We start from the raw sequence: 102,938 nt of genomic DNA, 5'->3' as shown, positions 1-102,938 counted from the left end.
TGAGATCACACGCTTATTCCCTTTTTAGGCATTTAACGCACTTAAAGGGCTTGGTGATGTTGGGAAAACCCAATCGACCTGCCCCAGAGTCTGAAACACACACAGGGCAGAAAGAGCCAGAAATGTTCCTGGCACCAGATTCACTTAAGAAACCAAACTAATGGATGTTAATTCTGGGTCCAGCCTGGGCTTTACTTGGGAATTACTTTTCCCTAATCTTCAGCGACAAGAGCCTCTTTGTTTTACTGTCTCCAACTCCAGAAGTGCTCACTGCCAGCCCACATGACAAGTGACTTTAATGGTCTTTAGTTTTAGAGCTCTAATTTATTGAAACCTATCTGTGTGTAATAATATGAAATAGACAAAAATGACTTTCAGAGCCAAATTTCCTCTTTTTGACAGTGGTATTTTAAGGACTAGAAGCATTTTGACCAGATGAATGGAGCTTGCAGATGGGATGATGAGCATCTCAAGGCAGGTTGGCCATAGTTATCACTGTATCTTCCTTATAATTTGTATTCCATTTATGCTTCCTGTTTTGAACTAGTGGCCCATTTGGAATATGAATGGATGACTGTGGAACAGAGAGTAGAGTTCATTTGAAACTTTACCTGACCAGGAGGAGTCAGTGCAGAGGTGTTTCTAGCAAGATGGGGCCCACTGCAGGTTTTATTGTAGGGTGGCAAGGGAGCTAGGCTCAGGGGCATGCTACTGCCCTGGGCTGGGACAGGCACTAGGGGTTCCAGGGGCCAGGAGCCCCTGTCTCTATTGCAGAGGGGAGTGGAGGAAGAGAAGCCTTGTTGCCCCCACCATGGTACTTCTGTGTCCTGAGGCCTTTCACACACATTGGTTTACCTTTGAAACACTGTACATTGAGAGCTCTCCTGAGGGTGAGTGGAGACTTGAACGAAGACAATGTTTTTGAGGACAAGGGAATTTTTTCTGTTTTTGTTGTTGTTGTTGTTGTTGTTTTTGTTGTTGTTTTTTAATTTTGAGAAAGGGTCTCACTCTTTCACCTAGGCTGGTGTGCAGTGGCACAATCTTGTCTCACTGCAGCCTTGACTTCTCTGGCTCAGGTGATCTTCCCGCCTCGGCCTCCCAAGTAGCTGGGACTACAGGTGCACACCACTATGCCCAGGTGATTTTTTGATTTTTTGTATAGATGGGATCTCACTGTGTTGCCCAGGCTGGTCTTGAACACCTGTGCTCAAGTAATCCTCCCACCTTGGCCTCCCAAAGTCCTGGGATTACAGGCATGAGCCACCATGCCTGGCAATTTTGGGGTGTAAAGTATCATAATTAATATTATCTCAAAGATTCCTGACAACAAAATGGATCTCAAAAGTGGTTCTATTTTCACATTTTTTCCCCCTTCTTTAGTGTGGAAGCATATTCCTTTTAACAACTCCAGAAAAAGTAATGTGGCAGGGTTGTATTCCGAAGTACTAATTTGTTTTCTGTGTATCCCCTGTCTTTCTGCCCTCTCAGCAAGATTTCCAGGGCTGTGGGAGTATTTTGCTCTCTCTCCTCCTGCAGAGAGGCAGAAAGAAACTCGTGGGAGATGGACCAAGACTGGATGCTTGCTTGCAAGCCTGTTTTTGCTTTTTAAAATGTTGCTCTTGAAAACTAAATAAGGCTGAGGCCAGTCTTATTTTCAGACTGTTTGCCAACAGCACACCCAAAAGCTGGAGCGACAAGTTCTTTCTCGAAGAGGGAGTGGAGTCGCACGGCACATCTATTCCCGCCAAGGTCATGATCCCGGAAATAAATAGACCTTTGTTGTTTATGATGATTTCATTAGTATCTGCCTTCATTAGATTTTCAGCTACTTGAGGATAGTCTGCTTTTGCTTACTGAAAGTTCATCAGTACCTAGCACATAAGAGCCACTCAATGTATACTCGTTAAGTAAGTGAATGAATTCTAGGAGATCACTGGGGGCAGACTGTGTCTTATTGATAGGTCTACTTCTAGTACTTGCAGGGCCTAACTTGAGATTGCTCATGGAGTCTCAGTATTTAGGCAGTATAAACAAGCTATACACTGTTAAATAAAATACTTTCTATTTTCCTACCTAGATATGTTTGCTTTCATAATTGCAAAACAAACATATTTGCAAATTGATGGCTTTTATATGATTGAAAATTGGTAAAATATACAACTAAACTTAATTATCATTGCACTTGAAGAAAGCTGATGGGATGGCAATGTTTGGATGAGCATTAAAGACATAAATTCATGAATTTTGTACTTTATACATTTTTAAAATCAGGCTTTATTTTTTGCAATTATTTTTTCTTTCTTTAATTTCATTAGAATCATTAATTACGCTCTCCTGAGCTTTTCATAAATGTGTTTTATTGACAATATAAAATATTAAAAAGTATATCGAATTATACTTCACTCTACAAGAAGTATCTTCATCAAAACTCTAAGTGTTAAAAATTGAAAAATTAAATTTTTCATAAGCACTTTCAAAGTTAGTTTTCTTTGAAAATATTCAAATTATTAATAATAAAAAGCAAGATACAAATTATAATTAAAGAGCTTTAACATTTAATCTCAAAATTCTTCAAATAAAAATGAAATGTCTAAATTCATTTTTTGAAAATGTAATAAAATCTGTTTTGTTTTGTTTTTTTGATATGGGGTCTCACTGTGTTGCCCAGGCTGGCCTCAAATCCTGGGCTCAAGGGATCATCCTGCCTCAGCCATCTGAGTAGCTGGAACTACAAGCATGTGTCACTGCACCCAGCTCAAAAAATTAATTAAATCTTATTAAAAATATTTTATAAAAACAAAACTACTTTGCAGTCTTAGTGTTCACTGTCCATTTAGTTGCCAAAGTAAAGAATTAGTATCACTCTTCGTTTAGGTTATGATACCCATGTGCCAACTAGGGCACGTTTTGTGAGTCCCTTCAGAACCACAGGTTGGAAATGAAGTTTGATTTTAAAAATGTATAAAGTAGGTATGTAATTGACGAATTTATGTCTTTAATTCTCATCCAAACATTGCCATCCCATCAACTCCCTTCAAGTGCAATGATAATTAAGTTCAGTTGCCTATTTTACCAATTTTCAATCAAATAGAAGCCAAAAAAGAAAAAAAAGCAAGAAAGTGGATATTTGATATAAATGGGAAATGACATTTGTTTGGGGAAAGAATCATTCACATTCTGGCTAGGAGGAAGTGTGTAATAAGTTAAATAATCATTCCTTTCTCTCACCTAAGCGCTTCCACTGACATGTCCACCTCCAGGGTTGGACCTGCCACAGTCCTGCGTGGCATTCACACAGTCTCTTTTATTTTGAGGATGCAGGGCAGGGACGTGAAGAAGAACTCTCCTGGCTTGGACAGTATTACTCATAAGATTGGATATTTGCGGTACAGGTTGAGCTGCACCAACCTGAGGCCCAAGGAAGGGGTAGAAGTGCTCGTATGAATTTGAACAAATAGATTTGTGTATGAGTATTTGTTATAAGCTGGGGCCTCTGTGGCATGAGTTCCAAGGAAGCGCCCCCTCCATACCTTACTTCAGCCTAAGGGCAATATTGCTTCTTTATCTCCATCTTTGGACCCCACATTGTCTCTGGATATTTGTTGTGTAATAGCAAAGACTTGCTCATTTTACACAACTAGTGAGTGGCACAGCTGAAACTGGATTCTAGAGCTTTCAGCTTTTAGGACAACACTCTCCCCATTTATGGTCTAGTGGTATGTGGACTTTGATTTTGGCCTGTGGAAGCAAGCTTCTCAAGGGCAGGCCTGTGCACTACGCATCTTTGTGTCCAATCCCTCTGTTAGACAGTAGTTGCTTCTAAATGTGTGTGGCATTGTACTCACAAAGTTCCCCGTTTCATAGCTATAAGCTCAAGCCAGACTCTTCTTTCAAATGATGTTGGTGCTGTATTTGGTAACCTAAGATAAGAGAAAAGGAAAACAAGACAAAACAAAACAACAACCTCTGTGTACCAAGGATGGTCACTGAAGCACTATTTTTGTAGCCTAAGTTTCAGCCTTTGAATGTCATCGAGTCGTTTAACTTTCTGGGGTCTCTCTTCCCTTAATATATGTTCACGGAAAGTCTGAGCTGCTGTCCTATCTCCCATAACTCCCCCGCTTAACGGGATGACTGCTGTGAAATGGAGGTGGCTTCTAAGAGACAGTGTCATCTTTTTTTGGGGTATATTGCCCAGTAGCCTCTGTATGGTCAGCTGAAGTATTCTCAATTCTGGGATCCTTCTTAGTTATGTAGATTAGGCAAGTGGACACTCCTTTCCTTGGAAAAAGGGTATAGTTGGATATAACCAGGGTGCCCCTCTCCTTGGTGCAGAAGGGTGGAGAGGGAGTGGACCAAATTGCATAAGAAGTCCAAGGGATGTGAGGAACTGATATTCCAACCCTCTCTCCTAAATAATCAGAAAATTGTTTTTCTAACTAAAAAGTTAGAACATTGATTTGGGCACAGTTGGGCCCTGACTGAGGTCTGTTGGCAGGAAGAGCACCCAGGGCCCTCTGCAGGTTTGTCTCCCTTTGTCCCTCCAGATCTGTTCTCCATCCTTCCCTGTGCTGCTCTTCGTGCCCCTGGAGGCTGACCTCATTGGACAACATCACCCAGGCTCATGCTCTCTGGCTGCTGGTTAGGACTGGCCAGTGGAAGTGCAGGCAGAAGTTGGAATATAGAGGGAGAAAGCAGCAGGGAGCATTATTCTCCTTACTCTTTCCCTGCTGAGCCATGGTTTGGGCAGTGGCTGTGTCCCACTGTGTCCAACTGCTCCTGTGGGAAACATAATCACAGCCTTTGCTAGATTCTGGTGCCACTGTTTTCTCCCCAAGCAAGGGGCAGTAATGGCTTCTTATCGTTGTTAACCCTGGATTAATCACCAACCCTTACCGATTCTCTTTACCTTACCTGTCCCTCTGAAAATTGGCCCAAATTAAACCCTCTTCACTGAACCTTTTGAATTTGCCACTTAAATCCTGATGAATAAAGCCATTGGTATTAAGGGTGACAATTGGACCCAGGGAGTGAGGGCTATTATGGTAGAAGTGGCCCCATGGAAGCGCTTGGAACCGCCTCTTTGTGCCCAAAATAGTAAACCAAAAGCAATACTGCATCTTCAGGGCAATTGAATTGTGCCCCCATCAAAGACTTGAGAGATGCAGGACAGGTGGTTCTAATCATATCACTATTTAAGCCACCTGTCTGGCTTATGCAAAAACCAGGTGGATCCTAGAGAATGACTACAGATTTTCATAAACACAAATCAGGAATTGATGCCATTTCAGAAGTTGTTCTGGATGCGGTATCTTTATTAGAGAAGATCCACTTAGCCCCTGGCACCTGGTATGCACCTAGTATTGTGCCTGGTGACTAGAACAGTAATTCGCAAAGGGAGGTCCCTGGATTAGCAGCTTCAGTGTCACCTTGGAACATGTCTGATGTACCATTTATAGAACTCCACTGAAGACCACCTGAATTAAAAATTTTAGGGGCTCACCAGCTGTGTTAGAACAAGCTGTCCAGGTGATTCCAATGCATACCGAAGTTTGAGAACTGTGGTATTAGAAATAGTTTCCACTGCATCACAATCAATACAGACAATCAGAAGGAGTTCATCTTCACCTGTTAGAAGACTGTGGCACACCGTAAATGCATTACCTCAGGGATCTACCAATTCTCCTGGTCTCTGTCATATTATACGAGACCCTTATCATCTTGACAGCCCATAGAACTTTATGATTGTCTGCTACATTGATAACATTATGCTAATAGGATCTGGTGAATGAGGACTAGCGAGTGCCATACTGCCACATGCTTGCCAGAGAGGGGAAGAAAACACATGTGGAGGTTCAGTGGCCTCCCACATTGGTGAAATTTCTTGAGTTCTAGCAGTCTGAGGCCTGTTGGAATATCCCCACTAAGATGAGAAACATGTTGCTTCACCTTGTGTCTTCCACCATAAAGAAAGAAGCTCGGCAGTTGATGGATCTCTGGATTTTTGAGGCAATGTATAGAACATTTGTGTGTGTGTGTCTCATGGATTTACTGGTTATATCATAAGACCACTGGTTTTGAATGGGGCCCAGAATAATAAAGGACTCTAGAAAAGATATATCCAGACTGTGATGAAAGCTACTCTGCCATTTGGTCCTTAAGATCAGCAGATCCAATAGTGCCAGAAGTGTCTTGCAAATGGAGGTGCTGTGTGGAATTCCTAACCATCTCCAATAGGAGAATCACAGCATTGACCCAACTGAACAGGATGGGAAGAGAGAGTCCAAGGCAGTCTTCGGGAGATATGTGTGAAAAGACATCTTTGAAGGGGCCCTGGGTGTCAAGATATTCAAGGGCCATTTAAATGCCTACTGGAGGGCATCCACTGCAGAAAAGACTCTCAACGATCAGGTGGATAAGATGACTCAACTTGGGGGTGTCAGCCTCTTCCTCTGTCTACTCTGGTGTTTGCTCAATGACATCATGAACAAAGTGACTGTAGTGGAAGGGACAGAGGCTATCAACACTATGGGCTTTCCCTTGCTAAAGTCCATTGGTTTCCATAACTTCTGGATATGTAGGCTTCCAATGAATGAGACCAATGCCAAGGCCCTGATATGGCACCATTCCCAGGGATGGGTGGTGGGAGATAGACCAAACACTTACTTGGTAGAAGGTTAATTAAACTGAGTCCCTTTCATCATGGAGGGCAGTAGGAATAGACATATATTCCAGATATGGATTTGCCATCCCTGTCCCTCCCCGCCATTTGTGGTGTTTCATTCTGTTCATTTTGTGCTGTTAAAACAGAATAACACAAACTGGGTAATTTGTAATGAATAGAAATTTATTTGGCTCACGATTATGGAGGCTGCAAAATCCAAGATCAAGGAACCAGCATTTGGTGAGGATCTTGTTGCATCATAAACATGGTGGAATGAATCACATGGGCAAGAGAGAAAAGGGGACGAAACACCCCCTTTCAAAAGAAGCCCACTCTCAAGATAACAGCATTAATCCATTCATTCCACCCTCGTGGCCTAATCACCTCTCATTGGGCCCCACCTCTCAACACTGTTGCATTGGGAATCAAGTTTCCAACATATGAACTTTGGGGGACACATTCAAACCACAGCATATTCATCTCAGTATATCCCACAAACGTGGCCTTTAAACAAGAAACCTTAGGTTTTGTGGGTTTGGAAATCTCTAGTGACCAAGAGGAACTGCTTCCACCAGGGAGTATAGTTATGGATCTGTTAAATTGGAAGATGATCTTGTGCCATCTGGGGCTCCTTATGTTGAAACATTGGCAGAGAAAGAGATCACTGCACTGTCAGGATGGTTCACCCCAATATCCAAGGGAAAGTAGGGTTTCTGCTACACAATAGGGGCAAGGAGTACTAGCTTTGGAACCCTGGGATTCACTAGGGCACTTGGTACTCCCTGTATCCCTTGTCCTCATTCTGTAAGCCTGAGGTGGGGGCACGAAATTAGATTTCTAACAGGCTCCCCAGAGATGCCAATGCTGTCCATCCTTGGACCATAGTAGTTGTTGCCCTAGAGCACCTGTTATTCTTTCTGAGAATTTTACAGTGCTTCCAGGTGAGATCTTCAAGGCCTCTTCATGTTCTTTAGGAATCTGTGGATACTGTGGCAACTCAATGAAGACAGGGCACCAAGAATTTGAATCCTCTGTGGATGAAGATTTGGGTCATTCCACCAAATAAAATATTCCAACAGCTAAGGGACTGCCAGAAGGTAGAGGGGCTATGGAATGGGTGGTGGGAGAACAAGACTACAGTTACCACTCTGGGCCCCATGATCAGTCACAGAAGGGGGCACTAGCAGTTGTGCTTTACAGGAAGTGTTCCACTTACCCAGGAGTGGCTACATTATGATTTAAGTTGCAGGTGGGAATGGGACTAAATTGCTATCAGCCCCAGACAATATGGTGACTGGTGAGATTTTATGTTTCCCCTGTGCTGGGGACAAAATATTTTTCTCCCATCTAAGCAAAGTTTGTGAATGGCTGCTAAGTGGTAATAGGATGAATTGTGCTGGGTTTTCTTCTTTTGCTCCAGTGTGCTGCCTATGTGGACCGTATCACTCAGGGTCCCCTGACCCTTAGCTTCTGTTGTTTTTGGCCAATGGAAGACCCAGACAGGAGATTGGAGGGCAGGAGGCAAGAGGTCAAGGTATTTATTCCCCTGGCTCTCTTCCTACTGAGCTGCAGTGGGTGCAGGAGTTTTGATCCTCTAGCTGTGACCAGGGCTTCCATCGGGTGACTCCTTCTCCATGGCTGTAGCTCTCCCTGGGTTCTAGATCCTCCTCCTTGTCTCTCTAGGCTGAGATGGTAATAGTTTGTGGCCTGCCTGTCCCTGGGTAGTTTGTTTTTCTCTCTCTGTCACCCAGGCTGGAGTGCAGTAGTGTGATCCTAGCTCACTGTAACCTCAAACTTCTGGACTCGAGTGATCCTCCCACCTCAGACTCCTGAGTAGCTGGCACTATAGGTGTGCAACGCCACACCCAGCTAATTTTTTAAAAAACATTTTATTTTTTGTAGATAAACAGGTTTTTGCTTATGTTGGCCAGGCTGGTTTCAAACTCCTGGGCTCAAGCAGTCTGCCGGCCTTGGCCTCCCAAAGTGCTGGGATTACAGACATGAGCTTCCTTGACCGGCCATCCCTGGGTGTTTTACTCTTCCCTGTTGCTTTCCATACCCTTGCCCAAACTCTGTAAATATTCTTTCATTAAACTATCTTCAGTCAGCGCTTCGTGCGTGCCATCTCTTTCCTGCCAAGACACTGAAAGCTCCCAAGGAGAACCCTCCTAAAGGGAGAGAGTCTTTGCTGATGACCATCAAGCTCATAAGTAAGGGCTGGTGTGGCTGAGGCTGTGTGTCCCTCTGGATACGGGCAACCTGTCTTTGTGCTATGATTGGACAGAATAGCTGGGAACGTGGATGTGGACCCAGATAACTCTGTGTGAGCACCTCTCCACAGGCTGGGCCACAGGACATTGCGGGTGGTCATTGATCATGCATGGCAGAACCAGTCCTCAACAACAAGACCTAGTGGTATGAAACCACACTAGTGCACACACCAAGCTTTGCAGTTCTCTTCACTTGGTGTTTGAAAGCAGGACCGGCCCCTTTTGGATTGATTTAGCCTCTGAAGTTCTGGAAATTTAATGAGACAGGGAGACACTGGTTTTCAATTCAATAAGAACATGTAGACATTTGAGCAACTAATTAGAAAAAAACGAAATATCTATGATGGGAATGATATGCCAGGATGGTAAAGCTAGGGTCCTACTATATGTATCCAACTCTCTGAGCATCCTTAGGGGCTGCGTTTCTTCTAGTGATCATCACTCTGAACTCTTGGTTCTGCATATTTCTGCTACCCCACTTGTCTGTGGGACTGCTGGCCCCTTCCAGATCGTATTTCCCTACATGACCCACCACCGAGGTGTCTTCATTGTCCCAAAGACCACTGCTGCGGAGTGGATCGTTTATCAGACTTCAGAGAGGGCTTGGGGCGACATGAAGGGAGTGTAGCTGAGCACAGCACAAGCCACAACTTAAAACTGGCCTCTAGGCATCACTGCCTGGAAAACCCACCACCCATTCTCTGCTTTGGAGAGTTCTTCTCCAGTCTGTGTTCTCCTTAAGTCCTGGGTTATGGCCAACTTCACAGGCCTCCCATTCTCTTAATACTTTTCATTTCTTCTCTGCCAACTTCTAGCCTTGAAGACTTCTGTTCATTCCTTTTGCTGATCAGTTTATCTTTCTATCCACAACCCCAAAGTTCATCTCAGCTTGCCAGAAACGAGTTGAGATGCTCTGGTCACAAAGGACCATCTCCTCTGTGCTTCAGCAGCATAATGCAACTACTGAAGCCTGAGATTCCAGTTGCTTTTTTCTCCTTAATATGATCCAGTTCTTAGAGAGGTCTCCCTCCCCGCTGTGCTCCATGTGTCTCTTAGATGGAGGGAGTGTATAGTAAATATTTATTCTTTCCTGTCCTAAGCAAGCACCCTGCCTTCATCATACGTATTTTAACCTTTCTTTTTTGCTTGGAACATGTATAATAGGGAAAATGGAAGAAATCCAAGTATTTAATAATAGGAAGCTACATAATTATATATGTGTACTAGATGTCATGTTTTATGGCCATTAAAATGACAAGTGTGAAGAATGTAGTAGCAACACGAAAGTATACTTATGATGTAATATTAGGAGAAAGAGTATGATATAAAATTATATAGCAGATCATCTTTATGAAAAAAAATCTTGCATGAGGACAATGATTAGAAGGCAATATATGGACACAAATTAAAATTGCTGTTTTTTGGAGGCTTGGGTTGGGAGTGCTTTTTATATTTTCCACCCTTCCTGAAATGTTACTATTTCCCGTTGCCATCAAACAAGAGTCAAGAGATAAGGTGAAACCCATTAGCGAATCTGAGTGTGGAAAAGAATTAATTAGGACCAAGGGATTCTCAGGCAGTGCTTCCTAAACTTTAAGGTGCATAGAAACCATCTAGGGAATCTTGCTAATGTACATTCTGAATGTTGGTCTGGAGGGGGCTGTGAGTTTGGGTTTCTAACGAGCTCCTCAAGTATTGCAGAGGCTGTTTGTCCTTCAACCACAGGTTAAGTTGCACTGCCCTGGAGCACCCTCTTTTTCACCCGAGGGTTCTAAAGTGTGTCCAGGGGCGGTCTGGAAGACCTTTTCTTGTTCCTGGAGTCTGTTATTAGCTTACTGGGAGTTGGTTCTAGTTTACATTGTAAATGCATACTGATGAGATTTTTAACAGAAGTGCCTGGCATCTCAAGGTAGGCTTCAGAGTGAGGGCTGCTGCTGCTGAATCTGAGGCAATGCACACGAGTCTTGCTTTAGATCCTCCTCATTATACAGGGCCTTCCCTGCATCTTGGTTCACTGCCATTGCCAGCTGTCCCTTTGTGCATCCCACAATAGTGGGGATAGGGGTGGGTAGGAGAGGGGTAGGAGAGGGATGACAACTGGATATCCCCTGAAATGCTGCCTGAACAGCTGTGGCCTTGTCCGCATTCAGGGGTCACCTAGTAGTGATAGTGCTTTGGAAACCCATTTTCCAGGTGGCCCGGGCTGTGGTGGGGACTAATGGCTGGGAGGCAGACAATGAGAAGTCTTGAACTTCTTCACAGCTGCAGGTCTCTTGGATGGGGATGGAAGGCCACACTTTGGAGGGACAGAATAAATGCACTCAGAGGAAGGGGAGCTCAGGTGCTCTTGTTTAACTTCATATCATGTTACGGGAAAACTGATGACACTGGCAATTACGTAAATTGGAAGACACCACACCCCTTGAGGTCAGGTGCTAGGGAAGGCTGCTGTGACTATTCCTCTGACCAAGTGGTTCTGGCTGGGAGATTTGGCCTGTAGGAAGTAGCCCTCGGAAGTTGAGGAAAGCTGAGGGTTCCAGGCTCTGTAGGGGCAGGGGGCACTCCTCCCAGCTCAGACCCCTGGCTTCTCCTGGGGTGGTGAACTCAAGAACATTCATGTTTGCCCATGTTCTCTCATTTCATCCTCACAACAACCTTGTGAGGTAGATGTTATTCCCTCACTTTACAGATGAGGAAATTGGGGCTCAGAGAGGCTAAGTGAGTTATCTGGGGTGCTATAACAAGGAAGTAGAGGAATTGGGACCTGGGACCAGTTTTGTAGGCTCTGCTCTAATAATTTTGCTGCAAGGTCATGGATGTAGGTGATGGAGTGGGAGTGGGGTCGAGGGCAGAAGGAGGTGGGAGGAGGGAGGGCCCGAGAAGAGTCATCATCAATAACTTCTTCCTTGCCCCCCAACTCTGACTATAGCAAATTTATAGCACATTCACTCTCCTTTCTGTCCTTTTGTTCACGAGGTATATGCAAAAAATAAACATTTTAAAATGACAAGGCTTTTCCTATCTTACAATGAGGAAACTGAGGCACTGGGAGGTGAAGTGACTTGCTCAAGGTCACATTGTAACCTGACTGATAAATGTGGGGCTAGAACACAGATCTCCCCATTCAATATTTATCTCATGGACTGTGCACCCTCAGAAAGGTTACTGGGTGAAATAATTTTTGTGTGAGGAAAAATTAGTGAAAAAAATTAAATGTACAACCAAAGGAGATGATTTTTTAACCATGACCTACCCAACTGATGGTTAGTGACTGAAGTGACCCTTCAGTCACTGAAACTGGCAGCTAAGAAGAGTGTTTGATGTCGTGGGGAATATTCATGCTACCATATGAAGTGATACAACACCATGCATGGAGTATGAATTTGACTAAAAAATACAAGTAAAAAGGCTGGAAGAAAATATATCAAAATGGTAGTTTCTGGGAGGTGGAATTATTAAGTGTTATTTCCCTCCCTTTCTTTCTATTTATCTGCATTTTCCCAAGTTTCTAAAATGTACATTTTATTTATAACAGGAAAAATATATCCCTCTATATTTTAGTTTAAAAAAATACTGCTTGGAAGCAGCCCATATCCTGTGCCCTTCATGAATTTTCAGGTGAGACTCCCTCAACCTGCTTTCCCCCCTCACTGCCACACCATTGCTGGTCCGTGGGGAGGGGGCTGGGGTTCAGGTGGGACCTCTTGGTTGGAAGCCTTCATGTGCTACTTTGTATTTTAAGGATAGAGAGTCTCCTCAAGGCAAGACCACTGTTGTGTGATGGCTGGGGGGTGTCTGTTGCTGGATCCAATTCCAAAAGGTGCCCAGGAGCCTGGGAAGGTGACTACCCCATCATCTCACAGTGACTCCCCACACTGGAACCCCAGCCTCCTGGGTCCTGGTCCAGGGCTCTTTTCCCCTGGCTGCTCCATGGTTGTGACACCCATGGCACCTGGGCATTCCACGCTGGTGCTCGAGGGAGGGCTGACAGGGCTAAGTTGCACTTTCTCCTTCCCTGGGTGACCAGATTCATTCCTTGCCTCTGTGGGATGGCAGGCTGGCAGGGGACACATGGGTGCATCCTGGGGCACAGCCACCCGCAGATTGCCAGGTCCAGTCTCCACCGCCGCTGTGCCTCAGTCGTCCAGGTGCTGCTCCTCCCAGGTGGATGTGGGGATGGCGCTGTAAGGGTCCATGATGACCTTGGCACAGCGGATGATCATCACGACAAGGAAGAGGCAGAGGAAGACGAAGCAGGCCAAGGTCAGCCCTTTGTCCACGTCGACATAGACGGGCTCGGGCGTGGGCTCCTCCATCTCGTGGCAGCGACTGCAGGCTGCTCCTCCTCTGCCTCGGGCTTGACTGGTACCATTTTCCACCCCTGCAGAGACAGCCACAGCAGTGGGGAAGGAGGGGTGTGGTCACACGCCTGGGGTGACTGCAGGGCACCAACCTCTGCTCCCTCTTCTCTGCTACCCCTGCACCGAGAGCTTGCTGCTCAGACCACCCTGCAGGAGGGTAGGAGGGGATGGGTACACATGGACCCACATGGTCCCAGCCCGAAACCTTGTAGGTGACCAGAGGCTCTAGCAGGGTGCAGCTAGTGCCTCCCCAGGCTGGGGCAGGGGAGGTGACAGATGAGTCCCAGCAGGTGTGGGACTAGGGTGGAGCTGAGGGCTGGGTGGGGATAGAGGCCCTGCAGCTGCCTCCACTCCATGAAACCCTTTAGAAAGGCAGTTAGGATAATGCTTTCCATTTAGACAAACCACTATCTGAGGGTAATCTGAAAGCATTTCAAAAATTAAGTAATTATGATATAGATGCATATATTTTAGAGACAGGGTCTCACTCCGTCGCTCAGGCTGGAGTGCGGTGCAGTGGCACAATCATAGCGCACTGCAGCCTCCAACTCCTGCCTCAAGCAATCCTCTTGCCTTGGACTCCCAAAGCATTAGGATTACAGGTGTGAGCCACTGTGTCTGGTCTATTATGTTTTTTTTAAGCATAAGAACCTAGATTTCAAATGAAACCTATTGTGGAAAACCACAGAGGAACAGACCGACGAGGGACTGCTGTCGTGGAAGAGAGTGAGAGGCCTGGAGGGTCTATATCCCCTTCCCTGCTGCAGGTCCTCACAGGGACTCTCTAGAGACTCCTGCTGAGGCCAGCACATGGCCTGAAAACTGTGTGATGGGAAGAACAGTTTTGGCAGTCACGTGGAAGGGTCCCAGCTCTGCCACCGCCTTGCAGTGCAGGTCTGGACAGCTCTCAATTATTGTTAGGACTCCAGCAGTAGTCCCTACACTGACACATCACTCATTCATCTTGGGATGATTTGCCAACTTCTCTGGGTCCTACTTTTCTGCATGCTGAGGACAGGTGGCCATACCTGCTTCACAGGGGCGTGACAACCAAATGCACGGTCCCTGGCTCCAGTGGATGGTCAGTACATACTTTGGGTGAACTGGCAGCTCGAGGAGCTGGCTAGGAGGGGGCAGGCAGCTCCCCAAGTTCAGCTGCCACGGACAGCTTTAGGAGGAGGGCTGGCTGCTGCTCCCTCTCCCTGCACATAGCATTCGTCCCCATCCTTATCCCTGAACTTGTGGAGTGCTTGGGCTGTACGCTGTGCTTCATGTTCTGTTTGTTATTTAAAGCTCATGACACCCCTGGAAGCAAGTTACCCAGGCATCAATAGGCCCATTTTATAAATGTGGAAACTGAGGAACTGAGCAGGAAAATGACATATCCAAGGTCCCTCATCCCACACCCTAGGTCCCTACATGTCTCTGCCTCCTCTAGTGGGGCTCCATCTTCCCCACCCACTCTGGAGCTTTAGGAAGATAGCTGTCTGTGCAAGCTTAGAGTCCGCTGGCTGGGGAAGAGCTGTAACCACAGTCAACCATGACTTCCCCTCTCTTAGACCTTGTCTCAGCCCTCACCACTCTTACAGGACACTGACCTGCTGACTGGAGTGGTCACCACTTCATAAGGACCCTGGCTTTTCCAGGAGGCACAGGGAGTGGTCAGGCATCATGGGGGTCGCCCATGGAGAGCAGTGGCTGTTCACGGAGAGCAGGAGCTGTGCTGGCTGGTGGGGGCGCTGGAGTGTAACTGTAAGAGAAACGGACAAAGAAGACTAGTTATTTCCTGAGATGCCCAGCCCTAGATATAATGTGGACTCCCCTGGGTAGCTCCTTCCTGGCATGGGGGTGGGATCTGCCACACACTGTTGTTTGATGCTGATTTCTTCTCTCTTTTTAAAATATAACAACTTTCACGCCTGTAATCCCAGCACTTTGGGAGGCTGAGGTGGGAAGATTGCTTGAGCCCAGGAGTTTGAGACCAGCATGACAAAATCCTGTCTCTACAAAAAGTACAAAAAAATTTAGCCGGGCGTGGTGGTGCACGCCTGTAATCCCAGCTACTCAGGAGGCTGAGGCAAGAGAATCACTTGACCCTGGGAGGCGGAGGTTGCACCGCTGCACTCCAGCCTGGGCAACAGAACAAGACTGTGTCTCCAAAAAAAAAAAAAAAAAAAAATGTTTATACACACACACACATAAACTTTAAAAAGTGTGGCCACATACACATAACATAAAATCTACCGTCTTGACCATTTTCAAGTGTGCAGCGGCATTTTTGTGTACTGTTCAGTGGTATTAAGTACATTCACACTGTGGTGCAGCTGTTGCTGCCATCCATCTCCAGAACTCTTCATCTTGCAAAACAAACTGTGCACTCATTAGACCATAACTCCCCATTTCCCTTCCCCCAGCCCCGGGCAGCCACCATTCTACTTTATGTCTATATGAATTTGACTGCTCTACCTACTTCATGTAAGTGGAATTGTATGTATTTATCTTTTTGTGACTGGCTTATTTCATTGTGCACAATGTCCTCCAGATTCATTCATATTGTAGCATGTCAGAATTTCCTTTTTTTAAAGGTCGGAATAATATTCCATTGTATATATCTTTATACCACATTTTGTTTATCCATTTTTTCATCAATGGACACTCGGGATATTTTCACCTTTTGACTGTGTAAATAGTGTTGTTATGAATGTGGGTGTACAAATCTCTCTTTGAGACTCTGCTTTCAATGCTTTGGGGTGTATAAGCAGAGGTGGCATTGCTGGATCATATGGTAATTATATTTTTAACTTTTTTGAGGATTAAATTGAACATTTTGCATAATTAATTGTTGTACACTATTCAAAACTCAAAAAGCACAAAAAGAAAACAGTAAAACCAGTGTTTTCACTACCCCTATCCCCAGCCATCTAGCTCATCTCCAGATAGGCAACTATTGTCATCAGGTCTTTATACATCCTTCTAATCTGGAGATATTTTATTCTTATAAAAGAAAATATGTATGTTTGTTTTTCAAATAAATGAAAGCCTGTTATATAAACTGTTCCACATCTTACTTTTAAAGTTTAACATATCGTGGAGATTATTTAACGTCAACACATAGAAGGTTGCCTCTTTCTTTTTAATGGCTGTATTTTTTTTTTTTTTTTTTTTTTGAGACGGAGTCTTGCTCTGCCGCCCAGGCTGGAGTGCAGTGGCCGGATCTCAGCTCACTGCAGGCTCCGCCTCCCGGGTTCACGCAATTCTCCTGCCTCAGCCTCCCCAGTAGCTGGGACTACAGGCGCCCGCCACCTCGCCCGGCTAGTTTTTTGTATTTTTTAGTAGAGACGGGGTTTCACCGTGTCAGCCAGGATGGTCTCGATCTCCTGACCTCGTGATCCGCCCGCCTCGGCCTCCCAAAGTGCTGGGATTACAGGCTTGAGCCACCTCGCCCAGCCTAATGGCTGTATTGTATTTTGTTGTATGGATATCCCATAATAAATTCAACCATAGTCTTCTATCAGTTAGATAGGATTTCCAGTCTTTCGTTTTTCACATATTGATGGAGCAAATGTCCTTGTAGCTATGCATTTTGCACATGTCTGAGTATGTCTGTAATTAAATTCCTTCAGGCGAAACTGCTGTGTCTAAGGATAAAGTCATTTTAATTCTGATCGATATTATTATTCTTGGAGGTTGTACCTATGTAAGCTTCCATTGGCAAAGGTTGTGAGGGACGGTTGTCCTACAGCTGAAACCAGCCCAATTGTCCCATAGAACTGATATTTCTGGTTTTTTTGAATAAACATAGAAACTGACCCTCCGAGTTTTAAAATTTGAAACTTATATTTCTCTCATCTGAGTTTTTTCCTTAGGAAACTGTCAGGCAAGGGACTGAAATGCACCAGATCCCGGCATCTAGACAATGAGACACCAGACCCCTCGTTCGTCTTCCTTACTCTTCCTTACCTTCCTAGTCCAACTTTTTTTTCCACATTCTTTCCTCAGTCTATAAACCCCCAATTTTAGTCAGTTGAGGAGATGGATTTGAGACTTATTTCCCATTCTCCCAGTTGACATCATGAGAATAAAAAGCCTTCTGCCCTGGAAATACTCGTCGTTTCAGTTACTGGCTTTCTGTACGGTGAGCAACAGGATCCAGACCAAACCCCTGGTGTTTCAGTAGCAGAATCTTGAAAACAGAGTTATCTTTTATTTTCGCCAATTTGAAAGAAAATTTGAAAGATGTTATAACATAACAAACATTTTCAAACACACGGAGAAGTTGAAAGAATTATACAGTAAACAAATATATATCTACCACCTAGGTTCTGTTTCGCCGCATTTTAAAAATTTTGTCCTATTTACCCACCTATCCATCCTTTTTACTTTTTGAACGCATTTCAAAGATGCAAGCATTAATACACTTCACTTCAAAGCACTCCAGCGTGTCTATCATTAACTAGAATTCAGTATTTGTTTATAGATTTCTTAAAATGTAAAATTTACATGTAGTGAAATGTACACATATTAAATGCATCATTTTTGAGATTTTACAGATGTATACATCCTGTAGCTCAGAGTAATTTTTATCTATCTTAGAGAAATTAAGCATCTTTGCATGTGTTTAAGATCCAGTTGTCCTTCCTCTTTTTGTGAATTCTCTGTAATATCCTTTACCTATTTTTCTGTTGGGTTTTTGGTATCTCTCCTTTTTGGCCTTGGAAGCAGAGATGAAATAAACATACTCATTTTATTAATTTTTATTTTATTACCGTTTTTTCCTTTATCCCTGATTCCTACTCCTATTTCTTACTTTCTTTCACTACCTAATTTTAGTCACTAGTATTAGCTAATTGTTTACCTTTGTTCTTTTACATGTGCGTCAGTTTCTGTAATTTGAATTGTCAACTTTAAATGTATGCATTTTTATTCCCAGCTGCAAGGTATTAGGAAATTAGGGAGTTTATTCCAGTTTTCACCTCCTTTTCCCATTCTCTTTCCATTGACAGTTACTTCCATTATTTCTACACGGTTAGGGTATGTAACATTTATATGTTTTTGCCCTTAAGTCTACCTTAGTTTTCATTCTGTTTTACAGTGACATCTATTTAAGGCTTCCCACCAGTCATTGTGTCTGTAATTGGTGGGTTCTTGGTTTCACTGACTTCAAGAATGAAGCCACGGACCCTAGTGGTGAGTCTTACAGTTCTTACAGATGGTGGGTCTGGAGTTTGTTCCTTCTCATGTTCAGACGTGTTTGGAGTTTGTTCCTTCTGGTAGGTTTGTGGTCTCGCTGGCTTCAGGAGTGAAGCTGCAGACCTTCGTATGTAAGGGCAGCGCTTCTGGAGTTATTGGGTCCTCCTGGTGGGATCAAGGTCTTACTGGCCTCAGAAGTGAAGCTGCAGACCTTTGCAGTGAGTGTTACACCTCATAAGGTGGCACAGACCCAAACAGTGAACAGCAACAAGAGCTACTGCAAAGAGCAAAAGAACAAAGACTCCATACTATTGAAGAGACCCCCAGCCACTTGCTCCGGCAGCCTGCTTTTATTCCTTTATCTGGCCCCACTGACATCCTGCTGATTGGTCCATTTTACAGAGAGTTGATTGGACCATTTTGATAGAGTGCTGATTGGTGCCTTTATAATCCTTTAGCTAGACACAGAGTGCTAGACAGTAAAGTTCTCCAAGTCCCCACTAGGTTAGCTAGATACAGAGTAGTGATTGGTGTATTTACAAACCCTGAGCTAGACACAGAGTGCTGATTGGTGCATTTACAATCCTTTAGCTAGACACAGAGCGCTAGCCAGAAAAGTTTTCCAAGTCCCGACTAGGTTAGCTAGATACAGAGTAGTGATTGGAGTATTTACAAACCCTGAGCTAGACACAGGGTGCTGATTGGTGTATTTACAATCCCCTTAGCTAGACATAAAGGTTCTCCAAGTCCCCACTAGACTCAGGAGCTCAGCTGGCTTCACCTTGTGGATCCTGCACCAGGGCTGCAGGCGGAGCTGCTCGCCAGTCCTGCAGGTGCACCTGCACTTTTCAGCCCTTGGGTGGGCCATGGGACCGGGTGCTGTGGCGCAGGGGGCGGAGCTCATCGGGGAGCCTCAGGCCGCGCAGGAGCCCACAGTGCAGTGGGGCTAGGCTCGGGCATGGTGGGCTGCAGGTCCCCAGCCCTGCCCCATGGGGAGGCAGCTGAGGCCTGGCAAGAATTCCAGCACAAGGCTGCCGAGCCAGCATAGCTGGGGGACCCAGCGCACCCTCTGCAGCTTCTGGCCTGGGTGCTAAGCCCCTCACTGCCCGGGCCCTGGCCTGCCACTCCCTGTGTGGGGCTGCTGAGCCCACACCCACCCAGAACTCGCGCTGGCCAGCGAGGGCCACAGTTCCCGCCTGCGTCTCTCCCTTCACACCTCCCCGCAAGCAGAGGGAGCCGGCTCCTGCCCCGGCCAGCCCTGAGAGGGGCTCCCACAGTGCCCTGGCGGGCTGAAGGGCTCCTCAAGCACAGCCAGAGTGGACGGTGAGGCCGAGGAGGTGCCGAGAGCGAGGGCTGGTAGCATGTTGTCACCTTTCACTTTGGCTGAAGTTTTTCTATCATCTCTTGTTTGGCTGTAGATTGTTGTCTAGCATGTACTTCAGGAAGAGGTCATGTGAATTATATTCCCCAAGCTCCTGTCTCCTTTGAAGGGAATGTACATTTTTCTCAGCCTGCTTTAAAGATTTTCTCCTTGTCTTTGGTTTTCAGCAGTTTTGCTGTGAATGTGCCTATGTGTGGTTTTCTCTGTATTTTCTTAGTGTTTGTACTACTTCTTGAATGTTACTTGATGTCAGCTTCTGAAAATTTTGGGCTCTTTCCCCTTTAAATATTCATTTGTTCCATTTTTTCTCTCTTCCCTTTCTGGTGCTCCAGGTACACTTAGACCTTTTCACTGTGTCACAATTTTGTTATGCTTTCTTCCTGTGTTTTTTTTTTTTTTTTAAATGCTGTAGTCTGAATATTTTCTATGGACTAACTTCAAGTTCATTAATCTTGTCTTTATGTCCCATCAGCTGTTAAATCTACCTATTCAAATTTCCCTTCAGCCATAGTTTTCAGTTTTAGAATTACCATTTGATGCTTTAAAACAATTTCCAGCTCTCCAGTGCCATTTTCTACCTTGTCACTGATGTAATTTTTCTGAAGTCCTTATTTGATAACTCCAGTATCCAGGTCATCTGTGGGTTTGCTTCTATTGTTTATTTTTTCTTTTGGTTCAGTTTCTTGATATATCTGACAAACGTTTCAGTGAGTTACTGAGCACTGATGTAAAACATTGTAGCAGCTCAGGGTGATGTTATTTTTCTGCAGAGAGGATTCACCATTTTCTCTGGTAAGCAACTATTGTGCAAGCAGATCACCTCCATTCAATAAGGGGCTAAGCCCACTCAAGGTGGGGTTCACTTACTGCAAACAAGGCTGTGTCTATCTTTAGTTTGACAATATTACTAGGGTGTTGCACTCTAGGGTACCAAGTTGAGATCCTGGGATATTTACTTGGGCTGTTCCTTTCTTGGCATATCTTAGATTCTAGTTTTTCTCCTTGGTGCCTTGAAATAGCTGAAAACTGCCTAGGGGAAATTATTCAGGATTATCTGGGAACTGGTTTTTGATTCCGTGCTGTGGAATGCAAATGTGTGAAACTTAAGAACATTGGCCATTCACTAATAGCCACTCATATGAGGCCAGGCCTGAGGATGAAGAAATAGGTGTCTGGATACAGGTCTGCTGTTCCTTTGAAATATGTTCACTGCAGTATTGTAACAGTGAAAAACTGGGAACAAAATGAACTTCTGTCAGTAATGGAATGGTTAAAACAGCCATCTGCGTCATGGAGTACTCTTAGTTCATTGGAAACACACGTGTGCACACACACATATGCACATACACACAATAGAGGGCTAGAAATTCTGTTAAGTGAAAAAGTAAGTTGACAAACAATATCACAAATATGATATTTATGTAAAATAAGCAACTAAATTTTTAATGTAAAATCTGCACGTGCTGGGTGGGGGGGGGTGGGAGGTCAGTGCTGTCTGCTGACTGCTAGGTCAAGACCTGCTCCTGCTTTAATTGCTTTTTTTTTTGTTTGAGAAATTTAAGACCTAGAAAAGTACAACAATGCTATAACAAGTACTTACATTTCCATGATGCAGAATTTGCGATTGTTATGTTATCGTTTTTGCATTGTCTTTTTTTTTTTAAAAAATAAATCCTTACATTGTAACTCCTAACCTATAGAACTACTCCTCACACCTTCTTCAGCAGTATCACCATCATGAGTGTGGTGTGCACTTTCCACTTTGGGCATTCACAAAACCTCTAGAATTCCTTGGACCATACTTTGAAAATACGGCTCTAACCCACCTCCCTCTGTTTCATAGATGAAGAGACTGAAGTGTAGGGAGAGGAAGACTTTTGCTCAGAGTCAATAGCACAGCAGAATTTGGAGAAACCCGTGTTTCTCACCCCATGCCTGCGCCTTGGGCCCTGGGGCATGGATTCCACATAGTCATTTAGTGGATGTTAAAGAAAGATGAATGTGCAAGGGATTCCTGCTCCCATGTTTCATAGTAGGACTCAGCCTAGCCTCTCAAACCCTGATTTTGAAATCTCAGGCTCTGCCAAGTTAATATCAGATAACTAGATACAGATTGCAGGGGTCAGATCTCACAGGGATCACCTTGTGACCCTCCACTGTCTTGTCTGGAACCGGGATTGGGTCCTACAACCTGGCGACATATCCCAGGGGAGGATTATTACTGTCCTGGATCCTTCTGGTTGGGGTGAATGCCAAGAATGTGGACTCAAAAACCAGATTTGCTTTTCTGCCTTGCAGATGGAATGTGCTCATTCACCTTAATTACCAGGCAAGCATAAGTCCTATCCAGCTCTGCTTCGAAGCAAGGACACACATCCAGGAGAGAAGGCAACACTGAACTCAGCTGCAGTTCCCTGGGAGCTGAGCTGCTGGCCTTCCTGGTGGCCAACTCAGTGGGCCCCAGCATAACTGCATCGTCCTTCAACACTGAGCCTGTATGAGCCAAGTGCTCCATCTGCCATGTTCTTGCGGCAGCTGGAGGTGGATTTGCTTCAGAGTCAGGGACTCTGACTTGGGCGAATGAGTGACCCTCAAGGAAAGTGGCCGCTGGGCTGACCCAGTGTACTTGTTAAGCGTGAAGGTGTAAGGTTGGGTTGTAGCAGATCCAAGTGGAAAAGAGTCCTGCCAAATGCTGTGAGAAAGTCATAGGACACAATGAAGAATCCAAACATAGACCTGGAAACAAGCATCCGAATCGGGATTTTAGGAAAAAACCAGCAGCAAAGCAATCACAATTCAAAGGGTGCACAAATATAGGATTTATGTACAAATTTGTGTACTACCCCAGGGCTGGGAGTGAGGTGCTCAGGGAAGGTGCATATATTTGACTAATCTCATCCCATCCTCTCTTTTACAACTAAGCATTGGGTAAGCCTAATTTAGACTCACATGTATCTTTGGTAATTTTTTAAAATGCCAATCCGGGCAATTTTTCATTTCAAAAATATGACACCTTATTTGTACTTTTAAAGCGTACATGTGGCCGGGCGCGGTGGCTCAAGCCTGTAATCCTAGCACTTTGGGAGGCCGAGACGGGCGGATCACGAGGTCAGGAGTTCGAGACCATCCTGGCTAACACGGTGAAACCCCGTCTCTACTTAAAAATACAAAAAACTAGCCGGGCAAGGTGGCGGGCGCCTGTAGTCCCGGCTACTCGGGAGGCTGAGGCAGGAGAATGGCATAAAAACCCGGGAGGCAGAGCTTGCAGTGAGCTGAGATCCAGCCACTGCACTCCAGCCTGGGCGACACAGCGAGACTCTGTCTCAAAAAAAGAAAAAAAAAAGCGTACATGTAACTATTAATCTAAATCAAACTTAAACTCAATTTAAAAAAGTTATAGAAGATTAGAAACGTGCTCAATGCAGATAAGAAAATAATGTCCTCAGCATTTTGGCTACATTTGAGGAATTTTGCCCCGATCATCTGGTGATAGGAACATAGGCCTGGCCGGGCAGACCTTTTCTTCCACTGGCCTCTGACTCTCTCCAGATCCACCTGTTTGCCGCCTCCTCAATGTTTTTTCTTTATTCTCTGGGGGCAAGGTGGGCATGAGGCATAGCCAGGCTTGTTCTAGCCAGTCCACTGAAGTTTAGTATTAAGCATGGATACTAAATTAAATATTAATACTAGTAAGTATTGGTTCCCATTAACTGTTTTCCCCAAAATGTAAGACTCTTTCCACCTTCAATCTGCTTTATTCAAACCACAGTAAGTCACAAGCTGTTCCTCCCTTTTGTGGCTTTCTCTTCCCTCTCGCAGCCAGAGAACTTGGCGTGGGTAGGAAGAGAGAGACTTGTCTTTTCTGTCCCACGTCTTGACTCTGCTTCTGCTGTGTCACCTTGTTCCCCTGGACATGTAGTTAATGAAATGATGAGACAGTAGATGCTGTATAATGTGCGGAGCTTTGTTATCTGTTTGGAGGATCTATGAAAGGCACCAGCTCAAGGCCATCCCTTGCCTGAACACTTCAGAATCAGCAGCTTTACTTTCTCTGCTTCTGTATTTCCTTATTTCTGTACATGTGTTTCTTAGTCTGCTCAGGCTGCCATAGCAAAATGCCACAGACTGGGGGATTAAACAGCAGAAGTTCATTTCCTCGCAGATCTGGAGGCTGGAATTTCCAGGTCAGGGTCCAGTGGGGTTGGCTGCTCCCAAGGGCTCTCTTCCTGGCCTGCAGATGGCTCTCTTCTCATTGTGTGCCCACAAGACCTTTCCTAGGTATGTGAGTCTTCTTGTAAAGCCACCAATTTGATTCTATTGGGTCCCCACCCTTTCACTCATGTAACCTTAATTACCTCCCGAAAGCCCTGTCTTCAGATACAGTCACATTGAGGGTTAGAGGTTCATGAGTTTGGAGGAGGAGGGAACAAGATTCGGTCCATAGCAATGAGATCCTTGAGGGCAGAGTCTGAGTCTGCTGAGGGGCACTGCCTTCCTGGAGCCAGGCCAAGACCACACCTGTTAGAACGGCTCACAGTAAATGCCAGAAGGTGAGAGCCAGTGCCTGGCTGGTGCTCATCAGCCCCTGAAAATAGGAAGATGAAGGGACTGAGACAGCACGCCACTTCTCATTGTGGGGATAAACAGTACGCTGCAGCGACATTATGAATTCATTCGGGGTAAGAAGAATCCGAGCTGACCACGTGCAGTCATCAGCTGGTTCTATAAATAGAAGTGTAGCCATTATGAAAGGTGACCTGTCAGGATCACTTCCCCAAACTGACAAATGGGTTAAGTGGATGGCATTTGCTCAGGACAGAGGAGATGTTCAGTGTCATAACCTCCCACCAATCACATCGTTCTGTGGGACTGCACTTGGTGGCCTCCCTCCTCTACCAGAACAATTGACAGGCCTGTCAGGGGGAGGTGATGAGTGTATGTTAACAGATAATTAAAACCACGACAATCAGCAGGGCGGTGGAGAGGATGGGATTAATGGAATACTGTGTTTAAGACTTGTTATCTTCTGATATTTAAACACCCCCATCCTCTAAGAAACCTCCCAGAGCAAGGAGGCAGTATGAGCCAGCACCATTTTAGATAAAAGTAAGAAAAGAGGGTATTTCTGCCAAGAGAATGCACTGTCATTACTTCATAATTCTATGAACCACCATACCACTTCTGCTGTATCATGTTATGATAATGCTGATGCTGTTGGTCTCACTCAGATCTCCTTGGATTCCCTTTACCATTTGGTATGCACAGCACCCAGGCTCTGAATGTTTTTTATTCTTTTTCTTATAGCAGGTCACACTAACAACTCTGTAGAAGACTATCTTTAGACTACTAGAGCTGCTTCACCCATGTGTGTAGAGAGCTGGAAGTGCCTGGGAGTTAGGAGTTATGTCACCCTGGGGTGGCCCATAGCTAATGGCTAACTCGTGCAGGAATATGAAAGTCTAGCTCACTAGTCTTGAGGGAGGAAAAACTCTGTTGTGTAATTTACACTACAGAGCACCACAGGATCAGGCTGAGACTTGTCCTTCATCTGAAATTGCACCCTTGCTGGGCTTCTTTCCCTTCTAGTCCTACTTCCTCCAGTCCCTTGTCAGTTTCTCCTAGGAGCCCTTCCCAGATAAATCCTTGCACATGAATCATTGCCTCAGAGTCTGCTTTGGGGTAACCTGATCCTAGGTAGATGAATATGAATTTTCTGTATCTATCCCATACTTTTAAATTCAAGATATCCAACTTCCACTGGAAGCCAGAACAGGAAACATAGTATGTTTTGGATATTCAATGTTAAATCAGACCTAGTCCTTAGCCTCAAGGATTCTCTGCATATCTGGGTTGCAAAAGATGCTAAAATTAGGATATTCACTGTTAGGAAAGTATGCTCTGGAGAGAAAGCCAAAGGTGGGACTGGACAATCTTTTGCTAATGGTACAAAAATTAGATGTGTCACTCGCAGATCCCCTCAGCCATCTCAGCAGAAGTTAGAAATAGAAATAATATTATCCAGAAAAAAAATATTGGAAGACTCTCTGGTCTGAAGGAGTAAATCACCATGACAAACATGGGAGATCTGCAAAAATTTTTCAAATGTCGTATCAGCAGAAACACTGCCAGCTTGGATTAAAAGGGACAGAGACAAGATGAAATAAAAGAAAGCTGTTGGACTCCCCAAATTCTGCAGGTAGAAAACATGCTGATGAAACTAATCAGCTAAAAATATGTGCTACCCTTTAAGAAAAAAGGGAGGATGACTCTGAGGGAAGAGCTGTGGTCAAGAGGGCAGAGCTGTGGGCAAGAAGGGTGGAGCCTTGAAAAATAGAGGATTATTCAGGCTTTGGAAACCCACAGAGTTTTTCTGGTTGGATTTTGAGATTTCTTGGGACTATGACTCCTTTCCTCCTTCTGCTTTTTTTTTCTCTTTTGAAATGAGAATGCATATAACTGTTATCCTATGCTTGTCCCATGATTCTGTCTTCAGAGCAGATAACTTGTTTTCCAGGTCCACAGATGGAGAGGAATTTTGTCCCAGGGTGGATCATACCCAGAGTCTCATGCACATCTAATTTAGATGATCTAGATTATGAGATTTTGGACTTTAATGGGTTGAGGTTTTGGGGGAATGTTGGAATGAGGTGAATATATGTAGCATAGGCATTTTGGGGGCCAAAGAGTGGACTATGGTAGGTTGAATAATGGCCTCCCAAGATCATAGGCATTTTGGGGGCCAAAGAGTGGACTATGGTAGGTTGAATAATGGCCTCCCAAGATGTCCACTGTATAATCCTTGGAACTTGTGAATGTTACCTTATATGGCAAAAAGAACCGTGCAGATGTGATTAAGTTAAGGGTGTTGGGATTGGGGGGATTATCCTGAGTTATCTGAGTGGGCCCTAGATGTAATCACAAGTGTCCTTACAAGAGAGAGGCAGTGGGAGATTCGACTATAGGAGAGGAGAAGGCAATGTGACTCACAGAAGCAGAGACTGTAGTGATGTGGCCAGGGGCCAAGGAATGCTGGCAGTGACTAGGAGTAGAAGGAGCAAGGATAAGAAAAATCCCACAAAGACATAAAGAGACAGAAAAAACAGGTTATCCACATAGCGGAAGAAAATTACGTTAACAGGCTAGCATAGGATTCTCCTCTACAACACTGAACACCTGAGGATGAGGAGCAACATCTTTAGGATTTTGAAGGGGAAGATTATAAACAATACATTCTATATTAACTGGTACTATTCAGCCATGACAGCAACAGAAAGACATATTCAGACATTAAAGAATTGTATATATGTCTCATATATGCAAGAACCTTTCTAGCAAGAAAAAATTGCATGAAGAGGTAACTCTACCACTAAGAGATGAATCAAAGTGAATAAATGAAGGGAGGAAAAGGCATATAGAGAATAATGAAACCAATAAGGCAATAACCTACTGTATTTATATAGGTATAAAACAACAAAAACATTAAAAACAATTTTTGAAAAAAGTTACCTATCATAAGAGCTTTATAATAATAATTTGTACCTATGAGCCCATATTATTTCAATAAAAATTAGTGGGAAAAGGTAGAAGTAAATGAAAGTACAATATATTGTTCACATTATTGGGTAATGTCAATAAATATTATTTTAATATTGATAGAAAAGTATAAGTTCAGATATGTGTTTGAACATTTAAAGATAACACTAGTAGGATGATATATCAATACAAAATTTGAATAGTATAATTAATTAGCTGAATAAATGTTTTTATTACTGGGAGGGAATAGACATTGTTTTCAGATGTTCATGAAATATTTACAGAAATTGATTTCCAAAGGAAACATGCATAAATTTTAAAAAGTAAAAATTCTGCAGACTGCATTTCTGACCACAAAGGAGTAAACAAAACAACAAACCAACAAGCTTCTTGATTTAAATAACATTAAAAAATTATTGAGTCAATGAGAAAATTAAGCTGCAATTACAGAAGATTTAGAAAATCACTATAATGAGAATACTTCCTGTTAAAGCTTATGGGGTGAGGTGAGTGACAGCTGTTTACTATACTCGGGGGCAAAATCATAACTCTCATCATGGAACAAAGGGAATTAAATGTAGTGAAACAAGGAATCAACTTAGGAAGTTGCATAAACAGCATCAAGAAAATCCAGAAGATGAGATTAGTATAGTTAAAAGTGGAAATTAATAATTCACAAAACACAAAATCAACACAGTTAAAAATAAACCCTAGAGCAAGTTCTTTAAAATAGTTTGAACCTGGGCAAACTTCTGGCAAGTTTAATCCGATTAAAAAGAGAAGAGGCAAATACACACCATTAGGAATGAGAAACAGGATATAACCACAGATATTATACAAAGGAGATCAAAAATATAATGAGGCAGTACTATGAAAACTCTGCCATTACATTGGAAAACTTCAATGATATGGATGTTTTCCAGAAAAATGTAAATAGCCAAAATTGGCTCAAAATGAAATAGAAAACCCAAATTAAACAATCTCCATGGGTGTTTGTCAAGACTGTTTAGTTGGCCCAAGTTGGGTTCCAGTCCAGCAGCCAGACCAAGGCCAAGTCCATGAAGCCACCCAGTGCTCTCCAGCACGTAATGACCTACGCCTGAAACTCCTCCATATTGGGGGTACCATTTCTTGTTCTGAGAGCTGGGGGAATTGTATTGGCCACCATTGGAGTTCCTCCTTGCCCCTTTGGGGTACAAACACATTTCCTGTTAATACTTTCATTGAACAGCTCAAGCTCCAATATTGATTATTTTGCATATGTTTATGATGAAAGAAGTCCCCAAGGTGCTTATTTATGACCAAAGAGCAAGTTTACTCATGCCTTCCAGATGGCGTGTCTCCTCTCCTTGAGGACAAAGGATGGCACATCACTAAGAGAAGGTGATTAGGAAGTCTATTCCAGTCCCTGCCACAGTGACTCTACATGGGTGGTCCTTCAAGGTGTGGGCTGGTCTTCCTCAGCTCTTTGTCAAGGGTTCCAATGTCGCAGCTTTTTAGATTTGTTTTCTCATATAGGGCACATTCCTGGGGCATTATCTGATCTCCAGGATGGCTGGATTGGAACCTGTCCTAGGATCCACAGCATTTGGGATTCAGAACCATTCCTGTCTTAAGACAGCCCAACTCAGCAGTGGCCCACCCCAAGCCTAATGCTTTTTATCCCCAAGATGATTTCATTCCAGGGGCTTCGATGCTCTTTCCTCCCTCTGGACGTTGCTTAGGGGAGACTGGGCTACTGAAGCAGATTTCTGCAACTTGATTCTTGGGAAGAAGTGGGTGGAGTTTCAATCAGTTCCCACTTTCAAGAGTCCTAGGGGATCATACAAATGTGCGGCCTCTCCCCAGCGTCTTCCAAGGTCTGCTCATTAGCAGTTTTTCTCCCAGAAAGATATGTTAAATTTCTACCTTGTTGAACATTCTGTGTTAACTGTGTTGACACAGAATATTCAACAATTCACAAAATGGCATTTAAAGATGTTTGTCTTTATCTCATCTCTCACTGGAAAACTCTGAAGATCATGTCCCCGTTCTCCAGGGCTGGGGCTATACCAGGCTGCATCAAGCATGTTTTCTGGCTCTACTCCTGCTGGACATATGGCAAAAGGGGACACTTCCTATTGATAGTATTTCCTCTAAATTAATGCAAATCCCCTCTGCGCAGCTACACAAATTGATTTTCTGTGTTTGAAGGGTAAACTGACATAAGCTCAACGTTTTGCAAACTAGGGAAGAGATGTTTCTTTTCCAAAGAACATATTTCATTTGTTTCCAGCCATGAATTGAGATGTTCATATTTCCTTCCTACAAATTTGACAACTGTTACATAGCAGCAGGAGGACCAACAAACTGTCATTTACTTTGCTGCAATTGCAAAAGTAATTTGAGCCTTGTTTATGGATCATCATTTAATATAGGATCAGAAGTGATGACATTGGAGATCATCCAATCCCTTCCATTATTTTATTTATTTATTTATTTTTGAGACGAAGTCTTGCTCTGTTGCTCTCCCAGGCTGGAGTGCAGTGGCACAATCTTGGCTCACTGTAGCCTCTGCCTCCTGGGTTCAAGGGATTCTCCTGTCTCAGCCTCCTGAGTAGCTGGGACTACAGGGGCACACCACCATGCCTGGCTAATTTTTGGATTTTTAGTAGAGATGAGGTTTCATCATATTGGACAGGCTGGTCTTGAACTCGTAACCTCAAATGATCCAAAGGATTGCCTCGGCCTCCCAAAGTGCTGGCATTACAGATGTTAGCCACCGTGCCTGGCCCCTTCCATTATTTTAGAGTTTGATGGAACAAGGCTCAGATAGGGCAAACGATTTGATCAAAGATTCTTCTTATATGGACCAGAACTCTTGAGTTCTAGTTACTGGTGAGTGCAGCGACTTGACACTATCCATGATAGCTGCAACTAAATCTCTGCTTTCCTTGAATTGGTTCCAACAGCAGAAGGTAGGCTCTAGTGCCAGGACACAAGGGAAAAAACATTCATCTTGGGGTTTTTCTATGCCAGTTTGCAAGCTGAACCTCTCTTCTGCTGTGGGTTGAATAGCAACATATCAAGCCTTGGGGAGTTAAAGAAAGGTCTAGGAAACTGACAAAACCCCCACATGGATTTTCTTCTTTGTCTACAAATAGATATCTTAATATTGAACCAAATTTACATCCTGAAATAGATCCTACTTGGTATACTGTTTTCTGATACACTGTCAGATTCAAATGTTAACATTTTATTTAGGATTCTTACAACCATTACTAAGTAAAATGGAATCTATTGTTTTTTTTTTTTTTTTGTACGATTTTGTTAATTTTTGTGTCAAGGTTGTGCTAATTTCTTAGCACAAATTGGGAAGATTTATAAATGTGTCTGTGCTCTCCAAAAGCTTGCTTATTTATTTATTTAGCGACAGTGTCTGGCTCTGTCACCCAGGCTGGAGTGCAGTGGCGCAATCTCTGCTTACTGCAAGTTTCACCCAATGGGTTCAAGCCATCCTCCCACCTCAGCCTCCCAAGTAGCTGGGACTAGAGGTGCACATCACCACACTGGGCTAATTCTTGTATTTTTTATAGAGACAGGGTTTCACCATGTTGCCCAGGCTTGTCTTGAACTCCTGAGCTCAAGCAATCTGCCTGCCTCAGCCTCACAAAGTGTTGGGATTACAGGTGTAGGTCACTGTGGCCAGCCCACTAATAGTTTAAGAGGAATTATCTGTTCCTTAGAAGTTTTTTGAATTCTAAAAGACCCTGTGTGACTCGGATCTTTTCTGGAAATAAACGATGGTAAATATTTTTCAGTTTCTTCTATGGATGCCAATGTGTTTAGATTTTCTACCTTTTCTTATAGCAATTTGGGAAATGTATAACTTCGTGGGAAATTGTCCATATTATGTATTCAACTTCAGTGATATAAAATTGTATGTAGTATTCTCATTACTTTTTGGTGTGCTTCCTGGATGTAATTATCTGCTTACTATTATATATATATTTTAGAGATAGGGTCTTGTTCTGTCCTCCAGGCTGGAGTGCAGTGGCACAATCATAGCTCACTGCAGCCTGGAACTCCTGGGCTCAAGCAATCCTATCACCTCAGCCTCCCAAGTAGCTAGGACTACAGGTGTGCACCACCACACCTGGCAATGTTTTTAAACAGTGTTTTGTAGAAGTGGAGTCTTGCTATGTTGCCCAAGCTGGTCTCCAACTTCTGGTCTCAAGCAATCTTCCCACCTGGCCTCCTAAAGTGCTGGGATTACAGGTGTGAGCCATCGCTCCTGGCCTATTTGCTTATTTCTTATTGCATATATTATTTATTTGTGTTTTCTCTTGGTTAGGCTTTCCAGAACTTTCTGCATTTTGTTGATGTTTTAAAAGTATTGATATTACCGATCAATTGTATGCTTTCCTTGCTTTCCAATGAATTGTTTTCTTATTATTTATTTTACCTTTCTTCTTAATATTATATATATATATTCCATTGATATTTTATTTGAAATGCTTAAATGTGTAGGAAATCTGATGGAGTATCTGTATATCTACTATCCAGCTTTAACCAGCATTAGTATTTCACCCTGTTTGTTTCCTTTTTTAAAAGGAAAGACATTACAGATGTAAGCGAAGCCCAGTATGTATTTGAACTAGATCCCACTCTCCACTTTCCTTCACCAGAGGTGAGTACCCTCCTGAAGTTGTGGATCGTTCCTATGCATATTGTTATATTTTTACTATATAAAAGAATGTATTCATACACCATACTGAGTGTTTTCTGTGTTTTTTATTTTTATTTTTATTTTTTTTTGAGACAGGGTCTTGCGCTGTTACCCAGGCTCGGGTGCAGTGGTGTCATCATAGCTCACTGCAGCCTCTGCCTTCCAGACTCAAGGGACCCACCCACCTCAGTGTCCCTAGTAGCTGGGACTACAGGTGTGCACTACCACTCCCAGCTAATTATATTTTTTGTTTTTGTATTTTTTTTTTTGGTAGAGTGAAGGTCTTACTATGTTGCCCAGGCTGGTCTCAACTCCTGGGCTCAAGCAATCCTCCTACCTTGGCCTCCCAAAGTACTTGGGATTACAGGCATAAGCCACTGTGCCTAGCTATTTTCTGTGGTTTTTAAAACTTTAAAGATTATCGAGTACCTATCGTCTTGCTACTTGCTTTTTCATTCAACTCGATGACTTTGAGACTTTTCGTCATGCCAATACGCGTAACTTTGTTTCTTTCTTTTCCACGACTACATAGTATTCTGTGGTTGAAACAAGGTTTGTTCACTGCTCATTTCTTCTCCAACTAATGGGCTTTTATGTTATTTCAAAATTTTAAATTATAAAAACAATGCTTCACAGGTACACTTGGGCAAGGATTTTTCTAGGCTATGTTAATTGGTATGAAATTCCTGAGTTGTAGAACAGGCGTATCTCTAACTTTGTTAGACATTGCCAATTTTTCCTCCCAAGTGGTTATTCCTAATCTCACAGTCACCAGCAGTACCTGGAAGCTCCTGCCACTTCACACCCCTTGGCATGAGCTGGTATTATCAGACGTGAATTTCTGCCATCACGGGGCGTGTGAATGGTATGTCATTATGGATTTAATTTGCATTTGTCTGCTTTCTAATGATGTGGTGCATCTTTTTATAATTTTTTTGGGCATTTAGTTTTCCCCTTTATAAACTACTATGTTAATTTTCTCTTTCTTGTTTGTCTTTTAGGCTTTATCATTGTTCTAAATATCATTTCTTCACTGGTCTTGTGCTTTGCTATTCTGCGACCCCCGCCCACCCCAATTTGTGGCTTGTTTTTCAGATTTGTTCTTAGAATCCTATTTGTTCAGATGTTTCAAATTTTAATGTAGTAAGCCACATTAATCTTTTCTTTTACAATTTATGCTTTTTGTGACTTCTTGAATCCTTTCCTGTCCTGATGTCAAATATACTCTATCTATCTATCTATCTATCTATCTATCTATCTATCTATCTATCTATCTATCTGTCTATCTGTCTATCTTAGAATTCTACAACTTTGTTTTTCACATTTAGGTTTATAATCCATCTGAGATAGATTTTTGTGTGGCTATACACATAAACAATTGTCTCATCCCCATTTATTGACAAATCTGTCTTTCCCCAGTAATTTATAATGCCACTTCTAGTTTCCATTTACACGAGTCCATTTCTGGGCTCCCATCCTTTTGAATTTGTTTATTGTCTATCTCTGCCAGTACCATACTGTGTTAAATTGCATTAAATGGCTTTATAATACATCTTGTTATATGCTACTCCAAGTTCTCCACCTTGTAATTTTTATTCAAGAGTGCCTTGACTCCTTACACTTTTTTTTTTTTTTTTTTGAGACGGAGTCTTGCTCTGTCACCCAGGCTGGAGTGCTGTGGCCGGATCTCAGCTCACTGCAAGCTCCGCCTCCCGGGTTCCCTCCCGGGTTCCCGCCATTCTCCTGCCTCAGCCTCCCAAGTAGCTGGGACTACAGGCGCCCGCCACCTCGCCCGGCTAGTTTTTTTTTTGTATTTTTTAGTAGAGACGGGGTTTCACCGTGTTAGCCAGGATGGTCTCGATCTCCTGACCTCGTGATCCACCCGTCTCGGCCTCCCAAAGTGCTGGGATTACAGGCTTGAGCCACCGCGCCCGGCTCCTTACACTTTTATATATAAGATTACCTTGTTGAGTTCATGAAAAACTCTATTAGGATGTTGATTGGAATTACATGGAATTTATGATTTAATTAATAATGAATTATCGTCTTTATGATATTGAGTCTTCCCATTTGTGATAAAGGTATTCAGACTTTCATTCATGTCCATTAATCATGTGTTATAATTTTCCCCATGGGAATACACATTTTCTGTTTGTTTATTTCTAGGTACTTTGTGGTTTATAGTATTGATTATTTTTTACATCTTATAATTGGTTATTGTTGGTATGGAAGAACAATATAAGTTTTTAGATATGAATTTTAAATCCAGAAAATTTACTGAGCTTTATTATTTATTTATTTGTTAGAAGATTTAGATTTAGGAAATCATAGTGCCTGCAAAGAACAGTTTTGTCCCTTTCTTTGCACATTGCCACTTTTTTCATTTCCTGTTGAATTGGCTCAGACCTCAAGTGAAATAATGAATAGTAGGGATGATAAAGGGCATCCTTGTCTTGCTCTTTATTGTAAAGAAATATTACTAATCTTTCATTGTATAAATGATTTGTTTGGACTCGACATGGTGGCACATGCCTTAAATTTCAGTGCTTTTGGAGGCTGAGACGGGAGGATCACTTGAGCCCAGATGTTCCAGGCTGCAGTGAGCTATGATGGCACCACTGCACTCCAGCCTGGGTGACAGAGAGAAACCTTATCCCTAAAAATAAAAATGATTTTTTTTGGTAAGTCTGATTTAACCGATATTAATCCTTTTGTCCTACTTTTAGTAACTTTTTTGTTGTTTTTCTAGCTTCTAAAGGTGACAGTTTAGTAAATTTATTCTAAATATTTTTTGCTTAATAGAAAAATAATTTTTAGGGCTATATATATTTCTTTGAGTATAACTTTGGCTGCATGCCATAGATTTTGGAAACCATTGTTCTAACTGCTATTAATTTTTATGTAGTCTCAAGTTGATATTTTGATTTAAATGTTGTTTGGAAATATGTTTCTCAAAAATTATTAAGTAGCTAGAAAATTTTATTTGGGGTTTCTGTTAATTGTTAATCTCTAGTTTCATTGCACTGTGGTCAGAGAATATAGTTTGTATAAGTGTTGCTTTTTGCATTATATGTGTGTGTATAAATAGTCAGTTTCTTGAAATGATTCCATGGTCATTTATAAAAACATAATATTCTCTGTTTTGGGGGCATACGTGATTTTAGATATATTCATTAAATCAAGATTATTCATTATGCTACTAGAATCCTCTATTTCTTCATGGCTATTTGATCCATCCAATTTTAAGGTTTTTTTTTTTTTGTAAGGAGAAATTTGAATTTAAAACTTTATGGATATTTAAAACATACACAAAGTAGAGATGGCGATATAATAAATCCACATGTACCAATCATCCAGATTATCAATTATGAATATTAGACCACTCTTATTTCATCAACATACCCCCACTTTTGGGAGTATTTTGAAGCAAATCCCAGGTAAGTATCATTTTGCCAGTAAAACACTTCAGTTTAAAGCTTTAACAATTAATGACTTTTTCTTAAATAGTCATAACTGTAATACTTCTATCATAACTAACAAATGTAATCCTAACTCTCTAATATCATACAATATCCAATTCATGTTCAATTTTCCCCAATTATCTCAAAATTGTTTTCTTAAAATAGGTTTGTTTGAATTAAGATATGAATGAGTTTTACACATTATCTCTTTTAATTGTTATTAACTGTTCCTCCTCTCTTTTTAATGCAATTAATAGGAAAGTTTTTGAAATGGGTATAATTCTAATTCTGCCAAGTTTCTTGTTTTTCTTACAGTTTTTGCCTTATTATTTTACTTTTATTGTTGTTCTTTAATGCTTTTTATTTTTTACTGCATCTTTTTAAAAAAATTATTTCTTTGTTTCACTAAATCTGCTATAGTATTTCCTTGAGTGTGTTTTTTCTTTTACAATGGATTCACGTATGACAATGTTTCTTAGATACATTTGTTATAAATAAACAAATAAACACAAATACATACAGACACACATTTGTATCCTGTCCCCTAGAAGAAACCACTATTCTGATATCACCACAGATTAATTTTACCTATCCTGAAACTTCATATAAATGGAATCATACAGAGTGTTTTCTTTTGTGTCTGGCTTCTTTCAGTTAACATAAGGTCTATGAGATTTATTCATATTTTTATTTTTATTTTTTTTTGAGATGGAATTTTGCTCTTGTTGCCCAGGCTGGAATCCAATGGCACGCTCTCGGCCCACCGCAACCTCCGCTCCTAGGTTCAAGTGATTCACCAGATTACAGGCATGTGCCACCATGTCTGGCTAATTTTGTGTTTTTTTAGTAGAGACGAGGTTTCGCCATGTCGGTCAGTCTGGTCTTGAACTCCCGACCTTAGGTGATCTGCCTGCTTCAGCCTACCAAAGTGCTGGTATTATAGGTGTGAGCCACCATGCCCAGCAGAGATTTGTTCATATTTTTGCATGTGTTAGTAGTTCTTTTTCATTGCTGTGAAGTATTCCATTGTATGAAATGGACTGCATCACGATTTATTCACTCTACAACTAGTGGACATTTGGGTTGTTTCCAGTTCGGGACTATGATGAGTAGTGCTGCTAAGAAATTCTTGTCTGTCTTTGTTTATCTTTTGGTGGATATATGTATCCATTTCTATTAGTTGTATACCTAGATGTCAGGTTGCTGGACAATATAGGTGTATGTTTAATTCTTGCAGTTATGGGCAGAGTTTTCCATGGTGGATGGACAAATTTACACTCCTATCAACAGTCCCAGTTGCTCTGCATCCTCGTCAGCACTTGGTAGGTTTGGCCTTGTAAATTCCAGCCTTTCTGGTGGGTAGATTGTGGTTTTTATTTGCATTTCTCTGATGTGAAATTAGAACCTTTTAATATGCTTTTTGGCCAAAAAAAAAAAAAAAAAAAACCAAAAAACAAAAAAACTCAAAACAAAAAAGCAACCATATGTGAGGGTTGATGTGCTAATTTAAAAATATTTCCACAAATAGGTTCAAGATGTTCCTTTCTCAGAACTTTAAAATTATTGATTCATTATTGTCTGAGATTTTAGCACGTAGTGTTACAGATGAAAGAAATCTTATTTTTCTTTCCATTGTTGGCAACAAATATATTATTTACCAGTCTGGAAGCTTATAGGATATAATCTTTACTTTTAATATCCAAAAATTTTACCAGGAGATTTTTAATGTGTGTGTTTTTGTGTGTCTTCTTTTCATTTGTTTTTTCTTCATCTGGTGGGCACTTTTTGTTTAAAAATTCAAGCAGAAGAAATGCTCAGAGAAACTTTTTCCCTTTTTCCCCCACCATTTCCTTGTGTCTGTCTTTCTGGTTTTATTATACAAATATACAGATAGTGAATCTTATGGATTTATCTTCCATATCTTATTTCTTTCTCTTATAGGTTGTTACTTTTCCCATCTCTCTGTCCTTGAGGAATTCCTCAAGTTGGTCTTTTAAATCAATAATTTCATTTTCAGCCATGTTTCGTGTTGCTACTCACTGCTTCTATGAATCTTTCTGTTTCATCCATTATGCTTTCAATTTCAAGGATTTTTTCCTTTCTTGCTCTCTTTTTCTGAAGTGGTATGCTATCACTCCATAAAATCAATCTTACTGAGCATACCAATTAGAATTTAATCTTTCCTTCCATTCCTTCATTGCCTTTTTAAATTAGAGGCCATTTGTTCTAATTGCTCAGCTTGCTGAGATGCTGGTTATCCTTATTTTTTTTTTCTGTTCACGTTTATAAATGGAGGTGTAGATTCATTTATATTGGTAGCTGATGTGGGCGTTTCCAGCAACTGCCTTGTTGTTTATACTCTAGCTATCTTTTCCAAGAGCTTAAGGGTCCATGGGCAGGGTTTATCCGCAGCCCAGTGACTAGAGGATGAAGCAATAGGTGGATTTTATTTCAGGGTGCTTGGGCTTGGGCCAGAAGCGAAAAGAGGAGGTTAACCTTTCTCTTCTCTCACTCCGTCAGGGTAAGGTGGGTAGCTCAAAGCTACTATGGAGGAAATCCCCAGTTGTCCAATTGTAGTCAGTAAAAAGAGAATGAGGTGAGTGCCTGAGCTGGTGGCTCCCTAATGGATTTAAAGCAGAGCTTTATGAACACTTTCTTTTGTTCTCAGGTCAACCTGCCTAAACCTGCTGTTGAGGTCTCAAGACGGTCTTTTTGCCTGGTTGAAAAAATGTTATAGCAGAAAATAAGGAAGTAATTCCAATGAAGGTCAAAAAAAATTAGGACATGTTTCTTTTGTAAGAGTTTCCCTCCCACTCACTATCTGCTGTAATGGCCCCAAGTTGTCCCTCCCTGATCTCTCTCTGGCCCTCCTGCTTGTGTTAGAAACCTCCCAGAACAAATGCTCTGCCTCATTTAGGAGACAGTCCACTCCTGAGGCCCTGTGGCAAACAGAAAGCCTTTCAGGTGAAAAGAACACTCTCATGTTGAATTCTCCAGTTTTCCCGACTCCCCCACAGCTGGGCGATCCAGGGTCCCCTTGGCCTGACACTCTGACCCTGGCGGCCTTCTGCTGCTCTACTAGGGACAGCCATCCACTCCTCCCCTGACAAGGATCAACCTTTGACATGACAGTCAAGCCTTCAGCCATTGATTGTCAATCTGACCCCATCTGCTTTATATCTTCCCAAAATTCCTATACCTGTCTGCTGCCTTGAGAATGCCCTGACTTGTTTTCCATGACTGCTACAGACTTTTGCATCTATTTTTTATTTCTTTGGTAATTTCAGTGGGATGTAAAGAGCGAAGAGAAGGAGGAGAGTAATCAATTCACCATTCTGAAATCCTGCCACATGAGCAGGAATCTTTCCCCATCTCTTTGCTCTTTGCCTATTAACTAGTCTTCTCTTCATATCTTATTCATAGGGATCATGGTTTATTGAGTTTTATTGAGTGCACATAGCAGATGCTGTTTAAAATTTACTTCTGTTTTGTGAAATACATAATTTTCTATAAGTTTCCTCTGACTCTTGAATTCTTGCATTTTTTTTCAAATGCTACAAAGAAAAGCAAATCAAGCAAACAACTGGTACACAAGTAGTGTGTTCACAGAACCTTTGACATTAAAAAAAAATGCACGTCTGTTTCCTATAACAGATTGAATGTCCTTTATAGGCACCCACCTCATTGAGTAGTGAAGGTAACTTACTAATATCACAGTCTTCCACACTTAAAAGTCTCTTTTCAGTTTAAATAGTCATCTAGTTTTCTCACTCAGGGTGATTTCAATGATAAACATGATTTATTTAGGTAAACATGCAGGCTCTCAGAATTCTGCCTGTTCTTCTTTCTCCTCTTCAAGTAGACATCTGGCTATATAGGGCTTACTATATATACTTTGGAGATACTGTGGGTTCTGTTCTAGACCACCACAATTAAGTGACTATTACAATAAAGTGATATTTTTGGTTTTCTAGTGCATATAAAAGGAAATTTTTGGTTTCCTAGTGCATATAAAAGTTATATGTACACTATATTGCAGTATATTAAGCTTGTAATAGCATTACATCTGAAAAATGTACATACCTTAATTAAAAAATACTTTATTGCTAAAAAATGCTACTAATCATCTGAGGCTTCAGGAAGTTGTAACATTTTTGCTGGTGGAGAGTCTTGCCTAGTTGTTGAAGGCTACTAACTAATCAGGGTGGTGGTTACTGGAGATTGGGTTAGCCATGGCAATGTCTTCAAATAAGATGATGGTGAAGTTTGCCACATCAATGGACTCTTCCTTTTATGAAAGATTTCTCATAGCATGCAGTGCTGGTTTTTTGACAGCATTTTACCCATAGTAGAACTTCTTTAAAAATTAGAGTCAGTCCTCTCAAACTCTGCTGCTGCTTTATCAATTAAGTGTATGTAATAATCTAAATCCTTGGATGTCATTTCAACAAGGTTCACATCTTCAAGGAACCACTTTCTTTGCTCATCCATAAAAGGCCACTCTTCATCTGTTCAAGTTTGATAATGAGATTGCAACAATTCAGTCATATCTTCAGGTTCTACTTCTAATTCTAGCTCTCTTGCTATTTCTACCACATCTGCGGTTACTTCCCCCACTGAGTCTTGAACTCCTGAAAGTCATCCATGAGGCTGGAATTAATCTCTTCCAAACTCCTGTCAGTGTTGGCACATTGACATCCTTCCATGAATCATGAATGTTCTTAATGGCATCTAGAATGATAAATTCCTTGCAGAGGTTTTCAATTTACTTTGCCCAAATCCATCAGAAGAATCACAATCTATGGCAGCTAGAGCCTTACAAAATGTATTTCTTAAATAATGAGATGCGAAAGTTGTTCTCTTTCATATGGTAAGCATAAGCTGGGCTTATCCCAGGGCCCCACAGCTTCCTTCATGTTATGCCGGAAAGGGAGCTACTGGCCCCATATTCTGAGTTCCTCACATTTAGCAGGGTACAGGTTCAGTATCCCTAATTTGAAGATTCAAATTCTGAAATGTTACAAAATCTGAAACCTTTTTTTTTTTTTTTTTTTTTGAGACAGAGTCTTGCTCTGTCACCCAGGCTGGAGTGCAGTGGCACGATCTCAACTCACTGCAATCTCTGCCTCCTGGGTTCAAGCAATTCTCTCCCGAGTGGCTGGGATTACAGGCGCCCGCTGCCACGCCTGGCTAATTTTTGTATTTTTAGTAGAGACAGGGTTTCACCATCTTGGCCAGGCTGGTCTTGAACTCTTGACCTCGTGATCCACCCGCCTCGGCCTCCGAAAGTGCTGGGATTACAGGCGTGAGCCACCGCACCGGGTTCAAAATCTGAAACTTTTTTTGAGTGCTGACATGATACTCAAAGAAAAGGCTCATTGGAACATTTTGGATTTTCAGATTAGAGATGCTTAGGTAGTCAGTATAATGCAAACATTTCTTTCTTTCTTTTTTTTTTTTTATTGAGATGGGGTCTCGCTCTGTCGCCCAACCTGGAGCGCAGTGGTGATCTCGGCTCACTGCAAGCTCCCCATCCCAGGTTCACGCTATCCTCCTGCCTCAGCCTCCCGAGTAGCTGGGACTACAGGCACCCGCCACCATGCCCGGCTAATTTTTTGTATTTTTTTTTAGTAGAGACAGGGTTTCACCGTGTTAGCCAGGATGGTCTCGATCTCCTGACCTTGTGATCTGCCCACCTTGGCCTCCCAAAGTGCTGGGATTACGGTCGTGAGCCACTGCACCCGGCCTAATGCAAACATTTCAAAATCTGAACACTCCTGGTCCCAAGTGCTTCAGATAAAGGACACTCCACCTATATTTCGAAAGCCCCTAAGGTGTACACGTTAGTTGACCTTGAGTTGGGTGAGGCTGGGAAACAAGATCCTGCCACCTGACATCCCCACTCTCCTGTCTCCTTTTTCTTTCCCACAAGACCCCCTCCCCTGCCAAACCTGGAAGGGACAGGTTTCAGGGTTTCTGGGTCTTTTATATCAATGTTTTATGTTCATTCTGGAACTGTGGTTGCTGGTCACACCAAGGTGAATACAGAGTTGGAGAATAAGTGTTAGGAAACCTCTAAAGCAATGTGACGCTGCAGTGTGTTTAAGTGTGTGATAGTGTACTCTCTCTTTGAGCAGGGCATAGGCCAGTTATGTGTGAGTCATACGCATTGCATGCTGAGTGCTGACCAGGCAAACCATGTTCAGGTCCATGAAAGACTGGAAATTTAGGAAGAAAGCCAACAACAGGTCGTTCACTGCAAATTCACGGCCTGGCCACCACAAGGGTTCATGTGTAGGCATCCATTCTTCCATTGAAACTCTATGATTTTGATATTCTGATGCAAATTAAAGGATGTTAAAATATCCTTTGTTCCTACGGCATTTTGGCTTTGAAAAGCAATATCGTCTTGACTAAAAAATTCTGATATGGTGCATGCTAGTCAAAAGCTGAATGAGCCATTCTTTCTTTTTGTATTCCTGGTGTAGTGTGCTTTGGGCAACTAGGAAGAAGGTTAGCTGCACAAGAATACAAAAAATACATTACATGGAGTTCTTAAAAAATCCCTTTTTAAATTGGTCTCAAACAAAGAGAGATCTATCCAGGTCGGAAAATGCTAAGTATTAAAATTCTCCTTTCACTTCAGGCTGGAAGGCGCTGTGTTGAAGTAAGGTAAGAGGAGCAATTAGGGTGACAGGATAAGCATCTGTAAGGATGGGCGGTAGGACTCCTGGTGGTGTTCAGAATTATTTGAATGACTTGGAACTAATGTTCTTTAATTAATAAAGCTTGATGAGTTACTTTCTAGATACTTTTATAGACATTCCCCAAATTAATTAATTAATTTCTAGAATGACTTTCTATAATTCTTAAGTTGGTAGGATTGTGTAAGGTAGAAAATCAATTCTGTTTCCAGATCCGCAGCAGTGGAATCATACAGTGCATCTTGCTGTGCAGGAAAGTGTGATGATGTGTCTCTAAATGATTCTTGGAAGGCAGGGGCGGTGTCTCCATTGATAAGGAGGAGTGCTTTTAGTTCCTATTACTTCAGTATTCACAACCTCCCACAAACATAAGCACGCACTCACACACTTCTGTGCTGGGATTGCAGATGTGAGCCACCATGCCTGGCCAGTCATACCCTTTTTTACTCCTGATATTGGTAATATTCTTTCTCATTTGCTTCATCAGTTTATCAATCTTATTTATCTTTTAAAATAATTAGTTCTTAACTTTGTTGTATGATTTCTATTTCATAGATTTCCTTCCTTATCTTTATTATTTCCTTCCTTTGATTTTCTTTGGGTTTTGTTTGCTATTCTTTTTTTTAACCTTACTAAGTTGGAAGCTTACATCACTAATTTTAGACTTTTCTTCTTTTCTAACATATGCATTTGGAGCTATAAATGTTCCTCTTAGTAATGTTTTGGCTGTAACCCACAAGCTCAAAGTATTTTCTAATTTACGTTGTGATTTATTCTTTGACTTATGGATATTTAAAAGTGTGTTGCTTAATTTGGCTGGGTGCAGTGGCTCATGCCTATAATCTCAGCACTCCAGGAGGCTGAGGCGGGTGGATCACCTGAAGTCAGGAGTTTGAGACTAGCCTGGCCAACATGATGAAACCTCATCTCTACTAAAAATACAAAAGTTAGCCGGGCACGGTGGCACACACCTGTAGTCCCAGCTACTCTGGAGGCTGAGGAAGGAGAATTGCTTGAACCCTGGAGGCAGAGGTAACAGTGAGCCGAGATGGTGCCACTGCACTCCATCCTGGGCCACAGAGCAAGATTCCATCTCAAAGAAGAAAAAAAACAGTGTGTTGCTTAATTTCCAAGCATTTAGAGATTTGTTTTTGGTGTGTGTGTCTTCTTGTTATTGCTATCTAGCTTAATTCTGCTCTGGAGCCTGATCACTACTTCTCTGTGCCTACCTCTCTCCAGGTTCACATGGGCAGTCTTTAAGATGGCTCAGTCCTGCACGGTCAAGCCTTCAGTGCTCCCGCATTATCTCATGCACCTTGCCCCATCCAAATCTAGGCTAGAAGAAGAGAAATTGAATGACAGAGCCTTGCCACCTTCTCTTTCTCTGTCTTTTATCATCATCCCTGCCATTTTTATCCTGCAATTAAAAAAAAAAAAGAAAAAACTTCTCCTGTGTCAACTTCTTCCTGAATGCAGCTAATACCTCATTAAGGACATAAACATGGCTCTAAACCATGGGAGAAATTTATGAGCCAACTCCTCTAAATTGGTCCGTGATATGCTAAATAAAGAAGGAAATAAGGGAGTTTGGAAAATTTCTTCTCTAGAAAATAGCTGGCTTGCAAGGCTATTATTCTGCTGCATAATCGTATTTTTGATTGTCAGGAACGAACTATTCCTGTGGCCTTTTTTTCTGCATGCCTCCTGTAACAGTCTAACTTCCTTCCAGGCAGAGTGTTGCCCAGGATGAACTAGGCTGAAAGTCACATACCCAGGAATGAGAAAGAGAAAAGCATACTCACTTTTATTTAAAAAATTTCCATCTTACAACAAGAGAAAAGTCTGGGCACATTGAGAATAGCAGCTGCTATCTGTGCATAATTTATATTTTGGAAGAGGTTTTTCCATTCACGGCGTTGTTTAAGCATGAACAATTGGGCTGTTACGGTTATGAGGCTAAGCAGGTTCACAAAGGTCCCAGTCTCAGGTACTTGGATGACGTGGAGCTTTTGGGGCCACAGTGGGACCTGGCCATGGGGATCAGCCATGGTTCTGGTTGTGGTTGGAGAGAAAGACTAGGGATGGGTGTAAGTGGAGTGAGGCTATAGGAGTAGGGGGTATCTGACTGTGACAAGCCTGGAATGCTGGCGACATGCAACTGCTCAATGGAGAGATGAGAGTTGTGAACCAGGCAGTGAGGATGTGCCATGTGGGAAATTATTCTGGACCAAAAGAGGTAACCCCTGGCTTCTGCATACCTCCCTGCCCCCAATCCTTTTGAATAACAGAGGAATCGCTTACAGAGTCTCATGTATTTAGAGATATCCAATTATCTTAGATCAGACCCATGGCCAAAGAAATGCTCAGGAAATCGAGCTCATGTTTCTAACCTGATTGTAATTTCATCAGTGGCCCCTGTGTAATTATTTCCCTTTTATTTTACTTAACACTAACAAACAGCCTGTAATGAATTTTTGTTTTGTTTTGTTTTTAATGGAAAGAATCAATCTTTCTTCTCCAAATAATGAAGTTGAGTAGAACACCATGCATGAGCAGCAGAGTCATCCTGGCACAACTGCTGTTGCTCAAGGTGCTCTTTTTCTTCAAGCCCTTTAAAGCCCCAACAACAGCCTTAGGCCCAGGCCTCCCTGAACCTGTGCTGCTCTGTCTGTGCCCTGAAGCCCCCAGATAAAACTCTCCATCTCCCCAAAGCACCAGCAGGTAGTTTATCTTTCACAAGACAGTCAGGTAGACTCAGGCGTGTATGCCTTTGCAGTGATTTCCCATGACCATAGTTAAAATCCCAAAACCCTTCCCAAGTGAAAAACAGAAGCCGGACTACTTAAAGAATGTTCGTTGGAAATTCAGGTACTGGGCATAATGTCCAGGCTCAGGTTCTGGCTCCCTAACTACCAGCAGTGTGATATTAGACGAACAATGCAACTTCCTTTTTTTTTTTTTTTTTTTTTTTGAGGTGGAGTCTTGCTCTTATCACCCAGGCTGGATTGCAGTGGCGTGATCTCGGCTCACTGCAACCTCCACCTCCCGAGTTCAAGCAATTCTCTGCCTCAGGCTCCTGAGTAGCTGGGATTATAGGCGCCCACTACCACGCCTGGCTAATTTTTGTATTTTTAGTAGAGAGATAGGTTTCACCATCTTGGCCAGGCTGGTCTTGAACTCCTGACCTCGTGATCCACCTGCCTCAGCCTCTGAAAGTGCTGGGATTACAGGCGTGAGGCACTGTGCCCGGCCAATGCAACTTCTTTAAGTCTCTGTTTCCTTATCTTTCAAATGGAGAAAATAATATCCCAGTGAATTTCATTGGATCTCTGGGAGGAATAAATGACAATATATTTCTAAAGTGCTTAGCATTGTTACTTAGCATACTAACATATTTACTCAATTAAAATATTAGCTGTCGTTCTTGCTTTTGTTCTTACAGTTTCCCTCTCTAGGTGCCCAAGCCTCCAATCTGGCTGCTGGAATACAGGATGCTTCTATCCTTCAGGCTGCAAACTGCCTGGCTCTTGGTGACTTCCACAGAAAACAGCTGCTGGTTACCTGTAACAAGGAGACATCACAGAATGACCAAGTCTCCCAAGGATTCTTCCTCCCTGATCAAAGTGAGCTCAGAGGGCTGGGGGCTGCACCATGCCAGGCTTGGATTCTGCCCTACAAAGAGACTGGGGGAGTTAGACAAGCCCACTTCCCCCACAGCGACTCAGACAAAGGCAACCTGCAAGTCACTGACTTGGCTGTCTTGTGGAGTAATTAATCTCCCTGAAATTAATGGCACCTCAAAGGCAGGCAGCTGCAGTGGCTGTGCACATCTGAACTGCAGGATTCATCTGCATCCGTGAAGACATTTAACAGGACAGATGACACCCTGTGGGTGCCCATGGCCCTCGGGAACCCATACAACTTGCCCACGGGTTCCATAAGCGCGCAGGAATGGGGTCACCACCATGGGGCTCCCTGCCTACCTCCTCCATTCCCATTAACAGAGGTAAAAAAGCTGTCCCTCAGAAGAGGAGCAAGCCTGAGGTGGAGAAGCTAAGTGACCTTGAGCAAGTGAGTGAGCCTGGGTCTTCTCCAGCAAAACCAGCACATTGCTTTGGAGGATTAGGTCCTTTGTGTGCAGAGCATCATTCAGAAATAAGAAAACAAAGAAAACCCAGCCGTCTTACTTCAATGCATCTACCAACTTCTTGGGGGAAGGCTTTGCAGATAGAGATTGATTATGGAAACCTGACATTTTAGAGGCTGTTCGTCTGAGACCAGGGGACATTTGGATGAAATTTAGAAAAGAAATGATTAAATATGTTTTATTTTCATTCAAGCGATGGGCTAAATCAGTAGAATGATTAGGGTCAGGGATGGGTGGGAACCAGGGGAGAGGTTGGCTCAGGGATAGGGTGAGACAGGGCTGTGTATTACACACAGCATGCTGAAATAACATGTATTATTGCACAATTTGAACATGCTCTTTTTTTTCTTTTTTCTTTTTTCTTTTTTTTTTTGAGATGGAGTTTTGCTCTGTTGCCCAGGCTGGAGTGCAGTGTACAATCTCAGCTCACTGCAATGTCTACCTCCCGGGTTCAGGTGATTCTCCTGCCTTAGCCTCCTGAGTAGTTGGGAATACGGGTGCATGCCACTGCACCCGGCTAATGTTTGTATTTTTGGTGAGATGGGGTTTCACCATGTCTCAAACTCCTGACCTCAGGTGATCTGCCAGCCTTGGCCTCCCAAAGTGCTGGGATTATAGGCGTGAGCCACTGCTCCTGGCTTGAGCATGCTCTTTTGATGGGGCTGTGTTCCATCGCCTGGGTCAAAATGTCCCTTTTATCTAAACAGTTGCACAGTGCACAATCACTCAGGCCAGTTGTGGACAGAAACCTGCCGTGTTTTGTTTCCTGCTTTTGGGGAATGGTCTTCTTCAATGAAGCAGTGATAGCAAGATGCAGACAGCAGCAGGCTGAGGTTCAGTCCCCCGAATTTGAGTTATGACTCTGCCCCCTGGTGGCTGGGTGACCTTGGGCAGGCTGCATGACTTCTCTGTGTCTTGCAACCAGGGCTCCTCCTCTGCCTCTCAGCTGCTCTTCCCTGGAGGGTTGTGGGAGAGGCAAGGAAAGGGGCCCTTGTGGTAGTTCAGCTACTGAATCACAAGGCAGCCCTTCCAGCCTGGCAGAGCAGATGGAAAACTGGCCTGTGTTCCTCTGTTCAGGGTGTCCTATAGAGTCAACCCTTAGGGGCTGGCAGGACCTAATAGATAGCCTGAGCCCCAGAAGCCTGGGGGAAACGTTTCTCTCTCCAGGTACCCAAAGTACATCATAAGGCCAGCTGCAGAAGGGATGCAGGTCAGGTGCCCTCCCAATCCAGGGGCCGAGGTGCACATGTGACCCTGGTGGAGTGCTGGCCAAGATGGCTGGCATCCTTGGCTTAGCATCTCCGAAAGAGCTCGCCCTAAATTGTGCTCATTTGCATAACCTAGTTGTGGGCTTGGTTGACAGGGACAGCAAGCATACTGGGAGTGGCGTAACGAGACTGTGGAAGGCTGCAGGGGAAATCAAGTCCCAGTTGCTATTTTCAGACTTAACTCTCTCCTGAGGGCCAATCTTGCCAGTTGGACATCTTCACTGGGATGTCCTGCGCTGTTGCTCTTGGCTCCATAAAGTTGTTATCGTGTAGTTCTGTAGTTATGACCCAGAACCACCTCCCCTCTACCCACCTGCCACTATCACAGGACTACCCTACCAATCCCTTCTTCTCCTCAACAGGCTTCAATGTGGCTCTGCCCCTCACTGACTGGGTAGCCTGACACAAATCATTCATCCCTTTGAACCTCCGCTTGCTCATTTGCAAAATGGGGATACTAAGTAATTACCTCATGGGATGATGATGAGGACTTAGAGGAATTAATACACATAAAGCACTTAGAAGAGTGTCAGGTTGCTAGTCAGCACTATGTAAATATCCCTCTACCAGCTTTCCATCTGAACTTACCTTGTATTGGGAACCATACTAGATCCTGCAAGTTCAAACTCTTAGCACCACATTTCCCAGAATATGCTTGATGGAACAGGGTGGGGAACACCCCAGTGATGCTCAGCCTTTTGGGAAACACTCTATGTCATGGTCCCCTCTGCGATACTCTCACTGCATTTGAAAAAGGAACATCTTCCTTTTGCTTCCTTTCAAGGTTGGCCCATGCTCATTTCTGTACAGACATAAATAAGAATGGTTTCTACTTTTTTTTAATGGTAGGAAACAAAACGATTAAAATCATGACACATGAAAATCATGTGACATTGGGTTTTCAGCGAATGTACAGTTCTACGAGAACACAGCAGTGCCTGTTCATTTACACACTGTCTATGGCTACCTTTGCACTATGACAGGCAGAATTGAGTAGTTGGGACAGACACTATCTAGTTTTGCAGTCATGGTAATGCATAATGATGTTTCCATCAACCACGGTGGTCCTGTAAGATTATAATGGAGCTGAGCCAGGCGCGGTGGCTCACATCTATAATCCCAGCACTTTGGGAGACTGAGGTGGGTGGATCACCTGAGGTCGGTGGATCACCTGAGGTCAGGAGTTCGAGACCAGCCCGGGCAACATGGTGGAACCCCCATCTCTGCTAAACGTATAAATATTAGCCAGGCGTGGTGGTGTGCACCTGTAGTCCCAGCTACTCAGGAGGCTGAGACAGGAAAATTACTTGAACTCAGGAGGCAGAGTTTGCAGTGAGCCGATATCGTGCCACTGCACTCCAGTCTGGGTGATACAGCTGGATTCTGTCTCAAAAAAAAAAAAAAAAAAAACCCCAAAGATTATAATGGAGCTGAAAAATTTCTATCACTTAGTGGCATGGTAGCCCTGTTAACATGATAGTGCAATGCATTACTCATGTGTTTGTGGCACTGTTGGTGTCAACAAACCCACAGCACTGTCAGTTATATAAAAGCATCACACTTAAAATTGTGTCTAGTACATATACAAAAATGTTACTGGTTTATGTATTTGGTATACTATTTATTGTTATTTAAGAGGATACTCCTTCTGCTTGTTAAGAAAATAGTTAATTATACAACAGCCTCAGGCAGGTCCTTCTGGAAGTATTCCAGAAGCAGGCATTGTTATCTTAGGAGATGACAGCTCCATGTGTGTTACTGCTCCTGAAGACCTTCCAGTGGGACAGGATAAATGAAAGACAGATATGTTGATGCTGCTGACCCTGTAGGCCCAGGCTCATGTGAGTGTTTGTGTCTTAGTTTTTAACAAAAAAATTAACGGTTATGAAGCAAAAGTACAAAATTTTAAGTAGAAAACACCTTAGAGAATAAGACTATAAGAAAGAAAATATTTTTGTACAATATTTTGTATAATATGTTTGTGTTTCAAGTTAATATTATTACAAAACAGTAAAAAAGTTAAAACAGGCTGGGCGCAGTGGCTCATGCCTGTAGTCCCAGCACTTTGGGAGGCTGAGGCAGGCAGATCACCTGAGGTCAGGAGTTCGAGACCAGCCTGGCCAACATGGCAAAATCCCATCTCTACTAAAAATACAAAAATTAGCTGGGTGTGGTGGCACGCACCTGTAGTCCCAGCTACTCAGGAGACTGAGGCAGGAGAATCGCTTGAACCCGGGAGGTGGATGTTACAGTGAGCTGAGATTGCGCCACTGCGTTCAAGCCTGGGAGACAGAGTGAGACGCCATCTCAAAAAAAAAAAAAAAAAAAAAAAAAAAAAAGAAAAATTTAAAACAATTTAAGTTTATAAAACAAAACACTACAGTAAGCTGTTAATTTATTATGGAAGAAACAAAAATTTTAAAATAAACTTAGTGTAGCCTAAGTGTACAGTGTTTATAAAACCTGTACTAGTGCACAGTAATGTCCTAGGCCAAATTCACTCACCACTCACTCAGTGATTCACCCAGAGCAACTTCCAGTCCAGCAAGTTCCATTTATGGTAAGTATCCTGCACAGCTGTACCACTTCTTTTCTTTTATGCCATATTTTTACTGTACCTTTTCTATGTTTAGATATGCTCAGATATATAAATACTTAACATTGTGTTACAATTGTGTCATGATTTTTATGTGTCATGACTTTGATCTTTTATTGTTTTCAACCATTTAAACATGTAGAAACCATTCTTATTTCATGGGCTGTACAATAACAAGCAGCAGGCAGACTTTGCCCAACCGTGTTAAACCCAGTGAAAAAGTTCTACCATTGCCTACAGTATTCAGTACAGTAACATAGTGCACAGGCCTGTCGTCTAGGAGCAATGGGCTATACCGTATAGCCTAGGTGTGTAGTAGGCTCTACCATCTAGGTCTGTGTAAGTACATGCTATGATGTTCACATAACGACGACATCCCCTGAGAATGCATTTCTCAGAACGGATCCCCATTGTTAAGCACCACATGACTGAATTGAACTGAATCTTCCGTTTTCTTTCAAGTCACACCTGGTGGCATCCCGAGCAGAGTCAGCGACAGAGCAGTGGAGTGTCAGAGCTCTCCTTGACCTCTTGATTTTTGCTAACACCTATGCCCATGCCAGTCCTGAAGGCTCTGCCATCTGAAGCCCTTCCCACCAGCTCTGGCTTTCCAGGTCCTCCCTGAGCCCCACAGTCCTCTGTGCCTGGGTCCCTTGTATGGTCTCTTGCTCCCCACCTCTCCACTCTACGCCCTCTGGCGACCACCCACCCCAAATTGCTGCATTAATCACTGTGATGGTTAATACTGAGTGTCAACTTGATTGGATTGAAGGATACAAAGTATTGATCCTGGGTGTGTCTGTGAGGGTGTTGCCAAAAGAGATTAACATTTGAGTCAGTGGGCTGGAAAAGGCAGACCCACCCTTAATCTGGTGGGCACAATCTAATGAGCTGCCAGTGATTATAAAGCAGGCAGAAAAATGTGAAAAGGAGAGATGGGTGTAGCTTCCCAGCCTACATCTTTCTCCCATGTTGGGTGCCTCCTGCCCTCTAACATTGGATTCCAAGTTCTTCAGTTTTGGGACTTACACTGGCTCTCCTTGCTCCTCAGCTTGCAGTTAACCTATTGTGGGACCTTATGGTTGTGTAAGTTAATACTTAAAAAACTAATTCATATATATATATATATATATATTTCCTGTTAGTTCTGTCCCTCTAAGAGAACCCAGGCTAATATAATCACCAACTTGCTACAGCTCCCCATCATCCACAGAGTCCAGTTCCTTTGGGCAAGCATTCAAGGAACACCATGCTCTGGCTCCACCCAAGCCTCCCTGTCTCCTTGTGATGTCTATTGTATTTTTATCTTGTTTGGCAGTTAAAAAAATTAAATCTTTTTTATTATTGATAATTTGCTGTTATTTTCTCATCCCAAATATTCACTTTTGTGCTTACTTTTGTTTTCATAATTTTATATTACTTTATTTACTTATTTATTTTTGAGATAGAGTTTTGCTCTTGTTGCCCAGGCTGGAATGCAATGGCACGATCTCGGCTCATCGCAACCTTTGCCTCCCAGGTTCAAACAATTCTCCTGCCTCAGCCTCCTGAGTAGCTGGGATTACAGGCACGCACCAACAGGCCTAGCTAATTTTGTATTTTCAGTAGAGATGGGGTTTCACCACATTGGTCAGGCTGGTCTCAAACTCCTGACCTCAGGTGATCTGCCTGCCTCGGCCTCCCAAAGTGCTGGGATTACAGGCAGGAGCCACCGCGCCTGGACTGTATTACTTTATTAAGGGGGGCTCCCTGCCCATAAAACCTGAATTTGCCCCGTTCCTCATCTCCAAGTAGGACCAAGGTCTCCCTCTTTCTACTACTCTGTTTTCCTGTTCTGTCAGGTATCCCAGATTGGAACATGGCCTAGGTCCCCTAGCAGGTACACAAGCCTGCACTATTTGTTAAATTGAATTGCATGCTTGACTTACTGTTGTGTGCCTGCCAACAACCCCCACCACCGACCAAATAAAAAGCTCTTAGCAATGGAATCAGTTCCTAATCACTGTGTAGACTGGAAAGTCTCTCCTGAAGACTCTTCTGGAAGTCCTGAGAACTTTCCAGACATCTGTTAAGGGGAAGCTAATTTGGAATTTGGAAGCTAATTTGTTTAACTGATTCATTGATAAGAGCTCTTGAAAATGCATCTGCTTATTGGAGACACTTTGTACAAGATATAAAAATCAGTGGCAAATGTCACATTCAAGGGAAGATAAATCCAGTGAATAAAGACTTCAGTAGCTGTTCATGAGGGATGTTATTTCCTAATAACCAGACAGCCATATGAATCTCAGTCAGAGCACCCAGATATCCTGGTACCTAGAGAATCCCCAGGACAAAGCTGGCTTCCTTTGCCTTTTCATCCTGCTCTGTGCCAGGCTGTGAGGGGGACCCACAAGGGAGAGAAGTTCTACAGAGATAAGCTCTACTGCAGAGAAAGTGCGGAAATGCTGCTGCTCATGGAATCCTTAAACTGGCATGTGATACACATTTTGTTGATGCTCCTTGCACCCTCACCATCCCTTGTGAGGGAAGTCTGTTATCCCTGTGTTATAAACAAAGAGATGGGGGCAATTACCAGCCAACAAGAGTTAAGAGATGGAGGTGAGAGCTGTGCGTGCATCTGTGGGCAGAAAACAGAAAAGTCCCGTGTGTGACTCCCTAGACCACTCTCCAGGGTCAGGATTCAGGAGCTAAGGGAAAAAGGGGCCCCGTAGCACCATTGTCTGAGAAGGATTCTCTTCCTTTCCTGCCTCCTGTTCCTTCTTTTCTCATATATTGTTCTCCAAACACTGGGCTTCTCAAACGAAATAGGAACTTTTTCCCTTTTCATTTCTTTGTTCAACAGACCTTTCTACGTAGAGGCCCCTAGGAAATCTTTCAGGACCACCTTCAAGAATCACCTGCTCTGATCTGAACTGAGGACCCCCTTTTGGGTTTCTGATGCCTCTCGGTTTTACATGCTCAGACATGTAAGGGCTTCAGCTGCCATGAGGGCAGGGGCCCCCCATTCTCCTTTGCTTCTCTGCTCTGCAGGGCAAGGTGGGTACTCAGTGACCATGCACAGTGAGGACAGCAAGCACAGCTCTGTGTCCCACCCTCCCCCACAGAGCTGGGATGATGGAATAGGGCTTCATGACTGGAGTGACCCCAGGTGCCCACGGAGTTCAGGTGCACTGGCCCTTGGGGGAAACAGCTGCTTGTTGGCCTACCCTCCCTTCCACCCACAGCACCATTTCCTGGAAACCTGCCTAGTGCAGATTGAAGAAAGAGAAGCAGAAACACCAAAGTCCAATTCTTCCCATCCCACCCATAGAAAAACCCACATATGCAAAACGATAAGCCCTTTCCCCTGCCTGGCTTCACCTTCCAAAACACTTTCACGTCCATATCCCACTTTTTCATTCCAATAACACCCTTGTGAGGTAGGCAGAGCAATGAGCATTCCTATTTTATAGACAAGGAAACCGAGGCTCAGAGAGGCTACCTAGTCTGGACAGGACATTCCTGTTTTATGGATGAGAAACTGAGTGCCTTTATTCTGTTATGTAGGTTGAGAAGACTTGGGGACACCCTAAGAGAGACAGAGAGGCTGCACGAGTGACTATCCCCTATGCTGAAAGGCAGGAAGGAGAGGGGAGGTCCGAAAATAAGTTCCTGCACCGCAGGTGTCCTCTCTGTGCTTTCAGGACTTGATGGCAAGTTAGATGTCTTTGAAATGGGCAGAAACTCTCCTGGCCCACAAGGGGGCTCCTGTGAGCCCGGGCAAGAAGTTAAACAATGTGGAAGCCTTACCATTGAGATCTCAGGGTTTAGGCACGCTGGGCAGGAAGGGGAGGCAGAGATATGGCCCCATCTGGCTCCTCCTCAACCAGAACTGCTCCGAATTGTCTGTTTTCTAGATTGGGGTATCACAGGGGACTGTGTTTGAAACAAGTTCCACCTCCCCTGGAGTTTGCAAATTTGCATAAACAATGCCTCACTAGTCAATGCCGAGGGAGGAGCGTGTAAACCCTAGGTCACAACACAGGGCCCTCTGGTAGAGCGGGGCAAAGCTATGCTATGTTTGGCTGCAGACTGGCTTTACGTTTAATTTTGTTTTACCTTGAAAGAGATGGCCCTTGGCGAATTTCACATAAAATTCAGGATTTCTGCTATTGGAAAATTTTCTGGCTACACTGGGGTTGCCTTTCTGTCCCACAATGTGCAGGTAGAGCTGAGCTGCCAGAGTCCCCTTCACACTACTCATGGAGCTGGCTTTTCACAGTCCCCACCACTCCCTATGGCTCAGACCCAGCCAGCGTTGGTCATTTATGTCATCTGCCCAGCCTCTGTAGGCATCTGATTTCATCATCTCATGCATGTGTGGCTTTAAAGAAGTAGGCTGTGAGTTAGAACTTCCAATCTTTGTTGCACAGGGAGGTCAGGAGCCTTGGACTTGTGAAAGACTTGATCTGTGACCACATGAGCTGCAGCTTCCGTCTGCCAACTCTCTGATTCCTTTGAACTACCTCCTCTTCACTCAGGAAGGAAGCCATGCCAAGTGCATCTGCCCGTTTCCCTTGACCCTCCCCCAGAACAGATGCCAGTCAGTGCTGCCAGCTGGGCCCAGCTTTGGGAGTCTCAGGGTCTCCTGCAGGGCCTAGTTGTTGAGGGCTGTGTTAAGCCATCCCAGGCTGGTGAACACAAAGTTACATTCCCAAGTTATACCTACCAAGCCTGGGGTATGGTGTAAGCTGGACATTAGGCAGTGGCTACTCTAATGGGCATTAAGACACTTCCCTGCACAGGGAACTCCCTTTGCCAATTGTCACCTTAGCATATTCTCTGGGTCAGGCCCCAAGAGCCCTAAAAGGGAAGGCATGATGGCCACTCTTGGGGTGAGTGGTGAGAGGTGGGGGCAGGTAGACTCTGCAATGGCAGAGTCTTCAGAGGGTGGTGCCCCAGTAGCTATAGCAGATGCCTTGGACAAGGGGTCAGAGTTATTTCCGAGGGCTAGGCAGGTAGTAACACACTAAGAGAATCCAGACTATTTACCATCATCATCTTCTCTCCTTTCTTCCTGCAAAATTCAGACGCAAAGGCATCTTTCTCCTTGCACCCCAGGGTAAATGATGCTTCCCAGCTGAGAGCCAGAGAGATGAGGCAGACAGAGTGTGCAGATGTGGCTATCTCACATTGGACTTAGTCCACCAGTCACCAGTGAGATAAGTCCCTTCAGTCGTTGAGTCTCTGTGCCCTTCTAATAATAATAGAGCAATGACACCCTTTCTTTTGGGGCTACCAGCTTAGATGGTGTAGTCAACATGGAAGAGCATTTTGAATAAGTGGAAAGAGCTGTGTTAATGCCTCCTGGGAGGAGAGCAGTGGATGTTGGAGGAGTCTGATGCTCTGGGCCGTCTGGAAGGCAACGAGCAGTCAGGCTCTGCTGAAGTTCACTGCAGAGCCCAGGGCTCAATCATCCTGCCCATCTCCTCCATCTCCTGCATCTCTGCATTCGTGGAGGGAAGATTGACTTTTCCAGTCCTGCTCACCAAGTAGGTGGGAAATGGGAAGATCAATACAGCCATTGTTATTAATTACCTTTCTCTCTTTAGAGTCCTTGAAACTGTCTGCTTGTGTGCTGCTGTATGTAAGTAATCCTACTCATACTCTGCTAATGCCTTCTTTCCTCTGAGCCTAGCAAGTGAGATTTAAATGAACAGATGAAGTCTGAAAATTTATGTTCTAAGCCCATATTCAGGACAGTGAGGGATATGCTGTCAAAGGATGTATCAAAGTCAGCTGAAGCTGTAATGATCCTTACATTATTCTTTTTTTTTTTTTTTTTTTTTTTGAGACGGAGTCTTGCTCTGTCGCCCAGGCTGGAGTGCAGTGGTGCGATCTCGGCTCACTGCAAGCTCCACCTCCTGGGTTCACACCATTCTCCTGCCTCAGCCTCTTGAGTAGTTGGGACTACAGGCGCCTGCCACCACACCCGGCTAATTTTTTGTATTTTTAGTGGAGATGAGGTTTCACCGTGTTAGCCAAGATGGTCTCGATCTCCTGACCTCGTGATCTGCCCGCCTCGGCCTCCCAAAGTGCTAGGATTACAGGCATGAGCCACCTCACCCGGCCTACATTATTCTTGAAAAATTGAATCATGAGGAGGCACAGCCCAACACAGGGCTGGCCATGGGAGGCTGGGCTGGAAACCACCTGTTCCTCAGGTGTGTCACTGGCTGGACCCCATTCTTCCAGGGGGATGTGCAGCATGTGATGAGATCTCTAGTTCGGAAAAAGTAAAGGAGTACTCTGATTGAAGATCAGGCAGAATCTCCTTTGAGTCTGTGCAGAAGGCCTCACACTGGAGGGGTGCAAGGTGAACCCATCAGCAAGGACTTGGGTGGCTTTGGATAGTTCTGGCTGCAAGAAAGAGTGAATCAGTCCCAGACACTGCCCTCTGTGGTTGAGGCAAAGGAGACACAAATGACTAGGAATTGTGTTTCTGATAAGTTTCCTGTGGATGCTGCTGCTGTGGTCTATGACCCTGTGGGCTAGATCTTTCCCACAGGGAAGGGCAAGTTCAGCCTCCTAACACCATCAGGCACCTTAAACCGTATAAAGCACTATCAGGTACACAATCTCATCATCTCATCTGCATTCCAACAGCCTCCACTGAGCTGGAACCGAGTGTTAAGGGTTGAGAGTCGGGCCTGGAGCTAGTCTTTGGGTTTTGAATCCCAGCCCAAATCCCATTTATTAGTAACATGACTTGGGTGAATTCATTCACCTCTTTGTGCCTCAGACTTCTCATGTGTAAAATAGGGATGAGGATTAGGGTACCAGCCTCACAGAGTTGGTGTGAGGATCAGAGGCATGACTTCATGGAATGCACTGAGGACAGTACCTACACAGAGGGATGGTAAGACTAACACCAGCGGCTATCATGATCATGCAATCCCTCTATGGGCAACAGCTCATAGCTGAACAGTTTGGGGCCTCTGATACCTCTCAGTGCCGCAGGCATCAAGACCTCTAGGTTCTGCCCCAACCAGCTTCACCGGGCACATTGCCAGCAGCAGGCTTGCATTTACATCAAGACTGATGTAAACATTGTTCTCAAAGAGAGAATTCTGTTCTTTATTCATAAATCACTAACAATCATTTATTTTGCTTAGAAATCTGGAGGGTGACTGGGTTCAGCTGGGCAGCTCTTGCATGGAGCTCTGTCATGCAGTTACTTTCAGATCCTGGTTGGGACAGCTGGCTCCTGATATGGCGGCGCAAGGCTCCCAGAACATGTGTCCCAAGAAAGCCTGGCAGAAGCCATGTGGCCTTTTCTATCCCAGCCCTGAAATCATACAACATCACTTCCACCTCATTTTATACATTGAGGCAGCCACAGAGGCCCAGCCAGGTTCAAGGATGGGGGCATAGACTCCACCTCTTCGTTGATGGATTGTCAAGGAACTTATGGATGTATTCTAAAACCACTGTGAGGCTCTCACCCTTCCCACCCCTTTCTGCCACCACCCTCTCCCTGTGAAACGCCACCTGCCTACCTCTGCTGCCCAAATCTGTCCATCGTTCAAAGCCTCATCTAACTCCATGCTCTCCAGGATCTTTACTGGCCAGCCCCCTTGCCACTGATGGACAACCCCCAACCCCGCAAGCCTCACGAACACAATTTATTAGGTGTCATTCTCACAGATTCCACTTTTGTAATGAAAAATAAACAACACCACCAGAAAAACACCAGGGAGACAAAACTGGAGGAAATGCTAACATGGTAGTTATGTGTCGGAGATCATAGGTAGTTTTTATTTTCTTCTTTTATAATTTTCAGTATTCCAAAACTTCCACCTAGCACATCTATAACTTGTATAATGAGAAAAACCTTTTTTCCCCCAAAAAGTACACTTAAAAAATAAATGGTAAACATTTCTTGCTCTACATTCAAATGACTCAACTGTTAAGCTACTAAAGCCTTTGTCCTCCAAAGAAGCAAATTTTCTGAAATTCCGAAGTTCAATTTGCATAAAGGTGGAAAAAATACTATGAGATCAAAGAAACTTCCTAGTGTATAGATTGAAATTGGTGTAATTATAGACTTTTGTTGTGGAAGAGTCATGGTTAAAAGGCACCCTGGCATCAGATCTGGGCTTTGTTGTTTATCGTCTTGTGATTTTCCAGGGCTGGTATGATGAAGATCGGAGCCACATGAGCCTGGACAGGGAAGCTTTGGCTACCGGCAGTGCTGACAGCCGACCGCGTCATGCCATTGGTGGAAGCAGGCAATTATGAAGTGCCCTTGTGTGAAACCCGTTGTGGGAGTTAATGTGTGTCTCTCTGTGTTTAGAAGGAGAAAGAGGGCATTCACTTTTCTGCCTGGGCAGAATGAGCTGTGGACTTTGGGGGATTTGGAGTTTGAGTCAAGCAAATATGCAAAGTGTGCTAATTTGCCCAAGCTGGGTCGGTGATTCTCAGATTTTAGACTCTAGTGTTTATCATGCCTAATAATCTCTCACAGAGTTTGTTTAAAAATATCTGTTACCAGCTCTGTGCCAGGAAGTTCCGGTTCAGGGATCTGAGGTTGGGTCCCTGAATCTGCATTTTACAATGAGCCTTACAGTTGATTCTTTGGGTGTTTCTCTGCTGCCCACTTACACGGAAAGGTTTGTCCTCACAGTCGGATTCAGATGTCACATACATTTTCCCAGGCCTGCTGTGTGACAAGCATGGTGCTGGTTAATTTCACATAGTCTCCTCTGTCAGCCTGTCTTAAAACTTAGGAGGTCATTATTCCTCTTTCCATTTTACCCATGAGAAAATCGAGGCTCAAAGCAGTGGGGTGATATGTCTGTGGTCTCGCAACTGGAAGTGGTGGAGTTAAGATTTGAAGCCAGGTCAGGTGAATCTGACACCAGGAGGTCCCCATGCTCCCCTAGGAGAATATCTCCAGGGTTCCACAATTTGTGAGTCCAACTGCTAAGGTATTGATGACTAGATCTCTCCCCCATTCTTCCACCACCTTAGCAACATTCCACGTGTAGGAGCTTCCTTAAATTGTCCCTCATCCCCATCACCTATGCTTCTGAGGTGCCTCTAAGAGGGGTGCCTTTTGTCTTGTGTGAATAGTCAAAGAGTTAAAGTAAAAGGCTTTATTGCTGGTCTCCAGTGGAGACAGAAGTCCCCTCCTTGGAATCACAGATGAAGAACGCCTCTTCTGAATTGCAGGGGTTGGGTGCTCCTGGGGAAGGTGGGGAGTGGGAGTGGTAGGGGAGGAATTCAGTCGTAGGTCGAGATCTTACCCTTGGAACACTCAAATCCACCCTCCCCACACTAACATAGAAACCCATTATGTTTCTGAGGAGTATCCTCAGAAACCAGAAAAACTGCTGAACAAGAAGACACATTTTAGGAGAGTTAGATTTCACTGGGCATGCATATTGATTAACAATAATTTCCTTGTTCACATGGAAATGTGGTCACCAGGGAGAGGCAGGATTTCCCAGTTGTTTCCTAAAGGTAGCAACTTTTCTCTATTCTTCTGCAGACACTGAGAATGAATATATTAACATTTTAACTGGGGCCCAGGGAAAGGGAGCATGCTTTGACTATCACCACACAATTCTGCCGTACTGTTGATGCGGATGGAACCCAGGTCACTTCTTGGGAGCTGAATCTAGAATGGCAATATGTCAAGTCAATTGACCTAGTGAAAAAGTGCAACCCTCTGAAACATCAGCTATTGTAGAGGGCACCAGACTTATCTTCCAAGAGGAGGGTCATCTTGGGAGCTGAACAGCCTACTCTTGATGGAGAGGATGCCCTCCCATGCCCTCCAGGGACCTGAGGCTTATGGCTATTCCCATGCATGGAACCTCATTGCGGTGCCAGCCTAGACTATGCCCTCTCACACACAAATGAACCAACTCTAAAGTCTAATTGTCTTTGATGTCCTGGTCTTGCAAGTCATACCTGATTCGATGCAGGCAGCCCAACCTGGGCACAGACGTGTTCTCTCAGGCCTAGCATCAAGAGAGCCTGCATCTGATGTGGGGAATCTTGGGGCAGGTTTGCCTGCACAGGGGTCATTTCTATAGATGTTCCTATGGCTTATAGGAGAGGCAGTGGAAAGGGTAAGGAGAGAAAGAAAGGCACATTAGGGAAACACTTTCAGGAGTTTTGCCACCACATTACTCTCTTGGCTTAAAACTCCTCAATGTCTCCCCATTGTCTGCAGTACCTAACTAGATACCATTTCCTAAGCCAACTCCAGGCAGTTGTAGAAAAGGATTCTGAGGCCTCGTTCTGGCTCCAGGGGAAAGAATATCATGATTGATTAGCAATGTCTGCTCTAGGCAAGAGAGGGAGGTGTGACAAATGTATGCCATTTATTTGCAGTTTTCTAGAACACAGGGAGCTCCGTCTGAGCCAAGAAGTCAGGGTAGCCGGTGGGAACTGGATGTGATGATAAAGGCCATGCAGTGTCAGGCCACTTGTCAGCTATTAATATCAGCCTCTAAATAACAGGTGTCAGTATGCCTGCCACCTCTGGTCAACTCATGGTAACCACCTGGGCATGGAGATTCATGTCTATGGAAAGAATATTGTATTTCAATTACCCATGTCTGCCACCAGCCCAGGTTGCAGGAGTGGCAGCACAATTCCCTGTCTTTCTTTCCTTTTTTGATTTTTTTTTTAATTTGGTAGAAACAGGGTCTCACTATGTTGCCCAGGCTGGAGTGTAGTAGTGCAATCACAGTTCGCTGCAGCCTTGAACTCCTGGGCTCAAGTGATCCTCCTGTCTCAGCTTCCCAAGTAGCTGGGACTACAGGCATACCACCACGGCTGGCTAATTTTTAAAAAATTTTTTGTGGAGATAAGGTCTCACTCTGTTGCCCAGGCTGGTCTCAAATTCCTGGCTTAAAGCGATTCTCCTGCTTTGGCCTCCAAAAGTGCTGAGCCACTGTGCCCAGCCTCGATTCTCTGTCTTTTTGACCCTGCTCCAGTCTCGGGGGAACTCAGCTCTTTTCTATCACGCCATCCTACGGACAGGGATAGAACGCCATTTTGGAGTCTGTGGGATTCTAATGGGACAAGGGCACTAGGAGTCAGATCTTTTAGAGGAAGGATACAAAATTCCCATAAAGACAGAGCATAAACTCTGTACCGAATATGAAATCTGTGCTGCCTTGAAGTCATTTACTGAGACCCCAGGGTCACATTTTCTGTCAACGGGAAAATCTGACGCCTCTGGTTTAAATGAGAAAGGTCCCTTTCTTTTTATTCCCCTGTCTGGGCCTGTCCTTGCCGCATGAGTAGTAACAACTTGAGGGCCAGGGTGATGATGTGGCCCTGAGGAGAGGATCAGGGAGGCACTTGTTCTGCTTTCAGACTAGATCTTGAGTGAGGGCTAAAAGCAGAACTGGGCTGGTAAGCGGGGAGGGCACCAGCAAAGGGGCCTGAGGCCACAGCCACAGAAACACCAGTGGATGCTCATATGTGTAGAAGCCTCTGTGCTGCAGGGGCCTCTTAGAAGTCTGTGGCTCTAGGGATGAGTGATGGGCTGGGGATTCTGGGGTTAGGGATCCCAACCTAATCCTTCCCATCCATGATACTGTTTTCCTACGTTTCCTTCTGAATGTGTTTTCCCAGGGGCCTCCACCTTGGGGGGACTTGAAGCATCACAGTCACTGGGGCACAGCAGGGACCCTTCTGGGAATGTCCAGCCCTAGAGGTACATGTTTGAGGACATGTAGATTAAAGAAATCTACAGAGCACTGAGGTCCATAACGAAGCAAAAGGAACAGACGATGGAAGGGAACGGTTTACAAGGACTGTTTGTAAAACACCTATTAGGTGCCAGGCTCTCACATACATCAACTACAAGTCCCATAACAACTCAGCAAGGAAGGCAATACTTCCCTAAGTCATAAACGGGGAAGCTGAGTCTCAGAGGCATGGAAGTTCCAGGGGATAACTGAGGCAGCCGTGATAACTTCCAGAGGGGCCACACTGCAGGCCCAAAACATGAATTATCTCACTTCATCCTCACTCAGTGCAACTGGTCATCAAAAGTTAAGTGTAGCTACATTTTTTTGAGTGCTCACTTTATATCAAAGATATTTTTCTCTGAGCAACCCCATACCATAGGTTCAACATAGGTGAGAAGAACACAGGCTTCAAAACCAGGTGACCCCTGCTCAGAATCCCAGTTTTCCTACCTCAGTTAACCTTGGGTAATTCAAGTTGCTTCTCTGATCATTAGTTTCCTTATCAGGAAAATGGGAATAATAATTCTGAGAATTAAATGATGGAATATATAAAATGCTTAGTATACACTAAGTGCTTAATAAATGGAACTGACTTTTAGGTATTGATGATTCTGGGGTTTCACAAATAAGATAACTGAAGATAAAAAAAGGTGGCTTGCTTAAGATCATCTGACTAGTGGCAGAGCCAGGACTAAACGCTGATCTGTCCCCACAAATGCCAGTGTTACTTCTCCCCTGATGTCCACAAGGCAACTGACATTCACAGGGCTGATCTTGAGTTGTCAGGAAACACACAAATTCCCATTTGCTGACTCGCTGATTGTAGGAAGCGTGTAATGTGCTTTAGAAATATTTCCGTCCAAAACTGTTCTAAATGTTGTCACTTTTAATAGCAAACTTAACGTATCTAAAAAATTTATGGACACGAACCAGTTCCAGAGCCTTCAATGCCAAAATTCAGAGTCATTATGGTTTTCTTTTACATCAGAACTTATTAGAAGCATTAACCTCAGTCTTGGAACCATGTCAGTTTTATAAACACTGTTCTATTATGGCAAGACAGGATACTTTAAGGACATTTTCCTTGATATCATTTCATTTTCTATTTAAGTCATGAAAATAGTATTGAATTTGGGCAGTACTACACACAAACTACCTTAAGATTGCAGATTTTGAGTCTGTGCTATAATAGTGTGCTCTGGTAGTGTAAATATTTGCTGGACAAAGATTAACTAGCAAGGCAGTATATTCAGAATGGCTGCCTCTTTCATTAACCCTGTGAGGAAAGAAACTGGAAAGATACACGCAATTCTGTAAATCACAATTTATAAGCAAGCAGCAATTGAACTTCTAGTTGAACTAGTTTTTTTTTTTTTTTTTTAGGCCAATTAAAGTTCATATTATTTTTAAAACAACTCCTTTTCCACCATAACTTTATTTCAAATCTGCATCTTAAACATATAATGGCCAGAAATTTGCTATAATTTTCCATAAGTATTTAGGGTAGAGACACATTATGCTCTATGCATTCATTACCTGCATGCTGTTAAAAAATCAGAAACAGTATTACTGGGAAAACTGGGAAATTAATCCTTTGAAACAAGGATATATGAATGCAATGATTACACAGAATAAATAAACAGCTTACCCACAATTTCTGTTTTGGATAAATGTAAAGTCATTAGTTTCACAACAGTTTTCCCAAGGAGGTAAGATTTTGCTTTTCCTTCCTAATGCCTCCTCAAAGCTGGTATGTATCTTATGCTGAGCCATCCCTGAAAAGGTAGCCTTAATCAAAATCTAATCTATAAGTTACTTTTAAGGCCTTGAATGTTTGGCTTTATGAGGTCTTAAACACACTTTGCAGGTTTGCAAAGACCACAAATCAGATTATTACAGTTCCTTTCAAGAGGTGGCTTAATGAGGGTGAGGGAAGAATAGAAGACTTCAACTCCAGACCCCGGGAAATAGACCCCTTATTTCACCGGATATATATTTTATGGAAAAGGGTAAGATTGTATCACAGTGTTCATCCAGAAACTCGAATCCTCTGATTAGAATCAGGGAAGGACTGAGAAGAACCTGCTGGCGGATGCACGAGTGGGTTAGAATGGAACTTCTCCCGACGAAGGCAGCACAGGCTTCGATGGAGCTTTTTTCCTGGGTCCTGAGCCACATCCTGACAGGCCACTGTGGCCCTATTGCACACCTGGTGAGGAGATACCTCAGCTTGGACTTTCTAACAGGTTTCTTTCCAGAACTTTCCCTGCGGGCATGGAGACTCTTATCAAACTCGGCTCCATAATACATTCCCCAAAACATTAGAACCCAAGATCATTCTCCACGTCTCCACTGATATGGAAAAATATATGAAAGCGTGGATTAGGGTTTTTGCCATAGATGAGAACAAAATCCAACGAAGACTTGACATTTCTTTAGAAAGGCTGCCACCAACAGAACTTTTCCCAGAAGTTACATCCGTGCTGACCTTCATCAGTTACATTGAGAAAAAAAATCTGTTCTATGTGACTATCAGCCACAGGAGACGGAATTTTAGGCACTGAACTTGACGAGAAGGACTTTCTAACTTTGATTCAGTTTCAACTCACACTCCCCAAACCCTTCAATAGCAGAGAGGCCAAAGATCCCCGAATGGGTAGGCGAGGCTCAGAACAGCGAGGGTGCCTGAGCACAGCACCACACTCTCCCGGTTTCCGAGCCCCGAGCCCCGCAGTGGAATTCGGGCCGCTGCGACGCGGCGCCCGTGCGGCTCCCACCGAGGCTGCTGTCACCTGCCGCGCGGGTCCGGCCCTCCCCGCCAACCGCGGCGCGCCCCGGGCGCAGTGCCGCCCTGGAGGGGATCGGCCCCGGTGTCCACGCGGGTCCCCTCGCGGCCGCGCAGGGCTCGGCCCGACTTCAGCGAGCAGATCCTCCGCCTGTGGCCGGTGACACGCGCGAAGCCCCGGCGGCACCGACGATGCTGCGCTCCAGCCCCGCAGGCGCCGCGGCGGCGGGTCCCGGGATGCTCCCGCGGTCCTTACCTGGCGAGGCCCGTCCCGTGCGCTCCCGGGGTCTTGGCTGGGCCGGTGCCGAGCCCAGGGCGACCGCGGATCGCTGGCTACGGCGTTTTCCGGTGCCGGGGGCGCGGGCGCGCGAAGCGCGGGGGGCGCTGCCCAGGCCCGGCTCGGCGGGAGCGGCCGGGCTGCGGCTGAGTCAGAGCCCCGGCGGCGCGGGCGAGCCCGGGCCAGCAGCCGAGAGGGGGCTCTGAGCGGAGCCGCGGCTGCCCTGTCATTTTAAAGGCGAGGCAGCTGGACGCTGTTCAAGCGGAAACGCAGAGAGAAACTTCAGCCCCCGGGGCAGAGCGTTGGCAGCGAGGGGAGGGGGCTCAAGGGCTCCTTGCAGGCGCACAAACCAATCTGGTCTATTCTAATATGCTCTTCAAATGCATTTTCTTCAGATATTCCCTTTACAGTTAAAAAAAAAATCACCCCAAACAACAACGACAACAAAACCCTCTCAAAGCCTTCTCCTGCAGTATGTTTAACAGCAAGCCAAACATATCCATTAAAGTTAGGGGCAAGAGCAGGGGGCCGGTTTGGGACGTCTGGTCAATGCAATTAGACAAGAGAAGGAAATAAGATGTAAAAACACTGAAGTTGTGCTTTTGTTAAAAAATATATACTCTATATGTGTGTATACATGTATATATGTTATATGTATGTGAAGCGGGAGAAAAATGATTACTATTTGCAGAGGATGTGATTGTGTCGTTGGAAAGTGCAAACTGAAGATTGTTGAAATAATAGCTTTTCCAAGGAACTGGCAGGCTACAAAATAAACATACCAAATTAACAGTGTTCTTGTGCACTTACTAACCAGTTTGAAAGGCAAAGAAAAAATCCCATTCTCACTAATAGCCAAGACACAGTAGCTAGGAAAATAAACTTATCATGAAGTGTGAAAAAAACGCAAAACAAACAACCTTCTGTACTGGGAGACTACAGAAGACTTGAATCTATTATGACACACACCTTATTCTTCGACAAGAAGAAGTAAACAGTGTAATCCTATCATGTCCTCTTTATCTGTCAATTCAATGCCATCTCTATCAAATTCCAAGTAGAATTTTCTTTTTAACTTGACATGATTCTTAGTGTCATGTGGAAGAATAAAGAGAACAGGCAACAAAATGTTGATAAAGAAGAGCATAAGGGAAGCTAGCCCTGCTGGATATTAAAATGAAGAAATGCTTGCATGCATAAATGAATAAATGAATAAATAAAATACAGTGACTGAGTGCTTACTATTTAAGGAAGTGCTCTACATGGATTAATACATTTTATTCATCACAACAACTGTATGATGCAGGTACTGATACTGCTGCCATTTTCAGATAGGAAATGGAAGCCCAAAAGTGTAAGTATCACACCCAAGGTCACGCAGGTAGGAATACGGGATCAGGGGTTTGATGCAGGCGTTCGGCCTGTAAAAACTATGCGTCTATATGCTTCAACCCCATCACACGACACTGCCTCTGTCACAAAGCAAAAGCCAGCACATTACTGGCCCGGACATGACTGTTCAATGGAATGGGATGAAGAGCCCAGAATTAGAAGTACATGAGAAACTGTGGTGTTTAAGGTGGCACTTCGTGTTAATCAGATAGATAGTTTTTTATTTTATTTTATTTTATTTTATTTTATTTTATTTTATTTTATTTTATTTTATTTTATTTTATGATGGAGTTTCGCTCTTGTTGCCCAGGCTGGAGTGTAATGGCATGATCTTGGCTCACTGCAACCCTCTGCCTCCTGTGTTCAAGCAATTCTCCTTCCTCAGCCTCCCAAGTAGTTGGGATTACAGACGCGCGCCACCACTCCTGGCAAATTTTTGTTAGATACAGGGTTTCACCATGTTGGCCAGTCTGGTCTCGAACTCCTGATCGCAGGTGATCTACCCACCTCTGCCTCCCAAAGTGCTGGGATTACAGGTGTGAGTCACCGCGCCTGGCCCAGATAGATAGATTTTTAAATAAATGATATTGGAATAACTAGATAGTCATTAGTGAAAGTGTGGGGAGCTCATTTTCTACCTAGTTCCCCAGACCAAAACAAATTCCAGATCCATCATAAATTGAACATAAAAAAACCGAAGTCAAAAAATAATTAGATGAATATGTACATAAAAATTCATCATAAACCTAGAATTCTGAAAACCTTTCTAAATATATCATAAAACCATAAAGGAAAAGACTGATATATATGATTATAAAAGATCCAAATAAACATCTTCATGGAAAAAGACACCATAAACAGAATTCAAAAATAAACAACAAACTGGAAAAATATTTGCTATCCATAAGAGATGGGGTTGCTAAGTTTAACAAATAGAAATATAAACCTGGTTGAATTTGAATTTCAGATAGACTACGAATGATTTTTTAGTATGATTATGTCCCATTCATCATTTGTCTGAAAGTCAAATTTAACCTGATGTCCTGCATTTTAATCTGGCAGCCCTAACATAACAGCAACATTTTAATGTAGATATCTTACAAAGAACTCTTATAATCATTTTTAAAAAAATATGATCACCACAATAGAACAAAGAATAAAAGAGATGAGCAGGCAGTTCACAAAAAAAGAAATATAAAGGTCCCAAACAGGAGAAAATAACCGTCCTCTCTAGCAGTGAAATCAATGCAAATAAAAAATTCAGGAAGTTGTACTTTTTACCTATTAGCTGGCAAATTTTAAAATATTGAACAAATTCAGTGCTACTGAAGGGTCTGGAAAAATGGGCATTCTCTCTCACTGTTTATGAGAATGTGATTTAGTACAATATTTCTAGAAAGCAGTTTGAGGACAAACATCAAGTTGAGTGCTTTATATACAAACAAATTCATTTTCAAGAACTTATCTAAAGACATCATCTGACAAGTGGACAAAATATATATAGCAGATGTTTGTTGCTTTGCAGAAATATAGTAGAAAATTGGAAACAACCCAAATATCTGTCAATGGGGGATTAGTTATTGAAATAAAATTAAATCATAGTACTATGCAATGAGACTTACTGTGATGTGTGATGCAGGCATTATTCTTTTTTATTCTTTGTTTTTGAGACAGGGTCTCCCTCTGTCATCCAGGCTGGAGTGCAGTGGTGTGATCTCAGTTCACTGCAGTCTGGACCTCTTGGACTCAAGCGATCCTTCCACCTCAACTTTCCAAGTAGCTGAGACTACAGGTGCAGGCAACCACATCTGGCTAATTTTTGTTTTGTTTTGTTCTGTTTTGTTTGTTTGTTTGTTTTTGGTAGAGACAGGGTTTTGCCATGTTGCCCGGACTGGTCTCAAACTCTTAAGCTCAAGTGATCCTCCTGGCTCGGCCTCCCAAAGGGCTGGGATTACTGGCATGAGCCACAGAGCTGGGCCAATGCAGGGATTATTCTAAGCACTTCCTGTGTATTAACTTGTTTAATCATCAGAATAAAACACAATAGAAACACTGTGAGTAAGAAGGTACTATTAGCATCTCCATTCTGCAGAAGACAAAACACACAGAGAGGAAAGCAACTTTCTCAAGGTCTTACAGCTGGAAAATTGAGGACTAGGATTTAAAGCAAGGTGTTGTCGCTCCAGAGACCACAATCTCAGCTATTATGCAGTGTTGTGTACTGAATGGAATCCCATGATAGCATGCCAGAATAAATGCATCCATAGGGTGGAATACCAAGTAGGTGTTAAAAATGACAATATAATTCTGTACTTACTGACATAGAAGATATTTATGATGTATTGTTAAGTGAAAAAAGAAAATTTCAAAACCACATACATGTATGATTCCATCTGCATAACGTTGAATCTATTTATATGTGGCTATACATATAGACTGAGAGAAATATCTGGATGAATAATCACTGGCATATTAACAGCCTTTCTTTCTGAGTGATGGGATTTCAGGAGAGTTTTTGCTTTCTTCATTGTACTTTTCCAAGTGACTTAGGTTTTAGTATTAAGAATATATGTTTTTTAAATATTTAGAAAAACAGGAAAATAAAATCCTGGGGGAAATTCCCATTTCATGATTCCATGCTTTAGTGTCTTGATAGTCTAGGCTTTTGCAAACTTGTTATTTCTCCCTTCAAATTCTGACAGCTGAGATACCTGGCTAGGACTCAGCCTGGAGGATCATGGGAGTTCCCAGCAGCAGGTGAACCCCAAGTATCCCCCATGCCGCTCCTGCTGCCTCTGACTGGCTGAAGAAGATCATGCACTGGACTATGTCAAGTGAATCTTGCTGCTATCAAAAAGGGTGCTGAGAACACAGGCATGTCCCACCCATTCTCTATGACTAGTGTTTAATCTGTAAAGTTAGATATATAGGTTAGGGTTCTAATTGCAAAATACAGAAATTACTTAATACAACTTACACTGGTTTAAAAAATAAGGCATATTCTCTGGAAGGTTTAGAGAATCCAGAGAGAGTAAGACAACCAAGGCACAGTAAGAACCAAGATGCAATTTATTCTAGAGAACTGCTGTCATCATCGCCTCTAAGGTTTCTCCCTCTACTCCCTGTTTCTGCTTCTGTCTGGGCATCAGTTTCATCTGTTTAATTCTACACTGGTGTCCTCTCCTCCTCAATCCATGAACATATGGCAGTCACCTGAGTTTTATGTAACATCTTCAGTCACCCAAAGAAATTAATTTTCTTGGTCCTTAGGTTTAAAATTTCCAGACCAGGGCTTCTTTAACCCAACTTGGGAGAATATCTATTCCCTGGGGCATTAGTCAGGATAGGCTGGGTTATGCTGTAGTAACAAACAGTTCCTAAATCTCAGTGCCTTAGGACGACAGAGTTTACCTCTTGCATGTGCTTCATGTCCATTGTGGGTTGGCTGTGGCTTGGCTCCATGTTGGGAACTTTACTTGTGAAGAAGTAATTTACAACTGGAGCATTTTGGTCTCATGGCAGAGGAAAAGAGAAGACACAGAAAACCTTGGGCTAACTCTTAAAGCTGCTGTCAGAGTAATTCACATGACCAAGTCTAATACCAGTGGGATAGGGAAATCTACAGCTCTGTCAGAGTAACAATACAGCCAACAATATAGCTTCACACACCTGTAAACTGTGGCCAAGGGAAGGGGATGGGGTCCTAATAGAATATGACATTTATCACCACAACCACTGGATGGGACAGACAAGGATGCCATGTTATGATACAGCTCTGTGCAGAAAAAGGGGGCAGGAACACTGGGGAGACAATTGCATCAATCTTGACCAGAGTGATCATTCAGTTAACAGACTCTGTGAAACTGCAAGTAGGCTAAGCAGTCCTTGGGGACAACTGGGAAGAAAGCTAGACTTGGAGTCAGACAGGTCTGGGTTCAAGTTCTGGCTCTGCAACTCACTACATGTATAATCACGGCCAAGTCGTGGTACAGATTGAGTGACCCTCATCTAAAATGCTTGAGACCAGAAGTGTTTTGGATTTCAGATGTTTCGGATTTTGGAATATTTGCATATACATAATGAGATAACTTGGAGATGAGACTCAAGTGTAAACATGAAATTCATTTATATTTCATATATACCTTATACACAAAAGCTGAAGGTAATGTTATATAAATTTTAAAACAGTTTTGTGCATCCAACAAAGATTTGGCTGTGTTTTGACTGAGACCCATCACATGAGATTAACAGTGGAATTTTGGTGCTCAAAAGGTTTCAGATTTTGGATTTCAAATGTTTTTTGTTTTGTTTTGTTTTGGTTTTGTGGGGGACAGAGTCTCACTCTGTCACCCAGTCTGGAGTGCAGTGGCGCAATGTCGGCTCACTGCAACCTCCGTCTCTCAGGTTCAAGCAATTCTCCTGCCTCAGCCTCCCGAGTAGTTGGAACTACAGGCATGTGCCACTACACCCGGCTAATTTTTTTATTTTTGTAGAGATGGGGTTTTGCCATGTTGGCCAGGCTAGTCTTGAATTCCTGATCTCAAGTGATCTGTCTGCTTCAGCCTCCAAAAGTGTTGGGGTTACAGGCATGAGCCACCGTACCCGGCCAGATTTCAGATTTTTAGATTAGGATGCTCAACCCGTATTTAATGTCTTCTCAGTCATGAAACTGGGATAGCAATGTTTGCAGGACTGTTGTAGAGATCAAATGTAACTTTGAATGTAAGCCATCTAGAAGAATGTCATAGGTGAGCTCAGCCCTTATTATTAACCTTTAAAAAGAGATAAAGCTGCCTACCTGTTCCTATTTAGTGTCCACTGGGAGTAAACCAATGTAATCCCTCCAATTTATGTCTGAGTTATTAACTGTGGCACTGCCTTTGTCACTCCCAAAGTTCAAAACACAGGTCAACTTCAACAGAATTAGTTAAGTCTCACTCACTTGCACCTGGTTTCTGTGGGTGTTTCAGCCCCCGAGCCAGCTTATGTAGAAGCCTACTTTCTTTGTGGTAAGGACAAAAAGCCCTAGAATGACACCAACAGTAGCTTTCAGACCAATCTACTTGCTCTGTCCTGCACAGAAGTGTTGCCTTTGTCATGAGCTTGTACCCAGAGATACCATCAAAAGCCCAGAGTCTTTATCTGTGGGATCCTGATACATTCATAGGTATCAGCACCTTCTACACAGCAGGCGACTTGCATCTGTGACCACCATGTCACAAAGCAGACATGTCCTTCTAACTTATTTATGCCTAATTCCTGCCAAAGGCTCAGGGGTTTATTTCAACAGTGAAACTCACAGGAAGCCAGTTGGTAAAAAATTTTCCCAAGCACTTGGCTGGGATGGTAGGCTTTCTGTATGAGGAGATGTGTAGCAAGAGGATGAAGGCCACTAATGCCCTATGGCCAGCTTGTACTGGCTTGTAGAACACAGTTGTTAAGTTATCAGAAATTTTGCCAGGTGGTTTTTAAGCCATTGGTAGCTTGAAATCAGCTATAGTGGGAATATTTACACCTCAGAAATTGGTAAATGCTACAGGTCAGAGTCCCCCATCCCTAGCCCAAACCAGCTGTTAAACATTTCCCAGCACAGCCTTGGTGAATGGCCACTCTCTGGAGGGCTGCCAAGGGACTTCACCTCTGGTACTGGGTGGGGAAAGTTGTCCCAGCAGATCTCTGACATTTCTTCTAGGCCCAAGGCTCCTGACTGCCCTGCAGAAAGGGGACTTGTTGCTTGTGGTGGGCAGACTCGTGGTTCTGGCCAACCAGAGTCCTCTCTTGAGTCTCACAAGGGGAGGACATCTAGCAGACCAGTTTTGCCACATGTAAGGAGGTTCGGGCAGCAAATTGCTTTCTGCCTCAAATCTATGTTTTGATGCTCTTTTTCTTACTCCCACTTACAATTACTAGTTAATTAAATTGGCTCTATAAAATACATTCTGAATGCCACCATTCTTCCAAACAGCAACCAGCGTTATCCCTTTAAAATCTGAGTCAGAAAATACCACTGCTTTGCACAGAAAACAAACAAACAAACAAACAACAGTTTTTACTTTCACTCAGGTTGAAAATCAGTCTTTCAATATGACATATAACCCCAGAAAAGATCACTTCTATTCTTCTCTGACCTCCTTTGGCTCCCTTGTTCATGCTTCTTCAGCCAGGACAACCAATGAGTGATTCTCCTAGCATCCCTGGTTCATTCAGATCCTGGCTTTTACATGTATTGCTGCTTCTGTTTGCACTATTCTTTCTCCAGAGATCTGCAAGGACTGCTTTCTTCCTTCTTCTTGGGCTCCCCTGTCAAGTAATTTCCATGATTGTTCTGTACAAAGCAATAACTCTTTCCTTTTCACTCTGTCTCACTGGCCTTGCTTTATCTGTTTACTGCATTTATAGCCTCTCCCCTCCCCTGACCTGTGATGTACTTACTTGTAGAATCATTTGTGGTCTGCTTCTACCCACCAGATTGCATAATCATGAGGGCAGGGACTTTGTTTTCCTGGATTCTGTGTCATGGGGAGTTGACCCCAGTTGGGGGCATGGATGTTCAGATGGGGTGCCTGGCACAGCAGCCTCCTGAGGATGGACAGGCCCCTGCCTTGGCATCTTTGGCATGCTGGGTGGTGGGTGCTGGCTCCTAGGAGAGGGTCTCCCTGTGAAAGCTCAGTCTTGGGCTCCTGCCCTGTTTGGCCAGTTCCTAACATGATCCCAGCCTGAGAGCCTCATAGACCCAGTGAAAAGAGACCTAAAGACCTCAGAAAACATCTCAAAGGCTACTTCAAGAGGTGGCTTGGAAAAGGCACACTAGACAGAATTCCTTTGGAGGTGACTTTGAGGCAGCCCCTTGCGCTCTCTCTCTCTCTCTCTCTCTCTCTCTCTCTCTCTCTCTCACCTCCTTTTCTCCACTGGACCAGGGCATGGGGAGCCCTGAGCTTTCTGCCCACTTTGACATTTCCTAATCTATCCCTAGATGGGCCAAGGAGGCAGCTTTTGAGGGAAAGCTTTGGAAAATTCCCAGCTGTTGGCCGTTATTTACATCTAAGGTGCTGTTTATGCTTCTCCTCTGGGCTCCCTGCCTCTGCAGATGACACAGCATGGCCACTGTGGGGTCAGCTTCTCCTCCCACCCCTTGCCCTGAACTTCAGGGTCACAGCCTGCAGGCTGATTCATGCCCTCAGGAGGCCAGAAAGGCAGCGGGGAAGCAGGCATTGGTGACAGCCGGTCCCTCCTCTTCGGAGGGTTGATGAATGACCCCATCCTAAATGAAGATACTCAAGGAAAGGAGATGATTCCTGCCAGCTGGACCAGCCTCAGGGTTTTCAAAGCCCTTTCTCGTACATCGTCTGCATTTCCAACCACTGCTTTATAGGCAGGGCAGAGCAGGCAGTGCGTTATGCCTGCTTTGCAGATGAGGAAACTGAGGACAAAGACCAGTTGAGTAGCTGGTCCAAAGTCTCAGGACTTCAGCAGCAAATTCCAGAACTAGCATCCAAGTCTCTGGAGTCCATTTCTGGTGCAGTTTCTGCCACATCCAAGCACCTCCCATGGCACATTGTCAGATTGAACACCTGATATTGGAGTTGTTACTGTGTGGCTCAGTAGCATCATACCCCCTGCTTTAATGCCTGATATGGTTTGGATGTGTGTCCTCTCCAAATCTCATGTTGAAGTGTGATCCCCAGTGTTGGAGGTGGCCTCCTTCAGGAACAGCTTGGCATCCCATGAATAGCTTGGCATCCTCCCCACTGCAATGAGTTCACTTGAGATCTGGTTATTTAAGAGAATCTGGGACCTCCCTTCTCTCTCTTGATTCCTCTCTCACCATCTGAGACACTATGTTCCCCCTTTGCCTTCTGCCATGATTGAAAGCTACTTGAGGCCTCACCAGAAGCAAATGTTAGCACAATACTTCCTGTACAGTCTGCAGAACAGTGAGACAAAATAAACCTCTTTTCTTTGTAATTATCCAGCTTCAGGTATTTCTTTATAGCAATGCAAAAATGGACTGACATAGTGCCTCCCTAAGTTCTGCCATTCCAAGGGCTTAGGACATTTGGCTGGAAAGGAAAACTCAAGATTATCTCTGCTGTGGGTCCCTGAGGGCTTGTGGTGCAGAGAAGGGGGCTAGATCCAGCAAGAGGAGGTACCAGGAGGTGGATTTCAGCTCAGCCCAGGAATGCTCTCCCTCATACCTGCAGTCACCTGAAAAGGGATGTGCTGCTCTTCTGTGCCCTGTTTCCAGATAGGTGTGCTCTAAGGAAAAACACAAAGTATGAGGGAAAAGACATGACTGAAAAAATATCCGTTTAGCTTATAAACATGTGCACTGCCCTCTGTCACCTTCTAAAGAGGAAGGACTCTTAGCTGGCCTGCATCTTGGGTTTGCATCTAGGATCACATCATGCTGAGTGGAGCATGGAGAAGAGAGCTAGAAAGCCAAGACAGGCACAAGTTGTTCTGCTTAAGGAAAGAGATAGTCAGCAGAAACTCTCTGGGAGAGGAATGGGAAGCAGAGGAGAAGCTTGTCCCAGGGCAGGTGGCCCTGAAGGAGGTTTGTGAGCTGAGGCTGGAGCACGAAAAGAAGGGGGACTCTGGAGGGAGGCAGTGGGGGAGAGGGAGGCAGGGAGGGGTTAAAGGGACAGAGGGAAGAAGCTAGGTGGGAGAGAGGGAATTTTAAGTAGCTCTGTGTGTGTGTGTGTGTGTGTGTGTGTATGTGTGACATTTTGTAAGAGAGAAAGACACAATTTTGTCAAGAGAGAAAGACACAATTAAAACATACTTTTAGGAAGTCCTGCTGAGTGGTACACAATGTCACCTTCTCTTGTCTACCCTCACAACCTTCAATAAAGAGCCACATTTGCTTTGGGAGCCTGTTCTAGGGAGGGTCTTACTGTGCCAGTGAGTTGGGTTGTGGGAGTGCCAGGAAGGACAAGGGGTTTGGGAGGCATGAGGCCCTAGATAGCCTTCTGAAAGCAATGATGATCCACCATAGAGAAAACCTGGCTACCATCATGGGTTCAAAGTCTGTCTCCACTACCTATTGTCTAAGAAGGTCTGAGCTCTTCATTCACCATCTCTGAGTCCCTCATTTCTTGTAAATGGGGATACAATGGGGTCTGATTTTAGAGATGCTGTGAGGATTAAGCCAGATGACACATGAAAAGCTGCAGTGCTGAGCCTGGTGTTCAGTGAGAGCCCAGTGCCAACAGCGAGGGAGCCATTAAATCATGGAAGGTGGACCCACAAATGCAAAGAATTGACTGTCATTAGAGAATGCTAATGGAGATCATAGAGCAATGTGGAAAAATGTTTGGCTTATAATATTGGGTAACACATGAAACAAACACTAAATCATGTAAAATTGTTTACACAGGTGGATAGAGCGTGGAAAAGAAACAATGAACAACAAAAGCAGTTGGTTTGTTAGAGTGATGGAATTGTGGAGGGCTTCCTTTCCGTTTTTATTCCTTGTATTGTTATAATATTTTTGTATAGTAAATATGCAGGAAGAAATGAGTGGTCTCAGAAGGGGAGGAGGACTCACCCATAGCAGGAACTGTGGCAGAATCTTCTAGCACTCAGCTACAGCCAGCTCTTCCCTTTTTTTGGGGGACCATCACGTTTGACTATTTCTGATTAGCAGATTGTGGGAGGAAATGAGTGTGTCCCTTCTAGGTTGCAGCATTTAATTGCCAGTGCAAAGCCTCCTCATCTCCTTCTTGCCCTGCCAGGTGACCCAGGAGGCCATGGATTCCAGATGGTGCAGCCATGCTGTGGTAGAACCTCCATCAGCCTCCATCAGGGTCCTTGAAGGACGTGTGGAGAAGAGCCCCCTGCTGACCCCCTACTGGTCATGTAAGACTTGAGCAAGAAGTGGATTTTGTAGCATTCAGCCACCGACATGTGTTGGTTAAATTCTGCACAGTATAATCCAGCCCATCCCATGTCCCAACCTCTGCTTGCTGCAGCAATGTGTACTGAGTTTTCCTTAGATGGATGTGGACAGGCAGATGCCTGAGTCTCTTGTGTCTTAACAGCTCAGTTATGCTTGACTGAAAAACCTGGTCCTTGCTTCTCCCTGGAACAACTTCTCAATGCTGCTCACAGAACTTTTGAAATCTGGTTTCTAGCTTTGGCTCAAGGTCTAAAGAAACCCCCACACCCCATGCACAGGATTTAGCTGAAATGCTACAAAACAGCAAGGGAGTGACTCAAACTACAGGTAAGCAGGAGAGCCCACTGAGACATCCAAGTCTTGCCCAGAGGCTCAGACATCACAGTGGGTTCTGAGGAAGTTAGAGTCTTCCTGGGATCGGAGAATTCAGAGTTATGGTGTGAATATTTGCTGTTGGCTCTGATGTGGGTCCAGTTACTTCCTGCTGCCCACAGTGCACTTTTCCCCCTAGTCTTGTCATCTTAGTACCTTGTCCTCGGTACCCTTCAACTCTCACTGGTTAATCTGAGCCAGGGGCACACTCTCCTTCTTCGAATTGAGATGACCTTGGTTAAAGAGAGATGTTAGGAATCAGTTAGCCCTAACCAGGCTTTCTCTCAAGTCAGTTCTACCAGGAGAGAATTAGGAGGCTGCTGTCCAAAGTTTTGGGTGCTGAAACCAAATATGCCTAGATCTTAGAAACCAAATATTTCTGAATCTCTCATCTTATAAATCTGAGATTCCCCTTCTCCTTCTCCTTCTCCTTCTCCTTCTCCTTCTCCTTCTCCTTCTGCTTCTGCTGCTTCTTCTTCTTCTTCTTCTTCTTCTTCTTCTTCTTCTTCTTCTTCTTCTTCTTCTTCTTCTTCTTCGATGAAGTCTCACTCTGTTGACCAGGCTGGAGTGGAGTGAAGCAGCTCAATTTCTGCTCACTGCAACCTCTGTCTCCCAGGTTCATGCGATTCTTGTGCCTCAGCTTCCCGAGCAGCTGGGATTATAGGCGCACGCCACCACGCCTGGCTAATTTTTGTATTTTTGTAGAGACAGGGTTTCACCATGATGGCCAGGCTGGTCCCAAACTCCTGACTTCAAGTAATCCACCCACCTTGACTTCCCAAAGTCCTGGGATTACAGTTGTGGGCCACTGCACCTGGCTGAGATTCTTTTTAAAGTATAATTTACTTCAAGTTATTTAAGTTTTTATTTTACTTCACATCCAGACAGATGAGAAAGGAAAGAAGTCACATGGTTCTAAGAACCCTAGAACCATTATTTTATTATGTCCGAAGGGCAACCCATGGTTTAGAATGAATAAAAACGAACTAAATTTATAAAAATTGCTTACAATGACTTATTTATTTTTTAACAATGAATTTTGTTAAAGCGATAGATTTTTGAAGAACTCAGTGAATCTGATGACTAGTGCAACGTTATAAATTGTGTTAAATGAAATGTTATGGCATTTATTCAGCAAGTCATGAGAGTTTCATATCAGATAAAGAAACCAAGACACGGGGAGTAAGTGACATCATCAGGTTACAGCAGTAACAGATGTGGAACCTTACCTAAGATCCAGGCTCTCCAGCAGGGGGGTGGCTTTGAAGGGGTAGCCCTGCCTGGACTGAAAGCTCCTTGAGGGCAGGGGCCCTGTCCTATTTATTGCTGGAGCAGTACTCACGACAGTGCCTGACACATAGAGGTAAGTGCTGACTGAGAGAATGAGTGAATGAAGGAGGATGTGGTCCCTTCCAGGTTCAGTGACTCAGTCAAGCCAGTGACTCAGTGCCCCTGGTGGGGGCAGGGATGAGAGTGAAGGGAAGCCTGTGTTGTCTGTTGAATCCACTCCAGGCTGCAGTGTCACTGATGATAGTGGCCATCTGCCCATCCTCCTACTGACTCCATACATCAGGCAGCATTGGTCCCTTCACGGCGCTGATCAGGAGCAAGCCTGCTGTTTGTAAGATAGGTTTGCTTTCAGCTTTAGAGGTTTGAGAGAAGGAGGTTTGCCTTCTCCTTCTGTATAATATGAGCTCTGTTACATGGGATGGAGGCAATCATTCTTCCTTCCCAAATGCTATATGAGTTGGAGCTACTGAGCCACAGTAAATGAATTCAAGGCTGTCATTCTGAGCCACTTCCCTCAAAGTGTCTGTTCTTTTCTGTGTGATTGCTCCTCAGTAAGTCCTGGATTCAAGCTTAGCCCTCCTGAATGGGATCTAGACAGAAGATGCAAGCAAATACTTAAAATATGTTTTTATCGAGGTAAAATATACATAACATAAAATAACCATTTTAAGTATTTTGAAGTATACAATGCAGCGGCTTTTAGTAAATTTGCAATGATGTGCAACTATTGTCATTATCTAATTCAGAATATTTTCATCCCCCTTCAACAAAACCCCATAACCATTAAACAATCACACCCTATTCCTTCCTCCCCAAGTCCTAGCCTCTGGAAACAACAACTCTGCATTTTGCCTCTATGCATTTGCCTGTTCTGGACATTTCATATAAATAGAATCATACAACATGTGGCCTTTTGTATCTGGCTTCTTTCACTTAGCATAATGTTTTCAAGATTGATCCATGTTATAGCAGGCATCATTCCTCTTTGTGGATGAGTAATATTTCATTGTATGGATATGCCACATTTTGTTTATCCATGCATCACTTGGTAGACATTTGGGTTGTTTCCCCTTTTTGACTATTATGAACAAAGCTGCTGTAAACATTCGTGTGCTAGTTTTTGTGTGGACACCTGTTGTCCATTCTTTTGAATCTATACCTATGCGTGGAATCTCTGAGTCATATGGGAACTGTGTCTCTAATTTTTGAGGAACAAAAGCAGGTTCTTAGGGAGCATAAAGGCGCTTCTGGCTGGTGGAGCCTCAGGGGCTATTTACAGCCTTCCAGAGAAAGGAACTTAATCTCCATCCAACCCCTTTCATTCATTCCTGCTTCAATATCTTTGCTAAGGCCTCTTCCCAGATGTCAGATGTCACTTTCCATGACTCCTTTCTGTTCCAGGCTCTCCCAGGGCCACTCCCACAGTGATCTTCCTATAGACTTACCATAAAAGTCTCTGAGAACTCAAAGTGTGGGTCCTAAGACCTCAGCATCACCTTCAGCATCACCTGGGAATTTTCATTTTTGTCTGCAATGCCAGTTCGTGAGCTGCACCCCAGATCTGCTGAATCAGAATCTCTGGGAAGGTTGGGCTTGGGCCATCTTTGTTCTAACACAATCTCAGAGGATTTGCATGCACCATGAAGTTTGAGAAGCTTGACTCTGAGGAGTCTGTGCTCTTTGGGATCTGTGCCACTTGAGGCAGAGAAATCTCAGATCACTGGGCTCTCATTTCCCGCTACAGCCCAGAATAGGTGACCATATTAGTGTGCATATTTCTGTGTGTGTGTATGCAGGGCATGGGGGGACTCTGTTGAGAGGTGGTGCTGAGATGCACCTGCTCCCAGGAGAGATGATGCATGTTGCTGACACCACAGGAGCTCCGATGCTGCAGAGCCCTAGTCTACTGTGGACTCTTCTTCCTGCTGGAGTCTGCAGTTGCTCCTGCTTCTCTAGGAGCTTGGTACCATCACAACTCTGTCTCTTGGGGTTTCTCTTGGAGTGGGAGATCCCTTGGCTTCCCTCCTGCATTGCCTCCAGAGACAAACATGCTGGCTGTTTGCTTTAACGAGCTTCTTTTGATCCTCTGGGTAAGCAGAAGGCTGTGACAAGTGGCAGGAGGTGAGTGGAGTGGTGATTTCCAGAGCTCACGGAGTCCTTGCAGTCCAAGCCCTGGGACTGTGGTTCCTGACTGTCCTCCTTGTGTGTGGGTCAGGATGGATGCTTCTGCCTGCCTGGAGCCCCGTGGTACACTGAAAAGCACTGAGGGACCCCACTCTGAGAAGGAACTTTTTCCTATTCGCTCCTCATTCATCCTCCTGATGGTCACAGTACAGCTCCAGGTACTGCTGGCATCTCCCCAAATCTTCTAACTCCAGGCTCTAGACCTCAGCTTTTCCTACCTGATGGGATGCACTTCAAATCCAAACAAGCTGTGCCCCATGAAGGAAAGGCCAGACAGAAGAGAGGAAAAACTGGGAGATGAGACATATAAAAAGCTTTGAACCTGAGACAGAAAGGGAGAGGAACTGAAATGAAATCTCAAGCCACTCAATCTCTGTCTGTGATCCATCCCTGTTTTCATCCCCATTTATTCGATGGTTAATGAATGCCATCAAAAAGGGTTAACCAGGCAGTGGGAGGGTGAGCCTCATAGATATTCTTTACTGTGCATCCCACCACCACTGCTGATGTCCTCAGGATGACCTGCCCCAGGGGCCTGGCTTTCCAGACTGCAGGATAACACCCTGCCATCTCCAGCCAGGGAAGAGGGCAGGACCCCTATTTGTGTGCATATGCTATTTCCTGTCACTGTGCCCAGTAACGCTATATTCCCCACAAGCCTACAAAGGGATGGTAAAGATTTTCCTCACTCTCATTTTATCTTTTTCTTCCCTAGCCACACACATATGTATCTGTTCCCCAACCCCCATTCAGTGAGTATCTACCGAGTTCCCATTGCATATCTGGCAAATAATGAAGGCGCTGTCTCTGCTCTCGTGGAACTTCCAACCCATTGGGTTAGAGTGATATTCAAGAAACATTTACACACTATCTGGTTACAATTGCATTAAGTGGGTGATGGAGAAGAACAGGGTGCTGGGGGAAGATATGTTAGGAGATCTGACCAAATTTGGGCATTCGTGGAAGCCTCCTGGAGGAAGCAACATTCATGCTGAGACTTGTAGCGTGAGCAGGAGCCAGGACAGCAATGGGGAAAGGGCAGACGCACAAAGGAGTATGTGCAAAGGGCAGATGCACATAGGAGTGTGTGCAAAGGCCCCGAAGTAATCAGGAGTTTGGGGTAAAGGAAGAACTGAAGGAGGGCTAGGCTGGGGTGGGTGTGGCAGGGAATAAAGCCAGAGTGGTGAGCAGGAGTCAAATGCCAATCACCATGGAGGCCTTGACCCTATTCTAAGAATAGTGGATGGCCTGAGAACGTTTCTAAGGAAGAAGTGACATCTTAAACTAGCATAGAGAGAATGTACTAGCTAGCATGATGGATGCAGAGGTCAACGCAGAGGCACAAGATGATGGACCTGAACTTGGGTGGTGATGGGGACAGATGACATAGAAGGAGGGATGTGTGGGAGTGGAGCCAACTTGCCAGCAACTACTTGTAGGGGTCTCAGGAGAGGGGCCTCTCAGGGATAGTGCTCAGGTTTGTAGCTTGAACAATTGGGCAAGGGTGAGGCAAGGAGCAGAGGGACTCATTTGCCGACTTGGGAGCAGGTTTGAGGGGCATTGCACCATGAGTTCAGACTTAATATGTCAAGCTTGAGATGTCTGTGAGATGTTCAAGTGGAGATTCTATGGATATGATTAGATGCACAGAGCTAGAGCTCAAGAGAGAGAGAGAGAACTGGGGGATGCTGTGGGTAACTGAAGTCATGTACCAGGCTGAGATTGCAGGGAAGGGAGCAGAGTCTACAGGGAGGGGTGGCCAGAGGGCTAAATCTGGGACACCAGTGTTTAAATACTGGGTATACAGGGAAGAACTGGCTAAGAAGATGGGCTGGGAGTGGCATTGAGGAGCCAGGGGAACCTTGGCAGAAAAGCATTGCCCAGAACAACGGAGCCTCCTGCAAGAAGGAAGGTGTGGCTAATGCGATAGAAACCTGAGCAAATCTAGTATCGGGGGACTGAAAAGCATCCCGGGAGTTAGCAACATTAAGATCAAGGATGACCTTCACAAGAATAGGTGCCTGCCATGGAGTGAGTGGAGGGAATCAGATAAAGGCAGGTTTGTGGATGATGTAGCACGATGCTAAAGGATGTCCTGTCTGGTGGCTTCTATCTTCTCTACGAAGAATGAGGCAAGTTTATTCTCAAAGAGTGAGGGAGTCAGAGGAGAGGTCAGAGATTCAAAAGGGTGAAAAAGGTTTCAAGTATGTATCAGGGAGAGGTATTTGTCAGAGGTTAGCGTTTTTGGCAACAAGGTTTGGGGATAATGAAAAGATTCCCCATCAATGGCCCTCAGCCACCATATACTACGCATACCAAAACCGAACAGACCCCTTTCTCTTTTCACCCACCCTTCCCAGTTTCTTATCTTGATTCTTGGCACCACCACCCAAACCATGTTTCTAAGGCATACACTGCAGAGTGAGCCTAGATTCATGCCTCCCTAACATCCTGATTGCAATCAGACCCAAAGGGCAGCTGACATGAATATCACCACTCACCATCCCAGCTCTCCCTCCAATACCATGCTGCATCCACCCACTTTCTTCTCCACTATATCAGGATGCTGAAAAAAAAATCACGGGGAAGTACAGAGCTTTTTGTAACAGATACCCATGTACCTGCCACTTATTTAATGACTACTAACATTTTGCCTTATTTCTCTTAATTTTTACTTTTTTTAAAAAAATGCAGTAAGTACACTGACATCCTTGCCTTCACAACGTCTGTGTTTCATCTGATTCATATTTTTAATAGATAAAAGTCATATTGTACAAGACTTAAAGTATGAGAATTTGCCCCTTTCTCATGTACCGACTGTGTCGTCTGGTGCTGTGAGCATAGTCCAGCTGGCCTGTAATGGGGAACAGGAAGAGGCAGTGAGATACCACACTGCCCAAAAATCCCAATTCTTCATCCTTCCATGTGTCTCATCTAAAGAATCCACAGAACCAATCTTCTTTTGACAATTCAGTTCGGGTGTAATTTAGACTCAGAGTTGGGGCCTGCTTGGTTCCCAGACCCATGCTCTTTCCTGCCTCTACCAGACCACCCAGGAGAATGACATGGCAACACGTCACAGTCTCAACTGCCTTCAAGGTTGCAAAAATTATGAGTAGGGTGTGCAAAGGTACCTGGGTGCCATTTTCACAGAGCTTCTGGGCCAGTGGAGCAGGGCCTTAGGTCCCACCACCCTGGTGAGCACAGAGGTCAATGTTTCCATATGACAATGGAAGCAGCCCGAGGGTCTATGGCTTTTGCTGCCATTGCAGGATGATTAGATATTTAGGATCTGGACTAGGCAAGATGCAAAGCCCCTTCCAGCTCTCACTGTGTTATAGCCCTCAGTTTGCACCTCTTCATGCGTATTCTGCGGCTCGTGGGAGCTGGAAGCCTCAACCGCCAGTCATTTTCAGCACCAGACCATATGGTGGAAGGAACAACAAATTCCCAGCGTGGCTGAGCCAGCACAATATGCTTTTTGCTCAAGTGGAGGAACTTCCATCAGTCCAAATTCCATAGAAGCAAGTCACGTAATACATATTTCACCCTGTAGGTAGGCACAGGATGGTCTAACCCAGATACTACCTGTCATTCAGAAAATAGAAACTAAAATCCCCAAACTTTTATTGAGTAGCTATTGTATGTTAGGTGCTTCTAGGGCCATAAATATGAATAATACTGGCCCTGGGTTTGAGGTGTTCAGGAGCCAGCTGGAGAAGCAGACACACAATCAAATAACATTTAGCAGCAGGGCATTAAATTCTGGACAATGCAGTAAACAGAGCACAAGACTGTATATTACCAGTCCCCTAGCTGCATCTCTTCAGCTGCCCCGTCACTTTGCTCCCTTCCTTGCTAATGTTGTCTACATCTTCCACACACTACTCACTTTACTAAAATCTTGCTTCCCACTCATATCACTTCAAAAAGCTAATTCCACCAAGGATATCAGTGACTCTAAATGTCTCTCAATCCAATGGGCATCTCCCTCTCTCCTTTCCTTCCTTCTTTTCTTTCTTTGCCTCTTGTCAATATCTAGCTCAGTTTCCCTGTCCTCTTTCTTCCACTGATCTCATGCTATCTCCTGTAGCTTGCTTGCTTTCCTCTCTGTTCTCTCTCTTAGCCTCCTTGGTTGGTGTGTCCTTTTCTGTAGGGCTCAATGGTCCCAGGGCTCTGTTCACTGCACACTCTTCCTGCCTCGTCAGCTCACTATCGCTTTGTCACTTCGTTCATTCTCAAGGCTCCAATGACCATCCTGTGCTGAGAATGCCCCAACCCCCAGCCTGAGACTCCCATCTGGTGAACATCAGGCCCACATACCCAATGACCACTTGGATGAATGTGGGGCAGCTCTACCTCCACTTGTCTCAGACCCAACTCGTCATCTTTTCTACACCTGCTCCTCTTCCTATGTTTCTTATCTTTGTGGGTGGCATCGCTCCCCATCTATTTTCTCAATTCAGAAGTGTAGGAGTCATTCATGAGACCTATTTTGCACTTACTGCACAAGCCCTCCAATTTATCCACTCCTCTCTGAACCATCAAGGTCCCTCACCTGCCTCATTGCCCCCAGCTGTTTACTTATTTGCAGGCTGGCCCCTCTCCATTCCTTTCTTCACTGGGCAGTTGAAGCAATTTTTAAAAATGGAAATTAGATCATATTATTCCCCTGCTTAAGGTCTTTAAATGGCTCCAATCTCCATTGCGGTAAAGTAAAATCAACTAATATAGAAGTATTTTAGGATCTTACTGAAATCAATGTTGAGTCCTTTTTTTCATGCCTAATTTTGACTCTTTTATGATAAAGTCATAAGGAGGAAATTTCAATACATGGAGATACAGAGATGAATCCAAGGAGTTTTCTACCATCCTCTTTACCTTCTGCCATAAACAGCCTCAAATGACATTCAGATATTGCCCACCCTGGCTTTGGTCAGCTGTGCTAATTTGATTCAGTTGTTCTGAAATAATTCTTTTTTTAAGTCTGAGCAATTCTGGATACATATCTTTTGTTTCTGGAGGGAATGGTCATACCCAGGTTTTGCCTGCAACTGGACAACTGCCTCAAAAATAGAAAGTATTTTAAGTCCTTCATTACCTTCCCAAGGCAAAAATGGTTGATAATCCGTGATAACATTTAATGATACCTTCATTACTTCATAGGAGGTGGGTTTGGTGGGAAGGATCTATTCCAGGGTTTATAATAGACAGAAAGCTAACATAATTTCTACACTAAAAGATTTCCTGCTGGTTTTATAAACATTGCATGTTATATTTGCTGCAATATGTGAAATATATCTTTCCTAAAAATGCATACACATTATGTCATGTGATATGGTTTGGCTGTGTCCCCTCCCAAATCCCATCTTGAATTGTAGTTCTCATAATACCCACATGTCGTGAGAGGGACCTGGTGGCAGGTAATTGAATCATGGGGGCAGTTATCACTCACAGTGATAGTGAATGAGTTCTCACAAGATCTGATGGTTTTGTAAGGGACTTTTCCCCTCTTTGCTCATAATTCTTCTTGCTGCCGCCAAGTGAAGAAAGACATGTTTGCTTCCCCTTCTGCCATGACTGTAAGTTTCCTGAGGCCTCCCCCGCCCTGTAGAACTATGAGTCAATTAAACCTACTTTCTTTATAAATTAGCCAGCTTCAGGTATGTCTTTATTAGCACATGAGAACAAACGAATACACTATGCCTTAAGTTCAAAGACAAATCGATAATGTCTTTTCACAGGAGAGAGAAAACATTATTAACAGCATGGTGAGTGCTGGGGACACAGGCCCGTGGGAAGCTGATTGCTGGTGCCCCAGGAGGAGCTTCAGGCCTTTCCACAATCTGGATGCTGCCACCTCTCTGACCCCATCTGCTGCCTCTTTTTCTCTTCCACTCTCTGCTCTTGCCACAGCCATGTGGGCCTTCCTTCAATTCCCATGAGAGCAGCCGTGCTCTCTGCTCTCTTGATCCCTTTGCATGTGCTCACCAACTCTGCTCATCCCTTAGGTGTCAGCTGAAGTGCCTCTTCTTCAAGGAGACATATCTGAGCCCTGCTCCTGTGGAGAATGAGAGAATGCCCAAGAGTCAAGCCCTCCCAGTTGGACCTGGCATAGAGTGAGCACTCACCATGTTATAATCACCATCGTAGCACTTGAGCCACTCACTTTAATTACGTGTCTAAATTTTGCTAGATGGGAAACTCCCAAAGGGCAAAATTCATGTTTTTCTTTTTCATGGCTACATCTTTCATGAAACCCAGCAATTAGAACATGGTAGGTGCTCAATGCATAGTTTTTGAATAAACATAATAAATACACAAGCAAATGAATGAATAAATAATTGAATAAATTATTGTGGGTATGCCAAAGTGTAGGAAAGGATCTGTGGTTACTCTGGTCAAAAAAGACATCTTGGAGAAGCTGAAATTCAGCTGAGTCTTAAAGGGTAAGCAGAATTCACACAAAGAGGAAGTGAAAAGATGCCTGCAGAATGGGAGAAAACGACCGCAAATTATACTTCAGATAAGGAACTTGTATCCAAAATACACAAAGAACTCACAATGCAACAATAAAAGGACAACGCAATTTAAAAATGGAGAAAGGATTTGAATAGACACTTCTCCAAAGATATATGTAGGTGTATATTCACACAAGCTAGACAAAATGAACAATAAGCACATGAAAAGATGCTTTCACCATTAGGCATTAGGGAAATCCAAATCAAAACCACAATGAGATGTCACTTATTTTGGCATCAATTGGATGCCAAAATAAGAAAAGACGGACAGTAAGTTTTGGCAAGAATGTGAATAAATCGAAACCCTCATGAACTATTGGTGGGAATGTACAATGGTGAATTCACTTCGATAAACAATTTTGCAGTTTCCCAAAATATTGAACATAAGAGTTAACATCTGATGAGAAATTCCACGCCTAGGAAAATACCTGAGATTGAAAACATATCTCTACACAAAAAAACATGTACAAGGATGTTCATAATAGCACTATTGATATGGTTTGGATGTGTGTCCCTTCTAAATCTCGCATTGAAAGGTGATCTCCAATGTTGGAAGTGGGGCCTGTTGGGAGGTGCTGGGTCATGGGGACAGTTCCCTTATGAATGGCTTGGTGCCTCCCTTCTGGTAATGAGTGAATTCTCTATTCATTCACACAAGATCTGGTTGTTTAAAAGAGCCTGGAACCTCTGCTCCCTGTCTTGTCATGTCACATCTGTTTCCTCTTTCGCCTTCTGCCATAATTGAAAGCTTCCTGAGGCCTCACTAGAAGCAAATGCCAGCACTATGCTTCCTGTACAGCCTGCATAACTGTGAGCCAATTAAACCTCTTTTTTTTTTTGTAAGTTACCCAGCCTCGGGTATTCCATTATAGCAACACAAAATGGACTAAGACAATTATAAACACTAGCCCACACAATGGAAACAACCCAAAGTCCATAAGCTGATGAATGGAAGAACGAATGTGGTGTATCCATACAATGGAATGTTTGGCCACAAAAAAGGCTTGAATTACCAATACATGCTACAACATGGATGAATGTTGAAAACATTCTCTGTTAAAGAAGCCAGTTGCAGAAGGCCACATATTGTGTGATCCAATTTATATGAATTGTCCAGAATAGGAAAATCTGTAGAGACAGAAAGCAGATCAGTGGTTTCCAGGAGCTGGGGAACTGGGGAGTGACTGTCAGTGGGTATAGGGTTACTTTTTGTGGTAATGAAAATAAACTGAAATTAAATAGTGGCAGTGAAACTGTCCCTAATAAAATTTTATAAAATCAACTAAGGAAAAAAATCCTACTAGGCTTGCAGCACAATCAGCAGTAATCAGCAATCCACCTTACCCTTTGGCCTGCTTCCTTGTAGCTAGCTGCTTCTTACTACCCCAGGATAACATAGCCCTGTCACAAGTCTCTTTGCTCCTTTTCTGTTATGTAAAGTCTAAGACATTATAAAATAATAAGCATTCTGTTTTGAGTTTCTGTTTGGGTCCTGCATACTGATAAAACTACCAGTGCCAGCTGGGCTGAAGGGCCCAATAGGGAGCTGACTTATGGGAAAGTGCAGTTTCCACATTCTAATAATTTTATTCCCTTTATTCCAACCAATCAATAACACCAATTTTCCAGCCTCTTTCCCTCCATGATCCCCTTGTAAACCTTTGCACAGAACTCCCTGGGGAGATGGATTTGAGGCTTGAGGATTCCTCCCATCCTGGAGATTATTCAACTCTTTTCTGCAAGCCCTGTTGTCTCAGTGTACTGGTCTGTTGCTGCACACTGGATGTTCAGACCACCCACTGGATGCAAACTGGATGCAGTGGAAAGATGAACTTCACATTCCTGTAACAGTGATGGCCGAAGAACTCTACGAATAGACTAAAAACCACTTAGCTGTATACTTTAAAAGGGCAGATTTCATGGTGTGTGAATTATATATCAACAAAGCTATTACACACAAAAAGAAACAGTGATTAGGACAGTGTGGCAGGTATGGTATGGGATGAGCTTGGAACCAACTCATAGTAGGTTGGGGTCTGTGAGGTCCCTTGAAGCATCTTATTATGACAGTGATAACAGTTGAGTGTGGCCTGGCAAGATACACTTGACACACTTGACCAGGATGCATAGGGAGGGTTTGGAATGGGAGGAAATGAGGACCATCTTTCAGTGACTAAGGATATCTATTTGTAATCAGCTGGGCTGGAGTTTGAGTGGCATCTTGTTTGCAGAATTGAATAACTTCCTGGTCTTGGCCTTAGCACCATCTGCCATGTGCCAGACTGAAAAGGCCTCCCAGGCACTGAAAGATGATTCACCCCTCCCCAGTCCTCACGATCCTAGAGAAGCTCTATTATTTCTCAGCTACTTTCTCATCAACACCATCTGGGGACAGCCTGGCTTACAGCCGTTTTCCCTTGAGAAAGACCCTGGCAGTGTGTCGGTCCCATGGGACCTGGCCCCTGGCCACAGGCTGATTGGTCACTGCTGACCCCAGCTGGGGCACCTGATTCTCTGTGTTGGGACTCTGAGACACAGAGAGAGTCACAGGTCCAGTCTGTCTGTGGCAGTGGCATCGAAACCACCCTGCAGTGCCCAGGCCTCTGAAACCACCCTGGCTCCCCACTTCCTGAAGCTGGGTGTTCAGCTATCCTTTGGATGTCATGAGCTGCCTTCAATTCCTCCACTTTGGCTGCATGGGCTAGAGAGGTTTCTGAGGCTTCCAACAGGAGCCACTGTTGGAGCCCTGCGTGGACAGAGGGACAAGCTCAGTCACCAAGGAAGCCCAATCTCAGGGACTGAGGCTACTGAGGAGTCACCTCTGCCCTCAGTGAAGATAAAGGTGACAAATAGTATGTTTTTGGAAGATCCCTCAAGTTCTGTTTCTCTCTAAGGCGCTTTCTATCTCTGCATTGGTCACCAGGAGGGATAAGGGTCAGGGTGACACCACCTCAGGAAGGGGGTAGTTGGGAGTAGCTGTCCTTTCTGGCCGGGGCATTGTGGAAGGGACAAAGGGGATATGTGGTTGACTTACGGGTCATCATTTACTTTCTCCAGGCTCAAATCCTGGATGTGGGGGAGGAAGGAGGTCCTGAAAGCTAAGGGGCTCCTGCTTCTCTTCCTGTCTGAGGGTCTGACAGGAGACTGTGCCCAAACATCTCCCATGCTGACATACAGGCCTCCTCTTGGCTCTTCATCGTGAGGGAAGTTTGCCCCAGCACTGGCATAGCAGGAATTTCACAGGCCAGTGTGCCAGATGCAGACACGGATGCTGGGATCCTTTTGGGGAGGGTCTGCTGCCCACCTCTGGAATGTGGCCACTGCTGTTGGCCCCTTGGGGATAGCCTCAGCCTCAGAGACCCACCTCACCAAAGGTACAAAGACCCAGCCATGTCAGCCTGATGCTGTACAACTCTGATGATACTTCTCACCCTGCAGTGACCAGCTTGGTTGGCAGGGGCAGTGCTGGGCCTCCAGCACAGGATGACTTCCCTAGGCCTGTGCCTGTGGCATCTTCCTTTCTCAGATGTAACCCCTTATCAGCATCGTGCGAACCCCAGCTCCATTTCAGCATCTGCTTCTGGAGAACTCACTGGCAGCATCAGAAGGTAGGCATGTGGTGTGTGTGCACGGATGCCTGGGCACAGAATGTGTGCCACACACGGGCATGAGCTGTTACTGGGGCTGACATGGATGGAGAAAGGGGACAAAATTACCACTCTTGTTCTTCTAACTCAGCACAGCATTCCCTCTGCTCAGGCTGCCAAGAACTCTGACCTCCAGTGTCCAGTAGAAGGAGGGCACAGGAGTGAGATCTGCAAGGCTGAGATTCACCTACCAGGCTCTGTTATAAGAGATGAATGGGGATTGCTTAAAGGGACGTCAATGTCACTGACATCACCCCCCGCCCCCCACGGGAGGCTCATAAGGAAGATTAAATCATAAAGTGTGAAGAGATAGATGTTCTTTGCACATCTGAGAGACCCCCATACATATTCAACATGTAAACTCATATTTTGAGCCATGTTCATGAGATTTTAAATGATTTTATCTATGTAAAGTACACATGTGCTTTACATATGTGGGGCATCTCTGGAATAATTTTCTTCCTGTTTCTCTAGGGAACGTGCAAATAGATAAAAACTTTAGGCTTCATGTCTCTTGCCCACACTAGAGACCTGGGGCCTCTCAGACAGGTCATCTACAGTATTTCTGTTGACTCATTTCCATTACTTTGCTTTCAGAGAGAGAGAGAGAGAGAGATTGAGAGAGATTGAAAGAGAAGAAGGGGTAAAGTTATTCTCTAATGATATAAATTCTCTAATGATATATGCAGAGTGCTTAGAAGCAGGCAAGCATGTGGTTCTTGCAACCCATGGGAAGGGGACATGGAAGGATGCTACCAAGTCCAGCCTTGGCAGGCCCAATGCTCATTTCATGGTGAAATTTTGCATATTTGTGACTTTCTTTTTTTGCAAATCTCCCAAGGCTAGGTCCCCTGGGAGGAAGGGCCATGGACTCATCATGATAAAGTGTGATGGTGCTGCATGTGGCCTCCCTGCCATCCTTCTTGGGCACACATTTACACCTGTCTGGTGGAGTCTTTGCAGGAGGCTGGCCCACCCTGTCCCTCCCGTCTCACTCTCAGGAGGGGTGTCCCCCTCTGCACCACAAATCCAGTATCTACAGGGAGCTGCCGTGACCCACAGCGGACTTGTTGCAGATGTGGTGAGAGTAAGAGGCAAAGCAAGGCTGTTCATGGGGGTGAGGAGGAGAAAATTTGGCCTAAGGCTTAGATTGACCTCAATAAAACCAGCTCTGTGGTGTGTGGGGAATTAAAATTTTTTGTGTGTGTGGTTTTTTTTTTTTTTTTTTGGTTGGGGGGACAGAGTCTCACTCTGTTGCCTAGGTTGGAGTGCAGTGGCGCGATCTTGGTTCACTGCAAGCCCTGCCTCCCCGGTTCTCGCCATTATCGTGCCTCAGCCTCCCGAGTAGCTGGGACTACAGGCGCCTGCCACCATGCCTGGCTAAATTTTTGTAGTTTTAGTAGAGATGGGGTTTCACCGTGTTAGCCGGGATGGGCTCGATCTCCTGACCTGGTGATCCACCTGCCTCGGCCTCCCAAAGTATTGGGATTACAGGCATGAGCCACTGCACCCAGCCGCTAGGGGAATTAAAATTCTTGATGAAGAAGCCAAATTAAATTTTTTGATGAAAAAGCTTATCAGGAGTCAAAAGTGAACTTAGTTACGTTGCTGGGGTTCATTGAAAGGCAATCCTTTCCTTTTCCAGGCCCAGGGAAGATGCTGCCCAAAGTGACACATTGAGGGAGGAACGAAGTTGGGAGTGGGGAGTCATGCTTGGTCGTCTGATGGCCGATCTGGTGAGAGTTTTAGCTGGAGGACTTGTAGCCAAATTGTACGATGTAAATAACAGACCCTGACATGTAGGGGAGGATGAATGTCAGGACCAGAGTCACCAAGCGTCTCACAGAGGACCTTGGACACTGTCTCCAAATGAGGCTTATACATAGATGTGTTGCATTAGTGTGTCATTTTGGTAAATGTAAACATTTAAGATGTAGTATAATTTTCCTAAACTCATTCTGAAACTTCTTTACTTTCTTCCATATATGGGGTAAGAAAAAAAAAAAGGCAGTTGGTTCAAACCCTTCTCAACAATGAGGGGTCCTGGCAAATTATATTCTATTAATCAGTCATCAAGTATTCAAATATTCATATAACCACCCACTGGGTGCAAATATGAACAAGAAACATAGATTATGTAAATTAGACATTTGAGTCCTTTTAAATTAATTTCCTATCCATATGGGTCCTGTTGTTTTAAGTTTCAACCAAATGATATAACTTGTCATTGGCCCACTGTGCTGTTTCCTTTCTCTGTGAGTTGCAGCAGCCCAGGAGTTGGTTAAAGGCCAAAAAAGCTTCAGGGTCTCCATGTGCAGGTGGCAGCTCTGTCCTGATGGGAGCTACCTGGTCCAGGCTAGACCCCCCAGCACACCTGTTTGTGACATTCAAGCAGGACCAGGCAATCTCTCTTCTTGGGAAGTGAGAGAAGAGGGTTTGATAGACAGATGACCTTGCCTAACCTCATCCTTTAAGGAGTATGTTTAAGTGTCGACTGATGATGGATTTGGTGGCAAGAAAGGGACTCAAACTCAGGTTTCCTGATTCCTGTTCCCATGTACTTTCCAGGAAACACTGTGCAAGTTCTTATAGCTCTTATGAACTTCTCAGCTAAGAATGCATGTGCTATCCCCTGACTTCAGTTCTCTAAGCAGCAGAGCCCAAGTCCGTCATTTGTTAATGGTGTGCCCAAGGTGTTGTTACTCTAAAGGGAACACTTCCTTCCCTGGATGGAAATTATATTCCAATTCTGAGAGCATCCTCACCTTTCAATCACCACCCCCGCGAGCTTGCCTGCTCTTGTTCCCACATGCTCTGCTCTCTGGCCTGGTAGAAGGAGGTGACCCTCGCCCCCTGAGGACTTTGCGTCTTCGGTCTCCTTTTCTTTCCTGCATTGTCACTCTTCCCCTCTTTATGGACGGTTACTGCCGGCATCAAGCTATCTTGATGCTTCCCGAGGGTGATAGCATGGGAGTGTGTATGGAAATGGTGGAGTGGGTTTCACAGGGGAGGGGCCGAGGCAGTCTGAGAGTCCAGGGAGCAGACGTTTCTATGTGTGGCAACCGAGTCTGCAGTCAGAGAGTCTCTTCTGCCTACCCAGTCCGTCCACGTGTCCTCCTCCCGTGGAGTCAGCTGGTATTTATCTCGTGCTTGTTATGTGCCAGGCTCCATTTTAGGGGCTGGGGATACAGCAGTGGACAAAAGCAATCAGTGTCCTACTGTCTTGGAACTTAGAGTTTATCAGGGGATAGAGGGCCGGCTAGGGGCAAATCAATAAAGAATGTTTGGGAAGTGACAAGTGATTTGAGAATAAACAGGACAAGGGGGATGGAGAATGATGGAACAAAGGGGTGAGAGTGGGGTTGCTGTTTATATGAACTCATCCGGGAAGGTCAGTGTCAGGGACTCTCTTCCCCAGATGCCGCATCATCATTAGATCTTGGCTCCAATATCACCTCTCCAAGGAAGATGTGTTGACTTCCCCGACCAGGTCACCACCCTACTGCCCTACTGTAAGCTCTCATAGCACCCAGTTTCCTCTCTTAAGATGTATAAACTTTCAGTTTTGCATTTACTTAAGTGGTTGTTTGTTTACAAGGCAGGTGAGCTGACTTCACTCACTAAGCGTCTCTACTGCCTAGAAATGGTGTTAATGGTGGTTCAGTGAATGAATGGACAGGTGGCGGTGGCATCTCTTCCCCAGACCTACTCTTCTGGTTGGGTTTGTTAACTTGGTATATGATGCTACTTACCTGGGGATCACTCTGAAGCTTTTCTTTTTCTCAGCCTTGGCCTCACAACACATTACTGGTCCTACTTCCCCTTCCTCCCTTTGTGAGACAAAGTAGCAAATGAAAGAAGCCACGCCTGCTCATTTCTGCTTGCCAGCATAATTCCACAAAGCCCCTACTTTGTGACAATGTGCAGCGCTCCGGAAAGATGCTTTGAAGACAAAGCAGGCCAGAGCACATAGCCCCCCCAGGTCTGTCTCTTGCCTGAGTCTCTGTTCTCCCTACAAGATAAATGACCCTTATCCTTGCCTTTCCCTACACGTAAGACGATGTCTGCCGGGGTTAGTGAGGGAGGACGCTTCTGTAATCTCTAACCAGATGCACTCTCAGGCCCAAACCTTGATGTGATTCTGCTTCAATGTCACTTCTCAGCAAGTCTGGTGTGATTTTGCAGGTACCTGACCCCACCACCTGCATTTAAGCCGTGGCTAAAACACTGTACCGAAAACTGATAGGACCTCCCTGAAGGGTGGCTCCTGGGCTGCCGGCCTCTGTCTACAGTCCTCAGAAAGCCTTCTGAAGAAAACCAACTTGAATTCTTTAAAAGCTTGGCTTTTTTGCCTTTAGTCAACACCTTCTATCATTGTCTGAGTTAAAACCCTCATTTTTTTCAGAACCCCTCTTCTCTGTATACATTTTCCGGATATATATATATTTTGGCCCTTCCTATATGTGGAATCACCAGGCATTTTACTTCTAGTTGTGTCCCTTGTTAACACGAGAATTTGATTTGTCGTTGTTTGTTTGTTGTTGTGCACAGTTTGCTTAGAATGTCTTTTAATAGGAGAGGAGAGCCGGGCGCGGTGGCTCATTCCTGTAATCCTAGCACTTTGGGAGGCTGAGGCAGGCGGATCGCAAGGTCAGGAGATTTAGACTATTCTGGCTAACACGGTGAAACCCCGTCTCTACTAGAAATACAAAAAATTAACTGAGCGAGGTGGCGGGCGCCTGTAATCCCAGCTACTCGGGAGGCTGAGGCAGGAACATGGCGTGAACCTGGAAGGCGGAGCTTGCAGTGAGCCAAGATCTCGCCACTGCACCCCAGCCTGGGCAGCAGAGCGAGACTCCGTCTCAAAAAAAAAAAAAAAAAAAAAAAAAGAAGGAGAGGAGAAGCGATTCAGACTTAATGTGATCATTGATAAGCTGAGGGAATAAAGGGTAAATTAATGTGATGACCAGCAAGTCAACAATTGGAATAGTGGATTTTAAGAGCTTGGGGGCTGGGCATGGTGGCTTATGCCTGTAATCCCAGCACTTTAGGAGGCTGATGCCAGCGGATCACTTGAGCCCACGAGTTCCAGGCCAACATGGGCAACATGGTGAAACCCTGTTTCTACAAAAGATACAAAAACTAGCCAGGCGTGGTAGCACGCACCTGTAGTCCCAGCTACACTGGAGGCTGAGCCTGGGAGATCGAGGCTACAGTAAGCCATGGTGGCACCACTGGTACTCCAACCTGGTCAACAGAGTCTCAAAACAAAACAAGAAAAGAAAAGAAAAGAAAAGAAAAAAACAGAAAACAGAAAAAATATACACCAGATGCAATGGCTCATGCCTATAGTCCTACCTACTCAGGAGGCTGAGGTGGTAGGATCGCTTGAGGGCAGGAGCTCAAGACCAGCCCGGGCAATGCAGAGAGACTCTGTCTCTTTAAAAAAAAAGTAGCTGGGCATGGTAGTGCATGCCTGTAGTCACAGCTACTTGGGAGGCTGAGGCAGGAGGATCACTTGACCTTGGAGTTGGAGGTGGCAGTGAACTACGATTGTGCCACAGCACTCTAGCCTGGGCAACAAAGTGAGACCCCATCTGTAAAATAAATAAATAAATAAATAAATAAATAAATAAATAAATAAATAACTCTCTGTAAGTAAAATAAGAAATTTAATACGCTTTTAAATATTCCATTTAACATTCATTCTCTCCTCCATTTAACACTCTATTTTGCTAAGTAATCTAGGCTTTTAGATCCAGACTATTATTAGCAGGCTTTTTTTCTATGACATTTTTTGAGGCTATAGTTAATGTCTACATTAAGCTAACATTCATGGTAGTAGACATTATTTCAACACTAACTATTCATTTTACAGGTTTAACTTTTATAATATGTCTCTGCCATTCTTGCACTCTTTAATTTGATCATTTTTGGGGGTTGCATGGAGTGTGATGTGCATGGCAGCTTGGCCTCAGTTCTACCCTGGCCCATCCACACCTCTGTCACAGCTTCATTGGGAGCAGAGTGCATTTCCCCTTGACCTTGGCCTTGGCCATGGGACTTGTGTTGGCTGGCGGTACATTGGCAGAAATGCTGAGTTTGAACTACAAAAGCCCTCAGCTGTTTCTACTTGCCCACTTCCCCCATCTGCCCCCACTATCAGCAGGAGAGAAGCCCCTGCTCACCTGCTGGTCCCAGGTGGAGATGAGACACATGGAACAGACCTCCCAGCCCACCTACAGACCACAGAGAAAAACTGTGCTGTCCTGCTCCATCCCTTCTATATCTGCCAGGCCCAGCACCCACATATGCATGAGTACTAACAAGTGACTGTGTGTGATGGTCAGTTTTACGTGTCAACCTGAGTGCACTACGGAAGCCCAAATTAAACATAGTTTCTGGGCGTATCTGTGAGGGTGTTTCCAGATGAGATTTGCATTTTCATTGGTGGATCCAGTAAAGTAGACGGTCCTCCCCAGTGTGGATGGGCATCATCCAATCCATTGAGGGCCTGAATAGAACAAAAGATGGAGGAAGGAGGAACGAAATGTGCCCCTTCTTTTTGCCTCATTGCCCAAGCTGGGACATCTCACTGATTTTTTCCTGCCCTCAAGCTGGGATTTACACCATTGGCATCCCTGGTTCTCAGGCCTTTGGACTTGGACTGAATTACAGCACTAGCTTTCCTGGGTCTCCAACTTGCAGATGGCAGATCATGGGACTTCTCAGCCTCCATAATTGTGTTACCCAATTAACCGTAAACCTCATTTTATGTCTGCCTATATCTATCTGTCTATTTCTATATCTGTATCTCCTATTGGTTCTCTTTCTCGGGGGAACTCTAATGCACTGTGGGTGGGGGTAGTTTATTATGAACTAATAATAGGCTAACAATACAGAGGAATTCCTAAGCCACTTTTTTTCTAGGAAGGATAAATAAATGTCATATTTTCGGTGCTCTTTCACATTAGAAAAATCTCATGCTCTCGTCTTGCAGCATTTAGCACTGTGGAGCAATACCATGATTTTACCTGTCTTTCACCCTTGACAGTTAATTTTATCCCAGCTTCCCTCCCCTCCAAACTGAGTGCTTGTACATTTATTTTTTTCTTTTGGATATGTCTGGGTATTAGTCTATTTTCATTGTCTTTGTCTTTTCAGTCTTGCCTTTATTTATTTATTTTTTTCCAGTGCAGCAAATTGTGTGTTTTTTTCTTTGTGTGTGAGTGTGTGTGTGTGTGTGTTGTTTTTTCTTTGACTATTGTTCCTTCCCTATCCCCTCTGTTCTCTATTTCTGGGATTACTTTTGTCCATTTGCTGGAGCTATAAATACCCAGTCTTATACCTTTATCTTTATACTCTTTTTAAAAAAAATTTATTTATTATTATACTTTAAGTTCTAGGGTACATGTGCATAACGTGCAAATTTGTTACATATGTATTCTTGTGCCATGTTGGTGTGCTGCACCCATCAACTCGTCAGCACCCATCAACTCGTCATTTACATCAGGTATAACTCCCAATGCAATCCCTTCCCCCTCCCCCCTCCCCATGATAGGCCCCTATTCACAAGATCTTTATACTCTTGCATCGGTTCTTTTCTCCTACATTGTGGGAAATGTGACTGTGTTCATCTTATTTTTCTGAGAACCCTATATGTTCGCACTCCCTATTGAATGTTTTCTCTAACTTTCTTTTCTTCTTCTTCTTTTTTTTTTTTTTTTTTTGTCTCCTTCTGTCTCCCATGCTGGAGTGCAGTGGCGCGATCTTGGCTCACTGCAACCTTGGCCTCCTGGGTTCAAGCAATTCTTCTGCCTCAGCCTCCTGAGTAGCTGGGATTACAGGTGCATGCCCCCATGTCCAACTAATTTTTGTATTTTTAGTAGAGATGGGGTTTCACCATGTTGGCCAGGCTGAACTCAAACCCCTGACCTCAGGTGATCCACCCGCCGCGGCCTCTTAAAGTGTTGGGATTATAGGTGCGAGCCACGACGCCCGGCCTGTTTTCTCTAACTTTCCTCACCTCTGCATTTTAAAATTCAACCATGTATTTTGCATCTAAATCTTTCTTGTTGTCAGATTCTTTTTTCTGCATATTTACATATATATTTTTCTATTATGTATTATTAAAAAGAGAAATTAGAGACTTGGGGAAGATATTTTCCAATTTTTTAAAAAGTAAATCTGTTTTATGGGGGGGATTGTGCTTTTATCCATCAGATTGGCTCCTGCTTAGGGAAGCAGCATGTATGAGGGTGAATGGCATAGATTCTGTGGTAAGACTAACTCCCTGGGCTTAAGGCCAAGTCCACCACGTGGAGCTGTGTGACCTTGGGCAAGTGACTTAACTGCTCTGAGCCTCAGCTACCACATCTGTAAAATGGGGACCATCGTACCACCTGCCTCACAGGGCTGTCATTGTAAATAGATGAGTTTAATATTCATGTAGACTTTAAAACAGTCCTGACTCTTGCATCACTACATCAGTATTTGATAAATGAAATGAAATGGTGGCATCTGTCCATTTTTCTCTTTGCTCATCTTCATTTTGCCCAGTACTGAGGGTTCATATGGGATCTCTCTGGCATAAAAGGGAAGGGGAAGCTCATGTTTTGTGTGCGTGTGTGTATTTAGGTTGCTTTTTAGAGGTCTGGTGGGCCAAGAGCAGGAGTAGGAATGCAGAGCCTTGTGACAGACAAGTGTCCTCAGCAGGCTGGGCAGTTGCTTTTCTGGTAGCTGTGGTGGCTCATGATGAGGCGAATGGGACATCCTGCCTCAGCAGGGCCCGCTTTACCCAGCTCATGCCTGCACAAGGGGCAGGCTCCAGGGAGTCTCGTGGCCTTCACCACGAGAGCAGGCCCTGGGCTGTTCTGAAGACTTTGATCTGCCCCATGCCACCCTCACTCCGGTCTCCACTGTGCCCCCGTGGGAGGAGGAAGCTGTGGGTGGAGAATCCTGGACAGGTGGACACATTATTAGTCTCTAGCAACGCCTGAAGAAGTTTCCTTTCTTTCTGGCTTGTTGATGACACCTTTTCTTTTTTATCTGGTATAAATGCAGAATTTGTTTTTTTCTTTTAAGAACTTTAAAAAATATATCTTAAAAAATTCAACAAGGATTTGGGAGGAAGCAGGGTTTACTCTCTGGATTCAATCACTAGGTTGAAATGGAGTCTTCACAGTCTCCTAACTGGTCCTCCTGGTTCCAGTCTCTCTGACCCCTCTGTCTGTCCTCCTACAGTTGGAAAGAACTTCTCAGTCAAGTCTGACATTGTGCCCCTTCTTTAGCAGCATCTACCACGTGTCTAACCAACACCCCTCAAGGACACCCACACTGCACTCTGACCTGCTGCAGCTCCTATCTTGCCATTTCTGTCTTGGTCCCTTCTCTCCAGGCACATGGTGTCGCTGTGCCTCTTCATGCCTTTTTGACTTCTTGTATACTCTCCCTTCTGTTGGAAATCCTTCCACCTATCCTGCCAAACTCCTACCCTGCCAGGGCCTCAGGCCAGGGAAGGAGTCTAGCCTGGGGCTTCCCATCCTGCAATGGCTCCTTCGTGAGTAACACTTAGTGTCTTGCAGTTGTTTAGCTACAAGCCTTTTCCCTCCATGGACTGTTAGTTCTTTGGGAGCAGGAACAATGCCCTTTTTACTTTTGGGCTCTTAGTACCTGGCATAGGGCTTAATACCTAGTGGATGTTTTCTGAGTACTTTACTGTCCCCTAGAGTCTCCAGTGTGAGCCATGCTGTCTTGGTTGCACCATCTGGCTTTCACTATTCCTGGAAGTAGGGATGAGATGATCTACTCCCTCTGACCACTGGGCCTCTCTCCCTGGTTAGTTCGCCCACTATTCTCTCTCTGGATCTAACAGAGCACCCCTCCCATGGAGGCTGGATAATGACCTAAGACCACAGGGATGCCCAATCACTAGAAGCCATTCCCCACAGAGAGTTTGGGAGAAGGGGGACTCATTTACAATTCCTGTGAAGGGCATCAGATGCACTGCTTTTCTGCAGCCCTGATGTCTGCATTTAACCCTCACCCTCATGATCTCTGAGGACACCCTCACCTGTCCATTTATGGAGCCCAAGCAAAATCAGAAAAGGAGAAGAATATGAGAGTATGATGTTGTCCTTCATTTTAAATGCAATTCATTGTTGCTTGTGTGTGGGGACAATCGCCCATCTCCCTGTGGAGGACCAAACAGAGGGTCATCATCCAGTGTGGGATGTGCAAATGGTCAGAGCTAGTTAATTGACATGGCTATGAGTTTAGGAATGAACGTTTGGGCTTAAGGTGCTGGTGCACAGGTGTATGTGAAAAGGTGAAGTCAGAGAAAAGAGAAGGCAGGCTGCATAGAAGCCAAGAGGTGGGAGCACCCATATGTCCTAGGGATGAATAGATAGACAAAATGTGGTAGATATTAATAGATACAATAGAATACCACTCAGCCTTAAAAAGAACACATGACATAAGCTACAATGTGGAAGAAACTTGAAGACATTATGTTAAGTGACATATGCAAGTCACAAAAGGGCAAATACTGTATGATTATATCACATGAGGCACCGAGAGTAGTTAAAGTCACAGAATGGTGGTTGTCAGGGCATGGGGGAAAGATGGAATGAGGAGCTGTTGTTTAACAGGTACAGAGTTTCAGTTTTACAAGATGAAAAAGTTCTGGAGATAGGCTGTGCGACAATGGAAATCTACTAACCACTACTGAATGATATACTTAAACTGGTTAGGATGGCAAATTTTATGTTACCTTTTTAAAATAGAAGATTAAAAAAATCAAGTAGGCTGATTTAGAGAGTGGGGCATGGCATATGATCAAGGAGTAAATATTTGAGAACTAGGTGGAACTTGGGGAATTATGCTGGGTCTTCAGTTTGTCTAAGGATGCGGGAAACTATTATTATTAGAAGTAATGGCAACTTCTTATGGTAGCATGGTGCTGTAATGTTTACAAATGACTTTACTTCTAAGATCTAATTGTAAAATGTGCTTACCTCTCTCCACAAAAGGTTCAACTCGGCGTACAAATATACCTATAAACTATATAATGTATAATAAATACATTTGTGTAAATATAAAATAAAACAGAGTTAAGGAAAAATGGAAATTCAAATAGAAGGATTTTCTACAGAGGGATTTTCTATTAGAACACATGCATATTACTTGGGAAATAAGCTCAACTGCATATAACAGATGCCCCAAACAACAGAGATGTAAAACAAAGACGCAGAATGACAGAGGCTTATTTTGCTCTCTATAAAGGTCTATTCCATTATGGTGGCTCTGGTCACAAAGCCATCATGCTAATAAGTGTCTCGTCAACACATTCTGTTGATGCTGTCCTGGGACTCGCTTTAACCAGTAAAATCAGGTGATGTTTCTAGACCTAGTCCTTAAGAGGCTTGGCAGCTTTCTTTGTCACTATTCTGGGATCCAGCTCCATATAAATAAGCTCAGACAAGATGATTGAATGATGAGAGACTGCCGAGAGAGAGAGAGAGAAAGAGAGAGAGAGAGAGAAACAGAGAGACAGAGAGACAGAGAGAGAGTGAGAGAGAGAGAGAGAGAGAGAAGGCCCAGAGAGCTCCGACCTATTCTAGCCACTCCAGCTAAGGCACCAGATTTACCTATTAGATAATGTAAATGCATGAGTGTCTGCTGTCCATACCACATTCTGCAGAACAGCCTAGCTGAGCCCAGCCAATCCACTGAACTGTGAGAAATATTAAATTCTTGTTTTAAGCCACTAAGTTTTAGAGTGGGTTGTCACACAGCAATAGACAGTTGTTAAAGGAAGAACAAATAGTGGGGGACAATTAGCACTCTCGGTCATAACATTTCATGATCTTTTCTGCACTGAATAGCTGCCTGGGGTAGATAGTTCCTATGAGAGGCCACACACCTCAAGCTGATAGTTTACCACGACCCCGAGTCAGCTGCAGGTATGAAGTAGCCACCCTCACACAAAGTCCCTGGTACATCCCTCAGCAAACACGCATTTGAGGACTAGGAACGAGTCCCTGGATATGTGATGCAAAAAGGTGTCTGGTGAGCAGATTCTGACTTGCCTTGATGACTTTCCACTAAAATACTTGCAGACTAAACCAGAGAGATCAAGAGAACCCAGCATTAACCACCCATTGAGAAAATAGGCCTGAAGGTCAACCTATTTCTAAAGTCTACAAGGAATCCCAATATTAATAAGTATAATTGGAAGGGGAAAATAAACTTGTTAAAAAAAAATCCTGGCCAGGCGTGGTGGCTCACGCCTGTAATCCCAGCACTTTGAGAGGCCAAGGTGGGTGGATCACGAAGTCATGAGATTGAGACTATTCTGGCCAACATGGTGAAACCCCCATCTCTACTAAAATACAAAAAATTAGATGGGTGTGGTGGTGAGCACTTGTAATTCCAGCTACTTAGGAGGCTGAGGCAGGAGAATCTCTCAAACCTGGGAGGCAGAGATTGCAGTGAGCCAAGATCGCACTACTGCACTCCAGCCTGGCAAC

At 44.0% G+C, this 102,938-nt stretch overlaps 1 protein-coding gene and 1 long non-coding RNA gene across 3 annotated transcripts; one reads left to right on the top strand and one right to left on the bottom strand.

Moving 5' to 3' along the window:
* Positions 1-6,826: 6,826 nt before the first annotated feature.
* LOC105493107 (cortexin domain containing 1) lies at positions 6,827-65,308 on the bottom strand. 2 transcript variants are annotated; one of them, XM_024796382.2, is made up of 3 exons: positions 65,084-65,308; positions 14,894-15,045; positions 6,827-13,315 (listed from the first exon to the last, which is right to left on the bottom strand). In XM_024796382.2, the coding sequence occupies exon 3, from the start codon at positions 13,248-13,250 to the stop codon at positions 13,071-13,073; it is 180 nt and encodes a 59-aa protein (XP_024652150.1). In that variant the 5' UTR covers positions 13,251-13,315; positions 14,894-15,045; positions 65,084-65,308; the 3' UTR covers positions 6,827-13,070. The 2 variants fall into 2 exon arrangements, with proteins under 2 accessions (XP_024652150.1, XP_070956917.1); XM_071100816.1 differs by lacking the exon at positions 65,084-65,308 and having other exon boundaries at positions 14,894-15,273.
* LOC105493108 (uncharacterized) lies at positions 31,913-44,178 on the top strand. Its single transcript, XR_011626267.1, has 3 exons — positions 31,913-32,068; positions 36,806-36,890; positions 43,512-44,178. It is a non-coding gene; the product is annotated as an uncharacterized lncRNA (long non-coding RNA).
* Positions 65,309-102,938: the final 37,630 nt, after the last annotated feature.

This window comes from Macaca nemestrina, chromosome 7, assembly GCF_043159975.1.
Source record: "Macaca nemestrina isolate mMacNem1 chromosome 7, mMacNem.hap1, whole genome shotgun sequence".
NCBI classification, from domain to species: domain Eukaryota; kingdom Metazoa; phylum Chordata; class Mammalia; order Primates; family Cercopithecidae; genus Macaca; species Macaca nemestrina.
Note: the sequence above shows the minus strand (reverse complement) of the source record. Positions and strands in the feature narration are given on the sequence as shown.

Excerpts from the sequence above, each read along its gene's own strand:
- LOC105493107 (XM_024796382.2), bottom strand. The coding sequence starts at position 13,250 with ATGGAGGAGCCCACGCCCGAGCCCGTCTATGTCGACGTGGACAAAGGG.